The sequence below is a fragment of the Rhinatrema bivittatum genome, chromosome 3 (genome assembly GCF_901001135.1).
Source record: "Rhinatrema bivittatum chromosome 3, aRhiBiv1.1, whole genome shotgun sequence".
Lineage (NCBI taxonomy): Eukaryota > Metazoa > Chordata > Amphibia > Gymnophiona > Rhinatrematidae > Rhinatrema > Rhinatrema bivittatum.
The window spans coordinates 251,468,791-251,601,732 of record NC_042617.1 but is presented as its reverse complement, the minus strand read 5'-3'; the positions used below and the strand labels follow the sequence as shown (position 1 = coordinate 251,601,732).

The window sequence follows — 132,942 nt, the reverse complement described above, 5'->3', positions numbered from 1 at the left end:
AAATGAGCGAGATAAGAATGTCAGAGCAGATGCCCTATCTCCAGGGTGGTATTTCAGCACAAAGTCAAATCTGATGAAGAACAGGAACCATCTCGCCTGCCTATGGTTTAGGCGCTGAGCATGATGAAGGTACTCCAGATTTTTGTGATCTGTGAAAACAGTGATCGGATGTTGAGCACCTTCAAGACAGGGGCGCCACTCTTCAAATGCCATCTTTATTGCCAGTAGTTCTTTACCGCCAATGCCGTAGTTCTTCTCCACTGGTGAGAAACGTCGTGAGAAAAAAGAACATGGATGCAAGGTCTTAGATTCCCCGGACTGGCTCAATACGGCCCCTACACCTATGTCGGAGGCATCGACCTCTACGATGAAAGGCCGGGTGGGATCTGGATGTCGAAGGCATGGCTTACTCAAGAAGGCATCTTTCAGTTTCTGAAATGCTGTTATAGCTTCCGTAGACCAATTGGCGACATTGGCACCTTTCTTAGTCATTGCTGTTAGCGGAACAGTTAGTGAGGAGTAATTCTTGATGAATGTTCTGTAGTAGTTGGTAAATCCCAGAAATCGTCTAAGAGCCTTTAGACTTGTGGGTTGTATCCATTTCTGAATGTTCTCCAGCTTCTGAGGGTCCATCTGAAAACCTTTATTGGAAACAATGTACCCTAAGAAAAGCACCGATTCCTTGTGGAATTTGCATTTAGACAACTTGGGGTATAGGCAGTTCTCGCGGAGTCTTTGTAACACTTTTTTGACATCTTCCAGATGAATGTTCATATCCTGGGAAAATATCAAGATGTCATCTAAGTACACGACACATTTGTAGAGTAGATCACACAGAATGTCGTTCATCATGTTTTGGAAGACAGCTGGGGCGTTGCACAGGCCGAAGGGCATCACCAGATATTCAAAGTGCCCATCCCGGGTATTGAAGGCTGTCTTCCATTCAACGCCAGAGCGGATTCGAACTAGGTTATTGGCTCCCTTGAGATCAAGCTTGGAGAATATCTTGGCTCCCTGTAGTCTATCGAATAGCTCCAAGATGAGTGGTAAGAGATAGCGGTCTTTTACAGTGATCTCGTTTAGATCTCTGTAGTCAATGCATGGAAGCAATGTTCCATCCTTCTTCCCCACAAAGAAGAAGCCTGCACCGGCAGGAGACTTGGAGGGCCTTATGAAGCCTTTCTGAAGGTTCTCCTGTATGTACTCAGACATAGCTTTATTTTCTACTATGGAGAGAGGGTAAACCCTTCCTTTGAGTGGTTCAGTGTTAGGCTTCAAATTGATGGCGCAAATCGTAGGATCTATGTGGAGGTAGTACGTCCGCGGCTTTCTTTGGAAAATACATATTGAAAAGGTGCATACTGAGGCTGGCAACCCAGGCATCAACAGGGTAGTTGGCATGCAGGGTATTGGAGAAACCTCCATTAGACATTTACCATGGCAATCTGGACCCCAATGTGAAAGCTTCAGAGTGGCCCAATTGAAACTGAGGCATATGCAGCTGCAGCCATGGTAGCCCCAGTACTAAAGGGTGCATGGCCTTCTTTAGTACAAAGAAGGAAGTAGTCCTCTGAATGGAGAGCACCGGTCCGTAAACTCACTGGTTCGGTGAGCTGGGTTACTTTGCCTGGTAAGGGATCCCCATGAATTGAAGATAGGAGTAATGGAGAAGTCATGGTGGTGGTGGGGATCCGCAAGTGCTCTCCACTAATCGTTTCAAAATGAAGTTGCCTCCTGCCCTAGAGTCCACTAGGGCAAGAATCTGGTATTCTAAGGGTCCGCAGATTAAGAACATAACATAAGAAATTGCCAAGCTGGGTCAGACCAAGGGTCCATCAGCCCAGCATCCTGTTTCCAACAGAGGCCAAACCAGGCCACAAGAACCTGGCAATTTACCCAAACACTAAGAAGATCCCATGCCACTGATGCATTTAATAGCAGTGGCTATTCCCTAAGTAAACTTGATTAATAGCAGGTAATGGACTTCTCCAAGAACTTATCCAAACCTTTTTTGAATCCAGCTACACTAACTGCACTAACCACATCCTCTGGCAACAAATTCCAGAGCCCAATTGTCTGTTGAGTGAAAAGAACTTTCTCCGATTAGTCTTCAATGTGCTACTTGCTAACTTCATGGAATGCCCCCTAGTCCTTCTATTATTCCAATATTTAAGCTTGGTTATATGCATTCGTTTTTCAGACGTACCCTGAGTATACTTTTCATGTAATAACACATTAAACAAAAATAGATACTTATACTGTTTTAATGAGTTGTCTATTTCTATTTGGGATAACAGAGGGAAAATGTTTTTTAAATTCTTCAGATAAGGCCAAACCTTAATCCCAAGCAGCATTTAAGGTCACTGTTTTACTATTTTTTTTTTTGTCTACTTTATTGTGCTTGCTTGGAAATCTATGATTAGTTTTCCCCTCCCCAATATAATGTTTCTATGGGGAAAAAAAAAGGGGGATAAAGAAAAGAATGTTTTGTGTGTCCTCTATTATTTATAGCACACTTATTGCAATGACACCTATGCCATAACCTACCTACAGCTCTAATTAATGGTGTGATTTGGAGGTCTGACCTTCCTCTAAGCAATCATGTAGTACATCTCAGTTTATTATTCGGTTAATAGAGTTTGCTGAGAAACAGATAGAAAAATTGGTTCTTACCTACTAATTTTCATTCCTGTTCATAACCCAGATCAATCTGGGTTATGAACAGGAATGAAAATTAGTAGGTAAGAACCAATCAGGTTCATAACCCAGATCAATCCTGGAATGTACTCAAGCTCCCCTAGTTTAGGCGAGAATGCGATAGCTCCGCTCATAATACACTATCTTCGAAGCCTGTGGAATCTGGATCTTGGACAGTCAAAAAACAGCAATATCTGGTAAAAGTATGTAAAGACTTCCAAGTAGCTGCCCGATCGATAGCCTTCAGCAAGGCCAGTTGACACTTGGCCCATGAGATCACCTTGGCTTAGTCAAGTGAGGCCTTAGACCTTCAAGTACTTGGACCAAGTCTATAAAATGTAGGCTGAGCCAAATCGCATCCATCAGCCACTGCGCAATAGGGGGTAGATTTTATAACATGCACGTGCAGCCTACATGTGTGTGCGCGCCTGTTATAAAATCCGGGGTAGGTGCATGCAAGGGGTGCACAATTATGTACCTTGTGCGTGCCGAGCCGCGTTGCCTTCCTCCATTCTCTTCCCCCAGCCTGACCTTCAAACCCCTTCCCCTAACCATTCCCCCCCCTAGCCCAACTCTAACCCCCCCCCAAAGTTTTATCCTACCTTTTGCGCCTCCCTATATGTAGGTGCAAGTTGCGCATGCCTGCCGATTGCCGGCACGTGATCTCTGACAGCGGCAAATAGCCACTGTGCCAGGAGCTGCTGACCCCGCCCCCACCCCCCCCCCCCCCCCTTTTTGCAAGCCCTGAGACTTACGCACCTCCCGGGGCTTTATGTGCGCCACCCGGGAGTTTGAAAATAGGTCTGGCACATGCGTAACCTTTTGAAAATCCGGCCCTAGGAGCCTTGCATGCTTTGCACCCTTCCTTGGTCCTTGCCAAACCACAAAGAGATAATCCGATATCCAGAAACTGTTAGTCACCTTAAGATACCACAAAAAACACCTGCTTCCCAAACACCCAAAGCTTCCTCATGTGTAGCAATGATGAATCCAAATTAGGAAAAGCAGGAAGTGCCACTGTTTGACTAAGATGAAAAGTTGAAACCAACTTTGGCAGAAATAAGGGTACTGTTCGCAATGACCCTCCATTCTCCATAAACTGCAGAAAGGGATCTCTATAAAACAATGCTGAAGCTCTGAAATTCTTCTGGCCAAGCAAATCACTACCAAAAAACCCAAAAAAACACGCCATCAGGATTAAAGTTTTTAGAGTCATCTTCCGTAGTGGCTCAAACAAAGCCTCACATAACACCCTCAGAACTAAATTAAGATTGTACGAGGGACACACTTTCTGCACCTGTGGCTGCAAGTGATTTGCTCCTTGAAGAAACTGAATCATATCTGGATGAGAGGGCAGGGACAATCCCTGCACCTTAGCTTATAGGCTAGACCCCTCACTAGACTTTTTTGTAGAAAGGTCAAGATATGGGAAACTGAAGCCTGAGTAGGCTGCACACCTTGTTCGATACATCAAGCTTCAAAAAGCCATCCATACTCTAATGCAGGTCAAAGATGTGGATAACCACCTGGCTTGCAGCTAAGTGGTGATGACATCTTCGAAAATAACTCTTCCATATCAAGTGTCCTCCTCTCAAAAGCCAAGCTGCAAGACAGAAGCGATCCGCCTGATTTGAAAATATTGGACTGACATAACAGACTCGGAAAGTGACTGAATCTTAACGGTCTGTCCACTGCCAAGTTTACTAGTTCCACAAACTACGGCTGAGGTGGCCACTCTGGATCTACTAGAATCATTTCACTTGTATGCTTCTCTATATGTCGTAGCACTTTCCCACCAATGGCCATGGGAGAAAGAAAAGTAATTCCCAGCGGTCACGGAAGCACCAGAGCATCTTCTCCTTCTGCTGTGTGTCTCACCTGTGACTGTAAAACTGTGCCACCTTGGCATTTTTTCTGTTGCCCTCTAATCCATGCGTGGTATTCTCCACCGGGCCCAATGAGACGTACTGCTTCCCCATAACAGCTCCCATTCTCCGAGGGTCCAACCTTTGCCTGCTAGGAATCCACCTGCACATTGTCTATCCCAGCTATATGAAATGCTACCATAACTGCCAGGTGCTGCTCCGCCCAGTGAACCAACTCCCGAGCCTCCTGAGAATCCATCCAACCTTTGGTTCCTCCTTACCAGTTGATATATGCCACTGTCGTTGTATTGCCTGATAGAACTCACACTGCCTGATCTTGTAACCATAGTAGAAAGGAAAGCAAGGCTAAGCAGACTGCTCGTCTCCAACCAATTGATAGACTATACCTCTGCCTTCGACCATCGGCCTTGCGCAGTCTGTCCCTGACACATCCCAACTGGCTTCGCTGGTGTTGGTGGTCACTACCACACAATCCAGGATTTCCAATTCCATCTCTCCTTCCAGATTGATCCGACCAAGTCACCCTGAAAGACTGGACCTGAACTCCCATCTGAGGGGATGAGGAATTTGAAATTCCTCTGATAATGGGTTCTAATGGGAGAGGAGCACTTTCTGAAGGGGCCTCATATGTGTGATAGCCCAGGAAACTAGTTCTAGTGTTGATGCCATAGAACCCAGGACCTGCAAATTATCCCAAACCCTGGGAACCTTGAGATGCAACAGGTGACAAACCTGACACTGCAGCTTCACCACCCTCTCCTCCGTGAGAAACACTTTGCCAACCCAAGTGTCAAAACTGAGTCATAAGATACTCCAAGGGTTGGGATGGCACTAGCTGGCTTTTTGCTAGGTTACACACCCACCCCAGAACCCTTAAACCTCTCTATGACTCACTATACTGCCAGCTGACAGAGGTCTGCTGACTTTGGCTGAATGAGCCAGTCATCCAGATATTTTTTTATTTATTTATTTTTAATTTTTATATACCGACATTCTTGTATATGGGTGTACCAGCACTCCTTCCTTCCGCAGGGCTGCCGCCACTGCCACCATGACTTTTGTGAATGTATGCAGTGCTGTCGCTAATCCAAAAGGAAGGATACAAAACTGAAAATGGTCTCCCAGAATCATAAATCTCAGGAACATCTGGTGCTCCTGCCCGATTGGGATATATTTTCTGATTGCGATTTTATTTTTTAAGTTTATTTATTGTTAACCGATATGCTGGAACCCCGACATGTCTGTATATAAAAAATAATAAACTATAAACTATAACTATATGTAGGTACACCTCTGTGAGGCCTAGTGATGACAGGAACTTTCCCTTGTGAACTGCCGCAATGACCAAATATGTTTCCATTCAAAACCATGGCACCAAGGGCCACATTCACTTTCTTTAAATCCAAGATTGGTCTGAATGCCCCCTCTTTTTTTCTGGACCATGAAATAAATGGAATACCAACCTTTTCCTTGTTTGTCCCAGGAACTGGTTACTATCGCCCCTAGCTGCCGCAAATGGTCCACGGTGTCGTGAACAGACACCTGCTTGGTGCAGGGAGACTATGTAGGCTTCTCACACTGGTGAGCAAATGCTAACATGTAGCCACTCACTGGTCTGTTGTGATTCTGGTCTACTCCTCTTAAAAGTGGGCTAATCACCCTCCTGACTGCCAGCAGAGAAGAGTGGACCAACCTCGCTCAATTGTGAAGACTTAGCTCCTCTGGTTCCTGGATCAGAGGTATCTCAGGACAGTTTCTGCCCACCGTGAAAGGACTGGGTGAGAACTACCATCCTGTGTGTCCTAGGAGAAAAAAATATAACATTTAGTCATCCAAGAAATACATTATTTGTTTTCAATATAGAAAGTTTTGTCTGAAGTTATCCAAAAAAATGACTTTTCACAGTTTTTTAAATTTGCATTATTTCAGAATCTTTAAAAATAAAAAGTCAGCCACAGGAAACTGAGGGTTACAGCCAGAGTTTAACATCCTTCTGCACCACATTGACAGTAGTAAATATTCTGTCAAATTAGCTGAATAAACTTAGCTGGCTAACTTGTACCAAATCTCTTAATACCAGAAAAGTCAGAACATAAATAAGTAATAACGATAAAATATTTTATTGGTATTCAGTGCTTTATTTTTTACCATGGAGAAATCACCGAAGGCCAAGACAATGCTTATCTGTATTTATAAATTACACCATGACAATATAAAGCAATATTTGAGAAGACGTCCTCACCCAGTCCACGTCTCTTTGCATATAAATCTCTGAATGGCCAGTTCTCACATAACATGAGTATAGGACACTGGGTTTAACCAATAATATTTATTTCATAATAAACCATAATTTTAAAGTGTTTCCTTCTTTTCATTGAAATAAATTAATATTATTCTTTTACCATAAAATCAAAATGGTGTACGATCAAATCATCATATCAACACAAGTTTAAAAGTCATTTATATTGCAATCTTCAGTTCAGTCTCCAGGTGTAGATTCTTTTATGCTTTCTAAAACCAGATTTCATATTGCAACCTTATCACATTCAGAACGTTTAAAATCGTTTCTCATTACTTTGGGTCATTTCATGCTGTTTGCAGGTTACATCTTTGATTGAAAGATTCATGACGTTCAGAACACTGAAATTGTTTCTCAAGGGGCAGTTTCTCCAGATGGGTTTGGTTTTATGCATATTTTGATAGGAATGGGCACCAGTGTGAATTCTTTCGTGGTTCCTTAGAACATACTTCTGACTAAAACATTTATCACATTCAGAACATTTAAATGGTTTCTTCCTCATTCTGTGTGTCATTATATGCAGTTGCAGGTTGCTTTTTTGACTGAAACATTTAAGACATTCAGAACATTGATATGGTTTTTCATTTCTGTGGGTCATTTCATGTCGTTGAAGGTGGCTTGTCTGACTGAAACATTTATCACATTCGGAACATTTAAAATGGTTTTTCGCCAGTGTGGATTCTTCATGCCTTCTAAGATCAGATTTCCGATTAAAGCGTTTATCACATTCAGAACATTTAAATGGTTTCTCACAAGTGTGGATTTTTTCATGCTTTCGAAGAACAGATTTCCATCTGAAACATTTACCCACATTTAGGACATTGAAAAGCTTTATCGGTAACTTGTTGGTTGTTTCTCTCAATGAAACATTATCACAAGCAGAGCATTTAAATTGTTTTTGTCCTTTGTGACTTTTCTGATGGATTGTAAACCATGATGTATATCTAAAATATTTTTCACATTCAATACACTTAAAAGGTTTGTCATGCCTGTGAATTTTTTTATGCTCTGTGAGGTCTGATTTACCACTAAACCTTTCCTCACATTCAGTACACTGAAATGGACTTCCTCCTGAGTGATGCTTATATGCTTTTCCAGCTCAGCTCTGCAAGCAAAATATTTTCACACTGAGAACAATTAAAAGGTTTCTTTTGCATGCCAACTGTTCTGTGTGCTTTAAATTTTGTTTCTTAGCTCTTTTATTACAGTCATTACTTCTACATTTTTTCTCTCTTCTATGATATTTTTGGATATTTGTGCGACTTGTCTTCTCTGTGAATTTCTTCCCACTTTCAATCTTTTCTTGGTACTCAACAGAATGTGAGTTTGTGGTGGAGTTTCCCGAAGTATCAACACTTTTTATATGGTCTCTCTCCTTCATTGAGTCTCTGAGTTTCTACAAGATTTGAGCAGGGATTTGAATTTCTCCCTTGTTTAGTACTTGTGTTTAGGCTCTCTCCTTTTTGTTGTTTTTTTTTCACCCTGGGTGATGTTACTCTGATACCTCCTTCACAGTCAGCTGAACTATCTGGGCTGTTTTCTGGAAGGGGCTTTGTGTTTCCATTCCTCCCTCTGCTGTCCATTGCACATACTCTGCCTCTCACTTTTATTCCTCTGTCCATCATCTGCTGGATAAAAATCAGTATGATTATTAATTTTACAGCAAGAGACATTCTGTATATAGGGAAATATTCCTCCTATGATTAAATACATTTGCTTGATTAAGACTCTATATGACATATAGCCAGAAGTGGTGTTGCTTGCAGACAGGTACAGGTGGGCAACAGCTTATAAACAGAGGGAATCAGACTATGCTTCATCTCATTCTGCTGGTTCTGAGCATCTCACTTTTGGCCTCTGCAGCAATTCCCTTTACTCCAGTTACAGTCACTAACCAAAAACTCTGGTAGGCTCTGCTGGAGATCTGGGATTCATTCTAGACCTATGTCCCTGAACCTGAGATAAGAACATAAGAAACTGCCACGCTGGGTCAAACCAAGGGTCCATCAAGCCCAGCATCCTGTTTCCAACAGAGGCCAAACCAGGTCAACTTAAGCAACTGAATTCTAAGGACTGAATTTATTTATTTATTTATATTCTGCTTTGCTGGCACTACAAAGTGGATTACATACAGGTACTGTAGGTATTCCCCTGTTCCCTTAGGGCTCACAAATCTAAGTTTTTTGTACCTGAGGCAATAGAGGGTGAAGTAATTTGCCCAAGGTCACAAGGAGCAGCAGGCTCCTCCTCAACATCCTCCAAATAAATATTAAGTGAAAGTCAGAAAATAAAATGTACCCTTTATGTGCAAAGTTTGAAATACACCACAGCACATAAAAAAAATATTCCTTCATAGCAAAACACTTTCTAACTACTCTTGGCATCAGAACCTTCTCCCTTCCCTCCAGCTGTTCAACAGCATGAGGTGCTTTCATTTCCAAGAACTCTACTATGTGGTCAGGATTGTAATACTGGCTGCCTATCAGAAATTGGGAAGAAATGATGAGTATACTGAGAAATATGAAAATATGAGTATCCTGGTTGAAAGAGCTAATTGACTCTCTGTAGCTAAGGAAAGGAACCATAACAGGGAATGCACACAGCGTCCCCCATACTATGAGAATAAAAATGCCTGCAGAGTATGCCATTTGCTGAGGAATCCCACCTTCCTTCTTCTTGACTTTAATATTGTTGGACACCCTTCCTTCCTCCCTGTTTCCTTCTATCTTGAATGCTTCCACTGTGAGGCCATCCTGCCTACTCCCACCTCCTGCTAGTGCCAGTGGTGATCCATTCTGCCCTCTTGCTGCTCCCAGTGGGTCCTCATCCTACCTCTTTTCCTGAAGACTCTTCCAGTAGGGCTATTCTGCCTGCCCTGCCCAGCCCCACAGAAAATACAACCACAAGCCACAAAGAAGGAGGAAGTGTTGGTATCTTGGACCAGCACAGAGGTCAGCATAGTGAGGGATAAATGGAAGGATTAAAAAAACTGATAGGGGAGGAGTAACAGCAGGTGATGAAAAATAATGAAGAGAAGGGAGAGGAAAGCATGAGAAAGAAGGAAGGAGTTCCTACCAATGGGAATGGGTGGTCTTTAAAATCATGAGAGGTCTAGAAAGAAAATTATTACTTACCTGCTAATTTTCATTCCTGTAGTACCATGGATCAGTTCCAGACAGTGGGTTATGGTCCCCAATCCAGCAGATGGAGTCAGCACAAGCTTTGAGGGGGGCGTATCCATATATCCTACTACCCCCTCTGCAGGAGTTCAGTATCGAGTATATCAAAGCCCGAGTAGAAACACCCGAAGGATCAAGTTTGTGGAAACAGATAATTAAAACAATTGTAACCGCAACAAGTAACTGCAAACATCCTACCAACTTGTAGGGAGCTGTGAAAAACAGTGAAAAAGAAACGACTGTGAAGACACAGAACACTGTGAACAGGAAATAGCGCAGAGCTGAGCAGGATCAAGAACCCAAAACGTGGTGGGCGTCTGGACTGATCCATGGTACTACAGGAACGAAAATTAGCAGGTAAGTAATAATTTTCTTTTCCCTGTACGTACCTGGATCAGTGCAGACAGTGGGATGTACCCAAGCTTCCCTAAATCGGGTGGGGGTCCTGCGAGGCCTGCTCGGAGAACCTGCTCGCCAAAGTGTCCAGAGACCGAAGAGGCGAGGTGCAGACGATAGTGCCTCGAGAACGTGTGTAACGATTCCAGGTGGCTGCTCTACAAATTTCTTGAGAGGAGACCGAGCGAGACTCCGCCCAGGAAGCCGCCTGAGAACGTGTAGAATGCGTGATGATGCCGGGTGGGGGAGTCCGTCCCGCCCCAATGTAGGAAGCAGCAATGCCGGCCTTCAACCATCTGGCAATGGTAGCCTTCGAGGCCTGAGACCCCTTCTTAGGTCCGGACCAGAGTACGAAGAGATGGTCAGAGATCCGGAACTCATTTGTAGCCTCCAGATAGAGGCGCAGAGTGCGCTTGAACATCCAAGAGACGGAGAGACTTCGGCTCTGAGGAGGAGAAGGACGGCAGCTCCACCGTCTGGTTCACATGGAATGCAGAAACCCACCTTCGGAAGGAAGGAGGGGAACGGTGCGAAGCGAAACTCCAGAGTCGGAAAAACGGAGATAGGCTCTCTAACCCGACAGAGCCTGCAGCTCCAAGATGCGTCGAGCGGAACAGATGGCCACAAGAAAAAACCGTCTTGAGAGTGAGATCCTTTATCGTTGCGCTGCGCAGCGGCTCGAACGGTGGTCCCCACCAGGGAGCGAAGCACAAGGTTAAGACTCCAGGAGGGACAAGGGGTCCCGCAACGGAGGACGCATATGCTTGACACCCTTGAGAAAACGAGCAATTCAGGATGCTGTAGAAGAGAGCCCCCATCGCTCAACAGCGAACAAGGGCGGCCACCTGAACCCGTAGTGAATTATAGGCGAGCCCTTTTTCCCCACTCCCGCCTGTAGAAACTGAAGGATCTGAGGTACAGAAGCCTTAGCGGGTCTCATGGCCTGGCTGGTACACCACAGCTCGAACACCTTCCAGACCTGAACATAGGCCCGCCGACGTCGATGTTTTTCGTGCCCGCAATAGCGTGGATAATACCCGCCTCCGGGTAGCCCCGACGCCGGAGGCGGCGCCTCTCAAAAGCCAGGCCGCAAGACAGAAGAGTTCTGCCTGCTCGAAAAATACCGGGGCCCCTGATGTAGGAGCTGGGGGAGGTGCCCCAGCCTGATTGGCCCGTCGATCACCAGCTGTAGCGGGTCTGCAAACCAGGGTCGCCTGGGCCATTCCGGAGCGACGAAGACCACGGTCCCCTGATGGCTTTCTATTCTGCGGAGCATCCTGCCCACCAGGGGCCACGGTGGAAAAGCGTAGAGCAGAAGATGTTGGGGGGCCACGGAAGGACCAGGGCATCCACTCCTCCTCCCTCCGCGCCGCGCTCTCTCCGGCGACTGAAGAAGCGTGGAGCCTTGGCGTTGAAGCGGACGCCATCAGATCCAGGTGGGGGGCCCCCCACCGATGGACGATAAGTTGCCATCGCTTTTGTCGGAGAGAGACCACTCTCCTGGGTCCAGCAGTTGACGACTGAGGAAGTCCGCCTGGACGTTGTCCACCCCTGCGATGTGCGAGGCCGCTAGCCGGCGAGTTGACGCTCCGCCCATTGCATCAGAAGCGCCGCCTCGAGCGCGATTTGCGGGCTGCGCGTTGCCTCCTTGTCGGTTGAATGTACGCCACGGTGGTAGCGTTGTCTGATAGAATTTCTGACTTCCCGGTTCCGAAAGAAGCAGGAGGAAATGTCGCAGAGCTAGCCGGACCGCTCTGGTTTCCAGACGGTTGATTGACCACTTCGCCTCCACCCGCGGACCAAGTCCCCTGCGTGGCGCTTCGATCGCATACTGCACCCAGCCCCCTGCTAGACTGGCATTGGTAGTCACCACCACCCAATTTGGCAAATCGGGGACATGCCCCGGGCCAGGTTCGGCGGATCCAACCACCAGCCCAGACTGTCCCTGGCATGTCTGCGGGAGCGGGAGAAATCATCTGGTAGTCCCTTGATTACTGGTTTCCACCGGGAAGAGGAGCGCCCACTGTAAAAGGTACTGAGGTGCGCGAAAGCCCAAGGTACAAGGTCGATGGTGGGACCCCATCACTCCCAGGAGTTGTAGGTAGTCCCAGGAGGTGGGCTCTGGTAACGCAGAGAACCGTCGTGTGTGATCCCGCAAGGATTGAGCCTTGTCCTGGCGCAGAAAAACTTTGCCCAGTAGGGTGTCGAAGGTCGCCCCCAAGAAATCCAGGGCGTTGCGAGGGAGTGAGGGAGCTCTTGGAGAAGTTCACTACCCATCCCAGGGAATGTAGAAACCATACTACTCGAGTCACCGCTGAGCGTCCATGATCGAATGACTTCGCCCGGATGAGCCAATCGTCCAGATAAGGATGAACCAGGATGCCTTCCTTCCGGAGAGCTGCAGCCACGACTATCATGATCTTGGTGAAGGTGCGCGGCGCCGTCGCCAATCCGAACGGGAGAGCCGTGAACTGAAAATGCTGGTCCAGGATTTTGAAACGAAGGAAACGGTGGTGGTCCGGGCGGATGGGAATGTGCAGGTAGGCCTCCGTTAAGTCCAGGGAGGCGAGAAACTCCCCCCGATGTACCGCCGCAATCACTGATCGGAGCGTTTCCATGCGGAACCGAACGACTCGAAGGGATTTGTTGACTTCCTTGAGGTCTAGTATAGGCCGGAAGGAACCGTCCTTCTTTGGCACAACGAAATAGATGGAATAGTGGCCCGAGCCCACCTCTCCGAAGGGCACGGGCGCAATAGCGCCAATCTCCCGGAGTCTGTCCAGAGTCAGCTGCACCGCCCTTCTTTGAGGTCCGAGCCACAGGGAGAAAAGATGAACCTTCCCTGCGGGGGGCGGACAAATTCCAATGCGTAGCCTGTTTTATGGTATCCAGTACCCACTGGTCCGAGGTGATCCCGCGCCCACTCCGCGTAGAAAACTTTAGCCAGCCCCCAATCCTGGGGACAGGGGAGTGGGCGAGACTGGCATCATTGTGAAGACTTGTTAGAGGGGTTCCCGGGTCCGGGTGTAGTGCGTGCGGGCCGACGCCCGCGAAAGGAGCATGACCAGGGCTGAGACCTGGGGGCGGATGGCCGGGCGCCCGCCTGTCCTGTATCCCCTGTAGCGCCGCTGCGCTCTGGTCTGAGAAGAAGAAAACGCTCTGGATGGACGAAACCTATCCTCCGGCAGGCCGATGAACAGCGTTCTCCCCCCAGGGACTTGATGAATCTGATCCAAATCCTCCCCGAAGAAGGAACTTGCCCCTGAAGGGGAGAGAGCCCAGACTGGACTTCGAGGACGTATCTGCCGCCCAGTTGCGTAGCCATAGTAGTCGGCGTGCCACCACTACTGATACCATGGATCTTGCGAGGACCCGAAAAAGATCGTACGAGGCGTCCGCCCCATATGCCACTGCGGCCTCCAGCCGATCCGCCTGGGCAGCCTCTGAGACGTGAGGAGTTGTTGTACCCAAAGGAGACTAGCCCGCTGGGCAAGCGAACTGCACATCACTGCCCGCATGCCAAGCGTGGAGACCTCGAAGACCCGCTTAAGGAAAACCTCCAACTTACGATCCTGTGTGTCTCGCAATGCTGCACCTCCCGTTACTGGGATAGTCGTCCTCTTCGTGACCGCCGACACTGCGGAGTCCACCTTTGGGACCTTGATGAGGTCCAGAAAATCTTCAGGGAGCGGGTACAGCTTTTCCATCGCCCGGCTGCTCTTCAGGGAGGCCTCCGGGGTGTCCCATTCCCTGGTGAGAAGTTGTAAAAACGAGTCATGGATAGGAAAAGCCCGAGCCCTCGGCCGAAGCGCCGCCAGGACCGGATCTCCCTTCTTTGAGGAGATGACGACAGCGGGAGCCACTGGAGCAGGCGGGTCCGGTGGAGGGTCCAAATCTAATTCCTGAATGATCTGCGGAATGAGGTCGTCCAGTTCTTCCCTCTGGAAGAGGCGTAGGGGTACGCGGATCATCCCCTTCTTGCGTGCCGTCCCCTTGGCCCCCGTCTGGGAGGTCAGGTCCCTGTCCCGCTGGGTCGGGCACCGCCCCCACTGCCGCTGGCGCTGAACGGACCCGAGTAGGAGGACGTGAGGCCCCCGCTCCCGAAGGGTCGGGGGGGGCCGGCGCCGGGGGCAACATCCGTGGGATCTTAGGGGGGAGGGTCCCACAGGTGTGTCCAGTCCCTGTAGATAAGCGGTATGCATGAGCAGGATAAACTCCGGAGAGAATCCCGGTCTGCCCGGGTGCGTTTCGAGGGGCGGCGTGGTTCCCGCTCCCTGGCTCTGGGTGCTTGGCTCCTGCACCAGAATGGGGGGGGCGCCCCCGCTTGTAGAGTCTTCCCGAGAGACGTTCTCCCTCGTGGCCTGCGCCTCCGGGCGCTCAGAATGTAAGCTGGCCCCCCGTTCCCGCCAAAAATGGCGGAGTGGCCGGCCTGCGCCGCCCGGGCAAAAAAGAAAATTCAGTAAGGGACTGTGAGGTACCTTCCCCCCCGGGAAGGCATCGTGCACAGATGCCCTCCCGGGAAATCCTGGACCCCGGGTCGCCGCAGGCCACACAGCACGACGGCCGCGGCATCGGGATCGCCGGGGGGGAGAGATGAAAAAACGGCGGCAAAAAAAGAGCAAAAGCCTCGGGGGGGGGGGGGGGGGGGGTGGGGGGGGGGGGGGGGGGGGGGGGGGGGGGGGGGGGGGGGGGCCAAGCGCACGAAAGCGCCGCTGCGGGGGGGCCCGGGCGGCCCGCACTGCCTGCTGTCCGAAATTACAGGAGGGTGCCGCGGGGGGGCCTTTCCGGCCACACAACCCGCCCCAGAAAGTCTTTCCCAAGCGGCGGCAGCAGCCCACGAGGAGCTGCAAAATGGCCGCGGGTGAGTGAAGAAAAACGAAGAGGCCGGCAACCACCGGCTTTCGCGGGCACCAGGAGCTGTGCTGTGAAGAAAAACGCGGGCACCAGGAGCTGTGCTGTGAAGAAAAACTACAGAGGAAGAAAACTACTTAACCCCTGCTGCAACGACAAAGAAAACAGCACGGCTGCAGAAAAGAGACAGAGAGATAAGCCACTCCCCAAAAGGTGAAAGGACCCTGCTTTACTTTCTTTTTTTTTTTTTTTAAACTTGATACAAGACTTGATACAAACTTGATCCATGAGAAAAAGGCAGCAAAATAATCAAGCAAAAGAAGTGAGAAAGAAGGAAAAGGAGGAGAAGCCTGATTCCCCTACTCGCATCTGCTGGAGTCAGAAGATACTGAACTCCTGCAGAGGGGGTAGTAGGATATATGGATACGCCCCCTCAAAGCTTGTGCTGACTCCATCTGCTGGATTGGGGACATAACCCACTGTCTGGACTGATCCAGGGCACAGGTAGATCTGAATCGATTATTCACTCTTTCAGATAACAGAAGGACTAGGGGGGGCACTCCATTAAGTTAGTAAGTAGCACATTTAAAACTAATCGGAGAAAATTCTTTTTCACTCAACGCACAATTAAGCTCTGGAATTTGTTGCCAGAGGATGTGGTCAATGCAGTTAGTGTAACTGGGTTTAAAAAAGGATTGGATAAGTTCTTGGAGGAGAAGTCCATTAACTGCTATTAATCAAGCTGACTTAGGGAATAGCCAGTGCTATTACTGGCATCCTTGGCATGAGATCTTGTAAGAAATGTCTAGATCAGCTTATCACCAGCTTCAATCCAAGCTACATCACCTGCTTCATGCAGTTCCTCCCATGTGCCTGTGATCATCAGGTTTTCTCCTTCCTCCCATCCCTGAGGCTCAGTCTTGAATTCTTCTTGCTTAAATCGAATTAAAACGTCTGGCTTCACATCAGGGAAAGCTGTTATAGGAAACAAATAGTTACTAAGAGATCATATTCAAAAGCATTTAACTGAATAATCAGAAGTTATCTGGCTAAATGAAGATTTGGGAACTTATCCGGCTAAATTCTAGCTGGCTAGAGTTTAACTGGATAAATTAGAAGCATTCCGGTAGCATAACCGGGAGGAGTTGAGTTAGTTACCTGGCTGACTCCAACAAACATGCTGATACAGTACAGTGCGCTCCGACGGAGTGCACTGTTAACCCGCACTAGACACACGTTTTTCCCTTACCCCTTATTCAGTAAGGGGGCCGAAAACGTGCGTCCAATCCCGCCAATTCTAATAGCGCCCGCAACATGCAAAGGCATGTTGATGGCCCTATTAGGTATTCCCGCGCAATACAGAAAGTAAAATGTGCAGCCAAGCCGCACATTTTACTTTTAGAAATTAGCGCCTACCCAAAGGTAGGCGCTAATTTCTTCGGGCACCGGGAAAGTGCATGGCGATATTAAGTCGGAGGTCCCAAAGGGTAAAAAAACTAAAAAAAAAATAAAATTTGAAGTCAGTCCGCGGCTGTCGGGTCGAAAACCGGACGCTCAATTTTGCTGGCGTCCGGGTTCTGAACCCGTGGCTGTCAGCAGGCTCGAGAACAGACGCCGGGAAAATTGAGCATCGGCTGTCAAACCCGCTGACAGCCACCGCTCCGGTCCAAAAGGAGGCGCTAGGGACTCCACCTCTGACTAGGAGTAACTATTCCAGCGCTAGGAAAACCTGCGTTATGTCAGCACACCTCAGGAGGATAATAAATTAATGCCTTCATCTGCATGAGATTTCTATGCGACGGCACTAAGCAAGATGTACAGTTTTACATGCACCTTTTTTGTGCACAAAACCTGCTGCATCTGTAGTAACATTTCTGCAGATAAAATGTGCGCAAAACCGCAGGTAAAATTGTGCACTTTATCGCGTCGGCCTCAAAGGTTTGTGCTGCAAAGCCTTACTCAGAGGACTTCAGTGAGCAGGAGCCAAGGGTGCAGCTGCTTATACAAGCTGGTGTGGCTGGAGCCGGAGACAGTGCAAAGGAGCACAATGATTGTTTATTTCTAAAGCACTGTCTGAATTAATGCAGCAGGACATGGGCCAGTAGAGCACTGCTAGCATTGCTGCCGGCAGTGGAAACTGAAGAAAGAGGCCTTTCTGTTGCAATACCAGTTTTTGCAAAGCCCGGATTGAACTGATAAAGGCACTGGGAACCAGAGGATCCATTTCTAGCACAGGTGTTGCTGACACACTTTCTTGCAGAGAAGGGAGCAGCCTGGTTCTGATGCCCGGTCACAGGTGGGCACTGGTGATTATGTTTGTTTTAAAGAAATATTCAGAGTTACATAACAGACAAGAAGGAGACTGACCCTACAGGGATTCAATCTACCAGCGGAAGTTGCACCAGAGACCTACGTCAAGGGTGGATCCTTACAGGACAAAACCACAGCAATTTACTAGAGAACTGAGTACACAGTTACCTTGCATCACCATAAATACAAGCGTGATGAATACAAAAGGACTCCATAAGGGAATAGAATAAAAAAAAAATAAGAGTGGTGAGGGGAGAGCATGGGTGCCTATGGGAAGAGAGGCAAAAATGTAGTGAAATGATTAGGAGAGAATGAGAAATAGAAAGGAATAAAAGGCAAAAAACTGAGACCACGAAATGAAAGGAAACACACACAAATAATGGAAACAGATTATATAGTCAACAAAAGGTTAGAAGTCAGAGCCTTGATTATAATGCCCGATTCTCACCGTGTCTCAACCTGAAGAGGCATTTTTCCTATAAAAAATGTTTATATCATTACATCGCCAGTTTTAATAAAACTTTATCACCTGCTTCATGTAACTCCTCACATGTGGCTGTGATCATCAGGTTTTCTCTTTCTTCAGATTCACTGGGCTCAGTCTTGAATCCTTGTTCCTTAAATCGGATTAAAATGTCTGGTTTGACATTTGGAAAGCCTGTTATAGGAAAAGATGATTACAATATGTTTAGAAATGTTATACTGATAAAGGTTCTGGGGTAAGTTAGCTCAGAATTCTGCTGTTTCCATAGCCACCACCACCAGAGATAAGAAAAGAGGAATGCTGCTGTGCTGATCATCATCAAAAAATCTGTTCTACTGCTGGTGAGAATAGACTGACGGCCTGTTAAATTTCAAAATTTTAAAAATCACTAGATGATCTGGCCCCTTTGTCAACTGCAGTTGCCATTGACAGTTTAGAAACAAGTACATTTTAAAAGGTGCATGCATGTGCCCAGAAATGTGCGTATTGGGCAGACGTGTGAAAATAAGCTCAATTTTATATTGTGCGTGCAAGTACACACATACCATTTAAAATATCCCTACCATGCATATATGTTGGAGCCTTTATGTGCGTACTCACAAGTGATTGGCTGAGAGAGAAAGAGAAAGAGACACTCTTTTAAAGGGCCAATCTGACAATCTTTATATATCCCACTATAAGACCCTTGCGACCTAGGAACACCACCCCGCCCAAAACTACCCTGAGCTGAAAGTGCCCCTCTTACTGTGGGATATACAGAGTGTGTCAGATTGGCCCTTTAAAAGAGGCGCTCTCTCTCTCTCAGTGTTCAGGATCCCTCTGGCCCAGACTTGTGCCTCATCAGGGCCAGCAGTAAAGTTACCTGCGTAACTTAGTGCACGTTGCCATGGTCAGCCTTGCAAAATTCCGGGGTTACACGCATTCATCTTGGCCCCACCCTAGAACACCTATTCCCCACCCCTTTTCTGCCTCCTTATTCTTGATGCGCGCACAGGTATGTACGCACGTACTTCCCAGCTTCTTACAATTTGCGATGCTCGCATGCGTCCCACATATGCGTGCATGGGGCCGTTTTTGCACGAGCAATGCTTTGAAAATCTACTTGTAATATCTTACCTGATGTAAGGTAAAAAGTGGTTACTTCTTTGATCCCAAAAGAAAAATGCAGAGCCTTGGATGTTGTGCACTCTGATCAAGTGAGCTTTATGAGAGGCAGATCATCTGCAGGCCATGTGAGGAAGATTTTGAATCGGATTTGGAGGGCACATACTCCTCTGAGAAATATGCCAGTGAACTGATGCTGAGAAGGCTTTTGATGGAGTAGCAAGGAGTTTCTTCAACTACTTTGTATCTATATCTGCTTTGGTGAAACCTTTAGGAAATGGAAACATACTCTTTCTGAACAGCCTTCTGCAGCAGGTTCTGGAAATGGTTTTATAAAGAGGCCGGGGGGGGGACGAAGGAAAGTTCCCTCCGAGGCCGCTTCGAAATCGGAGCGGCCTCTGAGGGAACATGCAGTGCCGCTGGGCTCGGCGCGCGCACAGGTTGCACAAATGTGCACCCCCTTGCGCGCGCCGACCCCGGATTTTATAAGATATGCGCGGCTACGCGCGTATCTTATAAAATCCAGCGTACTTTTGTTTGCGCCTGGTGCGCGAACAAAAGTACGCGATCGCGTATTTTTTAAAGATCTACCCCTTTTAATGGAACCTCTCTGTTGGGATGCCCTAACTCTCCTGTTTCATTAGTATCCTTCAAGGATACATTTCTCCGAACCATGCACTGCTGAGTGACTGTCTGCTTTCCCCCTTGTTCTAGTTTAAAAGCTGCTCTGTCTTCTTTTTGAAAGTTAGTTGCCAGCAGCTTGGCTCCACTCTGGTTAAGGTGGAGCCCATCCTTTCGGAAAAGTCTCCCCTTTCCCCAAAAGTTTCCCCAGTTCCTTACAAAAGCTGAATCCCTCTTCCCTGCACCATCGTCTCATCCACGCATTGAAAACTCTGGAGCTCTGCCTGCCTCTGGTGACCTGCGCGTGGAACAGGAAGCATTTCAGAGAATGCCACCCTGGAGGATCTGGATTTCAGCTTTCTACCTAAAATCCTAAATTTGGCTTCCAGAACCTCTCTCCCACATTTTCCTATGTCATTGGTGCCCACATGTACCACGACAGCCGGCTCCTCCCCAGCACTGTCTATAATCCTATCTAGGTGGCGCGTGAGGTCTGCCACCTTCGCACCAGGCAGGCAAGTTACCAGGCGGTCCTCACGTCCACCAGCCACCCTGTCTATGGGACAGTTCTGACTAAAGTTCAGGAAGATATCTCTTCAACTAAAATGTTCATTCCCTGTACGTACCTGGATCAGTCCAGACAGTGGGTTATGTCCCCCAATCCAGCAGATGGAGTCAGCACAAGCTTTGAGGGGGCGTATCCATATATACTACTACCCCCTCTGCAGGATTTCAGTATCTTCTGACTCCAGCAGATGCGAGTAGGGGAATCAGGCTTCCCCTCCTTTCCTTTTTCTTCACTTTCTTGCTTGATTATGGCTTGTTGTTGTCTTTTTCTGTGGATCAAGTTTGTATCAAGTTTGTATTAAGTTTAAAAAAAAAAAATAAAAAAAAAATAAGGCAGAGTTCTTTCAACTTCTGGGGAGTGGCTTATCTTCCTTGTCTCTTCTCTGCGGCCTTGCTGTTTATTTCTCGTTGCAGCCAGGGGTAAGTTTGTTTTTCCTTTGTAGTTTTTTCCATCACAGCTCAGCCCCCGGTGCCCGCGAAAGCCGGTGGAGCCGGCCTCTTCGCTCTTTACTCCCTCACCCGCGGCCATTTTACAGCTCCTCATGGGCTGCTGAGCCATTTAGGGAAAGATGTCTGGGGGCGGGTCGTGTGGCCGGGAAGGCACCCCATGGCACCCTCCTCTATTTTCGGACAGCGGGCAGTGCGGGCCGACCGGGCCCCCCCGCATGCGGCGCTTTTGTGCGCATGGTCCCCCCCCCGTGGCTTTTTCTTTTCTCCTACAGCGATCCCGATGCCGCGGCCGTCCCGCTGTGCGGTCTGCGGAGACCCGGGGTCCCGGATTTCCCGGGAGGGCATCTGTGCACGATGCCTTCCCGGGGGGGGAAGGTACCCTCACAGTCCCTGACTGATTTCTCTTTTTTGCCCGGGCGGTGCGGGCCGGCCACTCCGCCATTTTTGGCGGGAACGGCGGCCATTTTACATTCTGAGCGCCCTGAGGCGCAGGCCACGAGGGGGAACGGATCCCTGGAGGCCACGAGGGAGAACGGATCCCTGGAGGACTCTACCAGCGGGGGTGTTCCCCCGATTTTGGTGCAGGAACCAAGCACCCAGAGCCAGGGAGCAGGAACCACGCTGCCCCCGAAGCGCACCCGAGCAGGCCGGGGTTCTCTCCGGAGTTTATCCTGCTCATGCATACTGCTTATCTGCAGGGGCTGGAAGCACCTGTGGGACCCCCCCCCTCCTAAGATCCCTCGGATGTCGCCCTCGACGCCGGCCCCCCCCCGACCCTCTGGGAGTGGGGGCCTCCCGCCTTCCTACCCGAGTCCGATCCACGCCCGCGGCAGTGGGGGCGGTGCCAGACCCAGCGGGACATGGACTTGACCTCCCGGACGGGGGACAAGGGGACGGCACGCAGGAGGGGGATGATCCGCGTACCCTACGCCTCTTCCAGAGGGAAGAGCTGGACGACCTCATCCCGCAGATCATCCAAGAATTAGATTTGGACCCGCCACCAGACCCGCCTGCCCCAGTAGCTCCCGCTGTCGTCACTTCTTCAAGGAAGGGAGATCCTGTCCTGGCGGCACTCCGGCCGAGGGCTCGGGCTTTTCCCATTCATGACTCGTTTTTACAACTTCTCACCAGGGAATGGGACACCCTGGAGGCCTCCCTGAAGAGCAGCCGGGCTATGGAAAAGCTGTACCCGCTCCCCGAAGATTTCTGGACCTCATCAAGGTCCCAAAGGTGGACTCCGCAGTGTCGGCGGTCACGAAGAGGACGACTATCCCAGTGACGGGAGGTGCGGCGTTGCGGGACACACAGGATCGCAAGTTGGAAGTTTTCCTTAAGCGGGTTTTCGAGGTCTCACTCCTCACGTCTCAGAACCTGCCGTCCGATGAGGCTGCCCAGGCAGATCGGCTAGAAGCCGCAGTGGGGTATGGGGCGGACGCCTCGTACGACCTTTTTCGGGTCCACGCAAGATCCATGGTTTCAGTAGTGGCGGCACGACGACTACTGTGGCTACGCAATTGGGCGGCTGATACGTCCTCTAAGTCGAGTCTGGGCTCTCTTCCCTTCAGGGGCAAGTTCCTCTTCGGGGAGGATTTGGACCAGATCATCAAGTCCCTGGGGAGAACGCTGTTAACGGCTGCCAGAGGATAGGTTTCGACCATCCAGAGCATTTTCTTCTTCTCGGACCAGAGCCAGAGCGCAAAGGCGCTACAGGGGATACAGACAGGCGGGCTCCCGGTCATCCGCCCCAAGGTCTCAGCCCTGGTCCTGCTCCTTTCGCGGGCGTCGGCCAGCACGCACTACTCCCGGAACCGGGAACCCCTATACCAAGTCTTCACAATGATGCCAGTCTCGCCCACTCCCCTGTCCCCAGGATTGGGGACCCGACTAATGTATTTCTACGCGGAGTGGGCACGGATCACCTCGGACAGTGGGTCCTGGATACCATAAAAACACGGCTACGCATTGGAATTTGTCCGCCCCCCGCAGGGAAGGTTCATCTTTTCCCCCTGTGGCTCGGACCTCAAGAGAGGAGCGGTGGCAGCTGACTCTGGACAGACTCCGGGAGATAGGCGCTATTGCGCCCGTGCCCTTCGGAGAGGTGGGCTCGGGCCACTATTCCATCTATTTCGTCGTACCAAAGAAGGACGGTTCTTTCCGGCCTATCCTAGACCTCAAGGAAGTCAACAAATCCCTTCGAGTCGTTCGGTTCCGCATGGAAACGCTCCGGTCAGTGATTGCGTGTGGTGCATCGGGGGGAGTTCCTCTCCTCCCTGGACTTAACGGAGGCCTACCTGCACATTCCCATCCGCCCGGACCACCACCGTTTCCTTCGTTTCACAAATTCTGGACCAGCATTTTCAGTTCACGGCTCTCCCGTTCGGATTGGCGACGGCGCCGCGCACCTTCACCAAGATCATGGCAGTCGTGGCGGGCAGCTCTCCGGAAGGAGGGCATCCTGGTTCATCCTTATCTGGACGATTGGCTCCTCCGGGCAAAGTCATTCGATCATGGACGCTCAGCGGTGACTAGAGTAGTACGGTTTTCTACATTCCCTGGGATGGGTAGTGAACTTCTCCAAGAGCTCCCTCATGCCCTCGCAACGCTTGGGTTTTTTTTGGGGGCGACCTTCGACACCCTACTGGGCAAAGTTTTTCTGCGCCAGGACAAGGCTCAATCCTTGCGGGATCACACACGACGGTTCTCTGCGTTACCAGAGCCCACCTACCTGGACTACCTGCAACTCCTGGGAGTGATGGGGTCCACCATCGACCTTGTACCTTGGGCTTTCGCGCACATCAGGACCTTACAGTGGGCGCTCCTCTCCCGTTGGAAACCAGTATCGCAGGACTACCAGATGATTTCTCCCGCTCCCCCGCAGAATGCCTGGGACAGTCTGGGCTGGTGGTTGGATCCGCCGAAACCTGGCCCGTGGCGTGTCCCTCGATCTGCCAAATTGGGTGGTGGTGACCACCGATGCCAGTCTAGCAGGCTGGGGTGCAGTCTGCGATCGAAGCGCCACTCAGGGACGTGGTCCACGGTGGAGGCGAAGTGGTCAATCAAACCGTCTGGAAACCAGAGCGGTCCGGCTAGCTCTGCGACATTTCCTCCCGCTTCTTCGGAACCGGGAAGTCAGAATCCTATCTGACAACGCTACCACCGTGGCCTACATCAACCGACAAGGAGGCACTGCGCAGCCCGCAGGTCGCGCTCGAGGCGGCGCTGCTGATGCAATGGGCGGAGCGTCATCTCGTCCGGCTAGCGGCCTCGCACATCGCCGGTGTGGACAACGTCCAAGGCGGACTCCTCAGTCGTCAACTGCTGGACCCCGGAGAGTGGTTCTCTCTCCGCAAAGCGATGCAACTTCTCGTCCATCGGTGGGGGGCCCCCCACTTGGATCTGATGGCGTCCGCTCTCAACGCCAAGGCTCCACGCTTCTTCAGTCGCCAGAGAGAGCGCGGCGCGGAGGGAGCGGATGCCTGGTCCTCCCGTGGCCGCCACACTCTTCTGCTCTACGCTTTTCCACCATGGCCCCTGGTGGGCAGGATGCCTCCGCAGATAGAAAGCCATCAGGGGACCGTGGTTTTTGTCGCCCCCAGAATTTCCCAGGCGGCCCTGGTTTGCGAACCTGCTACAGCTGGTGATCGACGGGCCAATCAGGCTGGGGCACCTCCCCCAGCTCCTACATCATGGCCCGGTATTTTTCGAGCAGGCAGAACTCTTCTGTCTTGCGGCCTGGCTTTTGTGAGGCGCCGCCTCCGGCGTCGGGGCTACCCGGAGGCGGTAGTATCCATGCTATTGCGGGCACGAAAGACATCGACGTCGGCGGCCTATGTTCGAGTCTGGAAGGTGTTCGAGCTGTGGTGTACCAGCCAGGCCACGGGACCCGCTAAGGCTTCTGTACCTCAGATCCTTCAGTTTCTACAGGCGGGGGTGGAAAAAGGGCTCGCCTATAATTCACTACGGGTTCAGGTGGCCGCCCTTGGTTCGCTGTTGAGCGATGGGGGCTCTCTTCTACAGTATCCTGACATTGCTCGTTTTCTCAAGGGTGTCAAGTATATGCGTCCTCCGTTACGGGACCCTTGTCCCTCCTGGAGTCTTAACCTTGTGCTTCGCTCCCTGTCGGGACCACCGTTCGAGCCGCTGCGCAGTGCAACGATAAAGGATCTCACTCTCAGACTGTATTCTTGTGGCCATCTGTTCCGCTCGACGCATCTCGGAGCTGCAGGCTCTGTCGTGTAGAGAGCCCTATCTCCGTTTCTCCGACTCTGGAGTTTCGCTTCGCACCGTTCCCTCCTTCCTTCCGAAGGTGGTTTCTGCATTCCATGTGAACCAGACGGTGGAGTTGCCGTCCTTCTCTTCCTCAGAGCCGAAGTCTCTCCGTCTCTTGAATGTCAAGCGCACTCTGCGCCTCTATCTGGAGGCTACAAATGAGTTCCGGACCTCTGACCATCTCTTCGTACTCTGGGCCGGTCCTAAGAAGGGGTCTCAGGCCTCGAAGACTACCATTGCCAGATGACTGAAGGCCGGCATTGCTGCTTCCTACTTTGGGGCGGGTCAGACTCCCCCACGCGGAATCGTAGCGCATTCTACACGTTCTCCAGGCGGCTTCCTGGGCGGAGGTTCGCTCGGTATCCTCGCAGGAAATTTGTAGGGCAGCCACCTGGAAATCGTTACACACGTTCTCGAGGCACTATCGTCTGCACCTCGCCTCTTCGGTCTCTGGACACTTTGGCGAGCAGGTTCTCCGAGCAGGCCTCGCAGGACCCCACCCGATTTAGGGAAGCTTGGGTACATCCCACTGTCTGGACTGATCCAGGTACGTACAGGGAAAAGAAAATTATTACTTACCTGCTAATTTTCGTTCCTGTAGTACCATGGATCAGTCCAGACGCCCCTCCGCGTTTGGGTTCTTGATCCTGCTCAGCTCTGCACTACTTCTTGCTCGCAGTGTTCTGTGGTCTTCACAGTCGTTTCTTTTCGCTGTTTTTCACAGCTCCCTACAAGTTGGTAGGATGTTTGCAGTTACTTGTTGCGGTTACAATTGTTTTCATTATCTGTTTCCACAAACTTGATCCTTCGGGGGTTTCTACTCTGGCTTTGATATACTCGATACTGAACTCCTGCAGAGGGGGTAGTAGTATATATGGATACGCCCCCTCAAAGCTTGTGCTGACTCCATCTGCTGGATTGGGGACATAACCCACTGTCTGGACTGATCCATGGTACTACAGGAACGAAAATTAGCAGGTAAGTAATAATTTTCTTATCTACAATAATACGGGGGGGGAATTAGCTCTTACAAGAAAAGTTGAGTCATTGGAAAATTGTTAGATATTCCAATCTTAGATTTGTTAATTTCCCCAAATGTAAGATGATTTCACCAAAGGAACAACTTAAAAATTATTTTCTTGAAATATTGACATGGCAACCAGAGAATTTCCCATTGATTATTAATGCATATTTTATTAGTGGAAAGAAAATGTCAGAGCAAGTGGTACAAGATACCTCTTTAAATGTCACTGAGTTGATAGAAACATCTTTCACTTCCCAAGTAGAACAGAGGGGCATTCTTATGGTTAAATTTGCACTGTCTTCTGACAGAGATAGAGTTTTAAAAGCATTTATGTTAAAAAGAAACTCTCTCTACTTGGGGCAAAAAATCTGGGTATACCCAGACGTGGCAAAAGAAACACAAGATAGAAGGAAGAGCTTTATAACTCTGGCTAATATTGCGAGAACTTTTGGGATTCAAATCATGATACGATTCCCATGCAAATGCGGGTAGATGGAGTGAAATATGTATACTTTGACCCATCTCAGTTAGAGAGATTCCTGGAAGAGCGAAGGAACCGAAATGTGGAAGATTAGTACTTAATTTAAATGAATTTAATTTAATACTGGAATATAGAAATATTATACTCTGTTTTTTCTGTTATAAAGATTACATAATTTGTATTGTTAAATTGCTCTAATATGCTCCCCCTTTGTTTGGTACTTAGAGAACAGGTGATTTATTATGATAGTATATTTGTTGGGATTTTGTGTATAAAGTATAATGTATGCCTGTTTTCTTAAAGAATATGCAATGTTAATAATTGGATAATGTAAATTGGAAATTCATAAATAAATAAATAAAAATGCACTTAAACCTTCATCCTATCAACTGGGGTCCAATTGGATCACTATATACACACACCAGAAATTATTTTCAGCCGCCATTTTAGGAATTTGTCACTTAGCCTATGGTAAGTTTGATTCAAATGTTATTCTAAAACTATTCTACTTTATTCTTCCTACAATAGCTATTTATTAATTGGGATCCAAAAAGACCCCAGATTGTGCAACTTTCAATTAAGCAAGTTTAAAAATGTATAACTACTGATTCTTTGCATTTTCAATGATTGAGGTTGATAAGAAAGTTAGTCAGATGTGCAGTTCTTGCAGAAAACCTGTCTGTCGTGACCACAGTACACAAAAAACCTGTTGTGACGAATGCATCTAAACCTACAGTAAATTCATAGCAGGGAGTTTAGAAACATTCACAAACACTGAACAACACTAGGTTTGTTTGTTTTTTTTATTGTATTTCGTCTTCAAAATGCAATGCAAAATTTCAAGTAAGTCAAATTTTATTCGTTTTGTTTATATTTTGTGAATAAGAAATGAACAGATTTCTCTTAAGTAATGTTAATAATATTAAGACAAATGGTCACAACTTTCTTTTTGTGTTTTCGTATTGAATAAATATGGCATGTTCAATGACAATGATTTTCAAGGTCAATCAACAAAACTGCATGCGGTCCATTTGGACCCCATTTGGTAAGATTGTGATGTAAAATATGTTGGTAAGATGAAGGCTAAAAAGGAAAACTGGCTCTTAAATGCTAATTTTCTTTCCTGGAATTCCATAGATCAGTCCAGACTCCTGACGTTTTGCCTCCCTGCCAGCAGATGGAGACAGAGAAAAGTTTCACTGACGCATAACCTAGTTTGCCACCTGCAGTCCCTCAGTATTGACCTGTACCCAAGCCAAGATGATAACTATTTAACTAACACTAAGAATCTTGAATCCAAAAAGCCCACCATAAGCAGGAGGAAGGTGAAGTTGTAACAAAAATGGAAATTTGTTCCAAGAAACAAAAAGCAGAACAGAACTGAATTCACCAGCAATGGAGAAATTACTTACCTGATAATTTTGTTTTCCTCAGTGTAGACAGATGGACTCAGGACCAATGGGTATTGTGCTCTTCTGCTAGCAGATGGGAGACGGAGTCAGATTTCAAAGCTGACGTCAATCTAGATATACCCCAGCAGTAACCTCAGCTCTTCAGTATTCTCTTCGAAAAGCCATTGTGGCTATATCTTTGCTTAAATAACTTGATTAAACTTGAGTAAAACTTGAACTGGTTCAACTAATTTCCAAATTAGAGACCGCCAGTGCACTCAACCAATTAACGCCTATACCGGACAAACTGTGGGTGTCTTGAACTAGGGGTAGGCCGCGGCTTACCCGTATTTGCTTAGTCTCGAGGTTTGCTATCAGAGGTTCTCCTTTTCTGGGGACAGCTGTGGGTGGGATGCTGAGTCCATCTATCTACACTACGGAAAACAAAATTATCAAGTAAGCAATTTTTCCATTTCCAAGCGTGCAGCCAAATGGACTCAGGACCAATGGGATGTACAAAAGCTACTCCCGGACAGGGCGGGAGGCTGGCCGTGGCCCACTTAATACCTCCCTTGCGAAGGCTGTGTCTTCTCAGGCCTGAACATCCAGGCAGTAGAACCTGGAGAAGGTGTGTATGGAGGACCACGTCGCCGCCCAACAGATCTTGGTGGGCGACAGCAGCTTGGTTTCTGCCCAAGAGACTGCCTGGGCCCTCGTAAAATGAGCCTTAACCTGTAGAGGTAAGGGCTTTCCTGCCTCTATGTAGGCAGCCTTGATTACTTCTTTGATCCAGCGGACTATGGTCACCCGCGAGGCCACTTCTCCTTGTTTCTTCCCACTGTGAAGAACGAACAAGCGGTCCATTTTGCGCACTGGTTCCAATCTTTCCAGGTATCGCACTAGGAGTCTGCTGACATTTAGATGGCGAAGAAAGTGCGAGTCTTCCAAGTCCTTATGTTTCCGGAGATGGTAACGAGATGGTTTGGTTCAAGTGAAACTCGGAAACCACTTTCGGTAGGAAGGAGGGAACAGTGCACAGTTGTATAGCTCCAGGTGTGAAACTAAGGAACGGTTCCCGACAGGATAGTGCCTGTAGTTCAGAGGTGTGACAAGCTGAACATACTGCAACCAAGAATGCCGTCTTCAATGTTGAGAGGTGTAGTGGCAGACCGCATGTTGGTCTGAAAGAAGCCCCAGCTAGGAAGTCTAATACTAGATTGAGATTCCATAGAGGCACCGGCCACTTTAGGGGTGATCAGAGTTGTTTACCCCCTTTCAGGAAGCGGGACAAATCCGGATGGTTTGATAGCCGGATATCATCCACTTCGGCTCTGAAGCAGGCCAGTGCAGCTACTTGGACCTTGAGGAAGTTGAGTGATAACCCCTTCTTCATACCATCCTGTAGGAACTCCAGAATCATGGGAATCTTGGCTGTCCGTGGGAGAATCCCGCAGTCCTCACACCAGGCTTCAAATACTCTCCAGATCCGTACGTATGACAAGGATGTGGAGAACTTGCGCGCTCGGAGCAGGGTATCAATCACAGCCTTTGAGTAATCACGCTTCTTCAGGTGAGTCCTCTCAAGGGCCAGACCGTAAGAGAATAGAGACGGATTTTCGTGGAGAATCAGGCCCTGCCGGAGAAGGTCCCTGTGTGGAGGTAGGCACAGAGGGTTCCCCCAAGGAGGTCTTTACGTCTGCGTACCATGGTCATCTTGGCCAATCCGAGGCCACTAGAAGAACTAGTCCCCTGTGATGTTCTATCTTGCGGATGACCCTGCCCAGTAGTGGCCATGGGGGGGAAGGTGTACAGTAGGTCTTACTCTGGCCAAGTCTGGACGAGAGTGTCGATGACTTGGGATTGTGGCTCTCGTCTGCAGCTGTAGAACCTGGGGACTTGGGCATTGAGACAGGTGGCCAGTAGATCCATGGCTGGGAGGCCCCAGCTATTTACTATCAGTTGGAAGGCTGTGATCGACAGCGTCCATTCCCCTGGGCCCAGAATCTCTTGGCTGAGGAAGTCTGCTAAGACGTTGTCTTTTCCTGCGATGTGGGAGGCCGAGATCCCTTGTAGGTTTATCTCTGCCCATGCCATGAGAGGGTCTATCTCCAGAGACACCTGTTGGCTCTTGGTTCCTCCCTGGCAGTTGATGTAAGCAACCATTATCGCGTTGGCCGACATTACTCGAATTGCTTTGCCTCGGAGACTGTGGCTGAATTGCAGGCATGCTAGTCTGACTGCTCGAGTTTGCAGGCGGATTATGTTCCATTCCACCTCTTCCTTGTTCCATTGTCCCTGGGCCGTCAGTTCCTGACAGTGGGCTCCCCACCCTTGCAGGCTCGCATCCGTGATGAGCAAGATCCAGTTTGGTGGGGATAGGCTTACTCCTTTGCTTAGGTGGTCTTGCTGTAGCAACCACTGGAGCTGAGAACGTACTTCTAATGGTAGTTGTAGGCGAACTGAGTAGTCCTGGGACAGTGGGTTCCATCGTGACAGTAAGGAGAGCTGGAGCGGTCGCATATTGGCCCTTGCCCAAGGGACGACCTCCAGGGTTGATGCCATGAGGCAGAGGACTTGAAGATAGTCCCATTCCTTGGGGCGTGCATTGGTCATCAATCATCATAATTGTTCCATCAGTTTCCTTCTCCTTGGAGGAGGAAGACATTGTTCTGTTTGGTGTCGAAATGGGCCCCCAAGTACTTTAGCGATTGAGAGGGCTGCAGACTGCTCTTGCCTGTGTTCATGACCCAACCGAGTTCCTGCAGTAGGCTCTTGACTCTGCTGGTCATCTGCTGGCTCTCTTCCGAAGACTTTGCCCTGATTAGCCAATCGTCCAGGTAAGGGTGTACCAAGATCCCTTCCTTCCTCAGTGTTGCCGTCACAACCACCATGATTTTGGTGAAGGTTCTGGGGGTGGTTGCTAGGCCAAAGGGTGGTGCTCGGAGCTGGTAATGGTGGCCCAGTATCACAAAGCGCAGGTGATCCTGATGGTCTGGGATGTGAAGGTAGGCTTTGGAAAGGTCCAGGGAGGTTAGAAACTCTCCCGGTTGTACTGCCATTATTACGGAGCAAAATGTTTCCATGAGGAAGTGTAGAATCCACAGATGACTGTTGACGTTCTTGAGATTCAAGATGGGCCGGAATGATCCTTCCTTCTTGGGAACAATAAAGTAGATGGAATAGCGCCCCGTATTTTGTTGGGGTGTGGGAAATGGAGTTACTGCCTTCAGGCTGAGTAGTCTTGTTAGAGTGATTTCTACTGCCAGTCTCTTGGAGTGGGAGTGGCAGGGTGACATCATAGATTTGTCTCGAGGGATGCTGCGGAACTCCAGAGAGTAACCTACTCAAATGATGTTTAAAACCCATTTGTCCGACGTTATCTCAACCCATCTTTGGTAGAAGAGGGCAAGTCGACCCCCTATGTTTTCTTCCTGTTTGTTCCGAAAGGGTTGGGACCTTCTGGAGGGACGAGGTGCCTGGAACTGCGAGTTCCTGTCGGGTCTAAAGCGCTGCGATCCTCTGCCCTTGGTTCTCCTGGGGGAGAGACACTAAGATCTTTTACTCCTATCTTTTGGTAGCTGAGGCACTGGGGATTCGCCCATTTGCTGGCTAGCTTCTCCAATTCACTTCCGAACAAGAGAGATGCTTTAAAAAGCTTTCTTGTGAGATTCGCTTTAGATGTCGCGTCTGCAGACCAATTCCGTAGCCATAGTTGTCTTCTGGCTGCCACTACTGAAGCAACGCCCCTGGCTGAGGTGCGCACCAGGTCCGAGCTTGCGTCCGTGAGGAAGGCTGCTGCAGGTTCCATCGTCTCACCGGTATGTGTTCCGGAGTTATTTGCCTCTGTTGAGAGGAGCAAGCAGGAACGTGCCACCAGTGCGCAGCAGGAAGCAATCTGCAGTGTCATTGCTGTTGTTTCAAAGGCCTGCTTAAGGATGGATTCCAATCGTCTGTCCTGGGTGTCCTTCAATGCAGCCCTTCCCTTAACGGGAATCGTTTGCTTTGAGATGGTGCAGACCATAGCGTCCACTTTTGGAAAATGCAGGCATTCCTTGGTCGCAGGTTCTAGAGGGTATAGGGCTTCCAAGGCCCGACCCCCTTTGAAGCTGGCCCCCGGGGCATCCCATTCCAGGTCAATCAGTTCCTGGATGGCTTCCATCATTGGAAAGTATCATGAGGCCTTATGAAGGGACACCAGGATGGGGTTCTTCTTTGGTTCCGCCATAGGGTGCGTGCCAGAAATACCCAGCGTCTTCAGAGTCTGGGAAACAAGATCTGGTAATTTGTCCTTGTGGAAGAAGCAAAGCATGGTTCGGTATGGTTCCATTCCTGGATGGATTTCTCCTTCTTCCAGGGAGTCACTCATTATCTGAGGTGTCTGGGTCCCTATTAGGGAAGTTCTTGGTTAGGTGAGGCACATCTCGAGGCATCCGAGCCGGGCTGGAAGGATCTTGTGCTTCCGGCAGGGGTTGAGCCTGGGGCGCGGCTGGGGCTGATTGTGCCTAAACAAGGCTTGCAGCCCTTGGAAAAATTCTAACCAGGAAAAGGTCCCTAGGTCCATGTTAACCCCAGGGGAAGTCGGATTAGGGGCCCCAGAGGTGCCCTCCTGTGGGGAAGCCATCTCGGAGATGCATAGGTCTGGGGAGCTATCGTCAGTAGTTCCTGAACCATCTCCCGACAATAAGGGGCCAGACTTTGGTTCCCCCTGGGCTTCTTCGCAATGTTGACACAGGCAGGACTCCAATTCAGGCTGTGTGGCTCTTATGTGGCAGTCTGTGCAAAGAGAGTGCCTTCTGGCTTTCTTAGGTGCCGGTGCCATTGTCTCTATGTGTTTGCGCTCGTGCATTCGTGTGCTCCGCTCTGTGCGCAGCTATGCGTGTGTCTGTATTGGAATCTCGCAAGTTAGGCGCATCAGCCTCCCGGCCTGCCCCACGCATACCGCCAGTTGAGAAGGGAAGATGGCGGCGTCAATGACGACCCCCGCGCGTAACATGGTGCCCCTCGAGGGTCTCCACGTGTGTGGACCCTTGCACCGGATCGGGGCCTAGCCCAACCAAGGCTGCTCAACCCGATCGATGCTCCCTTCTAACCTCACCGGGGACGAATTCGGAACGGCAATCCAAGCTCTGGAGACCGGAGACCTGAATTTAAAAATTTTTCTTACCTGGTCTCGGCGCTTACCGATCGTGTGTCGGACGGTCTCCAGCTGCGGGGGGACAGGGAATTACCTTCACCGCCGCGCTCATTTCTGCACCCGCTGCCTTTCAGCCACACTGGGGGCTAAGTCCACGCTGGGAACCAGCAACCGGACCAAGGCTCACCTCTGAGGGATATCGGAGATCAACCTCAGGAATTCTCAACTGGGGGAGGGACCCTTAGGTATCACCGCAGGAGAGCGGGGCTCAATCTTCCTTAAGGTAAATTTTGTTTCTTCTTTGCTGTAATTCTTAACACTATTCTAGGGTGTGGTATAGTGTTTGCATCTGCTAGGAGACGGAGAGATACTGAAGATCTGAGGTTATTGCAACCCTTAAGTAAAGGTGTCCAGAATGAGTTTTATACTTACTTGCTACAGGAGAGCGAATCTTTTCAGTCATCATTGATTCAGGAGGATCCATAAAAGGCAGATCTTCCTCTTGCTTAACATTTAATGAGAACACAGACGTTACAATCGGAAGGCCTGTGATGAGAAAACAAACATGTCTAGAAGAATTCATGGAGGACCTGCTAATAATATATTAGGAAATGTATTTAAGTCTCCAAATGTTTGATGTTAATGACCTATACCCTGTGATCAGAAAATGCAGAGCCCTTTACCTCCAGAACATTTACTTACTCATGGAAGGGTCGTTCATGTTTTCTTTTCGCTCCCACTCACAGTTTTGCGTGAAATATTTCTCTTCTTCCTTTTTAATCTTGAATATTACATCAGGATTAACAATTGAATAACCTGGGTCAATAAAAATAGAAAAAAGTTATATTTAACTTGTAGAACCCTTGTGAGTCTCATCTATTTCTTGTTTTGATGGAACAGTGGAGTGCGTACATGTCTATTTTCTGTCATCTACCACCCAGATGGCAGAATGGGGGCTGCCATTTTAATATGGAAGGAAAAATCTTTGGTACTAGACCCCATGGGCACCTAAAACTTAAGGCTTGCAACTGGTCTCATCATAAGTTCAACAGAAGCTGCTGTAGCTCTCCAGGGCTCAGAGAGAATATACCAACCACTTCTGTAGACCCAGCAAAAGAAGCTGTTCTGTTTTGTAAGCTAAAACTTGAATATTAAACTAGAATTAAATGCTTTATTCAAGAACAGCTGAAGTCTGTCTCTTTTCTCTAGAACAAAAGCTGGCACAGGGGAACAAGAGAGGATTTCGCTAAGAGAGCCAGAACATACTTACCCCATGACATGAGGATGCCATGAATCTCCTTGATGATCTTCCTGTACTGCTCCTTCTGCCATTCTCCCAGAATGTCCCATTCCACTTCCCAGAAATAAGCAGCGACATCGCTGAATGTGACCGATGCCTGGAACAGCAAACAGGACACCCTCAGCCCCTCTTCCTTCAGCTCATTACAAGGGTAACCGGACACTGTAAAACCCAATCAATGGTACTAACCTGGCAGCACTCCAATCACCTTAAGAACATGCTATACTAGGTCAGACCAAGGGTCCATCAAGCTCAGCATCCTGTTTCCAACAGTGGCCAATCCAGACCATATGGACCTGGCAAGTACTCAAAAACTAAGTCTATCCCATGCTACTGATGCTAGTAATAGCAGTGGCTATTTTCTAAGTCAACTTAATTAATAGCAGGTAATGGACTTCTCCAAGAACTTATCCAAACCCTTTTTAATCCCAGCTACACTAAATGCACTAACCACATCCCCTGGCAACAAATTCCAGAGTTTAATTGTGCGTTGAGTGAAAAAGAACTTTTTCCGATTAGTTTTAAATGTGCTACATGCTAACTTCATGGAGTGCCCCCTAGTCCTTCTATTATCCGAAAGAGTAAATAACCGATTCACTTTTACCCATTCTAGACCTCTCATGATTTTAAACACCTCTATCATATCCCCCTTCAGCTGTCTCTTCTCCAAGCTGAACAGTCCTAACCTCTTTAGTCTTTCCTCGTAGGAAAGTTGTTCCATCCCCGTTATCATTTTGGTCACCCTTCTCTGTACCTTCTCCAGTGCAACTATATCTTTTTTGAGATGCAGTGACCAGAATTGTACACAGTATGCAAGGTGCGGTCTCACCATGGAGCAATACAGAGGCATTCTGACATTTTCCATTTTATTCACCATTTCCTTTATAATAATTCCCAACATTCTGTTTGCTTTTTTGAGCACACTGAACGAACGATTTCAATGTATTATCCACTGATATCTAGATCTCTTTCCTGGGTGGTAGCTCCTAATATGGAACCTAACATTCGGGCCAGTACAGTACAGTGCGCTCCAATGGAGCGCACTCTTAACCCGCCATTGGACGCGCGTTTTCGACACGCTAGCATTACCCCTTATTCAGTAAGGGTCCGAAAATGCGCGTCCAATCCCCCGAACCTAATAGCGCCCGCAACACGCAAATGCATGTTGATGGCCCTATTAGGTATTCCCACGCGATTCAGAAAACAAAATGTGCAGCCAAGCCGAACGTTTTGCTTTCAGAAATTAGCGCCTACCTAAAGGTAGGCGCTAATTTCTTTGGGCACTGGGAAAGTGCACAGAAAAGCAGTAAAAACTGCTTTTCTGTGCACCCTCCAATTTAATATCGTGGCAATATTAAGTCGGAGGTCCCGAAGGGTAAAAAAAGTAAAAAAAAAATTTTTTTTTAAATTTGAAGTCAGCTCGTGGCTGTCGGCTCGAAAACCGGATGCTCAATTTTGCCGGCATCCGGTTTCCGAGCCCGTGGATGTCAGCGGGCTCGAGAACAGACGCCGGCAAAATTGAGCATCGGCTGTCAAACCCACTGACAGCCGCTGCTCCGGTCCAAAAGGAGGCGCTAGGTATGCACTAGTGTCCCTAGCGCCTCCTTTTGCCTGTTTTTACCGCCAGGCCTCATTTGAATAGAGAATCGCGCGCACAGGAGAGTGAGCCCGCTCTCCCGCGGACTTTACTGTATCGGCCCGATTGTGTAACTATAGCATGGGTTATTTTTCCCTATATGCATCACCATGCACTTATCCACATTAAATTTCATCTGCCATTTGGATGCCCAATTTTCCAGTCGCACAAGGTCTTCCTGCAATTTATCACACTCCGCTTGTGATTTTACTCTGAATAATTTTGTATCAACTGCTAATTTGATTACCTCACTGGTCGTATTCCTTTCCAGATCATTTATAAATATACTGAAAAGCAGGGGTCCCAGTACAGATCCCTGAGGCAATCCACTGCCCACTCCTCTCCACTGAGAAAATTGTCCATTTAATCCTACTCTCTGTTTCCTGTCTTCGGGGCTTGGGTTAAACTCTCCTCATCCTCTGTATCTCCAACAGCTGGGGAGTACATGCCGCTTCAAGTTTAAGGCGTGAAGCAACAGCAGTACCGCCCCATCTCTCCAAACTAAAGATAATTAGTTGTGCCGCACCTGTTGCTTCGCACTGTCCTCCTACCCTGGCCCTTTAAGTGAGTCCCGCACAGCCGAACAGTATTGTTAGTGGGCTTCTAATTTCACAGTAGACCGTTCCGCCTGTGCGGGAATCACTTTAACAGGCGAGGCAGCACAGAACGAAGCAGCAGCAGGCGCAACACAACTAATTACCTTTAATTTGGAGAGATGAGGCTGCATCAATTCGAAAGGGAAAAGGGGGCGTGGCTGAGGCCGGCCGTCCCCGTCCCCCCCAAGTGTCCGGTCCTGCTCAGTAGAAAAGTTGGCAACCCTAAGAGGGGATACATCAGTCTGTGCAGGTTGGATGAGGGAGGTGGAAGCAACAGCTATACAGATGGTTTGAACAGAAGCTGGTGGATTTGAGTCTGAGGGCAGAAAAGAAGCTAGACTTGGGCCCAGGGAGGGGAGAGAGTATATGCGCGAGTATACAAATGCATGTTTGTTTGTGCAAGAGAGTTCATATGTGTGCGCGCATGTGAGAAAGTCTGCATACCCTCCTAAGGTGACCAGAAATAAAATCTTCCCAACTATACAAAGGTATTTGCACCGTGCTGTGAAAAAGAAAGGTTGGAAGGCCTTTCCTGTAAGTGCTGGTGCCAAGTATATAAGAAGAAAGAGCAGAATTTCTTACCTTATCAGAAACCAGGGTACACATTTCCCTTCTGTTTTCCCTCTGAATTCTGCAACTGGGATATGGACTCAGGCAGATTTTCCTGTTCCCGGTCAGATATTGAGAACAATGAATAAAATAAAAAGCAAGAGTAAAGTCTCTCCTTTTCTTTTCTGCGGATCTGACCTTACAGTCCGCAAGAACTTCCAGACCTGCAGATAAAAAGAAAGCAGAACATGCGCAAACGTCCCTAGCTGAGGCCATCTTTGGGGGAAGGAGGGATTTTTACTTCTTAAGGTGGATCGGTGGAGATGCCACATAATTGTAGGTGTCCGAAACAGAAGTCAGAGATCTGATTTAGACTTGTTAGATCTATGGACTTGTAGTTCTTCTCTTTTTTTGGGGGTGGGGAATCATTCAGAATAACGATTCACTTATGGCAGCCATGCTGCTTTATGTATCCTGGTAAACGTCATCTTGTGCTCATTTGATCTGTAGAAAAGAGAATTTAGCTCTTGAAAGCTAGTTAAGAAATGTATTGTTAGACCAGTAAAAGTGATTCCTTTTTATTGCACTAACTTAATGCATTTCTTGACTAACTCATATATAGCAATATATAAATAGATATTATTTTTATCTGTTAACCTTTATTTCTAAGAATAATAAATCAGTGGTAACAATGATGATGGGGGTGGGGGTGTCCTTTTCAGAGGTATCTGTGATGACCTTAATCTCTGTTAACCCTTGAACTCTCACTATGTGATGATATATTTATTTCTTGTTATTTTTTCATTTTCTCCTTTTATTGGAATATTTTTATATAAACTATTTTATGAAACTACAGAAAGCTAATTGTAAAGCAGTTATTTATGTATTTATTATTTTTTATTATGCAACCAGACGGCAAATATGCCCTAGTGCCCATGTTCTGGACCTTTGTGTCTATCTGTCGCCTGCAGAAACGGGTCAGGCAGAGGGATAGGCTGCAGCAGGCAGGACATGGGAATGGGGCAGGTTTAGCTAATGTTGTTGCACTCTGGGGTGGTCCCTTGTCCTGAGGCAGTGGAGAACCGCCTCCTAGTTGGGGACCAGGAAGCAACTGCCCCCAGGGGGCAGAGTATTGGAGGAGACAGAGGCTAGGAAGAGCTTCAACACTGGAAGCCCGAGGTCCCCCCTGGGAGGAGCCCATAGGGACCCAGGCCACTTGGACTTAGGTGGGCCTCGCAGGGTCTCCTGGAAGGATGAAAGTCCAGCGTGCCCACAGACAGAAGGGGAGCGTGGTCAGATTCGAGACTGGAGGTCAGATGGAACAAGGAGGACCGGCATAGCATAGTTGATGACAAGGTTAGGAACAGAGCCAGAATCTAGAGACATGGTCAAGCAGGCAGAGGTCAGAGTCCGGGGGTCAGTCCGAGAAGTCAGCAAGCAGAGGTCAGGTTCCAGAGGTCAGACGAGGTCACAGGCAGGCCGAGGTCAGAAGGCAGGCAGCAGGCAAACTAGTCTAGGAACAAGCTGAGGTCAGAAGGCAGGCAGTAGACAAGCAGGTCAAGGAACAAGCCGAGGTCAGTACCAGTAAGACAGTCCGGAGGTACTACCTGGGGAGACGGACAGACGAACAGGAACAGAAGGATGCTGGAGTACTAGGAAGCAGGAACAAGGCAGGAACAGAACTGGAACAGAAGGATCCTGGAACAAGACTGGAGCAAGATACAAATGCAGTGACAATCTAGCATACATGCTGACCCGATTGCCAAGGCAAGGAAGCAGGGACTTCCTTATAACAGGGAATCAATCAGAGCGCGCCGCGGAGCTAGGACCTGCCCTTAGCCCTACAAGAGGCCGGACTGTCTGCATGCGCGTAGGGGCGTGGCCAACACAGCCGAGGACGCCAAGTTCCGGCGTGAGGCTTGGTGCGCTGTGGAAGACCCGGCGACTGCCGCCGCTGGACGCCGAGGCATGGAAGCACTTGCAGCTGCCGTTAGGGAGGCCAACCTGGGACTTACAGTGGAACCATGGAGGTGAGCAGGCCCGTGCGCGGACGGGATGCATAACAAATGAATTGCAGGAGGAAAGTGGGCAGGCAGGCTCACTCAGTAGATAGGCTGTAGGCAATCAGGAAGGCGAAGGGTACAGCAAGTTAAACTGCAACCAGAAAGTAAATTTATTTCCATCGGTGCTGCTGCTAAGTAAATCAGCGAGAAAAAAAAAATATCTTCCATTTTTGCCTGTTTTGGATTTCTCAATGTGTATCATACCATGAGTCCAATTATTGTACAAATACTATCATTATTGTGCTGGCAACACTGCAAGGTGGGGAGGGTCTGGAAAGCAGAAAGCATCGTCATCTCCCTTGTTTGTTGATAGCTGTCTAAGATCCTGTGAAAGACAAACCCTCTTTTACTTTCAAACCAATTCACGGTCAGCAAATACATTTAAAAACGAACATCCTGCTCTTATTTTCTGTAGAATAATGGCTGCTGTAAACCCTGCTAAGAGGCTCCGAGAAGAAGCTTCTTGTCCCATCCGCTTGGATTATTTTACAGACCCGGTGATCAGGGGCAGATTGGCCTATCGGGGGATCGGCCATCCCCCGGTGGGTCGGTCACTCTAATCACGTGGTTTGCCGAGTGCAGCTGTGACAGAGCCGCGCTCGGCAGACCACGTGGTATTTCCTGGGCCGGCCTGGGCGGCAAATCCCCGGGCCGGTCGTCATCGGGAATCCGCCCCTGCCGGTGATCACAGATTGTACCCACAACTTCTATTGCTCCTGTCCTGAGATACACACACATTTCCCTAGTCCCTGTTGCAGGGAAACTTCCCAGGACACGAATGTCAGAACTGACAGGAAGCTGGCAGAAATGACAGAAATAGCGCAAAAAAAAAAAAAAAAAGTCCTGCCTCTACTCTGTGAAACTTAGCGGAGAATCTGTGTGAACCTCATAGAGGAGGCTATGCATGAATACAAAGTGCTTATCAGGGCACATAGTCAATTAAATGTATATGAAGACATCTAAACCACATGCTTCACCTCTACAGAGTTAAATTGTATTATTCACTTAAGTATCCTTTCCCCTCATCATTTATCCCCATACAATTCATGGCATAATACTTTTAAGTATCAGAAAGTAAAAAAAACCTCTTCAATTAGTGGCTCATGAGAGTGAAATGTGTAATGATGACATTTAAGGGTTATCAGTTCCACAGTCATGCATTTGGGATGCACTAATCCAAAGGAGTTTTACATGATAGTGGGGGAGGGAGCAAAAGACTGATGTACACAGATTGGGAGAGAGACCTTAGGGTGATAGTGTCTGACTATGTGAAGGTAGCAAAGCAATGTGAAAAGGCAGTGACTAAGGCCAGAGAGATACAGGATTGCATAGAGAAGACATAACCAGCAGAAAAAAAGGAGGTGATAATGCCCCTGTACAGGTCATTGGTGAGGTCTTACCTGGAGTGCGGTGTTCACATCTGAAAACTGTATCTCAAAAAAAGATAAAACACAGGATAGAAGTTATCCAGAATGGTGTGTGTCCTCACCAAAAGTTATATATGAGACTGAAGGACCTAAATATGTATACCTTGGAGAAGAGGAAAGACAAGGGAGATATGATACAGACTTTTAAATACCTAAAAGTATTAATGATGCACCTGAATAAAGCCTATTCTGGTGGAAAGAATGCTGTACAACTAGGTATCATTATATGAAACTCCAAGGAGATATACTTGGGAACAATATCAGGAAACAATATTTCACAAAAGGGTTGTGGATGCATGGAAAGTTGTCCTTGAAGAACTGGTGATGACAAGAATTGTAACTAAATTCTGTTTATTTATGGGATAAACAGAGGATTGTTTGTGGCCAGAGGTTGGAAATGAAGAATCAGGATAACCTGTGGTAAATTTGTGTATAAAATTTCAGCTTAGGTATCATGTGCATGAAGTGGCAGTTATTACTAGGGCAGTGGAATACATTCTTGGCTGGTAGGGCCATCAAACCAGCCAGGCTCCACCCCCCAAGTCTGCCTTCAGCTCCCACTGCTAATTTCTTATTTATATTTACAGTTAATCATTGTTTCAAACATGCATTCGTTGCATAAATCAGAGTATAATTATTCATTGCCAAATCAACCAATTGTAAACACTGGGTGGGACCGGATTCTTTACTTGGTACCCAGGTGCACATAGAAAGAATAAAGGCTGGAGCTTTCTGCTTAAAACACCTCCACATTCTCTATATACCTCTTCCTTGCCACACGGCTAGCTTTAGTTTCTGAGGCCTGGCTCCAATTTGTGGGGACAAAGAATAGCTCTTGTACCCTGCTTCTTTGCAATTAAGCCCTGTCTGCATCCTTAGTTCACAATATGGCCCGTTTACACTTCCTTTGCATCCAATAAATACTCCGGAGAAAACTGATGGTTTCCAACTTCTTTGCTGATAGAATATTTACACTTTTCTTATTCTATTGATTAGCAGCAATAAATAATAAGAGCAGATAGAATAATCTTGTGACTTCACGTTTGCTAGCAAAGTCTCTTAATCACTTTCAGGCCGATACAGTAACATAGAAACATAGAAATGACGGCAGAAGAAGACCAATCGGCCCATCCAGTCTGCCCAGCAAGCTTCACACTTTTTTTCTCATACTTATCTGTTTCTCTTAGCTCTTAGTAACCTTAGGTTCTATTTCCCTTTCACCCCCACCATTAATGTAGAGAGCAGTGATGGAGCTGTATCCAAGTGAAATATCAAGCTTGATTAGTAGGGTAAGCGGCAGCATAGCTCTCTGCCGTTGAAGCAGAGAGTGGAGCGCACTGTTAACCCGCGATTGGACGCACGTTTTCGACGCGATAGCTTTACCCCTTATTCAGTAAGGGGTAATAGTGCGTCAAAAACGCGCGTCCAACCCCCCCCCCCGAACCTAATAGCGCCCATAACATGCAAATGCATGTTGATGGCCCTATTAGGTATTCCCGCACGATTCAGAAAGCAAAATGTGCAGCCAAGCCGCACATTTTGCTTTCAGAAATTAGAGCGGCGGCTGTCAAACTCGCTGACAGCCGCTGCTCCTGTCCAAAAAGAGGCGCTAGGGACGCACTAGTGTCCCTAGCGCCTCTTTTTTCCATAGGCCCTAATTTAAATAAATTAATTTAGTGAATCGCGCGCAGAGGAGAGTGGCCAGTGCGTGCGCCGGAAGAGCGGGCGTTCGTCCGTTCTCCCGCGACTTTTACTGTATCGGCCTGTTTGGAAGCACTCCCTATTTATACTGAAATTTCTTCTCTCACTACGCAGTTTTTCTCACATTTATTTTTATTTATTTTATTTACTGATTTTTGTATACCGGCATTCATGTTGATTGATACACATCACGTCGGTTTACAACATAAATCAAATGTTAGTTACTACATTTGCGTATAAAAGAAGGGTAACTTTTAAAACGGTTCATCTAAAATATAAAATCTGTCTCAACATAAGCTAAAATACAATAACAATGGATTCAAGTACATCTTAAAAATACCAATAAAACTATAGATCAAAACACATCTTAAAATACAAAATGTAACATTAAAAGTATATCACTTAAAATTATAAATAAAATAAATCAATCCTTTTGTTAAAGGCTTAAGAAAGACATAATGCGAATATTGCGAACACATTGGCCAGTTTTGGCCCTACACGACTCTTTTCAATCAATTCCTAGATTTGGCTTTTCTCAAGAACACAATATTCGGGATATGGTTGTTCATTCTACCTTAATCACAGGAGCAGATAAGGAAGTTGAACAAAAAGGCAATTACCTGTGTGGCAAGTGTGATGTATGTGCTCAAGCTATAACGGGCTCGCAATGGCAGCATCCTAGTTTGAATCACACAATTTTGTTGAACTCTCATACCACCTGCAATTCTACAAGATAATTTATTTAATTCAGTGCCCGTGTAATTTAGTATACATCGGTCACACTAAAAGGAGTATACGAGTGTGCCTTATCGAACATAGGAGCTGTATTAAGACAGCTAAAATGACAGCCTCTCTGGTAGCACATTGCTTACAAAATTCACATGGTTTTCAAGACTTAAAGTGGACTATTTTAGAACAAGTCCATTTGCCCTGTAGAGGTGGTGACATTCAGTTTATTTTAAATAGGTGTGAACAGTTTTAGATCTTCCATTTGGACTCTATGTTTCCACATGGGTCTTAATGAAATAATTAATTGGTATTCTTTGATATAATTTTCCTAACTGTTGCATATATTTTCACATCTTCTCCGCATTTTCTGTAAAGACTTCCGCTACCACTATGTCTTTTAGGATTTGTTAACAAGATATAAGGATTTGTGCAATGTTCTCTCCACCTAGCTTGTTGTTACCCAGGTAGAGAGTCCATCAAGCTAGGTGGAGAGAACATTGCACAAATCTCATCTTGGAGTGAGTTTCCTCACTCCGAAGGCCAGCAAATCTTCACAAGACACCACTGTTCTGTTCGTACATCTCACGTTGAATGTCAAAGTGGCCCCTACCCCCCTACACTAATACTTAACCCTCACCTCGAGTTACTAGGTGGGCCTCCCATAGGGATACAAATACCTGTCTAGGGAGGAGGCACTATAGCAAGGCTTGCTCTCTCTCCCTCTCTCTCTCACAGCCTGCAGCATACTGAAACAGGCCTGTCCAGAAACATCGTGAACCGCAATATATACTGGCAATGTAGCCCAAATTGGGCTAATAGTGCAACTTGCAATAACAGCCTTTCACATAGCTGATATCACAATTTGTGATACACATGCTTATTAGCATAAGGTACCACCCCTTTTTGGTATCGCAAATATCGTAGAATTAAGCTCCAGAGAGATTTAAAAGAATTTAAGAAAGCACTAACAACGTGGCTGTATGTACAAGCATTTCAAGTAGAAGTCAGCCAGTAATTTTCATTGTCTGTCATATGTTGATGCTTTCTGTTATTTTATAAAAATAAATGTTTTAATGTGATTATTTACTTTTTATGTCTATTATTTTATTTCTTGCTTTGTTTCTTTTATATTAATTTAAGTATGAATCTGATATATAGTTACTTGTGTGATTGGTTTGAAAATTTTATTGTATTTTATGATTTTTAATTAAGAAACATTGTAAACCGGTGTGAAGGTATATACCAACATCGGTATAGAAAATTAAGTAAATAAATAAATAAACACTATAATGACTGGCTTAGAGATAAAGGATGAACTGAATGACTGTGATATAGTCCTAACAATTAAAAGAAAATATACGGTGGTCTCATTTATGTGTTGTCAGCATGTAGAAAAATTGAAGGATCTAAAGGTGAACTATGTGTGTAGGGCCTGAAGAAATTATCTAAGATACCAAGATGTAAATATACAGGAAAAGCACTGTAAAGATTCTGTGGAGAATACAAAAATATGACTCCAATGGTGCCTGCTACCATTACTTCTATCTGCTGGGAACTTTACCATTAGAGCTACAAAGTTGTGAGTAAACTAACATCTACCAGTATGTCTCACCTACAGCTCCTCATTGAAGACCTGCATTGGAGCTCCCAACACCACCATTGTGGACGGATCTCCTCCGCCGAGGACCCAAGATTGCTGCTGCAGAAATCTACTCACTACTATCACCCCTGGTGGACTCAACAAGCTGTACAATAAAAACCATCTCTGTGTTTGTGCTTCTGAGTTTAGCCTGGTACTGCAGCTCCCCACGGGGCTCCTCCCTGTGAGAGTGGTCATCACTGCAGCACCTAAGAATCCACCAAACACCTCAAAACCATAACAGCTACACGCTAGGAAATTCTGGTTGTATAAGAACATAAGAATATGCCATACTGGGTCAGACCAAGGGTCCATCAAGCCCAGCATCCTGATTCTATCCAGGCCATAAGAACCTGGCAAGTACCCAAAAACTAAGTTTATCTCATGCTACTGATGCTAGTAATAGCAGTGGCTATTTTCCAAGTCAACTTAATTAATAGCAGGTAATGAACTTCTCCTCCAAGAACTTATCCAAACCTTCTTTAAACCCAGATACACTAACTGCACTAACCACATCCCCTGGCAACAAATGCCAGAGTTTAATTGTGCATTGAGTGAAATTATGAATTAGTTTTAATTGTGCTACATGCTAACTTCATGGAGTACCCCCTAGTCCTTCTATTATCTGAAAGAGTAAATATGCTTTTCTTTTGTTACCCTTCTGTTCTGTTGCCAAGATTTTATTAGAATTCATGTTATTATACATTCTGTCTTCATCTAGTTCAATCAACAGCTTACAGATTTAAAGCAAGTAGGTTATTGGTCAATAGTCTTTGGGAAGAGAAGTGTTCTTCCTGTTATTAGCCATTATGGAGTTAATTCTGGTTGTATGAGCATTTGGTTTTTACAGTTAGTCATATCTTGGTAGAGAGAAGTCAAATATTTAAGCCAAAACTTGGGCCAGGACACTTCCAATTTGAGGCTCATTTTAACCTGACTTCCAGCTCAATTATTGTAACTTCAGGCCATTCCATACTTTTGATGTTTTCTCCATTCAGAATTTTACTCTCCTCAGATTCCTGTGTGGATTCTCTGGCGTTCTTTGAGACTGATCTTTTGCTAGAACATTTTATCACACTCAGAACATGGATTCATGCCTTTGTGGAATCTCTGATGGTGGGTTTTCTAATTGAAGTCTTTACCACACTTTATTCAAACAGTCCCTCTGGTGACAATGTCTCCAAATGAAGTCTTTCATGAATTATTAGTTTATATTTACTGTTGAAGACTTGCTGACATTCAGAACATTTAAATGGTTTCTCTCCACAGTAAATTCTTTCATGTAATTTTAGTTCGTATTTAGTTCTGAAACTTTTCTCACAGTCAGAACATTTAAATGGTTTCTCTCCAGAGTGGATTTTTTCATGTTTTCTTAGCTCGGATGTGCTCTTGAAGCTTTTATCACATTCAGAACAAGAAAATGGTTTCTCACCTGAGTGTATTCTTTGATGTGTTCTTAGGCCAGATTTCCACTTGAAGGTTTTCCCACAATCAGAACATGTAAATGGTTTTTCTCCAGAGTGGATTCTTCCATGCATTCTTAGGGCAGATTTCCACTTGAAGCTTTTATCACATTCAGAACATATGAATGGTTTCTTATCAGAGTGGATTGTTTCATGCAATCTTAGGTTGCCTTTCGCACTAAAACATTTATGGCATTCATGGCATTTAAATCGTTTTTCACCAGTGTGGATTCTTTCATGTTTTCTTAGGTCAGATTTTTGCCTAAAACATTTATCACATTCAGAACATTTAAATGGTTGTTCTCCTGTATGGATCATTTCATGGTATTGCAGGGGCCCTTTCTGACTGAAACATTTATCACATTCAGAACACTGAAAACGTTTCTCTCCTGTGTGGATTATTTCATGTTTTCTTAAGTCAGACTTTTGTCTAAAACATTTATCACAATATAAACATTTAAATGGTTTCTCTCCCTTGTGGAACATTTCATGGTATCGCAGGCGACCTCGATCAGTAAAACTTTTATCACATTCAGAACATTTGAATGGTTTCTCTCCCTTGTGGATTCTTTCATGTCGTCTCTTGTAGGACTTGTTACTGAAATGTTTATCACATTCTGAACATTTAAATAGTTTCTGTCTTTTGTGTAATTTCTGATGACTTGTAAGATGTGATATGTATGTAAAACATTTTTCACAGTCTGTACACTTAAAAGGCTTGCCTCTTTCATGAATTATTTTTTGTTCTGTTAGGTCTGATTGCCTAGTAAGCCTTTTCTCACATTTAGAACTTTGGCATGGTCTTCCTCCTAAGTGAATTCTTACATGACCTTGCAAGTCAGTCCTGCATGCAAAGCATTTTTCACACTGAGTACATTTGAATGGTTCCTTTTGTATGTGACCTATTCTATGTGCTACAGGTTTTGCTTTTTCAGAGGCTTTTCTCTCTCCTTCACTATATGTAAATTTATTCTCTCTCCTATAATATTGTTGAATACATGGTTGGCTTGACTTCTCATTAATTTTGTTCCCACATTCTATTTTTTCTTGATGCTTAAATGAATGTGATTTTTTTGAGAAGTTTCCCCATTTATCAGCACTTTTCAAAGGACTCTGTCCTTCATTGAATCTCTGAGCTTGTACAAAATTAGGGGGATGTTTAGAATTTTTCATGTATTCAGTACATGCGTTTGGTCTCTCTCCTTTCTGAGTTTTCTGTTTCACCCTGGTTGATTTTACCCAACTAATATCTCCTTCACAGTCAGCTGAAGGATCTGAGCTGTCTCTGGAGGGGTCTCTCTGTTGTCCATCACATCTTCTCTGCCTCTCTCTACTGTTCCTCAATCCAGCATCTGTTGGATAAAAATGAGAGTATGCTTATTAATTTTAATGCTATGGATTTTTAGAAGGAAGTATTCCATATGATTCCACAAAGGTCTTTGCTGGTTAAGGCTTCATATGACATATATTGGTATTTCTTGCAGAGAGGTATACAGTGGGTGAGTAATAGCACATGAACAGAGAAAAGCAGACCATGTCTGTTCTCATACTACTTGTTCTTTGTTTCTCATCTTTACCTCTAACATATGCAGTGTTCCCCTTCAGGGCTTAATTCTGATTGCAGTCACTAACCACAAAATCTAGAAAGTCCTGCTGGAGATCTTGGATTCATTCTGGACCTGGTCTTGAACCTCAGACCTTCCAGCTTAAAGCAACAGAATTCCAATTACTTAGAAATGCAAATGTAACTGAAAGCAAGTCAGAAGGGTCACCATCTATTGGTAAAATTTGAAATACTCCATTGCAAACAAATATTTTATTATAAACAAATTATTTTATTACCTCTGTTGATCTCAATAACCTCCTCTCCTTCTTCCATCTTGTCATTGACATGAAGCTCCTCCATTTTCAGGATCTCTATAATGGGATCAGGATTGTAACCTCGGCTCTCTGTTTAAAAACATTGAAAAATATCTTCAGCTTTTAAATAGCTTTCAATGTTGACTTATTAAAAGGAATATGTGGATAAAATTGAGATGATGGGAATTCTATGAGCTTATGAAAACTGTAAAGATCTTGGTGGAAGGACCTAGAAGAGTAATATTTACTTCCAGTCCTCAAAGTCCACAAACTACTTCAATTCTATGCAAATCTAGCTAATGAACATTCAATTGGGATATCCTGAAAACGTCACGCATTTGCAGAATAAGCCGTTTCCTGTGGAAACCAATCTCTTTTATCTCCTGTTGCTGCCAATTGGGTCTTCCTGACTCGCTCCCTCATTCTGTTGCCAGAGTAGATCATAACAATGCAGTTTGGGTCTTCCTGACTCGTTCCCTCATGCTGTTGCCAGAGTAGATCATAACAATGCCAATTGGGTTTTCCTAACTCGCTCCCTCATGCTGTTGCCAGAGTAGATCATAACAATGCCAATTGGGTTTTCCTAACTCGCTCCCTCATGCTGTTGCCAGAGTAGATCATTACAATGCCACTTGGGTCTTCCTGACTCGCTCCCTCAAGCTGTTGCCAGAGTAGATCATAACAATGCCAATTGAGTCTTCCTGACTCGCTCCCTCATGCTGTTGACAGAGTAGATCATAACAATGCCAATTGGGTCTTCCTGACTCGCTACCTCATGCTGTTGCCAGAGTAGATCATAACAATGCCAATTGGATCTTCCTGATTCGCTCCCTCATGTACTGTTGCCAGAGTAGAACATAATGCCAATTGAGTCTTCCTGACTCGCTACCTCATGCTGTTGCCAGAGTAGATCATAACAATGCCAATTGGGTCTTCCTGACTCGCTCCCTCATGCTGTTGCCAGTGTAGATCATAACAATGCCAATTGGGTCTTCCTGACTCGCTCCCTCATGCTGTTGCCAGTGTAGATCATAACAATGCCCTACTTCCTACTGTTGCCAGTACATGTCATCCCACATCATTCTCCTTCTGTCACCAGGGAGCCACCTTGTCTTCCCTCCCTCCTGCTATTGCCCATGGTGATCACCCTGCTTTTCAATCTCATGCTGATGCCATTGGAGGGATGAACCTGCCTTCATTCCTGCTTGTGCTGCTGGGGGGGGGAGAGGAGGGGAGGTACAATCTGCCAGTTCCCCTCCAGCTAAGGCTGACAGAAAACTAAAACCATATGCTGCTGGGAGGAAGGAAGGGGGAGCAGCAATGAGAGAGGTTAGAAACAATGAGGGATGGAGGTATAGAAAATAAACTCATAGGGGACGGGAGACAGGAATTGGCGAAAAGGAGAAATCAGGTTTCTTACCTGCTCCCTTGAGTTCAACCAGACCAGTGCAGAATGCATGAGCTTAGCTCCTCTGCCATCAGATGGAGGCAGAAAAGATTCTGACATGCTGGCATCACCCCTTTTACAGCACTGTGAAGCCTGCAGCACTTCAGTAACAAAGCAAACCATATCAACCCCCCCCCCCCCCACACACACACACACACATAAGTAGGGGAGATTCAACAACTAGGTCCTTTAACAAGCCATTTAACAACTGAAAAGACTTATCCGTACTGTAGGCTGATTGCTAATAATGAGTGGGATCTTGGACTGGTCTGGCTGGTCTCAAGTAAAGAAATTTAGAAGATAAGAAACCTAATTTCTCCTTTTTTATCATCTAGACCAGTTCAAAATGCATGTAGTGTACCCAAGCCACCCTTAAGCAGGGAGAGAGTTGGACAAGCCTGCCCTCAAGACCCTAGCATGGCACATCCATTCTGTAATTCTTTGAGAAAGTATGTAAGAAAGCCCACTTGGCCACCCGGCAAATCTCAGGTGACACCGACTGTCGCTCTGCCCATGAAGTTACTTGACTTCTTGTGAAGTGAGCTCTAAGTTCCTCAGTGACCAACAAACCCCTGAAAATGTAATCTGAACCAATAGCTTCTTTAACCCACCTGGCAACAGTCGCTTTAGAGGCTGTGACCCCCTTTTTCTGACCACCCAAGAGAACAAACAAATGATCCAATCTCCTAAAGGAATTGATTGCCTTCAAGTGTCTGAGCAAAGCCCTTTTAACATCTAACACATGAAGATCTTTTTATTCCTTTGCTGACTCCCTCCTCTTGAACACTGGAAAACCCACAGACCAATTCAAGTGAAACAGGGAAATGACTTTTGGCAAAAAGGAAGGGACTGTCCAAATGGATACCCCTGCGTCAGAAACTGGTCTCTGCATGAAAAGGCTTGGAATTCAGAAATCCGTCTCACCAAACAGATAGCCACCAAAAAATCCTTCTGAGGTGTTAATAGTTAATGGGCTCAAAAGAAGCTGCACACAAGGCCCAGAGAACTAAATTAAGATCCTATGAAGGAACCTCTTTACGAAGTGGTAGATAAAGATGCTTCCCTCCTCTAAGGAAATGAGAACCATCCAGATGAGCTGCTATGGACATGTCTTGAACTTTTCCGCATAACAGGTACTCACAGCCACTTGCACCTTCAAGGAATTTAATGCCAAAACGATTTTTAGCCCATACTGTAGAAATGACAGAACTATAGGAAGCAAAGCTTGAAAGGGAGAAACCTCACTTCCAAACCTTAAAAGACTTTCCAGACCTGATATAAACTAAAGAAACAGATTTTCTCCTCACCTGTAAAACAGCTGTCACCACCTTGTCTGTAAAACGCTTGTTTTCAACTTTCTCCATTCAATATACATTTATATATATTCCCAGCATTTAGTTGGCTAGGCTAGAAGCTGCCCGGTTTTTTAGTTCTAAAAACGGTATATAAACCCTTTCAAATAAATAAATAAATACATAAATTTAGGACCCCAGAGGAAGACCTGTGAGCTCTTCTCGTGGTTTTATGATTCATGAAAGGGTGTAATAAGCTTGGTAGGCTGTGATTCCCCAGCCTTTCCATAGAGAGATCTGTGGGGACTTGCTAAACAGTGTTGAAGTATGGGGGTACAGTAGTGACAGTATTTCCTCCTGAGGAAGCCATTTATGTGGCAAAACAAGAGACCTTTGTCGAGAAAGCAAGTAATTCTGCAACGGGTCTACACAGGAAATGTGAATAGAGGAAGACATTGGGACAACAACCGCTGTGAGACAGGAAGCAGGGTTAGAGGAACTGCTAATAATGGATTCATTCTGACCCCCAAAGTATTTTTGAGATCTTTCTACATCGCTAACAGGTTCTTTGAAACTTTCGAATATATCGTGTCTCATCGGGACAGGGCATGATAGTGTTTTATAGAGACATTTATACTGAGGAACCACGTGGACATTTTTTAAGTGCTTGATGATTTTTGTATAAAGTGCATTATATTTTTGTATCTTTGTATTATGGGAATACATTTTTGAATGCAAAGAATAAACAGACATATTCAATAATATCAGATATTTTTAAACTTATATGCTTTATTGTTTTGATATAATGAACATCATATATGTTCACATTTGCCAGGCTGCAAGAAAAAAGGGGGCTGGATCATGTAAGACAATCAACCTTTGATGAGATATATCTTAAACTTGCTCTAACCCTGAGCTTGATGAGATCTGCATAGCAAGGGTGCCTGGGCCAGTCTGGAGCTACCAGAATTACCTGACTTTGATGCTTTTCTATCCTTTGTTTGACCCGACCTATCATGGGCCACAAAAGAAATACATACAGAAGGCTTTGACAAGGCCATTGCTGAGAGAGAGCATCTACTCCTGCTAACACTACTTCCTTCCACTGACTGAAGAACTGCACTGCTTTAGCATTGTTGCACGTAGCCATTAGGTCCCAACTTGGTTCACCCCACTTGCATGTTATCAATTTGTAAGCCATGTCAGCCAGTTCTCATTCTCCAGGATCCAGGATATGATGACTCAAACAATTTGCCTTAATGTTCACCACTCCCACAATAGGTGAGGCTGAGAGCCCTTAAATGTGTTTCTTCACCCATCTGAATAGAAGCTCTTTTTCCACAGCTAACGGACATCTCTTTGCGCCTCCTTGGTGATTCACCTAAGCCACTGCTGATGCATTGTTGGAGATCACTCTTACTGATTTGCTTTGAATCACAGAACCAAATTCTTACAGAGCCTTCCTTCTGGCTCTTGTTTCCAAACAATTTATTGACCACGATGCCTCTACTAGATCCAAGAAACCCTGGGCCAACCTGCCCTGAAAATTTGCATCCCAACTCTTGAATATGGCATTACAATTATCCAATCCAGGGACTCCAAAGGCATTCCTTTGTCCAGATTCCAAGCTATGCCATCATCTCAAACTGGATCTGGCCTCTGATGTTAATTTCAACCTCATCTAGAATCCTGAGACTGCACTCTAACATGATAGGAAAGACTTCTGTAATGGCCACATATGAGCTCTTGCCCATGGAACCAGATGTAGAGTCACTGCTATGGAGCTCAGCACTTGCAAATAATCCCATACTTTGAGTGACTTTATTTTCAAGAGGTTCTGAATCTCCATCATAAGCTTGACTCTCTGGTCTGTTGTAAAGAAGAATTCAGCACATTGATATTCGAAGCACGCTCCCAAATACTTCAGTACCTGACAGTACCAATTTGCTCTTGGCAAAGTTTATCACCTATCCCAGATCCTTCAAGAACTGAATCACTCTGGTTGTTGAACATTTGGCTTCCTCTTCCAACTTCATCCTTATTATCCAATCATCCAAGAAAGCATAAACCATCAAATTTTCTTTGCATAAGGTCACTGCTACCGCAACCATTACTTTTGAAAACGTTCTTGGAGCAATCACCAAGCCAAAGAGTAGCACTCGAAATTGATAATGACCTCCCAGGACCACAAACCTGAGATACTGCTGGTGTGAAGGACAGATCAGAATGTGGAGATACACTTCAGAAAGATCCAAATAGGCAAGACATTTTCCTCTCCTCACTGCCACAATCATAGAACAAAGAGTCTCCATTTGGAAATGCAGAAATGTCAAGGCCTCAATCACTTGCTTGAAATCTAGAATTGGCCTGAATGTACTTTCTTTCTTTGGAACCACAAAATAAATAAAATATTTGCCCCAGTCCGATTGTTCTCTTGATACTGGGACCATGATTGTCAACCAGTGAAGATGCTCCAGCATTGACCTTACTGCTTCTTTCTTCTCTAGAAAGTCACAGGGGGATTCCACGAAGGCTTCCTTCAAATGATGTGCAAATTCTAGGGTGTAACCATCTCTTACCATGGAAGGAACCCACTGATCTGTTATTATGCAGACCCACTCTCCATAAAATTCGGATAAATGTCTCCCTGAATCTCACTGAGAACTTTTGGGACCTCCTCAGCTGGATGTATGGTTGTCCTCAGAGACTCTTCGGAATGAAAGGATTGTGATTTGCTGTCAAGGCACACCATCTGAAATGAAGACATCTTCCCTGTCCAGTAACATCTGTCTTCCTTAAATTTAGGTCTGTCAAAGCCTCCCTTTTAAGACTCCCCTGGGTAAATCTGCCTGCAATTTAAGTGACTTGTAGTCTTCATAATGCTTTACTAGTTTCTCAAGATCATCACCAAACAGTAACTTCCTTTTAAAAGGCAATTCACTTAACTTTGACTTGTGATTCACTGATCAGTTTTGCAACCACAGCAAATGCCAAGCTGCCACCGAGAAAGTCATACATCTAGCTGAGGTATGAATGAGGTCATATACTGCATCAGCCACACAGGTGATACCAGCCTCCAGCCTTTTTGACTTTCTCAAAAAGAAAACTATCAGATGAGAATTCTACAGGAATTTGCTGCACCCAAAATAAAACATGCTGGTGACATGAAACTATTACAAACTGCACCTTGAAGGAGGAGGAAGCTGGGAACTACAGGCCAGTTAGTCTGACCTTTGTGGTGAGAAAATTAATGGAATCGCTGCTAAAATAGAATCCAATAGATTGCTTGATCCAAACCACCACCAGAAGTAGATCTTGTCAGACGAATCTCATTAATTTCTTTGATTGGGTGACCAAATTGTTGGATCAAGATGGAGCATTAGATGTAGTGTACTTGGATCTCATTAAGGCCTTTGACATGGTTCCATATAGGCATTTATAATAAATTAAGTGCTCTTGGTATGGAACCTAGAGTGACTAACTGATTTAGAAATTGGCTGAGTGGTTGGTAACAAAAGGTAATGGTAAATGGAGTTTACTATGAGGAGGAGGCTTTACTAGCTTTACTAGTTCTTTTCAATATTTTCGTGAATGACATAGTGGAAAGATAGTCGGGAAAACTGACTTTTTGTGGATGATACCAAAATCTGCAACAGGGTAGACAGCCAGGAAGGTGTGGAAAACATGAAGAGGGATCTACCAAAGCACGAGGAATGATCTAGGGATCATGGCAGGAAGGTCTTCTTGATACTTTTCTTATCCTTTGGCAACTTATTCCCTTTGGACTCTCCCAGATGCTTCGTCTTGAACATCCCTTAGCGCAGCAGACCCCGCCACTGAGATAGTTGTCTTCTTAGGGACCGCCAAAACCACCGCATCCACCTTAGGCAGCTTCAAGAGTTCTAAGATCTACTCCGTTAGCAGGTACAACTTCACCATCGCCCTACTGACCTTCAAGCTGGCCTCCTGAGTATCCCACTCCCGGTTTACCAGCTTCTTCACCTTCTTGGGCAACAGAAAAACCTTTGGAGGCCCCCCCAAGGCCATCAAGAACCGGATTCATGCCCTCATTATCAGAATCCTCCTGGGTAACCTTGATCCCCAGCTCTTCCAAGACGTGGGGTATGAGAGGCCTCAACTCTTCCTTCTGGAACAACCGGACAACCCTTGGGTCATCCCCTTCCATAATCAGTACTTTATCCGGGTCACCACATCCTTACTCACCCCTGGGTCACTGACCATATCGGCTGCTGCAAGGTCCTTTCCCAGGTCATCCCCTGGATCACCCCCTGGTGCTAGTGGATCGGCCGAAACCTGCAAATCCTCAGCATCACCATTCCCCTCTCGCGAGGAACATGCCAGTCCCAGGCGACAAAGCAAGATCCATGAACCCCCAACTAGGGTCAACTTGGACCTCTTCGAGGAACACTGCAGCTTCCCCCGAGGGGTTGCTTCCCCACTGCTCCCCGCCTGGCCAAACAGGCCTTGTGGAGAAGCAGTAAAAATCCACTGATAAATCCTCCATATCCTCATCTGCCTCCTTGTCTGGATCCCTCCACACTCAACATCCTCCCCTGATGACTGCAACATTGGGGAAAGTGGAAGAGGGAAGTCCCTGGACCCTGCAGATGCTGCTGTCTGCCTGCTACATGCCTTGGTAAAGGCTGCTGCATTCTCAGCTTCCCCAGAAGCATTTGCCACTGGCTCTACTGAGCAAGTGACCCTCCGGCCCACTGCAGCCTCCGTGGAAGTTCTCTCGCCCCTCCCCCCCCCCCTCCAAGGCACAGGCACTGTAAAATGAGGCTGCATTAACCTAACCAAGCTGCGAGCTGCAAGCCCTACAGGTTTTCCAGTGCTGTGATGCTGGCACCATTGGGCTTACCAGGTGGACACACTCGCACTCGAGCCACGCATTCCAAAAAATCCTGCAACGGCCCTAGTCACTGCCTCTGACCAGTCCTGGATCCCCCGGTGTTGTCACTCAGAAACACTTCTCCCTATTGCAATCGCTGCCCTGCAGCTGCTCTAATCTGCACCCAATTGGCCACTAATACGCTCTTTTCTTTTCTTTTTTTTTTTAAACAAGCCACAACACTAGAAACCTACCCCAGAAAGAAAGGGTATACTTTCCTGTTGTTGCCTTTGTTGTGGAAGAGAAATTATTTAAGGGAGTGAGGGAGCCAGGACCCCTGGCTATCACGCCCCGGGATGATGTGGGCAGAGCCAGTCCAGGGATTATGAACCCCATGCTTGCCCGGCTCCACCTGAGGGGTGGTCCATGAAGGCACCGAACACCTCATGGATCACTCCAAGCTGTTTTTGTCTCTGGAAATCACTCTCTCTCTCTTTTTTTTTTTTTAAACTACTCTCATTCAGACTACAGGTTTGCACCTCCATCATCTGCTGGAGACAGAGAAATACTGAGGGACTGCAGGTGGCACTCTCAGATATGTAGCAGTGCCTCAAAGTTTTTGTCCTCTGTCTTCAACCGCTGGTAGGGATGCAAAACCCACTTGTCTTGACTGATCTGAAGTACAAACAGGAATGTGAGTTAACCTGAAATATCTGCACAATTGCAGAAAATGCTTTAAAGTAGGAGTAAGGAGGTAGATGCTTGAAGTGGGAAGAAGTGTGACCAAAATGACCATGCATGGAAGTCTGGCACTGGGCATCCCAAATTGGGCACCATCTTGCATGCAAGGCCATTTGAAATCAAAGGATAAGTTCTCAAGGGCGGGCACCAACAGCAGAAGTCTACACATTTTGGTGCTGTGCATCCCTAATGCCTTTAGTAGCCCATTCCAGAGAACTTACTCCTTGATTTCACTTGGCATGCCTTGCCCAAATGGCCTTGGCATGCAAGACTGTGCCCAAATTTGGATGCCCAGTGCCAGTCTTGCCCAAAAGGTCAATTTGGTCACACTCCTTCCAACTTACTCCTGTGTTTTAACAACTCTTTGGCCAGAAGTGGAGTAAAAGTTAACTCACATTTCTGGTGGCCTTGATATAAGAAAATGGATTCTTACCTGATAATTTTCCTTCCTGTAGACCACGGATCAGTCCAGACCATGAGTTATGCCTCCCTTCCAGCAGGTGGAGACAGAGAAAAACCTGAAAGGCACCCTCACTTAGCCTGGTGTGCCTCCTGCATCCCTTCAGTATTTAGAGTATCAAAGCAGAATAATACCAGCAATGAATCAAGCAAGAACAGAACTAAAACATGACAAGAACTGCCGAGGTTTAGGCCAGGTTAAAGATAGAGGTGTAGCTAGAAGGGCGTAAATGGTAAAATTTAGGTTTTTAAGACTTTTATTTTGTTTTTATGTTTTAAGTTTTTTAATCTAATGGATTTTATTTATTTTTTAGCTTATTATTATATTTGAATCAACTATGTAATTTTTAGTGAGTTACCTGTTTTACGAGTTTTGGTTTTTATGAATTCTGCTACTGCAAATTCTAATCATTGTTAACCGCCTTGATATTAATTTGAAAGTCGGTATATAAAGTTGAATAAATAAATAAATAAATAATAAAATAATAAATATCTGCAAGAACATATAAACATGTAACTTTCTTTCTTAGTATGCTGCAATAACATTACCTGAATATGTGCGCGCGGACTCTTGAAATACAGATCTCCAGGTTACTTACTCCTAATCCTTGGGCGGGTGTCTAGACTGATCCTTGGTACTACAGGAACAAAAATTATCAGGTAAAAACCAATTTTCTTTTCCCTGTATGTACCCGGATCAGTCCAGTCCATGGGATGTACCAAAGCTTCCCTAAACTGGGTAGGACCGTGCAAGTCGCGTGCACAGTACGCCACTGCCAAAATCCCCAGGAGCCTGAACGTCCAGCCAGTAGTAGCAAGCAAATGTGTGGAGCGTCTTCCAAGTAGCCACTCTGCAAATCTCCTGAGGCGATACCAACTGGCATACAGCCCATGAAGCTGCCTGAGAGCGTATAGAATGGGTCTTCAGGCCCTCAGGAACAGGTCTGCCTTTGCAAATGTATGCAGAGGAAAATGGCTTCTCTCAACCATCTTGCAATCGTTGTTTTAGACGTTTTATGACCCTTCCTGGGGCCGCTCTATAGGACAAATAAATGATCTGAGAGTCTGAAAGAGTGTGTGACTTCCAAGTAATGTAACAAGGATCGCCAAACATCTAACCGACGAAGCTTTCATGCGTGTTGTATATCGTTCGACAAATTAAGAAAGGCCGGAAGCTCAACTGATTGACTTAAATGAAAAGAGGATACCACTTTAGGCAAAAAAGATGGAAGTGTTCAAAGAGACATCCCCAAATCAGAGATCCTCAAAAAAAGGTTCCCTACAAGATAGAGCCTGTAATTCAGAAATTCTGCGAGCTGAGCATATATCCACAAAAAACACAGTCTTCAAAGTAAGATCCTTCAACGTCACCGTTTTAAGGGATTCAAACGGCGGATCACACAATATGCAAAGAACCAAATTAAGACTCCACGACGGGCATACCGGATGTACAGGGGGCTTCAAATGCCTTACTCCTCTGAGGAAACGCACCACATCTGGATGAGATGCTACCGAACTACCAACCAAAGTGTCTAGGGCCGCCACCGGTACCCAGAGGGAGTTAAAAGACAAGCCCTTGGCTAAACCATTCTGCAAAAAGGCTAACATCTGAGCAATCGTAGCGTGTCGGGGAAGAAAATCTCGCTCACGACACCATGTCTCAAAAACTCTCCACACTCTAATACATTGGTTCTCAACCTTTTTTCGGCCAGGACACACCTGACAGATGGTTCTCACATGCATGACACACTGAACATGTGACCGTCACGGAGCAAAATGTAAATATACATTCTGCATTCTCAGGAACCCCCTCGACCCCCAAAAATGGGTGCAGAGCAGAACTAGGGCATTACCCGTACAACTCACCATAGAAAAAAATATATTCTGGATATGATGACATCTCAGTAAAAGCAAAACAAACTCTCTTTACTGGCAGACTCCAAACCCCTCCTTATGAAATGAAAGTAATTTACCACTACAAATATTTAACCAGGCCCTAAACACTAATACACCTCCTATTAGGAAAACAGAGCAAGCCAAGCTGCTATAGATAGATACCCACTTACAAATAATTGTAAAACTATACTAATAAATGTTACAAAGCAGCTGATGAACAGAATAACATCCAACAATTAAAAACTCGTAAAAATTATTAAAAATTGTCCAAATATCAATAAAATATTTCAAAACAGTAGACACATCACATAATACCCAATAATTAAAATGGCAGTCAATCAAGAAAAATAAACTTTAAAAGCTGCCTTTACTTACCCTCTCCAGCAACTCTCCTACTCCTTTCTCTTGCAGGCCAATAGCACTCACCAGAAGCAGAAGTGCTGCTGAAGCTCTGTCCTCACAGTCCTCTTCCTTAGGGCCCACAACCAGTCACAACCAGTCTCTGTCTCACACAGACCAGTAACCTCCCTAACTAGTATCTCTTCCTCACACACACACTAGTCACCTCCCTGACCAGTCTGTCTCTCATACACACACCAGTCACCTCCCTGACCAGTCTCTGTCTCTCTCATAGACACCAGTCACCTCCCTGACCAGTCTGTCTCTCTCACATAGACACCAGTCACCTCACTGACCAGTCTCTGTCTCTCTCTCACACAAAGTTACCTCCCTGTCCAGTCTTTGTCTCACGCACACACACACACACACACACACCAGTCACCTTCCTGACCAGTCTGTCTCTCTCACAGAAACACATCACCTCTGACCAGTCTCTCTCTTTCTCTCAATCACACATAAACTCCAATGTTTGAGAAGAACCAAGTTGCTCTTGGCCTGATTGATTACCCATCCGAGGGATTCCAGGAGAGCGGTAACCTTGTGGATCGCTTCCAGACAGCATTCCCTCGACTTCGCCCTGATGAGGCAATCGTCCAGGTAGGGATGAATGAGAAGGCCTTGTCTCCGAAGAGACACTGCCACAACTACCATGAACTTGGTGAACGTACGGGGGCGGTCGCGAGACCGAACGGCAGAGCACAAAATTGATAATGCATTCACAGGACCATAAAGCGAAGGAAGTTCTGCTGATCCCGCGAATAGGAATGTGTAAATATGCCTTCATCAGATCCAGAGAGGCCAGAAATTCTCCCTTGCGTACTGCCACGATTACGGAACGCAGAGTTTCCATGCGAAAATGCAGCACCTTGAGAGACTTGTTTATCTTCTTGAGATCCAAGATTGGTTGGAAGTATCCCTCCTTCTTTGGAACCACAAAGTAAATGGAGTACCTCTCTTTCATCCAGTGTTCTGGAGGAACCGGTTTTACAGCACCAAGAGCTAGGAGGCATTCGAGAATCTGATGAACAATCTGCCGTTTGACCTGGGGACCACATGGGGTTATTAAGTAGAAATCTTGGAGAGGACGAGCAAATTCCAAAGCATAGCTGCGTTCTATTATGCTTAGCACCACTGATCTGAAGTAATTATGGCCCATGCCTCGTAAAAATGGGATAGGTGACCCCCCCAATCCAAAGAACCACCCTCCCAGGAGGTTCTGCGGCCTCAAAAGGATGAGGACCAGGCTTGGTGTCTGGCCGTTGGTTGCCGCTGTCCGGGCGCTTGCAGCCTGCTCTGCCAAAACCGATATTGCCCTCGAAAACGAGAGCAGGATGATGGAAATCTTCTGGAGGGCTTCGGTCTGTCCTCTGGCAATTTGTGAACTTTGTTCTCTCCCAGGGACTTTATCAACTGCTCCAAATCCTCACCGAATGAAAAAACACCTTTAAATGGAATAGCCCCAAGCTGAGCCTTGGAGGAAACATCCGCGAACAATTTCGGAGCCACAAAAACTGCCTTGCCAACACTGCCAATGACATTGCGCGAGAGGAAGTGCAGAGCAGGTCATACAGTGCGTCCGCTCCATATGCCACCGCAGCTTCCAAATGTTCTGCCTGCTCTGATTCTCCCGGAGGAAGATCTCTAGACGTCAGCAATTGTTGGACCCAGCACAGGCTCGCACGCAACATATAACTGCTGCACACCACCACCCAGATACCTAAGGTCGACACCTGAAAAATGCGCTTAAGCAGTACTTCCAGCTTGCGATCCTGAAGGTCTTTGAGAGCCACCGAACCTGCGACTGGAATGGTGGTCCACTTAGCAACAGCTGAAACTGACGCGTCCAGTTTAGCGGACCGCAGGAGCTCCAGAGATTCATCCAGTAATGGATACAGCTTATCCATGGCTCGATCGACCCGCAGACCAGCATCCGGAGCGTCCCACTCCCTGGTCATCAGCTGCTGAAGCATGGGATGAAAAGGAAAAGCTCGGGTCAGCATTCTCAATCCCGCCAGGACTGGGTCCACCGGGTCCTGCAGCGGAGCATGCGGAGGGAGCTCCACCCCAAGCTCAGAAAGAACTGCAGGAATGAGAGGTTGTAATTCCTCTCTCTGGACAGGCGGACCACTTTAAGATCAATACCATCCAAGGGGTTCTGTTTCCGCTGGTCAGAGAAGGGTTACCAAAATGATAAGGGGAATGAAACAACTCCCCTATGAGGAAAGACTAAAGAGGTTAGGACTTTTCAGCTTGGAGAAGAGACGACTGAGGGGGGATATGATAGAGGTGTTTAAAATCATGAGAGGTCTAGAACGGGTAGATGTGAATCGGTTATTTACTCTTTCGGATAGTAGAAAGACTAGGGGGCACTCCATGAAGTTAGCATGGGGCACATTTAAAACTAATCGGAGAAAGTTCTTTTTTACTCAACGCACAATTAAACTCTGGAATTTGTTGCCAGAGGATGTGGTTAGTGCAGTTAGTATAGCTGTGTTTAAAAAAGGATTGGATAAGTTCTTGGAGGAGAAGTCCATTACCTGCTATTAAGTTCACTTAGAGAATAGCCACTGCCATTAGCAATGGTTACATGGAATAGACTTAGTTTTTGGGTACTTGCCAGGTTCTTATGGCCTGGATTGGCCACTGTTGGAAACAGGATGCTGGGCTTGATGGAACCTTGGTCTGACCCAGTATGGCATTTTCTTATGTTCTTATGTAATCCTGCCCCAGCCGGGGAGAAAGGAGAGGTCACTGCAGCTGAAGCCGCACTGCTCGGTACCACCAGAGCGGCTGCTCCTCCTGAAGCCAAGGAGCCTTTTAACTTCGCGACCTGCAGCGATGCGGGCACATCTGTGCGTTAGCTACCTTGGGGGCCGGTCCCTGTGCAGGTCTCACCAGCAAGGCACCACCCTGCGGAGACTTGGAAGCCAGAAAGGCTTTATGCATAAGGAGGACAAAATCTAAAGAAAAGGAATCAGAATCATCATCATCCCCCCCTGGGACATCAGGATCCTCCTGATCAAAAGGATTATCAGGACTGGCAGGAACCGGTGACAGTGCAGGAGGAAGCTCCCCATCCCCCATAGCCCTTGCCTGAGCTGCAGCAAAAGTGTTTAAGATGGCTGCCGCCCTGCACTGAGGGGAAAAGGGTTAGCCCGAGGGTCCCGCGGAGCCGATTGTTTTTGAGCCCCCCTGGGGCTTAGCTGATGCTGCAGACCCAGAAAGGGAGCTGCCTTCCCCTCCCGGAAGGCAGCAGAAGTAAATACCGGCCCGAGAAAGCCGCATGGATGATTCTCCACATGCCACACACAAAGATGGCCGCGGCATCGTGGAGGGGAACAAACAGCCCAAAACCTGTCAAAAATGCGGCAAAATTAGTCAAAAACGCAGATGGGGAGGGGGTCCTGGATTGCAGCCCATCAAAAAAGAAAAATTTTCAAAAATTTCGATTTTTTTTTTTTTTAAACGCTGAAGCTTGGCACAAGGTAAGAGAGGGACCGGACCACCGGTAATCTCATCCCCAGCTCCTTACCTGACTGGAACCCTGCGGGGTTACCAACCCCAGCTCCAATAACCTGCCACCAGAGGGGATGACCCCACACGATCTAATAACCCTTGAGAGGATTGGGAAACATTCCCTGCTGCAGAAGACTTCTTTTTTCTTTTTTTTTTTAAACTTGAATGATTCAAAACTTTATATAGCTAGTTCACTCTTAGTTATTTCAAGGGATAGCCTGCTCCCCAGAAACAAGGCAAGACTGCAGGGTTTACACCACCTCCATCTGCTGGAGACAGAGAAATACTGAAGGGATGCAGGAGGTACACCAGGTTAAATGAGGGTGCCTTTCAAGTTTTTCTCTGTCTCCACCTGCTGGAAGGGAGGCATAACCCATGGTCTGGACTGATCCGGGTACTTACAGGGAATCTATTGCTGTGCCCATGTGGGGGTGTCTAGTTGTTTCTACCACAATAGGCACAGCAATAGAATAACTTTGGCCACCAGAAATGTGAGTTTAGTGCATCTCAGAGCCAGGAGTTACATTTCCAATGTATGCTCTGGTGGTACACATCAGCTGTACAATAAAAGACAAAACTCTGAGTTTGTGCGTCCTGAGTCTAGCCCAGTACTGTGGCTCCCCGCGGGACTCCTCCCCGTGGGCGTGGTCATCTCCCACAGTACCCAAGAATCCACTCAAACACCTCGAAACCATAACATAATCCCAGACTTTGGATATCAGGAGGTCCAAGAGGCAACGTTCCTGTGTCTACAGTTTGTCGATGCATTCAGCCATAAGGAAGACCTTGCCCATGCAAGTGTTGAATCATACCCCTAGGAAGTCCAGGGTCTGCAAGGGGAGAAGATGACTCTTGACATGATTGACGATCCAACCAAGCGACCTGAACTGGTGCAGTACCTTTTGTACCGCCTGCTTGCAGAGGTCCTCCGACTTCGCTCAGATAAGCCAATCGTCCAGGTAAGGGTGAACCAACACACCCTCCCTCCAGAGGGCCGCTGCCACAACCACCATAACCTTGGTGAAGGTACACAGCGCCATCGCCAGACCGAACAGGAGGGCACAAAACTGGAAGTGCCTTCCAAGGACCATGAAGCGAAGAAATCTCTGATGCTCCTTGCGGATTCCGATATGCAGATATGCCTCCATCAGATCCAAGGAGGCTAGGAAATCGCCACTGTGCACCGCCGCAATGACAGAGCACAGGGTCTCCATCCGAAAATGGGGCACCTTGAGAGCCTTGTTCATGGCCATGGGGGAAAGGCGTACAGCAGGACTTCCTGTGTCCAGGTCTGGACGAGGGCAATTCCCTGGGATTGCGGTTCTCGTCTGCGACTGAAGAACTTGGGAACTTGGGCGTTGGACCAGGTTGCCAGGAGATCCATGGCTGGGGATCCCCAGCAGTTTGCTATCAACTGGAAGGCTGTGATCAACAGCATCCATTCCCCTGGGTCTAGGCTCTCTCTGCTGAGGTAGTCCGCAATGACATTGTCTTTTCCCGCGATGTGGGCGGCTGAGATCCCTTGCAGGTTTGCTTCTGCCCACGCCATTAGGGGATCTATTTCCAGGGACAGCTGTTGGCTTCTGGTTCCTCCCTGGCGGCTGATGTAGGCAACTGTTGTGGTGTTGTCCGACATGACTCTGAGAGATTCGCCCCGGAGTCTGTGACTGAATTGCAGGCAGGCAAGTCTGACAGCTGTAGATAGGCCTTAGGCCTGAGCTATGTATTTCCTGACTTTGCTGGCAACATATTTCGCAACCATGTGCTTTGGCAAGCTCAATACCGGAAGAAGGCAACACCCCAGAGACGGTACCTGATTGGACTATAAAGCAACGTTCATAATTGGATATTAGAAGAAGATAATACACCCAGGATGCGCATCAATGTATTTCTATTGGACAATGCAAAAAGTTTATAAACTCCAGCCCGAGGGCTCTGCGCTTTGAGAAGCAAGCTGAACGCCAATTGCCACTGACCTGCGTCTCCAGAGAAACAACGACTTCCTCTTTCCTTGTTCCTCTTTCTATATTGTCTTTGTATTGCTATCAATAAATTTGTCTTTTAGATCATAAAGCTGTCTGAAGGTGCTTTCCTAATACCCGCTAAAAACATAATGGTGCCGTGACTCGGATGGCCTAATGCGGGTATCGCGGACCAGCACACCTTCAGGAATATCTCATTGCCAGCATCGAAGGAAGTAAGGGTGCCGTTGATCGGGAGTGGGAACCTACCCTGAAGCATCCAGAATCTACTTTGAGATTTTTGAGACCTGAGGCACTTCAGAAACCACGAAGGAAGCATTTGAGGAAGTAAGTCTTACTCTCAAAGAAAAGAAAAAAAAAAACTGTTCAGTAACTTTTATTATCTCTTAGACCTTGGCGCGCACTGCTATCTGGCAGATCTAGTACAGTACCAATCAGTAAGTCCAAGCTGAATACTGCGACATACCACCTGGGGCTCCGGGCATATACGGGCATATACGTGGGATATATACTGGGATACGCGGGATGCGTACCGGGACGGAGTAGAAACTAGTCAGGTGGATCCCGAAGCGGGAATACGTGCCGCAGAAAAAAGAAGCCTTCAGATCGAGCATTCCACGGAATACATACTTGGAGCTGTCTGGAAAGGTAAGTAAAAACTTGTCTTATACGAGTGAGTCATAGGTTTTTCCGTTAGTGTACTAATAAGTTCGAAAACAGTTGGCAGATTTGACGCTGCCTTCTGGCCCTATCCCGGTTGTTTCGGCGGTAACGCACTGGAGCCCGAGTACAGTAGAAAACGGTAACCAGTCAAACGGAAAGGAGTAGATAGGTCTTCAGTACCTTATCTGCAGGCTGTCTCTCCCTGCCCCGCTGTGAATACCTTCGCGTTTGAAGAAGTACAGCACACCGGAAGCGTGGATTCACGGTACGGTGAAAACTACAATTAAGGTAAGGTTGAACCACTCTTTCTCATAAGAGAGTGGCTACACAAAATTTATTATTAATAATTGTGTCGTAGTCTGGTCTGCAATATTGAGAGATCCCAAGATGGTAGGAGAGGTTAGTGAGTCATGTCCCCTGAACAAAGTCATTGCCCTGCTTAAACCCAATGAGAAGTTGATTCGTAAATACCATTCTAAGTGGGTAGCGTGGGCAGAGAAGGATGCTTTCCTTGCATGGCCAGCAGGAGGCTCCTTTGACACGCCCTTGCTCGTACAGCTTATGACATTTCTGGAAAACAAGTATCGTAAATCTAATGGGCAAGACGTAAAAACCCTGGCAAACCATGTCCAAATTCATAGTTGGTTTGTCATGACAAAGGCCTTTTTAGAAAAAGAGGAAGAAATTAGTAAGGAATCCACATCACCGCCTCCTTATAGGACTGCTGACACTGCCTCCAGATGTCTAGTGCAGAGTACAGGACCCTCTCCACCTTTGGAGAAGGCGATGACCGCAGTAGGATACTTCCATTTAATTCCTACAGCATCTCCTGAGGAGACACCACACCCTGATTGGCCCACACCACAACGTCGTCTACCCAAAAATTGTTATGAGTGTGGAAAACCTGGCCATTACAGTAAAGATTGTCATTATCATCTTGGCATACAGTGCTATCAGTGTGGACAACATGGTCATTATAGTAGGGATTGCCACTATCGGCCTAACAATCACTCTTCATTCCCCAGAGGGAATATTAGAGGCAGATATGCTGCAAGGGGGGGACCAAGTAGACCTCCGCCTAATGATAGGCCTCCACCACAATTTGACCCCAATAATTGGAGGAGTAGTGGGAGTCAGAGTAAATACGCCCCTTCATTACCACGACGCCAGGCTTTAATAGCCAACATACATGTCCCCAGATAACGTGAGTTCACACCTATCAGAGAAGGTATCAGCGTATGTAGGACCTTACATTGCCACCTTAGTGAAGCTTGGACAGGACACAGTGTGAACTTAATATGAAATACAGTTTTGAATAGAACCACATTTAGGAAAACCTCCTTATTCTGAGCCTTATTTTTATAGCTATTGCTTGCATTACTGCAATATTCATTTCAGGACAAAGAAGCTAAGATAAGAATTTGCTTACCTAGGATATTTGTGTACATAAGACTAGTAAATCTTTGCCAGCCTTCCCGATGTCTGTCATGTAAGCCGGAGTGATAAGCGTAGCATACAGGAACCTCCGGTATATAAAATCCAAAAATAAATAGATATGTCTCTACAGACTTTGCCTGACTAATTATGTGGCTCCCTGCCTTCTGTAGTAGGGACAGCAGCCATGCACTGGGATCAGTTGCATGTGGTCAGTTTTTATCAGATTGAAGAACTTTTGTAATGCCATCACAGACGTTTAACGCCCTAAAAGTAATGGGCTTGTGGACAGATATGACGGGTTGCTAGGCTTCCCATGTTAATGTATTTACCGGTCTTATTGTTCAAGCTATTAAGATTTAGTTGTATTATCATTTGCAGGTATATTTTTATTATAAGGATTTTTAGTATAAGTAAGTTAATTTTTAAATGGTACCGTATAGTTTTAAGTTTTAAATGTAAGTTCCTCTTTTCAATGTGAATGCATTTTTATTAAGGTGATCACCAAGCGCATGCGATATCTTCCTCTTACAACATGTTATTTCCTTTCTGCTCTAAACTGTACGTTTGTGGTAAAAGAGGGATCAAGGGGGGAGCGAGACACATCTCCCACCAATTTAAATCCCCTTTGCTCTCAACTTTACATACTGACCTTTTGTTACGTTAATGACTTCACATTCCTTTATTACTGAACTGGAGTACTGACAAGAACATATACTAGTGTTAAAATTTAGAATCTGAGCTGCTGAATTATGATTCTGAGAAGAGAATTATGAGTTTGGCAAGACATTTTAACTAAAGAGTCAAACTGTATCTTAACAGAAAAAAAAAAGGGAAGTTAGTGTTGCAAACAGTCCCCTTGCGAGCACAGCTTATCTGTTCTGCCAGCACTGGCTGTGCGGTGAACGAAGAAAAAAAAAAAGGAGAAATAGTTTCTAGTTTAAAATGTAGCATATTTAAGTATTAATTATTTGATATTTGAGTTCTAATTATTTTAATTATTTGGTATGACACATTGACTATAAGCTCAGAACATTATTGATTAAATTTATTTAATATTATTGGTTGGAAATCTATATGTACAATATTTGCTAATTTGATATTTCAATTGTATGCTAGTATTTACTTTTCAGGTCTTCAAGGACTTCATAGAAACATAGAAACATAGAAATGACGGCAGAAGAAGACCGAATGGCCCATCCAGTCTGCCCAGCAAGCCTCACACATTTTTTCTCTCATTCTTATCTGTTACTCTTAGCTCCTTGTTCAATTCCCCTTCCACCCCCACCATTAATGTAGAGAGCAGTGATGGAGCTGCATGCAAGTGAAATATCTAGCTTGATTAGTTAGGGGTAGTAGGGGCAGTAACTGCCGCGATAAGCAAGCTACACCCATGCTTATTTGTTTTACCTAGACTATGTTGTACAGCTCTTGTTGGTTTTTTTTTTTTTTTTACTTCTCCCCTGCTGTAGAAGCAGAGAGCCATGCTGGATATGCATTGAAAGTGAAGTATCAGGCACATTTGGTTTGGGGTAGTAACCGCCGTAACAAGCCAGCTACTCCTCGCTTTGTGATTGTGAATCCTTTTTTTCTTCACCCCTGTTGTTGAAGCTATGCAGGATATGCGTGAAGCATCAGTTTTTTGTTTTTGTTTTATTTTTCCCCCTGCCGTTGTTTGTTTGTTTGTTAATTTTTTTTTTTTCCCCTGCCGTTGAAGCAGAGAGCTATGCTGGAAATGCGTGATGTATCAGTCTTTCTCCCATGCCGATGCAGCAGAGAACCATGCTGGATATGCATGGAAAGTGAAGTATCAGGCACATTTGGTTTGGGGTAGTAACCGCCGTAACAAGCCAGCTACTCCCCGCGTTTTGAGTGCGAACCCTTTTTCTTCTCCCTTGCCGTTGTAGCAGAGAGCTCTGCTGGATGTGTGAAGTATCAGTTATTCTTCTCCCCTGTCATTGAAGCAGAGAGCTATGCTGTATATGCATTGAAAGTGAAGTATCAGGCATATTTGGTTTGGGGTAGTAACCGCCGTAACAAGCCAGCTACTCCCCTCTTTGTGAGTGCAAATCCTTTTTTCCATTACCTCTTGCTGTTGAAGCTTAGAGCGATGTAGGAGTCACAGTAAGCATGTGTATGTTTATTTAATAAGGGTATTGTGTCAATAGCCATCATTCTGGCGAGTCACCCACTCTTCATTGGCGGCCTCTTGACTTTATGGATCCGCAGTGTTTATCCCACGCCCCTTTGAAGTCTTTCACAGTTCTGGTCTTCACCACTTCAAGGACCTTTAGTTTTATTTTCCTTCTTCTACCTTTTGGACAGAATTCTGAACTTTTAATTTTCATACACATTTTTGATTTTTGATTTTTGATCCACTTTTCTTTTGATACATATTTTGATATGAATTTTGAGCTCAAATTATATGTTATCTGTTGTTTGTCCTATGTGATGAAGACAAGGAATGTATATTTGTTGGATGGATGAGTATGTGTCAGTCTAGTGTGCCTTATGTTTAATGTAATGTCTGAAATATTCGTTATTTGTGGTTTAGCTTACCACAGATGACTTTTCTTTAAATGCTTAATTTGCCTTTATGCTACTTTACCATATTAGGTATCTGAAACCATTAAAGAAGCACATATCCCCATTAGGCCGTGATGAATGAAAAGTTGATACACCTCACTGAAAGCTTGAAAACGACATTTATGGGACTTACTCCATTCTTCCCATCCCTTCTACGGAAGTCTCGGCCTTAACACAGAATTCATCTTCCACTCATCATTGAACTTTACTACTCTTGCTTGATTATGTTTTGCCTTTATGTTGTTGTACTCTACATTAAGGCAGTCCTCATGATTGTGTGAATCTTATTGCCCTGATCAGATTAGATCCATTCCCAATCATTGTCATCTCTTTACACAAAGACTAACTGTTATGCATTACACCACACTATGCTTTGTCAAATGTCATTGATAATTGATTGCCATATACTCCAAGCCCATATGCCATTCTGCAAATGCCATGATTTGGATATCTACATACATCTACATACACCTACACGCTACACATTACATTACCCTAAAAACACTAAAGTTTTGCTGCTATTCCCAGTTCTCTCATATCCATTATATGATTAACCATAGATAACTATAGATAACTGGTTTGACTTACCATCTATGATTTCATTATTGCTTTCCACGTTATATTCATCTCCAGTTGCTACACTCTGCCCTTTCTAGTCCAGACTTGTTCAGATGTCTGCGAGCCAATGGCAGACCGGCGCAATGTGCCGCAGCATAGTTTGTCAGTTCAGCCTTCACACCGTTCTTAGGCAGCTCATGTGAATAGGCTGCGCAGACAAGTATGTCCTCTTCAATTCGAGTACATTTAGTAAGTCTAAAGGTTTAATGTAGTCCCAAATGTTTATATAGTTATTCTTGGTAATTGAAGACAGAATTATGACTTTCATTTGATTTCCCTATTCTTAAACATCACATTTAGTAGAGTTTGTAGATACCATCCCATTGGTTACAGAGATTTCTTATCCCTCATCCATATGGATGTCTCCTTCGACATCCTATTCCTAATTTAGATTTGAAGCATTTGTTTATATTCCCATAACACTCAAATGCATGGTAGGCTAAGACATAAGCAATAGTACTCCCAAGCGTGGTTTTGCTTCTATTAATTAATTCTAACTATTGCTTCTACTATGTCTCAAATACTCTCAAGTTACTCTCAAGTCACCGCAGTTAGACAACATCTGATGATGAGCATGATTGAATCTCCTTCTGAAGCTAATGAGTGAGATCTCTTAAGGGATAAGGTTGTATTTCCATAGAATTTGGTTTAATTGACGGGAAACACAGTTTAAAGTGGCTTACATTTCTAAGTGAGTTTGCAATGGTTAATTGTGAGAATGAATGAAGTTTGTTATTTTAATGGCCTGAGATATCATCTGCGAATACGACAGGAAGCCTTTCATTTAACAGCAGCAATGTTACCTCCTCAGGCTGTTATGCTTAACGATGACGGGTAAGCACCAGGTAGCCAATCATTAGGATTGCGTACCATGGGCAACCTAAGACAGTGGCATTAACCCTGAGTAGAATGATGGATTATTGCTTCAACTATTCTAACCATTCATTGACAATCAATAATCAATCATTGAGAGGAATAATTGGAAATATAGGTCACTGGTATGCTGCCAATAGGAGCACACTACAGAATCTTGGATCAACTGGAAGAAGGCCAGAACAATACCTGAATGAAGGATGAATGTGAGATTGAATGACAATAAAACAAAGTACAAAATGAGTATGCCTGAACAATTGTGATTGTGATTGTGGATGTGAGTTATGTAAAAGGAATGATTCAACACCATAAAGAATATGGAAGCCATTTTTAACAGTCCAAAAGGTGGGTCATACTAAATTGATGCTATGACCATTTCAATCCAGGAAATACAATCTCAGCCTTTCATTGGTGAATCGTTTCCCAACGATTCAAGGGGGGGATGTAGATAGGCCTTAGGCCTGAGCTATGTATTTCCTGACTTTGCTGGCAACATATTTCGCAACCATGTGCTTTGGCAAGCTCAATACCGGAAGAAGGCAACACCCCAGAGACGGTACCTGATTGGACTATAAAGCAACGTTCATAATTGGATATTAGAAGAAGATAATACACCCAGGATGCGCATCAATGTATTTCTATTGGACAATGCAAAAAGTTTATAAACTCCAGCCCGAGGGCTCTGCGCTTTGAGAAGCAAGCTGAACGCCAATTGCCACTGACCTGCGTCTCCAGAGAAACAACGACTTCCTCTTTCCTTGTTCCTCTTTCTATATTGTCTTTGTATTGCTATCAATAAATTTGTCTTTTAGATCATAAAGCTGTCTGAAGGTGCTTTCCTAATACCCGCTAAAAACACAGCTCAAGCTTCCAGTCGGTTTATATTCCATCCCGACTCTTCCCTGTCCCATTGCCCCTGGGCCATCAGTTCCTGGCAGTGGGCTCCCCACCCTTGCAATCTCGCATCCGTGGTGAACAAGATCCAGGTCAGTGGGGAAAGTCTTACTCCCTTGCTCAGATGGTCTTCCTGTAGCCACCACTGGAGCTGGGACCGAACCTCTGCCGGTAGCTGGAGGCGAATGGAGTAGTTCTGGGACATCGGGTTCCATTATGACAGTAGGGAACATTGTAGTGGGCGCATGTGGGCCCTTGCCCATGGGACAACTTCTAGGGTTGATGTCATGAGCCCGAGAACTTGGAGGTAGTCTCATAACTTGGGGCAAGCATAGTTCTACATTTTTCGCAATTGGTCCATCAGTTTCCTTTTCCTTGTACGGGGAAGAACAACCCTGTCTTGTTTGGTGTCGAACCAGACTCCTAGGTACTCTAGCGATTGGGGGGGCTGCAGGCAGCTCTTGGCTGTGCTGACGACCCACCCGAGATTCTGCAATAGATTCTTGACTCTGGTGGTTGCCTGGTAACTTTCCCCTAGAGATTTTGCCCTGATCAGCCAATCGTCCAGATACGGATGTACGAGGATTCCTTCTTTCCTCAGTGTCGCTGCCACTACCACCATGATTTTGATGAACATCCCAGGAACAGTATCTAGTCCGAAGGGTAGCACCCGGAACTGGTAATGATGGTCCAGTATGGCAAAGCGTAGGAAGCACTGGTGGTCCTGGTGGACCGGGATGTGGAGATAGGGTTTGTATAGATCCAGTGAAGTCAGGAATTCTCCTGGTTGTACTGCCCTTATGACTGAGCATAGGGTTTCCATGCGAAAGTGCGGCAACCTCAGGTAGCGATTGACGGTCTTGAGGTCCAGAATGGGCCAGAACATACCCTCCTTCTTGGGGAAGATAAAATAGATGGAATAGTGACCAGTATTTTGTTGGTGTGTGGGCACCGAGGTTATCACCTTTAGGCTGAGTAGTTTTGTCAGTATGGTTTCCACTGCCGTCCTCTTGGAGAGGGAGTGGCACGGTGATCTCACAAATTTGTCTGGAGGGATGCTGTGGAAGTCCAGATAGTATCCCTCTCAAATGATGGTTAGGACCCACTTGTCCGACGTTATCTCGACCCATCTTTGGAAGAAGAGGGTAAGTCTGCCTCCTATGGCTTCTTCCTGTAGATGGGTCTGTTGATTCTCATTGTGGGGTGCAGCCAGGTCCTGTACCTGAGCAGGCTCCCCTCTTATTGTGTCTGTTCTGAAAGGACTGGGCCCTGCCTGCGGGGCGAGGTGCTTGGTATGTGTTTTTGTATGGTCTAAAACGCTGGACTCCTATGCCCTTGGTTCTTTGGGGAGAGGAGCGCTGGGTTCTTTTGTTCCTGTCCTCCGGTAATTGGGGTACTGGGGATTCGCCCCATTTGTTGGCTAACTTCTCCAGTTTGCTTCCGAACAAGAGGGATCCTTTAAAAGGCATTCTCGTAAATTTCGTCTTGGAGGTTGCGTCGGCTGACCAATTTTGGAGCCATAGTTGCCTTCTGGCTGCCACTATGGATGAGACGCCCCTGGCTGAGGTGTGCACCAGGTCAGAGGTCGCATCCATGAGGAAAGATATCGCCAGTTCTAATGTTTCAGCGGAAGTGGTTGCGTCCCTGGAGAGGAGCAAGCAGGCACTTGTCACAACGGTGCAGTAGGAGGCAATCTGCAGGGTCATTGCTCTGACATCAAATGTCTGTTTAAGGATGGATTCCTGATGTCTTTCCTGGGCATCCTTGAGTGTAGCTCCTCCTTCGACTGGATAGTAGTGCGCTTTGAGATAGCGCAGATCATGGTGTCCACTTTTGGGAACCCTAGGAGTTCTTTGGCCATGGGTTCCAGGGGGTATAGAGCTTCTAGGGCTCGTCCTCCTTTGAAGTTGAGCATTCCATTCCAGGTCAATCAGTTATTGTACGGCCTGCAGCATTGGGAAATAGCATGAGGCCTGATGGAGACCAACCAAAACTGGGTTCGTCTTTGGCTCCGCTGTGGTACTTGCGCCAAGAATGGCCAGCGTCTTCAGGCTCAGAGACATGAGATCTGGTAACTTGTCTTTGGAGAAGAACCATATCATGGTTCGATATGGTTCCATCCCTGGAGGGATTTCCCCTTCCTCCATGGAGTCAGGCTCTTCCCCCAAGGTGTCTGTGTCCCCTAGGGGGAGGCTTTTGCCTGGCTGGGGCACGTCTCGGGGGATCCGAGAGGGACTTGGAAGGTCTTGCGCTTCTGGTGGAGGCTGTGGCTGTGTCGCAGGCGGTACCAATTGCGCCTGGACAAAGGTTTGCAGTCCTTGTTGCGGTCCCGGTCGCTAGGCTAGCGACCGGGTCCTTACCTCTCCGCCGCCTCCCCCGGGCTCACCGCGATCCGCCGCTTCTGGGGCCTGTAGGGCCGCATGGCAGCGTCTCTCTCCACGTGGAGACGCTGCCGAAGGCCGACTCTGACTCCTCCCACTGCCAGGGAACGCGCGCGCGCGAGCAGGGGGCTCTTAAAGGTCCAGCACCCGGAAGTGCTGAACCGCCCCGTTCCTGACGTCAGACGCCGGCTGGCTATTTAAACCAGCGTCTGACTTCCTTGCTTTGCCTTTGCAACGTGGTCGCTCCTTGAGTGGTTAGTTGCCTTGTTTCCAGCTCTGGTTCTTGCCTGTTCCAGCCGTGCCGTGCTTCCAGCTCCGGTTTCTGCTTGTTCCAGCCGTGCCTTGCTTCCAGCTCCGGTTCCTGCTTGATCCAGCCGTGCCTTGCTTCCAGCTCCGGTTCCTGCTTGGTCCAGCCGTGCCTTGCTTCCAGTTCAGGTTCTGCTTGGTCCTGCCGTGCCTTGGTTCCAGCTCTGGTTCCTGCTTGTTCTGTACGTATCCTGACTCCAGCTCCGGCCTCACGTTTCTCCTTGTCTTCAGCCAGCCACGACCCTCGGACTTCCTCACGATTCTCCTTGTCTTCAGCCAGCCACGACCCTAGGACTTCCTCACGATTCTCCTTGTCTTCAGCCAGCCACGATCCTTGGACTTCTTCACGATTCTCCTTGTCTTCAGCCAGCCACAGACCTCGGACTTATTCACGATTCTCCTAAGTCCCAGCGACTCGGACCCCTACGGGCTCCTCCTGGGGGGGTCTCAGGTTTCCAGGGTGAAGACGTCACCAGTCCGCTCCAGCTGAGCTCCGCCTCCCGGCTGATTAACATCTGTGGACGTTGTCCATCTCAGCCGGCCCAAGGGTCCACTATTGACTTTCTTCACAACATAACAGTCCTTTGAAGAATTCCACCCAGGAAAAGGTCCCTGGGTCCATATTGAATCCAGTGGAGTTCCCAGAGGTGCCCATCTGAAGAGGGGCCAAGCCGGAGATAGAGGTCCGGGGTACTATCATTGATGGAGCTGGATTCCTCTACTGGCTGAGGGGGGCCTTGATTCGGTTTCCCCTGAGTCTCTTCGCATTGCAGGCATAGGACAGAGGCCACTTCGGGTTGCGCAGCTCTCATGTGGCAGGCTGGGCAGAGGGCTTGTCCCTTGGCTTTCTTGGCCGGCGGTGCCATGATTTGTGCGCGCAGAGTGGCTCAAAATTCATCTGTGCGCATAGATGCGCGCGCAGGGAGACTTAGTTGTGCGCTCTGGGTGCACCGACGATGTGCATGCAGGAAACGTAAGATTTGTGTGTAGGCCGCTATTTGTGCGCTTAGCGGGGATGCACGCGCCACTGTGTTCACCGGCCTATCTGTGTGCCCGGCACCATTGTGCGTGCCGCTGTGCGCCCAGGACCGTTGTGCGTGTCGCTGTGCACGCGGCACAGCTGTGCGCATCGCTGTGCGCACAAGTTGTTTGTGCCCCCGGCTCGCCGCTGTGCGCATGGCTCAGTTGTGCGGACAATACGGTGATCAAGGGGGGGAAATGGCGCCAACGACCACGTGGGCAAGATGGCGACCCCCCCGGGGGGGTCTCCACATGTGTGGAACCTCGCACCGGATCGGGGTCTAGCCCGGACGGGGCTGCTCAGCCCGATTTAACAGACGGAAGATCTGAGCGGCTAACCGAGCCTCGGAGACTGGAGACTTTAAGAAAGTTTTTTTACCTTACCTTGTCTCGGCGCTTCCCGGTCTTGTGCCAAGTGGTCTCCAGCTGCGGGGGGGAGAGGGAAAATACCTTCACCGCCGCGCTCGGTATCGCACCTTCTGCCTTTCAGCCACTCTGGGGGCTAAGTCCACGCCGGGAACCGGCTACCGGACTGAGGCTTACCTCTGACGGATCTCGGAAATCACCTCAGGAATTCTTGACTGGGGGAGGGACCCTTAGGTATCACCGCAGGAGAGTGGGGCTCGTCTTGTAGAGGTAAGATGTCTTTCTTCTTTGGTTTAGATTTTCTAACACTGTGCAAGTGCATGTAGTGTCCCTAACTGCTTAGGAGATGGAGAAATACTGAAGAGCTAAGCTTCCTGACGTCAGCTTGAAATCTGACTCCGTCTCCCAACTATCAGGAGTACACTATACCCATTGGTCCTGAGTCCATCTGCTACAAGCTAGGAAATGTGACTTAAGGTTTACTCCTGCTCTGACTCAGGTATTAAATTGCCAGCATTAAGAAAATGTCCTTCAGCTGTCTACCTTTTAATGCACCTCCCTCATTGCTGGGGAATAGCTAATGCCTTCTTTTACAAGGGATTTACATGCACCCACTCTAAGCATAACCTGGGTTTCTTAGCATGGGTTTTTTGGCACTAAAACACATATTACATATATGAGTAAGATTGGCATAAAAAAAACTCGTGTTAAAACATGAGTAAAAACCCATGGTAGGCTCAGCGCAGTTTATTACATCATCCCCTTTGTTAAAAATGACAATTCAAAGTAATTTTGGCAGTCCAATCCTAGCTATGTGTCTCTCACTTCCAGCTGTTGGCAACCAACTCTTACTTTCCTCAGACAGCAGAAGTGACATCATTAACTGGCTCTGCTGAGATTAACTCCTTCTGTGCCAGCTGCTGGTGACTGTGGAACACTGCCACCTAATGTCCTATACAAAAGGTTTTACATGTCAAACAAACCATATTGTTTATAGTCAACCTACAGTTTTGCCACAAGAACAAATTATTCGTGCAAAGATTAGAAGCCAGGAGCTTTGATTTAATGACTCAGTTTTGCTGTGCCTGGTCCAGAGAAGGCATCTTTCCTGTAAGGTTTTAATCCAATCTACATCACCTGCTTCATTCAGTCCTTCATATGAGCTTGTGATGAGCAGGTTTCCTTTTTCTTCAGATTCCTGGGGCTCAGTCCTGGCTCCCTCTTCCTTAAATTGGATTATAATATCAGGTCTGACATTGGGGGAGACTGTTAGGGGAAAAGGTGAATACAATGAGGTCAATATTCAGTAAGCTGGTGAGAGGAAAAGTTATCTGGATAAAGTTACCCGAATGTTCAGCAGAACTTATTGCGAAAAATGTTCCCCTGACTATTACTCAGGTAAAGTTGCCTGGATAAGTTTACCTGTGTAACTTTACTGCTTGCCAAGCTTTTGAATATGGAAAAGAAATAAAAAGTAGCAGGTTAGCCAGTGATAGATTTAGAATTTTGCCACCCCTAGACACTGATGGAACCATCAGGTAGAGATGTAAACAGTAACTGAATTCAAAAAATATGTGGGATAACACAGAAGATCCTTAGTAGCAAAAGAATGGTAATGGGGTAAACTGCAAGAAGCAGCAGTTATGGCCCAAAACAGCAGTGATATGACTTCATAATACTTCCTAGAAGGTATGAGGTAACCTGTATGGAGAGGTAGTTGCAATCCTAAAAAATACATGGGGGTGGTGGGGGGGGGGGGAACTAGGGGGAAAGGATGACAGGTTCTATGTGGGAATTTGTAGGTGCATCTACCTAAAGTGGATAAATCACTACTGGGCAGACTCTATGGTCCAGTTTGGTCTTTATCTGCCATCATTTACTATGTTTGATCTCATCCTCACCTCTAGGCTCTCCAGTGATTCCCTTCCCTCTGATTATACTCACTAACCAAAAACTCTGGGTTCCTGAATGTGAGAGCTGTCAGCTTAAAGCAACTGACTTCTAATGCCATAGTAATAAAAATTGAACTGAAAGTCAGTAATAAGATTCATCCTCTAGGTATAAAGTCTAATATTGCATAGCTACAGCCATTAGTTTATTATAAAGCAATTTTTGGCTCACCAGTCTTGGAATCAGTATCCTGCTCCCTTCCCTCTAGCTGATCATGATCATGAAGTTCTTCCATTTTCTGGATCTCTGCTATAGGATTAGGACTGTAACCTTGGCTACCTGTTAGAAAAAAAAATCTTCAGTATTTAAATAGCTCGAGATAAGAAAAGCACCATTTAGCTATAAATGAGATTATGTAAATGCTGTGAATGCTGAAAATCTAAGTATCTTAGTAGATATGTAAATATCCTAGATAGAAACAAGAGGAAAATGGTCCATAGAAGGGCACACAAAATAGTTGGGGTCCAAACCAAAAATCATTTTAGAATGCAGGCTCTAATTATGCCCTGGATGACAGAAGAGACAGGGGAGATATGATTCAGACTTTTAAATACATAAAAGGTAGTCATGAAGCACATGAATAAAACCTTTTCTGATGTAAAGAACTAGGGGTCATAATTTGAAACTCCAACGGGGTAGACTCAGGTACAATGTGGTGAAATTTAAACTTATCTGATAATTTCCTTTCTTTTAGTCCTGCTGACCAGTTCAGACAAGTGGGTTTTGTCCTCCTGCCAGCAGATGGAGGCAAAGAAAAAAAGCTCAAAGCTTACTTCACTCCCCCCATAAACATTTGGTGCTGTCTTCAGGTCTTCAGTATCCTATGTCAAAGCTTAGACAACTAAAGGCAGTTGTTTGCTTTGGTTTCCGAATCACCACCACAAATAAAATCTGATACAGCTGAAAAACTTCACTCTATGGATATTAACCCGTGAATAAGAATCCCTACATCAAGCTCACAATTAGGCCAGCTGCCTTCAGAGTAAACAGCAATATATTTACTATTATATTTCTGAACTTATCAAACTCAGAATTCTTGATCACCACGTCTTCCTTGGGTGGTTCTGGACTGGTCTGGCAGGACTAAAGGATAGGAAATTAACAGGTAAGTTTAAATTTCACCTTCCTTGTCATCCAAGCCAGACCAGTCCAGTCAACTGGGACATTCAAAAGCTCCACCCAGACCAGACAAGAGGAAGCCACAATAGCTCACAGGATGCCTGCACACAAGGCAAAACCTCTCCCAAGCTGCATTCCCATTCTAAGCTGCTTAAAGCAGGAATGTAATGGAGGCAAAGGTACTGCCCTGCCATTATCTTCTGGAAAGACAACATTCTGACTCTGCCTACAAGGATTCCTGTGCCCTCATTGGTCCTCTGATACCTGCAAACTCTTTCAATAGCAGGCCCATATGCTCTTCTCCTTGATTACTCCTACAAATGATGCCTTAGAAACCATTACACTTTAACAGAACACATTAATAGACCAAAGATCTATCCAAAAAGAAACTGATCACCCACAAACATCTCAGAAATTACCTACAACAGACTTGAACTGGGTTTAAAAAAGGTTTGGATAAGTTCCTAGAGGAAAAATCCATAAACTGCTATTAATTAATAAGCAATAGTAGCTTGAGATTTATTTAATGTTTGGGAACTTGCCAGGTACTTGTGACTTGGATTGGCCACTGTTGGAAACAGGATACTGGGCTTGCTGGACCCTTGGTCTGACCCAGTATGGCAATTCTTATGTTCTTATCCCTGTCCCAGCCTATATCCCTTGACTTTCTAACCATCAAAAATAAGAAAAGCACAATTCTGACAGAAGTGAAACACTATCCTCCAAAAAGAGCATACTGGGTGCAGAGATGCCCTTTCTTTTAAAATTACCAAAGGTCACCAAGAAGATGAACTTCAATAACAAGACTATATGAGATGCTACCCTACAAAGCTCGAGAGAAGGGGATGCCAGATGCCAGATCCCTTCATAACTAAGCTCACTTCAGGTAGAAGAGACCTCCCACAGCAGAGGACTTGTGTTCTTGACTCCTCAGAAGAAAGTATCTAATATGAGAGTGTAGCGAGTCTGGAAGGAACACCTTGCCGACTTTAGTGTCGAATATCGCCCCCAAAAATTCCAGGGTCTGGGATGGCTGAAGCTTGCTCTTGGGAAAGTTGATTATCTACCCAAGAGAGGTCAGATAATTCAGGACCCTGTCGACCGCTAGCTTACAGAGAAACTCCGATTTTGCCCTGATAAGCCAATCGTCCAGGTAAGGGTGGACCAGAACTCCATCTCGATGAAGAGAGGCCGCCACTACTACCATGACCTTGGTGAAAGTGCGCGGTGCCATGGCAAGATCGAATGGAAGCGTTCGAAACTGGAAATGTTGGCCCAGGATCTCGAACCGGAGATACCACTGATGATCAAGGTGTATCGGAATGTGCAAGTAAGCCTCCGTCAGGTCTAGCAATGCCAGGAATTCGTCTGAGCGAACCACTGCTATTACAGCCCTTAGGGTTTCCATTCGAAACTGGGGAACCTTGAGAGCCCGGTTGACTCGCTTGAGATCCAAAATTGGACGAAAGGAGCCTTCCTTTTTGGGGACGACGAAGTATATGGAATACTGTCCGGACCCTTGTTCCTCCACCGGAACTGGAACTATGGCACCCAGTTCCAGACGCCTGCTCAGGGTCTGGTCGACCGCAGGCGTCTTTCAACTTCCACAGGGAGAGATTAGGTGAAGGTCCGGTAGATCTTGAGCAAATTCTAACGCATAGGCTTTTTCTATTACTTCAAGGACCCACTGATCCATTGTGATCTTGGCCCATTCCTCGAGAAAGAGGGACAGTCGTCCACCTAAGTTTGGAACGGAGGAATGGGCCGGCCGCATTTCATTAGGAAGAGGACCTTGTGGCAGAGTGTTGCTGGCTACCATCCTGGAAGGGTCGACGTCCACGAAAAGAATGAGACTAGGATTACCTGCTATTAATTAAGTTGACTCAGAAAATAGCCACCGCTATTACTAGCAGCAGTAACATGGAATAGACTTAGTTTTCGGGTATTTGCCAGGTTCTTATGGCCTGGATTGGCCACAGTTGGAAATAGGATGCTGGACTTGATGGACCCTTGGTCTGACCCAGTACGGCATGTTCTTATGTCCTTATTGTACCCTGGAAGCATTGCATCTCGGAAAGGAGCCCCGTGCTCTGCTGTTATATTGACGTTTACCTCTGAAGCGAGTGCGGGATGGAAAAAAGACCTTAGACTGTTTCGGGCGGACCTCCGGCAGCTTATGAACCTTATTCTCTCCCAGAGATTTAATAAGCTGCTCTAGGTCCTCACCAAAAAGTTACTGACCCTTGAAAGGGAGAGTGCGCTTTAGAAGAGTCGCTTTAGAAGAGCATCCGCAGACCAATTTCTCAGCCAGAGGAGATGCCTGGCCGAGACCGTGGAGACCATGGCTCTGGCTTGGACCCACAGAAAATCGTAAAGGGCTTCGGCCCCATATGTAATCGCACCTTCTAGCCAATCCGCCTGCTCCGCCTCTGCAGACGGGTGCTGAGTAACTGTTGAACACACCTGAGGCTTGCCCACTGCATGGGACTGCTGCAGATTGTTGCCCGAACTCTTAGGGACAAGACTTCAAAAATGCACTTTAGATAAAATTCCAGTTTGCGGTCCTGGACATCCTTCAGTGCCTTGGCCCCCACCACTGGGATGGTGGTGTGCTTGGTAACCTCAGAGACGGAAGAATCCACCTTGGGTATCTTAAGCATATCCAAGCAGTCCTCAGGGAGAGGATAGAGCTTGTCCATAGCCCTATCCACTCGGAGTCCCGCCTCCGGGGACGCCCATTCCCAAAGCAGAATCAGCTTGTGCATAGGATGGAAAGGGAACGTACATGGAGGAGCCTTAAGTCCCGCCAGGACCGGGTCCACGTTAGCAGGCATAGCGGCCGTAACCGTATCCTCAGGGGGCACCTCAATTCCCAGTTCCTGCAATATGAAGGGAATGAGCGGTTCCAGTTCTTCCCTTTGGAATAAGCGAAGTACCCATGGATCGTCCCCCTCAAGGGGGGGGGGGGTTGGGAAGCAGTGGATTCGCATCCGGATCCGGATCAGGGACCAACGGTGGCTGAGGGGGATCCGGAGGTGGAAGGACCCTTGGGACCACCCTGACCCTAATGAAGTCCTGCCCCTCCGGTGCCTGAGGAGGTTGCGGCGAAGAAACCCGCGGGTTCTTAGGCCGGGGGGAGGGCCCTAATGGGGGTCCTCCTCCTCCTGTAGACTTGTGAGATAAGATTTGTGCATAAGGAGCACAAACTCTGTGGAAAAACGAAACATGGACTTCCCCGGGGGGGAGGGGGAGAGAGGGAGGGGGGAAGGGGGGAAGGGTCAGACCCCCCCTCCAGGGGATGACGGGGACTCAAATCCGAAGGGGAAACTAAAGAATCGGGCTCACCTTCCTCCTGCAGCCCCAATTCAGCATTAGAAAGTGCATCCAAAATGGCCGCTGTTCCTGCGGTTTTCCGAGTCAGGAACGGCCTGGCCATGCATCGTGCAGCTCGTCCCCGGGTTGTAGTAGTCGCAGGTGCCGAGGATGGGCCCTCCCCACCCGGCAGGCACCCGCGGGAGAGTCGCATGGCAGGCTCTCCGCAGGTGGTACACACAGTTAAACGCGGCATCAGCTAAAGAAAAAAAAAATACTGCGAAGGGAAAAACATCTGAGCAGAGCTGTGCTGAGCCGGCCGGTCAGCGGAGGCAGAGCCTGAATGCTGCATGCTGCCGGAGCTGTCCACAGTTCTTAAACAGTAACTAAATAGGGCTGAGTTTAAAAAAATCTTCTCTATCTTTTTTTTTTTTTTAAAGCACAGCAAGTGCAGGGGAAAGCTCTGCTTTCCAAAGCCCTAGAAATGACACTTTTTAAATGTGGACAGCTAGCCAAGGGGGAGTGACTGGACCTCCAGTATCACCCCAAGAGGTCACCGGAAATGGGGAGCCTAGGTTGAAGATTTCAAGGGGTAAGCCCCCCTAGGCCCCCAGCAGAGCGAGGAGACAGAACTGTCTCCCAGACACAGAAAGAGAAATCTTTCAGTGTTTTTTGTTGTTTTTTTTTTAATAATATAACCAAGAAATAATACTTGCTTGATCCTGACACAGAAAAGTATAAGATCCCCACAGGGAAAAGAAGGTAAGAATAAGAAGGAGAACCACAGGTTCAGCTGCCGGCATCTGCTGAAGACAGACAAATACTGAAGGGATGCAGAGTAGGCTCTGTCCTGATATAGGATACCCTTTCAGTTTTGGTCTGTCTCCATCTGCTGGACAGGAGGCTCACCCACAGTCTGGACTGATCCGGGTACATACAGGGAAAGAGGCCTTAGCTGTCAAATGGGCCTTGGAGGCTTTTTGCTACTATCTACTGGGCCGCCAGTTCACGATGGTGTCGGATCACCAACCCCTCGACTGGGTCGGTTGGGAATAAGGAATCCAGTGGACGAGTAATGAGGTGGTTTCTGGCATTCCAACCATTTGACTTTACAGTCCTACATAGAGCAGGGAAAGCGAACACAAATGCTGACTTCCTTTCGAGGGAAGTCTCCCTTGTACAGGCAGGTGCTCAACTAAAGAAGGTTGAGCTGAGGGGGAGGGAATTAGATAAGAGTATATGACAGAAAGCCTCAGACTGCCTTAAGGGACCGGCTCCAGCTATCTGGCCCTGTCCACCTTAAGACAGACAGGAAGGAGATCTCGGGCAGGGCGTTCCCCTGAGGTAGGGGAAAAGAGGTGAGGCCCAGAGAGCTAGAAGAAGGCCCCAGGAAGAAGGAAGCTGTAATTAAGTACTGTGACTGTTTTGGAAGCCTTTCTTTTGCTTGTCAGTCTGCTGAGGTAAGCAGCCATTTTTCATCTGTTCTGTGATATAAATCTGAAAATAAATCGTGAAAAGCAGTCAGAATCCAGCCTGGTCTGTTCTCTGGCCTACCCCAGTCCCAGACTGCTTCAAGGGCGTCACAGGGGGTAATTAACATGGAGTGGCAGTTACAACCCTAAACGGAAGACATGGGAGTAACCTACACAGAACGACACTTACAACCCTAAACAATTTGCTGCGAAGACTAGACAGACCTTTTGGGTCTTTTTCTGCCGTCGTTTACTATATTACTACAGAAGGGAGCTATGATAAGGAACTGTGACAAGGAATGCACATAGCTTCCCACAATACCATGATAATGAAAACTGCTGCAGAATGTGCAGTTTAGCTGTGGAATCCCAACCTCCCTCCTTCCTGCTTCTGATACTGGTAGTCATCCGGCCTTCCTTCCTCCAGCTGCCAGCACTACAGGGCTCCCAGAAAAGAAAAACCAGCCACGAGCTGAGAAAGGAAAGCATGGTGGGGAAGTAGTAAGGGGGGTTAGACATGGGGGAGGGGGGTAATTTTCAAAAGGATTTACACGTGTAAATGTAACTACTCTTATAGCAATTTTCTAAAACCATTTACCCATGTAAAGTGCACTTACGTGGGTAAATCCAATGGCCAATTCAATGGCATATATTATAGCAATTTTCAAAAGTCCACTTACATGAGTAAAGTGCATTTACATGTATAAAACCCATTTTTAAGCATGTAAATGCTTTTGAAAATCAGGTCCAAAGTGAGAGATGGAAGGAAGGATGAAAAACTCATACGAGATGGGAGACAGGAAGTGGTGAATTGACGAATGTAAAGGGATAGAGAGACAGGAAGCGAGAGAAAAACATAGACTGCAGATGAAAGGAGAACAAAAGGCGAGGGGAAAAGTTGAGGTGCCATTGGGAAGAGAAATGGGCCGAGGTGAAATGGGGGGGGGGGGGGGGATGAAAGAGGGAAAGGGAGAAGAAAGGAATGAAAAGCAAAATCAAAAAGAAATGTGAAAATGAAAGAAAAAAGCAGAAATAAAAGAAATGGAACAAAAATATTTTCCATATAACAAAGGTTAGAAGTCAGGTGCCTTGATTATAATGCATCATTATCGCTGTATCTGGTCCAGAAGAGGCGTGTCTCTTCTATGAAGTGTTTGGATCAGCCAGTCCCTAGCTTTAATCCAAGCTACATCACCTGCTTTATTCAGTTCCTTGCATGTACCTATGATGGTCAGGTTTCCTCTTTCTTCACACTCCTGGGGCTCAGTCCAGAGTCCTTCTTGCTTAAATCGGATTAAAATATCAGGTTTGATATTGGGGAAGCCTGTAATGGGAAAACACGGTTACAATATGTTTAGAAAAATGTTACCCACAGCCTGTATTATCAGTGCATGAGAGCTCAGAATTTTGCTTTTTTCACAACACAACAGCACAGATCTAATAATCAGTTGGTGCTACTACACTGATCATCATCAGAAATCCCTTCTAGCAGGAGGGGATCTGAGTGTTTGCCCAGTAATATGGATCTTTAGGAATGACCATAGTTACTACTTGATTCTCAGGAGAGTGGCTGCATCAGACGTCCAAGAAAACTGGCATAAACTGCATGAAGTGGTGATGTTATAGCCAGGCATAACCAGTACAGAGCATACGGCTTTAATTTTCAGTTTTATTGGGAGGAAGGAGGCCTTTTGCTCATGGAACTGAGAAGGTGAAATCACTTCTTACCTGATAATTTCCCTTCTTTGAATAAAATCAAATGAGTCCAGATCAACACTTCCCTGATATCACTCCTTATATACTTGCCAAACAAAGTGGAGATCAAGGACACACTAATAGGAAAATCCACTCAGATAGTGGTGCGTCAAAATACGTGAAACATCTACAGGCATGAGGACTGTGCTTGGAGCAGCCAACGTTGTTTTTATTAAATTGACATTGGTTATCCAGCAGACAAAAGTCTTAAGAGATTAAAGAAGGCAGAACATTTATTGTTGCAACATTTTAGATCCCCCAACCCAGGCCGTGTTTCGCACTGGCTGCATCAGGAGGGACAGAACTGGAGATCAGAAGAATCTTCAATCAAGTGAAAACAGATCTGTAGAGTATGAGAATAGGTGTTAAATGACAAAAAAAACCTGCGAGAGTGAAAATGATAATAATGTAAGGGTGCACCATTATCCAAATGGAGAGTAATATACCAGCAAAAGAAAGCAAAGATAGTAAAAAAGATGTTGACAGTGAAAAATTCTTTACAGTAAAAAAGGGGGTGATACAGTATAAAAAATTCCACGATATAATAGGCTCCAAAAAAGCTGACAATATTTAATCCGGAGTGAGGTAATATATATATGGCCCAGGAGAGGAGGCTCTGTCAGCGGGTTCAGGAAACCGATGCTCAGTTTTACGAGTGTTTTCTGTACACTTTTTTCCGGGCTGCTCATAAATTAATGCCTGCCCTGGCTAGCGAGTGGCCCCACCCCCTTAAAATTAGCGATAATTTATGAGTGTAAAATGTGTGGATTGGCTGCACGTTTCACTTTCAGTATCCCGGCGAATTAATTAATAGGCTCATCAACATGCATTTGCATGTGATGAGCGCTATTAGTTTTCAGGGGGTTTGGCCGCGCGTTTAAGAGGCGCTAAACCCCTTACAGTATAAGGGATAACAAACGCCCCTTGAAAACACGCAGCCAAACGCGTGTTGAACGGTGCGCACGGCCGAGCGCACTTTACAGAATCGGCCTAAATGTATAGGTAACAGAGGATATGACAAAGGCAACAAAATGCAAACTATCAAAAGGAAATATATATTTTAATTTGGTTTATTTGATGGCTTTCATCTCTATAATTGGGTTTTGTCTGAGGTGCTGGGTAAGTCTGTGTTTTTGTTCCAGGTGAATCTGTGTTTTGTTTATTCTAATATTCTGAAATTAATCTGCTTTAACCTTCAAATATCTATCTCCAAGATCTTGCCTGTCTCTGATTTAGCAACAATGTTCCTTGAAATTAAGAAAGACAATGCAGGGCTAGAAAGTAGTTTGGAGACAGCAGAACAAAAAGCTAGACGCCTACCAATAAAAGGACTGAGGAAGCCAAGTCCAAAAACAGACAGAGAAATACAAGGAAGCAGAGATACAGGACTAAAGACCAAAGCAGGAGACAGAGACTTCAATAATCATAATCTTTGGGATCCCTAAAGGAGCTGAAAGCTAGAACACAAAAATCCTTAGTAAGAAATCTGCTTTCCCATTACCACAGAAACAAAAGTGTATGAAATCAAAAAAGCACAGAGAAACCTATAGCCCCAACATATAAAACAAATAAAAACTGAGTGTTCATAGTTAAACTTCTCCATTTCCAGGAGAAAGAAAATATTAGCAGAGAAGCCCAGAAAAGCTGCATATCACAACTGGTTGGTAAGAATATTCTGAGACCTCAGCACAGAGACACTGAAGGAAAGGGGGAATCCCTATAAATACAAGATGGAGCTTACAGACATGGGTGATATGGCACCCTGTGGAAATAATGGAGAAAGCATTTACCTCAGAAAAATTCATCAGCGAGCATAAGGCCTATAACGTTCCCTCTACTTTTGAGTTATTCCTAAGATGGCACTGGTTTATGGTCCTCAGATGCCAACAGAAGCATGACCGGAGGGGGAGGGGTAACAGGAAGGCCTACAGTGGTGGCCTGATCCAAAGAACAGACATCCTTAGTGCAAATAACCAACTAAAATGAGGACCAACAAAAATAAATCAGCAATACCTAATACCCCCTAGGCCAAGGATGGCCGGTTCTTGAGAGCCACAAACAGACCAGATTTTCAGGATATCTATAATGAATATGCATGAGAGAGATTTGTATACAATGGAGGCAGTGCATGCAAATTATCTCATGCATATTCATTGTGGATACCCTGAAAACCTAGTCTGTTTGGGGCTCTCGAGGACCAGAGTTGACCACCCTCATCCTGTAGAACTGATGACTATTGCCTCACCAGAGCAGCAGCTCATGCACATACAGGGACAGACACACGGAATTATGCTACTATGTCCCGTAGACCAAGTGAGATAAAGTACACATCATACAAGAGAGATAAAGTACATGTCATACAAGAATAATGACTGGAGAGGGTGACGAGTGAAGGAAACAAATCAGCAGAAGTTTTACAGTTACAAATAAAGCAACCCAGATAGCCTGAAATAATCTAATACCCACTCTGCACCCAATGGAGGACAGATAAGGGGTAAGACATTTCTAATATTACCCCCCCTACCCCGTACAGATCCCAGAGCCTGAAATCCTGTTCCCTTCCTGGACATGAACATCTCCCCACACAACCCATAGAGAAATCCAGAGGCATTAGACCTACATCTCAGATAGCAATCAGCAACAGAATATCACACGAAATCCCATTCTATGCAGATGTTACCATGGTGTGTATGCAAAATCCAGATTCCTTATCAAAAGTATTAATATGCGTAATCAATAATGCACTTCAATATGTTAATCCAAGTTAGTCACTATTAATGTTAATGTGCAATTAATGTTGACTAAAGCAAAAAAGGAAAAAGTTAATGAGCTGTGTTACATGTAAAATCATTCAAGTCAGCTCATTAATATTAAAATGAGTTACCACAAATTGTATTGCATAATATAATTTGCATTAGCCCACCAACAACAAAAGACTTAATTACACTGTCCATTATACCTAAGTAACTAAATCAAGCAGTACTGCCCTCACTAGACACACACCCCTGGCAACTCCTGCAACACCCCCAGCCCCAAACCCTTGCCAGATACCCGTCAGCCAGTCTAATCCATCCAAAGTAGGAAATCAGACAATGGAGGCAAGACAGAGAATGACAGCCTCGTTTTCTTCCAGGGGTGAACTCCTAAATGATTCCAGCTAACCTTTAGTAAAAGTGTACAGAAATAATTTCATACTTACTTGTTACAGAAGGGTGAACCTCTTCAGTTGTCTCTGATTCAGGAGGATCCAGGAAGGGCAGATCTTCCTCTTGTTTAACGCTCAGTGAGAACACAGACGTTACAATCGGAAGGCCTGTGATGAGAAAACAAACATGTCTAGAAGGATTATATTAGGAAACAGATATTAAATCCCCAAAGGCTTCTGTTAATGACTCATTTCCTGTGATCTGAAAATGCATGGCCCTTTAAATCTAAAACATTTACTTACTAGTTGTGGGGTCATTCATGCTTTCTTTTCCCTCCCACTCATAGTGTTGAGTGAAATATTTCTCATCTTCCTTTTTAATTTTGAATATAATATCAGGATTCACAATTGAATAACCTGCCAATAAAAATATGAAAATAAGATATAAATTGTAATTGTATAAACCCTTGAGAGAGAGTGTGTGTGTGTGTGTGTGTGTGGTAAGAATTAAATGTACTGAAAAATTACTACTTCCCTGATAATTTCCTTTTCTTTAGGGCAGTCAGATGAATCCAGAACAAGTGGGTTATGCACCTCTACCAGCAGATGGAGACGGAGCAAACTGATGTCACAGTATATATATCCCTGCAGTGACATCAGCCTGCCAGACATCAGCCAGCCAGACATCAGCAACTGTAGACAAACCTAGCAAAAAACTTGATTAGAAACAGATAACCATTTCAATACTCAGCCAATAGGCCACACTGAGCTCAGACAAGAATGTAATAACACTAGTTGACGGACTGGACGAACACTTACCAGTAATCCCTATAACATGTAAGCATGGAGGACCATAATACTATCATTCAGCAGCCATGGGAGAGAAGCTGGATTCATCTGACTGTCCTAAAGAAAAGGAAATTATTAGGTAAGCAGTAATTTCTCATCTCTTAGCGTCTAGTCAGACAAATCCAGAACAAGTGGGATGTACCCAAGCTACTCCCAAATAGGGCGGGAGTCTGCCCGCGATCCAGTCAAACCCGCACATGCAAAGGCTGTGCCTTCTGGGTTTGCACATCCACATAATACCTTGAAAAATTGTGAAAGAGGACCACGTCGCAGTTCAGCAAATGTCGATGGGAGGCAACAACATTACTTCCTCCCATGACACTGCATGAGCTCTAGTAGAATGAGCCCTGACCTAAGTAAGTAACAGCTTCCCAGCATCAACATATGCAGCCCCGACTACCTCCTTAATCCAGCAAGCCACGGTAACGCCAGCTCTCCCTGCCTAGTACCTCCATGAAGGATAAACAGGCTTAGTAACCTCCAGATACCGGGCAATATATCTCTTGACATCCAAGGGTGGCAAAAGATGATATTCTTCAACATCTTTCTCTTTGTCCATAGAGGGCAGGGAGATGGATTGATTCAACTGAAAGTCAGTGACCACCTTCGGTAGAAGGAACAGTACACAGCTGTACCGCCCCTGGAGTCACCCAGAGGAATCAGGGCCGGAGAGAGCAGGAATTAGGCCTGTGCCAGCTAAGAAAAGTAGGCCCCTACGTAAGGTCCCGATGTGATACTTAATAAGAGAAATCGTTTTCTAAATTTCCCAAATAATTTTTATTTATTTAAGAAGTATTTACAAGGTTTTTTTGCTAGCAAATTCTTCAATTACAATTGAAATTTTTATTTATACATGTTAGAAATAGATATATTTAGCTTTTTTTTTTAACATTTTGCCCAACAAATGTAGGCCCCTTGAACATTGTACACCCTAGCCAAATGGCCATGCTGGCACCCCCTCTCTCCTGGAGTGGGAGGAATGGCTCCTAGCAAGACAAGGCCTGCAGTTGGAAAACCCTACACGCAAAACAAATTGCCACACAAACACCATTTTCAAGGTCAGTAACCGCCAAGTTCAGGTTACGCATGGGTCTAAACATAGAGCCCACTAAGAAATCCAATACCAAATTAAGACTCCATAAGGGCACCAGAAATTGCAAAGGAGGATGAAGATTTTTCACTTCTTTCAGGAAACGGGTCACATCAGGATGAGCTAACAGGGACCTATCATTCACCTGACCTCTGAAACAGGCAAGAGCTGCTACTTGTATCTTCAAGGAATTAAGTTCCAAGCCTTTATTCAAGGAAGCAGACAAGAAAAATATAGACCAGTCGCCTTAGGTATAGGAATGCCTTTATTCGTTCTAACGCTGCGTAAATTCACAGAATAAAGTAAAATATGCCCGACTTAGGCCAAGTTTCGCCCAGGGGTAGGCTGCATCAGGGTCTTAAAACCTTTATTAGTTACAAATAACTGCAGCGTATTTGTCACCAAAAGGACGGCATTCCCAATGGCTTTTGAACTTTGTCGGTAATTTTTTACTTGTATCAGCGCAAATATCACAAAAACTGTGCAGTTCAAAGCAAAGTTTGTATTACATGATGGAATCCTGCTCATTATTGACAATTTTAAAGTTGTTCTGGTGTGTTGACACATTTTTTGTGATATTCGCGCTGATACAAGTAAAAAATTACTAGCAGACAAAGTTCAAACGCCATCGGGAATGCCGTCCTTTTGGTGACAAATACGCTGTAGTTATTTGTAACTAATAAGGGTTTTAAGCCCCTGATGCAGCCTACCCTCGGGCGAAACTTGGCCTGAGTCGGGCATATTTTACTTTATCCCGTGAATTTACGCAGCATTAGAACAAATAAAGGCATCCCTATACCTAAGGCGACTGGTCTACATTTTTCTTGTCTGCTTCCTGGCTTTGTTAGACCATCTTCCGTGCTGTTTTTTTGGACCAAGCATTTATTCAAGCCATCCTGCAAAAATTCCAAAATGAGCGGAATCTTGTCTGAACAAGGAAGAGTACCTCGATCCTCACTCAGGCCTCAAACACTCGCCAAACCCGCACATAGGCCAAGGAAGGGGAGGATTTTCTAGCTCTTAGCAAGGTAGAAATCACTGCCGCAGAGTATCCACATTTCAGCAAGCGAGCCCTTTCAAGGGCCATACTGTAAGAAAAATTGATTTGGATCTTCATGAAGAATAGAACCCTGCCGCAACAGACACCTGTGCGCCGGAAGCCGAAAGGGCGATTTCAGCATGAGCTGCTGCAGATCCACATACCATGGTCTCCTGGGCATTCTGGAACAAACATGAGTACTATCCCTCTGTGGCGTTCGATCCTTCGAACTAATCTGCCCAACAAGGGCCATGGAGGAAAGGCATACAGCATCTTGTCTTCCAGCCACTCCTGCACCAAGGCATCTATACCCAGCAATTTCGGATCTCTCCTGCAACTGAAGATTCGCAGAAATTTCGCATTGCGAGAAGTAGCTAGCAGGTCTAGAAACAGGAGATCCCAACGATCCAGAATCAGCTGAAACGCCTCATTTGATAGTGCCCATTCTCCTGCGTCCAGATTTCCCTGCTCTTACACTGTCTTTTCCTGCAGTATGTGAGGCTAAGATCATCTGCAGATGTAGTTCGGCCAATTCCATAAGTTGATCTATTTCCTGCGACACTTGTTAGCTCTTGGTTCCACCCTGCTGATTTATGTAAGCCACAGTTGTTGCGTTGTCTGACATTTTCTGGACTATTTGACCCCGCAGCTTGTCGCCGAACTGCAAACATGGAAGCTGGACTGCCCTGCCTTCCAAACGATTGATGTTCCAGAGACACTCTTCTGCATCCCAGTGTTCCTTGCGCTGTCAACTCCTGTCAGTGAGCTTCCTAACCATGGAGGCTTGAATCCGTTGTCAGTACTAGCCAGTCCGGTGGTACTAGGGAAATTCTGTTCCTTAAATGATCTGGCTGTAGCCACCACTGCAGTCAGAAGGAGACCTCCATCGACAGATGGAGCCAAATCAAATAGTCCAGAGACTGTGAGTTCCACTGAGACAAGAGGGAGTGCTGAAGAGGACGCATATGTGCTCTCGTCCATGTTACCACTTCCATGGTTGCCGCCATTAAACCAAGTACCTACGGGTAGGACCATACAGTCAGGGGCAGAGTGTTTATCAATAGACACAGCTGTGCCATCAACTGCTGAATACAAGCTTCCAACAGGAAAACCTTGCCCTGCTTTGTATCGAACCAAACTCCAAGATATTCCTAGAACGGAGCAGGCTGAAGACTGCTCTTGACCAGGTTCACAATCCAGCCGAGCTCCTGCAATAGGGAGATCACCTTGCAGGTCACCAGGTGGCTCTCCTCCAGCGATTTGGCTCGAATTAGTCAATTATTCAAATATAGGTGTACTAGGATCCCATCCTTTCTCAACTCTGCCGCAACTACCACCGTTACCTTGAAAAAGGTCCTGGGAGCGGTAGCCAGACCAAAAGACAGTGCCCAAAACTGATAATGGCTTCCCAGAACTGCGAGCCGCAGAAAGCGTTGATGCTCTATTCAAATGGGAATGTGAAGATATGCTTTGGACGGGTCCAAAAAGGTCAGAAATTCCCCCAACTGTACAGCCATTATCACCAAGCAAAAGCTCTCCATGCTAAAATGTGTCACCCATAAGTGACAGTCGACACCATTGAGATCGAAGATGGGACCAAAGGATCCCTCTTTTTTGGGCACAATGAAATAAATTGAATATCGCCCCGTATTTTCTTGAGATGTGGGCACCAGAATCACAGCCTTCAGACTGAAGAGCCTTGCAATGTATCCTCCATTGCCTGCTTCTTCTGCAGAGAGCGTCAGGGAGAGACCATGAACATGTCCCGAGGAATACTGCAAAACTCCAGTGCATAACATTCCCGTATAACTTTCAGGACCCATAGATCCGATGTGATCTCGACCCACCTCTGACAGAAGAGAGAGAGGTGTATTCTATCTCCTGCTCCCGGGGCAAACCTTCATTGGGAGACTCGGGAGGATCCACTACCCAAGTCCGCGCCCTTTTGTGCTGTCTGGGATGAAAGGACTAAGATATACCACAAGGTCAAGTCTTTTGAAAGGTCACTCCTCTATAGGATCGAAAACGCTTGGATCCCCTAGCATGACCTCTCATGCTAAAGAAGCATGGCGTCTATTTCTTATCCTCCGGTAATCGAGGAACCAGTGATTCACCCCACTTACTGGTCAGTTTCTCCACTCACTCCCAAACAAAAGCAAGCCTTTAAAGGGCAATTTTGTGAGGTTAGCCTTGGAGGTTGCATCGGCTGACCAATTTCTCAGCCATAACTGACGCCTGGCCGCTATTACCGAAGCCACCCCTCTGACTGAGGTGTGGACCAAATTGCAGCCTGCATCTGCCAAGAAGGCAGCCACTGGCTCCATAGCTGCCCTGGAATTCACATCAGGGTCATCAACCTCTTGAGAGAGAAGTAAACAAGAGCAAGCCACCAGGGAACAACAAGAAGCTATTTGCAAAGTCATTGCCACTGCTTCAAATGCCTTCTTAAGAATAGTTTTAATCCTCCTATTGTGTACATCCTTCAAGGCCACTCCTCCCTCCATGGTGATAATTGTCGGCTTGGAGACTGCACATACAAGCCTTCCACCTTCGGAAAATGTAAATGTTCTCTCACCACCGGATCCAGAGAGTACAGGCCTTCCGAAACCCAACTTCCTTTGAAATTAGCCACTGGGGCGCCCCACTCAAGATCAATCAATTCTAGAATGGCCTCCATCACAGGGGAAAAAACAAGAGGCTTTATGCTGAGAAACCAAAATGGGATTTTTCTTTGGCTCAAACATGGAATCTGCCCCAGGGACTCCAAGCATTTTCAAGGTCTGGGAAATCAGGGCCAGCAAATCACCTCTATGGAAGAATCGAAGTATAGTCTTACCCGGTTCCAATCCTGGAGGAATTTCACCATCCTCAAGAGAGTTTAGATCGGCATCATCATCCGTGCTATCCGGATCTCTATCGATTAATCCTGCTGCCACTCTAGGAGTACTCCGGTGCTTACTAGTCGGTCCAGGCAAGGTTTGCACCTGCGACTCTGACATGGGAGCATTGGATGGGACTGAGGACTGTGCCAGTAGAAAGGATTGCAATCCCTGGAAAAATTCAACCCATGAAAATGAAGAAGTATCCAGACCAGGAGGTACCTGAGGTGTATTCACTGAGCTGCCTTCCCCTGATGAAGAACCAGTTAGGGGAGACGGCCCACCTATATCCAGCTGGGAAGAACCAGGCTTGGTGAAATCAGAGAAAGATAATTCTCCCTGAGCCTCCAAACAGTGCTGACAAAAGTTAGCGGTCACTCCTGATTGAGATGCCTGAAAATGACAAGCAGTGCAAATAGAAAGGTACTTAAGTTTCTTAGATATAAGCGCCATTAGACCGGTAGCACACTGATCGCAGCTGGAAGTGTGCGTCTACTTTTTTTATTTGGGGGGCGTCCAACCTAGGCGTCCAAAAATTAGGTGTCCAACACCTAGGTCCAAATGCCTTGGCGCCCAAGACTTAGGCATCCCTAGGATAGGCGCCTTAAAACATTAAGCGCACAGCAGTGCTCAACTTGTGCACACAGGTAAGAGGTCGGCCACTTAAGGCACCGTTTAACTTGGACGCACAGACTACCAGACCTGCCTAAACGTCCAAAAATTGGGTGCACAACTTGGACGCACAGCTAGACGCACACATCAGACTGACAATCCTGTAGAGAGCAGACTAAAGAAAGTGCGTGAAATGCCATTGAGGCCCACCATGCAGCAGGCAGCGAAAAAGCCGAACAGAGGGGCCTAGCCTACAAAGGCTGCTCAACTCACCAGGCTGCCCACGCCCCTCAACCTCCCATGGAGCAGGACAAACGTCGGAACAGTGCGCCAAGCAAGGAGACCAGGAGAAGGAGGAAGCCCTACAGCAAAAAAAAAAAAACCTCCTTCTCTGTCTCTGTATTTCTCTCTCTTTTTATTTTTTTTTTAAACTTACATGAGCTCAGTCTTACGTGGCTGAGTACCGAGACGGTCTGCGGCTGTGGAGGGAGATGGCATTTGTCGTCACCGCTACATTTGGCTTCCTGCACCCACTGCCTTTCAGCTGCTTAACAGTTAAGTCCATGCCAGCTGAAAAACCAGCTACCAGATCAAGACACTCATCTGAAGGACCATGGAAATCACCTTAGGAATTCTCAACTGGGGAAGGGACCTTTTGATATCACCTCAAGAGAGCAGGGCAAATTTATTTTCCTTATTTCTCCTTTTTTTTAAATTGAAGAAATCTCCAGTAGGGAGAGGCATGTCCATCATCTGCTGGAGACAGAAAATACTGGCAGGCTGATGTCACTGCAAGAGTATATATACTCTGACATCAGTTTGCGCCATCTCCATCTGCTGGTAGAGGTGCATAACACACTTGTTCTGGTTTCATCTGACTGGACGCTAAGAAAATGTTAATTTCTTTTCCTTGAGAACTGAAAGACCAGTCCAGATAAGTGGGTTGTGTTTGCTTACAAGCAGATGGAGGCATAAATCACTTTTATCTGATGTTAAGCAGTCCTATACAGTCTGGTGTAGCAGGACAGGATGTTATTAGCTGCTTTGCCCAAGCTTATACTATCTTAGGGATCCTTTCCCAATTATACCAGAAAAATAAAAATAAATTTTGTAAGCTTATCCAGATTGCCCAAACAGGACCTTCTGTTCTTTCTCTGGAGTTCTGCTTCACTCTACCCTGAAAGAAAAGAGTGAGGACTTTTCTACCTCTAATATATACTTCTCTATCCATGTCCTTTCTTCTTTTTTAAATATATCATTTTATCAATCTGGCTTCCTCCCTCTGTTATGATTTCCAGGTGGGCTCTGGACTGGTCCATCAGGGCTCAAAGAAAGGAAATTAAAACTATGTTTAAATTTCATTTTCTCTGTTGTTCTGCCAGACCAGCCCAGACAAGTGGAATGTGCCCAAACAGTTCTTTACCTGGGTGGGCCAAAGCTATGGCAGTCTCCAAGACTCTTGCACCAAATGCCACATTTTCCTTGGCCTGTAAGTCCAACCTGTAGAAGCAATCAAAAGCCATGTAGACGGATAACTCATAAGTTATCCATCTAAATGGAAAATGTGGCATATTTGGCCCCTTAACCAGTTAAATTATAGCCGAAGTAGTTATCCGGCTATAATTTAGCCAGATAAAAAAGAGTGTTTCAGGGGTGCTCCAGGGAGGGATTGAGTTAACCAGCTAACCTAGCCAAAAATTAGGTATACCCAGCTAGGTTAGCCGGATAACTTTAGACCTGATTCTGAGCTGGTCTAAAGGTACCCAGCTTCTTGTGGCCAGATAACGTGCTACTTTATTGAATATCTTTAAAGATATCCAGCTAAGTAGCATTGCCATTAATGAAAAATAAATAAATAAATGGACCAGTGGGTCATCCCCTCCCTTTCCCCTGTCAGGCCGGGCCCTCTGCACCCCCAAATCAATAAAATATAACCAAGATCCCTCCCCCGTCCCAGTGTTTTGAAGTTGCACAATCAGGCTGACCCCTCCCCTTCCCACCCACGAGGATTTACAAGATCGCGGCACCCCCACCCCCATCCCTTCCAATCCTCCTGATACCTTACAATCGATTGCCAGGAGATCCTCCCCCCGGGACCCTCCACCCTGCTTCCGACGCCTCTGCTGGATTAGTAAAATCGTCCCATGGTTCTCCTGGACCTTAACAGTGCATTGGGTGTATCCCATTCTGCCATCATCATTTCCTGTATGCCTGCATGTAGAGGGAAGGCTCTAGAGCAGGGGTTCCCATACTACGAAACAGTTATTTACTCTTTCAGATAATACAAAGGCTAGGGGGCACTCCATAAAGTTAGCAAGAAGCGCATTTAAAACAAATCGTAGAAAATTCTTTTTCACTCAATGCACAATTAAGCTCTGGAATTCTTTGCCAGAGGATGTAGTTAAGGCAGTTAGTATAGCTGGGTTTAAAAATAGTTTGGATAAGTTCCTGGAGGAGAAGTCCATAAACTGCTATTAATTAATAGGGAATTGCCACTGCTTGTTGCTGGCATTTGTAGCATGGGATCCATTTAATGTTTGGGTACTTGCCAGGTACTTGTGACTTGGATTGGCCACTGTTGGACACAGGATACTGGGCTTGATGGATCCTTGGTCTGACCCAGTATGGCATATCTTTATTCTTATGTTTTTCAGGGTCAGGACCCCAAATGGGGTCACAAAACCTTCAGCTGGGGTCATGAGTGCCTCAAATGGCAGCATTCTTCAGGTGCCAGCAGCATTAGTAATGGAAGGCAACATGGGGTAGCTCACAGGCCCCACACTGACTTTCATTACTAATGCTGCTACCGCTTGCAGATCACTATCAGGTTTGGGATCAGCCATGGGAGGGCAAGGAGGACTGGATGTGCTTAGACCAGTTGAGATTGACACTGTTCCTCTCTCCTCACCTATCACTGAACCTAGCCACAAGAAAAATGTTGCCCCTCTCATAAACCTGTCCTCTCTTCCCAGATGTCATCTTCCTTTGGCCCAGGGCACAATGGAAAATGCTGCTGATCCTGACCAGAGATGTTTGAAGAAGGGGCTGTCGGAAAGGGAGAGATGAGATGCAGGAGGAGTTTGAGAGTTGGATCAGCTGGAAAGGAGTTAGCTGAGAAGGGTGTGAGAGAGGGAGTGACAGAAGATTGACTGGGGGATGTATGAGGAGCTGTGAGGTGAGAGGGGGGATCAGCTGGGAGGATATGAGAGAAGGACTGGAAGGGAGGAGGTGACTGGGAGAGGAGATGTCTTGAGAGTGAGGGAAGGAGGATGGGGGTGACAGGATCTGTTGGAGTTATAAAAGGGCTTAGAGGTGAGTGAGAGGATGGACTGGGAAAGTGAGAATAGCTGAGGCACATAAGAGGAGATCAGCTGGAGGGGAGGAGGTTGTCAGAAAAGATCAGCTGGAGAGAGTGAAAGTCGAGAGCTCCTTATTTGTTTTGGTTGCACTGCACTGGGCTCACATGAATTTTCAAGTGCGAAAATGGGGTCATGTTGACTAAATGTTTGGGAAGCCGTGCTCTGGGGGATTTACTCATTTCTAATAGAATAGGAGCCCCTCCCTATGCTCGCTCCTCTTCTTGTATGACAAGCCCAGGGACTGCATAATTTTGGAAATGAGGGCACCCAGATCTTCTTTCCTTAAAATTCTTAAGGCCACATCTCCCCTTGCTCCTGATTCCACCTCCCCTTCTTCTGAATCCTCAGTTGATTTCTGGGATTCTTTCTGTTCATCCACGAGGCCCCTCTGTAAACTATATGAAGACAGGGAATGTCCTGGATAGGCTCCTACCTCTAACAGCAGCCAGGGCTTCTTCACTAATAGATCCTGCACCTTCTAAGGCATCCCATGTCCACCCTCCCCTTGGTTCTCCTCATCTCACAATATGCTATATGCAGGTTAAGGACAAACTCTGGGGAAAACCCTGCTCCTTGCTGCAGCACTGAAGTCTCAGCAGCAGTGAGTCTGTCCTTCCCCAACTGAGGCCTGATACTGTAAAAGGCTGCGAGTAGAGGTTCCTTCCTCCTCCTACTCCAAATTCCCTGCTGTAGCCAATGCTCCCGGAATTCAGATCGTTGCTTCCACCCAAGCTCCTCCCATGAGTATCCCTCACTTCTCTCCTGCTTTGGTCTGAGCTTACCTCAGCAGTGCCCTGCAGCAGTTGAGCTCCAGGTATGGCCTCCTGTGTATCACAGACTTTACAAAATGAGCTTGCAATACTGCTCTGTCGACATTTCCCACGTTGATGATACTTCCTCCTTCTGTCCACCATCGCCACATGAAACTTGGCTCTTACCTACTTTTTGTTCGTGGAATACCACAGATCAGTCCAGACAAATGGGTTCTACATCCCTACCAGCTGATGGAGGCAGAGAATAAAAACCTTTCAGACACTGCTACTTAACCGAGAGTACCACCTGCAGTCCCTCAGTATTGACCTATACCCAAGCCAAGATGTCTACTCTCCAAAACCCAAATTCGACCTATGAGAGGCTATGGGGGAAATACGTATAGTAGACGTCTTGTCGGCCAAGGCTGAACCAAGGCGTCGCCTCCTGCGACTGAAAAATCTGTGTGCCTTGGCATTTCCTCGAGATGCAATGAGATCCAACTGAGGCTTGCCACACTTACCCCAGATGAGGACAAAGGCCTCCGCTGACAACTCCCATTCCCCTGCTGATTGCTGAGGTAATCTGCTTGCACATTTTCCACTCTGGCCATGTGAGATGCTTCTAGCCCCGCTACATGTTTTTACACCCAGACATACAACTCCTTGGTCTCCTTGTCGATAGATGTATGCCACCACTGTTGCATTGTCTGACAATATTCGCAATGCGCGCTCCATAATCCATGGAAGGAAAGCAAGTAACGTCCTGTGAACCGCCCTTGCTTCCAATTGGTTGATTGACCAGGATGCGTCCCTTCGCAATTACTGACCTTGGGCTGTCTGTCTTTGACAAACCGCTGCCCCAACCCCTTAGGCATCTGTGTTCACTAGCACCCAGTTTGGGACCTCCAGCTCCACTTCTCTCTAAAAATTGGGATGCGACAGCCACCACGAGAGACTGGACCTGGACTCTTCCTGAAGTGGTAAGGAAAGCTGAAACCCCTCGACTCCGAGGTAAGGAAGACCTTGCCTAAGGAGGTATCGAAACATGCCCCCAGATACTCCAATGACTGGGATGGCTCCAGGTGGCTCTTTGTCAGGTTTATCACCCAACCCAGAGATCTTAAGAGCTCCATGACGCGTCAAATCGAATGACGACACTCCAACTCCGACTTCACTCGGATGAGCCAGTCGTCCAGGTGAGGATGCACCAGGATCCCTTTCTTTCTGAGGGCCACCACCGCCATTATAACCATCACCTTCGTGAAAGTACCGTATTTGCCGGCGTATAGGATGCACTTTTTTCCCCTCAAAATAGGGGAAAAATAAGGAGTATGTCCTATGCGCCGGTAATCAAAATTAACAGCATCCAGTGTGGGGGGGGGGGGGGGGGAGTGATGCCCGATTGGCCGGTGCTAGGCAAAAGGGGCTTGCTGAAGCACAGCTTCCCTAATCAAAATCAACAGCTGATGCGTCCAGTGAGAGAAGGTTCAAGCGTGAGGTGGAGAGCAGGGCCTCCTCTCGCTGTTCCAGGGACGCTCGGGTGCTGGGCTTTAGAGGCGATGTGTAGGAGAATCTACAGACTGATATCACTGGGTAGATTCTGTCGACTACTGGGCAAGCTATTGACTTAGGGTAAATGGCGCCAGAGCAGTCCGGTGGGGGGGGGGAGTGACGCAGTGGCATCAGGGAGTGAGGGTGTGCCGTCCGATTGGCCGGTGCTGGGCAAAAGGGGCTTGCCGAAGTGCGGCTTCCCCAATCAAAATCAATGTGATATCAGTGTGTAGATTCTCCTCATATCGCCTCTAAAGCCCGGCATCCGAGCGTGCCTGGAACAGCGAGAGGAGGCCCTGCTCTCCACCTCATGCTTGAACCTTCTCTCACTGATTTTGATTGGAGAAGCTGCGCTTCGGCAAGCCCCTTTTGCCCAGCACCGGCCAATCGGACGGCACGCCCTCACTCCCCGATGCCACTGCATCACTCCCCCCCCCCCCCCCCAAACTGCTCTGGCGCCATTTACCCTATGTCAATAGCTTGCCCAGTAGTCGACAGAATCTACCCAGTGATATCAGTCTGTAGATTCTCCTACACATCGCCTCTAAAAGCCTGGCGCCCGAGCGTCCCTGGAACAGCGAGAGGAGGCCCTGCTCTCCACCTCACGCTTGAATCTTCTCTCACTGGAAGCGACCCCCTTCTCTCTGGGATGAAATGAGCTACACCCTGACCAGGCTGGCTAATAAACCTTCCAGGATTTGCAGGATTCATGTGATCAAGTCTTTGAAGAGCAGATCCAGGGGGCCTAAAGGAGGAGATCTTGTATCCAGAGGCGACAATACAAGGTTGGCTGCATCAGACCCCTACTGCCCTAATTAAAGCTCTAAGCAGGAGAAAAACCATCAAGCAGAAAAAGCAGGATCTCTCTCCCCCCACCACATCTTTTCCTTTTTCTCTGGCTTGGGTCCACGATGGGAGGGGGGAGAGGAAGGCCTAGGCTCATACTCCAGAAGACAGGCAGAATTGGGTCAAGTATTAAAAAAAAAAAACAAAAAAAAACCCACCAATTCTGTCACTTTCCTGGAAATTAAGAACAACATCAGAGAGAGAAAGGAGGATGGGAAAAACAAGGGAAAATTCAGACTGAATAAAATCTGTTGAGGATTTAGAGTTTGTGCTCCCTAAAAAAAAAAAAAAAAGCCATAGTTGATTTTGATTGGGGAAGCTGCGCTTCGGCAAGCCCCCTTTTCCCAGCACCGGCCAATCAGGCGGCGCACCCTTGCTCCCCGATGCCACCGCATCACTCCCCCCCCCACCCCACCGGACGCTGTTGATTTAGTGCCCCAAAGTTCTGATTATAAGTCAGTTTAACATACACTAAAATTATATAGAAAATTATTTTTTTCCTTAAAAATATGTATAAAAAAGGGGATGTGTTTCATATACGCCAATGCGTCCTATACGCCGGCAAATACGGTACATAGTGCTGTCGCTAACCTGAAAGTACGTGCTTGAAACTGAAAATTCTATCCTTACAGTGTGAAGCGCAGAAATCGTTGATGGTCTGAACATATGGGTATGTGCAAGTAAGCCTCCGTTAAATCCAATGATACAAAAAACTCTCTTTGCGAACCACTGTATCACCGTCTTCAGTGTCTCCATATGAACGTATGACACCCACAGCACTTCACTGACCTTCTGCAGATTGAGAATGGGCCGAAAGGTGCCCTCCTTCTTGCAAACCACGAAGTAAATTGAGTATCTTCCTAGCCCTTGCTTCTTTAGGGGAATCAGGACAACAGTGTCCAGGCGTTGAAGCCGCTGCAATGTGTCCCGTACCACTGCTCGCTTGCCACAATAAGTGCAACGAGAAGAGTAGACCAGCCTGCCTTCATTGAGAGCCCTTACCTCCTCCGGCCCCCTGACCAGAACTATTTCGGGAAGGTCTACGTGACCCCCCAAAAGGAATGCTGGCTGCCTAAACCATACTTCTGTGCGGATACAGGAGAACTGCTATTTGAGTGAAACCTCCTCATCTCTGGAAAATGAGGACGTGGCAGAAAGCTCTTCTTGCCGGACTTTTTATCCTCGGGTAACTTGTTCTCTTTCAACTCCCCCAAATGCTTCATCAGCTGTTCCAAATCTTCTCCAAACAACAGCTTTCCTTTAAAGGGGAGATTACACATCTGCGCTTTAGACCACACATCCGCAGCCCAATTCCACAACCACAGGAGTCTCTGTGCTACCATCACAGAAACATTTTCCTGGCCGACATTCGGATCATATCGTACAGGGCATCCACCACATAGTCAACAGCTGCCTCCAACCAAGCCACCCGGTTGGAATGAGCGGAAGATTCTGATGTCTCCTCCTGCGCCTCCTGCAGCCAGCACAAACAAGCTCTCTGCATCAGGCTAGCACAGACGTCAGCTTGAAGGCTCAAAGCTGAGACCTCAAACAGTCTCTTCAACAGGATCTCCATCTTCCAATCCTGGACATCCTTCAATGCAGCCGACCCTACTACGAGAATGGTCATCTTCTTGGTCACCACAGACACCGCCACAACTATCTTTGGAAGTCTCCAAAGTTCCAAGGTCTCCTCTGGTAAGGAATACAACTTTTCCATTTATTGGGTTTTTTATACTGAAGTATTGGTGAAGGCCTTCACTCCGGTTTACATTTTAAACAACGAGATACAGAGAACAATCAAATGATAACTAACATGTAGCTTAACAAAAAAGACAATCAAGTGATAACTTTAACATATAATATTAAACGAGGGGTATTTACATGTAGTATATTCGAGAGGGGTTAGACGAGAAAGACATTTTAATATGAAGAGGGTGTGTTGGAAAATACAGTGCTATCGGAGGGGTCAGCGGGGGGGGGGGGGGTTGGGGTGGGCTGGGAGGGAACAAGAGAAGGAGAGTGAAGAATATACAAGGTGGGGGGCAGGGTGTGGAAATGGAGGAGAGGACAAGGTGGAGGAGGGAGGGGAAGTGCTGTGGGTGTCGAACATGTTGGCTTATCCAATCCCATCTTTGTATGCTCGTTTGAAGAGCCATGTTTTGAGTAGTTTTTTGAACATAGATGTGTTGTTTTGTGTCCGAAGGTTGGATGGGAGGGAGTTCCAGAGGTGGGGTCCGGCTATTGAGAATGCTCTATTCCTTGTGGTGGATAATTTGGCTGCGCTGACTGGTGGGATTACGAGTTGAGATTTGTTGGTTGATCTAAGAACATAAGAACATAAGAAAATGCCATACTGGGTCAGACCAAGGGTCCATCAAGCCCAGCATCCTGTTTCCAACAGTGGCCAATCCACTAGTGCATCGTTGAGATTGGTGAGTTTGGATTAGGGATTCGAAGCAATCAGAGTTGTTGTGGTGGACAGCATGGTGATAGCCCTGGTTACCTTCAGGCCTGCCTCAGAAGAATCCCACTCCCGGTCCACCAATTTCTTCACCTTCTTCGCTAAAGGAAAAGCCTTTGGTGGCCCACACAGCCCATCTAGGACAGGATGTACCCCTTCATTGTCCGAATCCTCCTGCGTGACTTTGATCCCCAGTTCCTCCAGCATCTGAGGAATGAGAGGACACAATTCTTCCTTACGGAATAATTTCACCACCATAGGATCATCTCCTTCCGTGACAGGAACTTCCTCTGCATCAGGCCCAGTACCCACCGGTGTGCCCACAGGATCAACATCTGAGTCTTCTTCTGGCTCTCTTGTAGACCGTCACCTTCTGAATCCTCAGAAGTCTCATCTTCACCTGACGAGCGTCCCAGACCCAGGAGCCGAAAAAGTCCCCCTGACTTTGCCTGTGTATCTGCTTTAGGCCTCTTAGCCAAGCGCTGGGACTTCTTGGTGGACAAATGCTTACTCCTGCTTCCCTCTTAGCCAAACAGGCTTTATGGAGTAGCAGGACAAAATCTGTGGAAATGAAACTGGTTCTAAATATAAATAAAACGGAAGCTATTTTATTAGAAAGAAAATCTACGGGAGACCGGTGACGTCACCCGCTAAGATGGCCGCCTAAGACCTCGGCTCCCCCCTCCTCCGCCGCTAATCTGCCTCCATCGCGGTGTCCTCCGGTCCCGGACACCAGAATATTGACGATCCAAGGTCTCCAGCCGCTAAGGATGGCTACTCCTCGGAAAAAACCCGACCTCAACCGCTTCTCTTTTGCGGCAGCGAGCACAGCTGCGGTGCTCGGGGACGGAGATAAAATGGCGCCGGTCCCGGAGAGTGCTGCGGAGACGGCGCCTGCCGAGGCGTTATTAGACACAGAGATCCCTACCAGGTACGAGTTCCGGACCTGGTTTCAAGAGTTGAGGGGGGACATGGCCCGTTTTCGCCAAGAACTGGGCGATATGATAGAGAGTACAAAAAGGGATGTTCGGGAGTTGGAGAGGCGCGCAGATGAAACAGAACACGGCCTGCAGGACACGCAAGCAGAGCTAGATTCCGTGCGGGAAGAGCTGGGGCAGCTTAAGGATTCACACGAGGAGCTGCAATCCCACGTAGAAGACCTGGAGAATAGAACCAGGAGGGTGAACCTACAATTTAGAGGGGTACCGGAAGGAGAGGACTTTCGTGATTGCTCACAAGTGGTGCAGGACATTTGTGCTTACGTGCTGGACCCGGAGGGCACTAAAGAGAAGCCACGGGAAGTGGTTTTAGAACGGGCACACAGAGCATTTGGCAGTCCGAAAAACAACCAAACCAGGGATATAATTGCCTGCTTTCACAGTTTCCTGGTCAAGGAGGCAGTGGCTCGAGCAGCGAGAGCTTTGAGCACTATCACCTGGAAGGATTGTAAAATTGAGGTGTTTCAGGACCTGGCTATTTCAACTATCAGGAAACGGCGTGCGTTTAGAGATGTTATCAGTATCCTCCGCTCCCACAATATCAGGTACAGATGGCTCTTTCCATTCGGCCTCCACTTCACTGTTAATGGGGTTCCTTCCCGGGTGCAGCGAGTCATGGAAGAGGAGGACATTCTGCGAGCAGCCGGTCTACCAGCATCTGACCCGGAGGGCCTTAGAGCAACTTCAGCAGCGAGTAATAATCGGATAAGCGACAGGCCCAGGTGGAAGCGAGTGGATAATGGCGGTAAACGACTACGTCGCAGATCCGGGGGTCCATCGGGACTTGAAGACCCAGGCTGAGTTCACAGGGGACTGTGTTCAGGTTTCATATTAGAATGCCCAGCCTTTGATGAACTGCGTTTAAGTAGGAGTACTATAGTAAGCTGAACCCGTGGGCCGCAATGGCTTTACACGGGGTCTCATACCAAGTTTAGGGTGTTATCGTTACTGTTTTGAACCCATGTTTTTTGTAAGGGGCATTAAGCTTTATGTGGTTATCTATGTAGAGGAGGGGGGACCATATTTCGGTCATGCGGTGGCGTCAGGTCTCCAATGGAGGAGATCCACTCGAGGAAGAGTGGCGAGCAGTTGGGAGGGGAAGGGAGGGTGGGGGGGAAGGGGGTGGGGTTTAGGAGTGGGAATGGGTTGGGGTTAGGCAAATACACCCAGGGTAAGGGTTGGTCTACTATGAGGAGGGTACTGGGCTCGGTACATGTCCTTCACATGCTTGTCTGGGGAGGCATAGCAATGTACAACCACGCGTACAAATGAGGCCCTTAAAATTGCTTTCTATTAATGTGAAGGGCCTCAATACTTACAACAAACGACAGATGTTTCTGCGAGATATGGCCCACCATCAGGTGGATATAATCTTCTGTCAAGAAACACATCTTAGAAAGCGCTATGCCCGTTTATTGGCCTCAAAAGGGTACCCACAAGTTTTCCACGCGGCAGCTACACCTCAATATAAATATAATGGGGTAGGGATCCTGTTCGCAAGCTCTGTAGTGGCAGATATTGTATCTGAGATCCGGGATGTCGAGGGTTGATATGTTTTGGTAAAAGCCAAAATTAATGAGGAACTGTATACCCTTTTAAGTGTGTATGCTCCAAATGTTGAACAGTCTGGGTTCTTTACTAAACTATCGACTATTATAAGTGAGTGGACGGAAGGTCGCCTAATAGTGGGGGGTGATTTTAATATCAAGAGATATCCCTATCTTGACAATTCTCATAGTGGTTGTGTTGGGGGGAAAATAGCACGGAAGTCCCTTAAACACCTCATTGAAGATCGGGGGCTTACGGATATTTGGCGCTTGCGTAATCCCACAGCGAGGAACTATACTTTCTTTTCTCACCCACATAAGTCCTACTCTAGGATTGATTACTTTTTGATTGATAGGGACACAGTGGGAAAGGTTTTGGAGGCGGAAGTGGGTACCATCACTTGGTCGGACCACGCCCCGGTGTGGCTTAAGCTACAAATCAGAGAAACCCAGGTGGGCACAAAATTTTGGAGGTTAAATGATAGACTCTTAGACGACAAAGAGTTTGTGTCTCAGCTTAGACAGAGGATTATTGAATTCCTGGAAATCAATGAGAACGGAGAAGTTACACCGGGGGTGGTCTGGGATAGTCTGAAGGCTTATGTACGGGGCCTCTGTATAGCGCGGGCAGTCTATGTAAAAAAGGAAAGAGACCGGGAGCGTCTTCGTCTTCTGGAGCGGGTGGCCAAATTGGAGCTGAGACATAAGCGTACTTTAGATCCTGATGCTTTACCAGTTGCAACTGTTGAAACAGCACCATTTTGAATGGGGAAATAAGGCTGGACGCTCTTTGGCCAGGAAGCTCAAGGAAAAAGTAGCGCAGTCGCAAATTACTAAAATCAAGGGGGCTCAGAGCCACTTTGTATACTCCCAGAAAGACATTGGGCAATGTTTTAATCAATTCTACCAGAAACTGTATGATTCCGAGACTTTGTGTACGTCGGAGGAGATTGCACAGTATTTGCAGGATGTACAGTTGCCGGAGCTTTCCCAAGCACATAGGGATATTCTTAATGCAGATCTGAGAGAAGGGGAGGTGTCGCTTATTATTAAAGATCTCAAAGTGGGGAAAGCTCCTGGGTTAGATGGGTTTTCAGGGAAATTCTACAAAGTTTTTAGTGTAGAGCTGATCCCGCCGTTGGTGGCTATGTACAATGCCGTCCGGCTGGGGGGCACATTTTCAAAGGAATCAAACACGGCAGGCGTCACGGTTTTGGCAAAACCGGGAAGGGACCATACACTGTGTGGGTCGTATAGGCCAATATCCTTGATCAATATTGATCTGAAAGTCCTGGCAAGGGCATTGGCTATACGTTTAGGTAGGGTAGCTCCATGGTTGGTGGATAAGGATCAGTCCGGTTTTATCCCGGGCAGACTCGCCTCGGATAATGTGAGGAGGGTGGTGGAACTTATGTGGTGGGCTCAGTCCAATGACATACCGGCGGTGCTGCTTACGGTGGATGCCGAAAAGGCGTTCGATCGTGTGCACTGGCCATTTTTATTTCAAGTATTGCAAGCTATGGGCATAGGGGAATCTTTCATCACTTGGATCCAAAAGCTTTATGGCAGCCCGCATGCTAGAATAAAAATTAATGGGGCTTACTCGGATCCATTCGAAGTCAAAAGGGGTACCCGACAAGGCTGCCCATTGTCCCCTCTGCTGTTCGCCCTCTCGTTAGAGCCCTTCGCAGAAAAAATCAGACGACATGCGGACATAAAAGGTGTACAGGTGGGGGATACGTCATACAAGATCTTACTTTTTGCAGATGATCTTTTATTCACCCTCACCAGTCCGGAGACTTCCCTGAGCCTCCTATTGGAGGAACTTCGGGCGTTCGGACGGTTGTCTGGCTTTAAGATAAATGCTGATACGTCAGAACTCTTGAATGTTTCTATGCCGGAGGGACAATTTGGACTCCTAGGGGAGGATTTGCCCTTCCGATGTGCCAGGGAATCTATAAAATATTTGGGGGTTAAAATAGGGCCCCACCTTGAGGAGCTATATCGACTCAATTATGGGCCTTTATGGTCTCAGATTCAGCAGGACATGGATAGGTGGGACCAAACGGATCTCTCCTGGTTTGGCAGGGTAGCCGCCCTTAAAATGAACATATTACCCAGGCTATGTTATGTATTTCAAACATTACCTGTCCCTGTGCCAGAGGGGGCCATGAGGATTTGGCAAAGAAAGTTGTTCCGCTTCATTTGGAAGCATAAACCCCCGAGGGTCTCTCGCTCTATTTTATACAGGGACAAACAATGTGGTGGCCTTAATGTTCCCAATCTAAGTTGGTATTACACTGCTATCTTGCTAGGGGTGATTGTTACTTGGCACGACACTAGAGAACCCAAGCCGTGGGTTGTTATAGAGCAGGCAGTCTCCGGGGAGGTTCCACTGGCGTCTCGGGTGTGGAGCAGGGACTGTGGGACTGCTATCACCCCTTCACTCACACCATTTACTAAGGCTGTGTTAAAGCTTTGGGGTAAATGGAGAACCCGGTTGGCAGGGTCCAAAAGGATTTATCATCTTACTTCCTTTTTGTGGGACCCTGGGTTCTTCCCGGGCATGGATAAGGCTTTTACGCAAAGGTGGACGCAATTAGGATTGACTAAGGCTGGGCAACTCTGTAGGGGGTCCAGTATGTTGGATATGGCAGAGTTACAGGATAAATATGGAGGGTCCCAGGGTGATTGGTTTGCCTTACAGCAGATTATTCATTTCCTGCGTTCAGTAGGGGCGCCTAGGGAGTTATCTAAAGGTAAATCCATCTTCGAGTTCTTTTGTGAACAGCGTGGGCCCATTCGTAAACCGATATCTAGGATCTATCTACTACTCAATAATGGGGATAAAACTAAAGTCTCATATCAACTTAATTGGGAATGTGATCTGGGGCAGGGTCTCCAGGATTTTGAATGGGATCAATGTCATATGATCATGGGGAGGAGCTCCATTTCCGCTAATATCAAGGAAAATGGATATAAATTACTATATAGATGGTATATGTCACCGGCCCGATTACACCGAATGAATCCTAAGATAGGTGACTCTTGCTGGAGGCGGTGCGGAGAAAGAGGTTCATTTTACCACATGTGGTGGACTTGTCCCAAGATCCAGACCTTTTGGGCTCTCATTACGGGGTATGCATCTGAGCTTCTTGGGGTCGTAGTACCATTGGATCCCAGAGGCTGTCTCCTTAGCCTGGTGGAAGGCGCGTTTAATGATAAGCACAAGTTGCTTTTATTACAAGTCTATATTGCTGCGCGCAGTGAAATCGCTTTCAGATGGAAAAATGTTGAGGTCCCTACTATGCTGCAGGTTTATCAGCGGTTGGACAGGCTGTACCAGATGGGTCGTTTGACTGCGCTTAAACATGATCGTGTCCATAAATTCCAGGATCTGTGGGCTCCGTATACAGTATGGCTGCAAAAGCAACCATGAAGTAGACCACTTTGACTGTGGAACTAAGCTGGTAGGGGGGTGGGATGGGGTGGAGGGGTGGAGGGGCGGGGGGGGAGGGGAGGGGGTGGGGGATAGTTGGAAAATGCTGTTGATTATGTATGTATATGGATCGACGGTCTGTGTTCAAAAATCAGGCATGACACTGGTTGTTTAAAATGCATTTTAATCCCCACATTTCATGATGTATCTTTTCTATATGATGGCTCTGGGACAGATCCTAGGAGCGGGGGATAGTTATGTTTCTATATAATATGTTTCTACGCACATGTAATTGATCCTGACTTTGTCAGGTGTTGTAACAGTTGTTTTTCATGCAAAAATAAAAACTTACAAAAAAAAAAGAAAGAAAATCTACAGCAGTTTCTCACTCACTATTTGTATTAAATAATAACTACTTACTTAACCTTGCGGAAAGGAAAATTATGTTTCTTACCTGATAATTTTCGTTCCCGTAGTACCAAGGATCAGTCCAGACTGCTGGGTTATGTCTCCCCTCCAGCAGATGGAGTCAGAGAGAAAACTGAACGCACCTCCCAGATTTCTGCATTCCATGTGAACCAGACGGTGGAGTTGCCGTCCTTCTCTTCCTCAGAGCTGAAGTCTCTCCGTCTCTTGAATGGCCGTGCAGGCCGAAGAACGCGGCATCCGGAGGCAGGCCCGAAGACGCGGCAAAGGTAAGAAATCACCAAGGAACCAAAAAGCGCGCCAGACAGAAGCAAGAAAACGCGCCGGGTGAACCACAATCCACCCCCTCCGGAGTCCCGGGTAAACGCGGCAGGCTAGGGCAGAAAACAGAGCACTGCCTGCCACCAGCAGGACTTAAGTGCTCGCGACGGGGTAACTTTTTTTTTTTTTTTTTTTTTTTTTTTTAATTTAAAAGAAGCCCTCTTCAGTATACACTGGCAAGCAAGCCCCCCCCGGGGGGGGGAACGGGAGGGTGACCGGCCCACCGGTGATCTCTCCCTCAAGACCCACGGGACACTTACTCCGGGTATAGAGAGAGAGCAAAGCTCTCCAAGCCTGCCTCTAAGCCAAACAAACCCCACTGTTAATTTAATCACAAAAAATAAAACACTCCCTTTTTTTTTTTTTTTTAAACTATGGAAAACACAGTTGAGCTAGACAGCTTAGATAGTTAGGCGAAAAAAGGAGGAGAAAACACCTGAAAAGAATTTAGCCAGGACAAACCGCAGGTTATGTCTCTCATCTGCTGGAGTCAGAGGAAATACTGAAGGACAGCAGGTGGCACACCAGTATATCTGGGAGGTGCGTTCAGTTTTCTCTCTGACTCCATCTGCTGGAGGGGAGACATAACCCAGCAGTCTGGACTGATCCTGGTACGTACAGGGAATAACAATTGACCTGGAACTTTGTTTTAAGAAACACATTTCAAAGAAAGTCAGTGAAGGATATTTTAAATTAATGACATTAAGACGATTAAAGCCACTGTTACAACAAAATGACTTTAGAACAATATTGCAGTCATTAATCTTCTCTAGCACTGACTACTGCAACGCGTTATTACTGGGCCTACCTATATCAACAATTCGGCCATTACAACTCTTACAAAGCACGGCTGCGAGAATACTACTGGGCATAAGAAAAAATGAGCATATAACACCTTGCTTAATGGCCCTACACTGGCTTCCGATTGAATCATGGATTCATTTTAAAGTATTAAGTATTTTACACAAAGTAATATATGGAGACCAGAATGATTGGCTGAAAGCTGCTATAAGACTACATACTCCGCAGAGAAACCTGAGATCGGCAAATAAGGGCCTACTGTCTGTGCCATCTATTAGCTCGGCGAAATTAACACAAGTGCGTGAAAGAGCCATTTCATTAGCAGGCCCAAAACTTTGCAAATGAGCTTCCCCCTGAAATTAGAATGCAAGCTGATTTTAAGGTTTTTAAAAGAAATGAAAACCTGGTTATTTAACAGAGCTTATAAGGGAGCGGGCTGAGTCAGGTTTCTAATCTTATTCTTTTATCCTCTTTTAGTATTATTTATTATATCTCTGATAATTAATTATTTTAGACATATTATTTGTAAAATGTAATCTTATTTCCTTATTTTATGTATTTATATCTTATACTGTAATGATGTATTTATTTTCTTAATTATGTAAACCGTTGTGATGGTTTTACTAAACGTTAACTAAGTAAGTAAGTAAGTAAATAAATAAATAAATAAATAAAATCCTCAGAACCACTGGCTCCCTTCTCCACAGCACGCCCGTCTGGCTCCCCTGCCCCTTCTCTATCCTTCTCAGGTCACTGCTCTGCTGGAGTCCTTGAACTCCCTTGCAGCTGCAAGCCTCCTGCCACACATGGAGGCAACATGGCTGCCATCTCCTCCAACCTCCCCCCCCCCCCCCAAGGTCTCCTGAATGGGGCCTGAAGAATGCATGCAGCAACCACTTCCTGACCCCTCTGCGGAGGTCCCTTCCTCTTTGGAGACACAACCGGGGCACAACAAGGCTCCATTAAGGCACGATCACCTCACTCCGCAGGCTAGACACACTTTCCTGCGTTTAGCGGGAGGCAACATGCTTTTGCCAGGGTATGTAAAGATCTTTGCACTGTGCCACGATCACTGAGTCGCTCCTCCCGGACCCCTGGTGCTGCCAAGTGTGTCCCTTCTCACTCTCACTACTGGCCTTATCGCCTCGATACAGACACCCAATCAGCCCTGCTCACTTTTTTTTTTTTTCTCTCAAGAAACAGCAACCAAAGAAGCTCAGAGAAAGAGAAATATATACTTCCCTGCTTCTGGCTGCTCCTGGCTATCAGCTGAAAGTGAGAAGGCCTCAGAGGGAGTGAGTGAACCAGGACCCCTGGCTTTTCCTCCCTCTGGAAAATGCGGGCCGAGTCAGATCAAGGATCTACAACCCCCCGCTTGCCCTGATCTACCTGAAGGATGGCCGACGAAGGAACCTAATACTCAGAGAGCACCACTCTTCACTAGCTGTTCTCTCCTTTTTTTTTTTTTTTTAATTAAACGCCAGACTGCATGTTTGCGCCTCTACCATCTGCTGGAGACAGACTGCAGGGTGGCACTCTCGGTTAAGTAGCAGTGCCTGAAACGTTTTTATTCTCTGCCTCCATCTGCTGGTAGGGATGCAAAACCCACTTGCCTGGACTGATCTGGGGTACGATCAGGAACTGCCCGGTCTGGAGGAGGTAGCAAACAGAATGTTCTTCACGAGTCTCTGCTGCTTGCTCCTTTTTTTTTTTTTTTAATAAATTTTATGTGGTTGATGATGCACAGATAAGACCAGTCCCTAATGGGAACTGGATTTTCCAGGGAAGGAAGAGCAGCCAGGCCTGGCCATTGCCATAAGGCTCCCACCCACTTGGTTTGTCTCTACTAGAGAAAGCAGCCTATCATTGGGCTATCGACCTAGGAACCAGAACTCCTCTTCCTGTCATCCATACCAGTCACCAGCTCTGACATCCTATCCTGCTACACCACACTATTTAGGACTGCATGGTATCAGAAAAGAAAGGTGTTTTCTGCCTCCATCTGCTGGAGAGGAAGCGCAGGCCATGTCTGGATGATGAAGAAGTAGGTGTGTATATTTGTATGACAACGTTTGTTGAGAAGAGACAATTGCAGTCTGTTCCTTGCTTAATATTAATCTTGGAGGCTGTTCCATTCATGACCCTCTTGGGTGAAGGTATTGCTGGTGCCAATTTTATCTGCCAGCATGTGCTCTCCCAGGATAAAGAAATCCCATCTTTTTTTAAAAAGCATCTGAAAAGCTTAAGCCAAGTCCTGATACATAAACCTAATTGTGCCTAGAGGTTAGTATGAGAGAGAAAGGTGAGATTAGCCTTGTGACATCTGGTTATCACCCTGAGGGGCTACATATTGTACAGTACCGTTATCTAGTGCACATGGCTAAGAATCGAGGAATTGAACAAAAATCTAGAGCAAGCTCTATCGCTGGTGAAATGTAATAATTTGAAATAATAGAATTGACATTTCAAATTATTACATTTCACCAGCGATAGAGCTTGCTCTAGATTTTTGTTCAATTACTGTGGATCGCTGTAATTTGTGGTGATTTTTTTGATATACTAAGAATCGAGGAAGCCAGGCTTCAGATCTTGCTTGTCAACATCAGCCTCCGTTGCTTCAGGTACCAACTTATAGATTGTGAGCCCACTGGGGCACAGAACTAAATCCTGTACGTAAATTGTGACAAGGCTTGAACGTGGATTGGAAAAGTATGTAATTAAATACAAAATCCAATATTATGCCCTTGCACAGAAATTGTGTCTCTTAGCTGGGGAATCAGAGAGGTAAAACCTCCCTCCTGTTCCCCTGTGCCAGCTTTTGTTATGGAGAAAAGAGAGATGGACTCCATCTCATCTTGTAAGAAGCCTCTCATTTAACGTATAAAAGTTTTAACCTTTTATTGGGCCCTGAAGAACCACAGCAGTTCTTGTTGGACTTGGGATGGCATCAGTGGCAAATCCTAAATTTTAGGCGCCCGCAGGAGTTGGTGTCTGGGATTTTTTTCAGCCCTAATAAAATAGTAATGCAGTGTGCCTATGTGTGGTTGATAACAGAAAAGGCAGATTTACCCCGTGACATGAGGATGCCATGAATCTCCTTGATGACCTTCTTGTACAGCTCCTTCTGCCATTCTCCCAGAATGCTCCACTCCACTTCCCAGAAATAAGCAGCGACGTCGCTGAATGTGACTGATGCCTGGAACAGCAAATAGGACATCCTCAGCCCCTCTCTCCCCAGCTGCATTATAATGTGTGTGCAATAAACTTTACCTTATAGCCTCTGTTAGTGAGATCAGCTCTCCAGTAGATTACAGCATGAAAATAATTCTGTTATCTTCAATATCTAGTAGTTTTACAGATTGCCAGGTCTCCAGAAAAACACTGGAAATCTCTGAGTGCTGACTTATTCAGTAGAAGGAAGCTTTAGCTCATGTAAGCGAAGACAGGAGGCAGCATCAGCCTCTGTGGCTGGATAGAGGAGAAAGAAGCAGCAGCAGCAGCAGCAGCAGTGGGACACATGGTAGGGATAGAGACTGACATTTTGCTGTATGATGGCAGGTAAGGGGAAAATGCTGGTCTGTGGAGGGACAGAGAGAGATAAAGGTTTTGCCAGAATGAGTATCAGGCTCTATTCTAGCAGTACACATAACAGTTTGGATAGGGGACACCCAGGGAGTTTATTGTTTAACCTTTTATCTAACAAATTCTTTTTTTTTGCTCAGTAATAATGTTGAATGTCCACTGGATGGCATTTTATGAGAGATATGTAACCTGACCATGTTCTTAATGTGGTGAATACGGGGGTGGTTGGTCCCCTTAATAGCTCAGAGTTACATGATTGGTATAAGATGGTTTAGCGGGAGGTATAGAAGTGGGACGTTTTGGCAGGCTGGCCCTTCTTTTTTCCCAGTCCTTTCCCGATGGAGTTGGTGTGAAGGGGACCACCCCAGTTGGAATGTGGCCCCGAGGGGGCTCATCCCCTCAAGTGAAGAGGCCCAAGGCTGATGGCGTGGAAGACAGTTTTCCTCTTCCAGGGGAAAAAATCCAGGTGGGCTCGGGGCAATTCCTCCCCTTGAGGAAAACAGCCTAGAAGAAAGAGTGAGGGGCAGTTCTGAGACGAAGAATGCCCCAGGAAGAAGCCAAGGGTGAGAAGGGTGTTGGCGAGACTGAACACTGGTGCCTGGAGAGGAGGACTGGAGAAATATGCAGAAAGAGGGAGTTTGAAAGCAAATTCTAAGGGGGTGAACCTCACTACCTGTAGGAGTTATACCCGGGGGGGGGGGGGGGGTAAACATGACAACGAATATGAGTCATTTGTACTCAGTCCATGTGGGTTGAGACTTGATTGCGATATGGAAGAGAAAGATTACCAACTGGTGTACCTAAGGGGAGAACTCTAATGTGGGGAATGTAAAACTTATAGTTCTGTAAAATGGTGAGACTGGGAGATCTAGTTGAATTTTATGTGACGGCTGAGTGAATGTTACCCTAATTTTGAGGAGGGTAAGATTTGCTCTGTCTGAATCCCATGAATTCTGGGAATTCAGTATTTATACTTCTTCTCCACGCTATTCCTGTATATAGCTCTGGCATATGCCCAGAAATAAAGGGCAGAGTTTGTGGTTATCTAACACTAGTGTGACTTCTTAATGCTGCCAGCACTAAAGGGTAGTTAATGGCTAGAGTTCATGGAGGGGAGGGATGGTGTGATTTTCTTCCTAACCAGTTCAGAGGTTTTGATCAGCTATCCCTGCCGTCTCCATCAGGGTCTACTTCACCATTTGTATGATCCAAAAATCGGAACCCACTAAATAAACTTGGGGGTCGGGGCCTTCTCTCATTTGGGTTACCTCCCATCATTTTATGTGCCCGGGGATAGGATTACATGTGTGTGAGAGAGCATGGGTGTGTGAGTCTATGTAAGAGAGTGGGAGAACATGCACATGTTTATAAGAGTATGGGTTTCTTGTGTGAGAGTATGGATATGCGAATATATTTGTGAAAATGTGCACGTGTGAAAGTGTAACTGGGCAAGAGTATGTGTATAAGAGGGAGAACGTGTATGTGTGCAAGACAGTGAAGCAGTCTGCATGTCCCCTTCCTCCCAGTTAAGCTTAAATATTACGGGGTATGTAAAGATCTTTGTTGTGAGGAGAGAAGCGTGGATGAGCTGCACAGGGAAAAAAAAGTTTTCCTTTAAGTGTCCTGTACATAAGACAGCGTAGAACATCTTACCAGATCGGAAACCAGGGCAGACATTTCCCTCCTCTAGCCCTTCTAAATTCTACAGCTGCAGGGATGGATTCAGGCTGAAGATTTCCCTGTTCCCGGTCAGATGATTAGAAAACATGAATAAGACAGGAAGAGGTTGAGTCGATTCCTGAGGGTCTGAAATAAAAATCCCTCTTCTCCCCCTCTGCAGGTTGTAGGGGACAGATTTGGAGTTTTTCTAGAGGCTCAAGTTTCTGGGGGAGGGGGTTCTGAATCTTTTCTGTTTCTTCCAGCCCTTCAGACTCGAAGAGAAGGCAACAGAGCAAGCGCAAACTTATCCATCTGATGTCATGCAGTGGGAAGTCTGCCTCCTTAAGGTGGATCTGTGGAGATAGCGGGTTTCTACAAGGTGTCTAGGACAGGGGTGGGCAAAGATTTTGTAAAGCGTGCCACATTACTGGCACTTATCAGAGCCGAGAGCTGGAGTCCTCTTTAGAATTCCGGGAGCGGGGCGGGGGACATTTATACTGGCAATTATAACCCACAGTCAGAGCGGATCAAAGCTGCAACCATACCAATAAAAAGAATAATTCAACATATAGATTAACAGCATATAGTTCAAAATTCATATAAAAATGTTCCAAATACCCATAAAATATTTCAAAACAGACACATCAAATAATACCCAATAATTAAAATAATAGCCCCTGTTTTATTGTAACTTCAGAGTTTTTTCTTTTCACTTGCTACAGTTTAATTTATTTATTTATTTTCACACCCCCTGTTAAATGTAAACCAGCATGATGTGATGTTTATCTTGAATGCCGGTATAGAAAAGCGCTAAATAAATAAATATAAATAAATAAAATAAGTAAGGCTTTTAAAAAATTCCCCGCTCTCCATACCTGGGAACTTTTGATTTCCAGATGCCCCAAGATTGTCATGGAACAGCAGGCAAAGAGGAATTCGGGGGGAGGGGAGTTGTTGCATTCACTTGTTCAGTGGCATACCTAAAATATTTGGCACTCCAATTATACCTCTTTTGGTACACCTCTCCCCCACCCCATTCACTCCTCCATCCCTCCACTTCTTCACACAGCTCCCTCTCTCTCACACACATCCTCCCCCTCTCTCTCAGGCACATACCTTTTCACACAGGCTCCCTCTTTCTTGCCCACATACACACCCTCACAGAGGCTCGCTCTCTCTTGCACGCACTCTCACACACCCGTGCATACAGGCTCCCTCCATTTCTGTCTCTCACACTCATACACACCGCTTCACACAGGCTCCCTCTCACACTCAAAATGTACCCTCACTCCCATACACACGCTCCCAGTCTCTTACTCACATACAAGCTCCCAATCTCTTATTCACATACATACAAACACAGGCTTCCAAACTTACTCCCATATATTCACACACACACACACACACACACAGGCTCACAATCTCTTACTCATATACATACACGCAGACCCTCACTCCCATACACACATACAGGCTCCTACCTACACAGACATACCTATACACACACACACTTCTTTCTCTCTCAATCACAAAGGCTCAAGTGCGGTCATTCTGGGTCTCTCCCTGTTCAGCTGCAGGTGCGATGGACTCTGCATGCAGCTATCCAGGCTCTCTCTTCCCTATCTTCCACCATGAGTGGGATGGGCTCTGCTCGCGGCCTGCCAGATGTCACCGCTCTTCAGCTGCAAGAAAGATGGGCTCCACATGTGGTCTGCTGAGCCTCCTTCATCTTCTGCCATGACTGGGATGGGCTTCACGCCCGGCCCACTGATGATGGCACTCTTCAGCTGCGTAGCAGGTGGTGCATTGCTTGCGGTTTCCGCAAGCGGGATGGGCTCCGCTCATGGATTTCGGCACTCTTCAGCTGCAAGCAGGGTGTGCTTTGCTCATGGTCCGTTGGGCCCATTTCATCTTCTTCCACAAGCAGGATGGGCTCCGCTCGCAGTCCGCTGGGACTCCATCTTCTGCCAGTTGTCGTCACTCTGCTAGTAATCTCAGGGCAGAGCCTCTTTGTGGCATCCCCCTCCTGGCTGTCACTTGCCCCTCGCCCCCACCTTAGTATGCCACTGTACATATACTCTCTTTCTCTCACCCACACACATGATCTCCCTCACCCATATACACAATGCTCTCTCATCCACCCATATATACATGCTCTCTCTCACCCATACACACAATGTGATCTCACTCATCCACACATATTGCTCTCACCCACCCAGATACACACAAACATGCACTCACTCTCACTGACTTCTTTACATGCACATACACATGTACTCACTCTGGCTCTCTCACACACACACATACATACAAACATGCACTCACTCTCACTGGCTCCCCCATCACACCCCAGGCAGGCTCCCATTCATTCTATCACACACAAGCAGCTACAGATACCCTCATATAAATAATTGTAAAACTATATTAATAAACAGAACAAATGTTTCAAAACAGCTAAGAACAGAATAACATCCAACAATTAAAAACTCATAAAAATTAAAAATTCTTCAAACACCAATACAATATTTCAAAACAGTTGCAGACACATCACATAATACCTAATAATTAAAATGGCAGTCAATCAAGAAAAATAAACTTAAAAAGCCACCTTTACTTATCCTCTCCAGCAGTTCTCCTACTCCTTTCCCTTGCAATAGCTACTGAAGCTCCTCTCCAGCAGCTCTCCTACTCCTTTCCCTTGCAGTAGCTGCTGAAGCTCTGTTCTCACAGTTCTCTTCCTTGGGGTCCATGACTAGTCTCTCTGTCTCTCTCACACTTACACTAGTCACACCCCCATGAACAGTTTGTCTCTCACACACCAATCATCTCCCCGATCAGTCTCTCTCACACACACACACACCAGTCATCAACCTGACCAGTCTCTCTCTCACACACACACACCAGTCACCTCCATGACCAGTGTCTCTCTCTCACGCATACAGACTTCCCACTCCTATGTTCTCTCTCAGATAAACAGGCTTCTCAATCCAATGCTCTTTCTCACACACACCCCACACACCCAGGCTTTTCACTCGCATGCTCGCTTTCTCCACATGCATACACAGGCTTCTTACTCCCATGCTCTCTCACATACACAGGCTTCTCACTTCCATGCTCTCTCACCTATGCACACCAATCATCTCCCTGACCAGTCTCTCACACACTCACTCATCAACTCTGACCAATCTCTCACACATACATGTCACCTCTCTGACCAGTCTCTCAATCACACATATGCTCTCTCTTACTTACACACACGTTCTCAATCACAGTTACGCATACACACTCTCAATCATACATACATTATCTCTCTCAGTTACACACAGGCAAGCTGGCTGGCTCTCTCTATCTCGCAGTTCCTTGCCTACACCCAGCACAAAGAAGAATCCCATCAACCACAGGGGGCTAACGCTGCTGACTCCCTTGCTGATCACCGCTGCTTATGTTTTTTCTCTGCACCAATACTACTGCTCAGGGCTGATGCTGCCACTGCTGCTTTTCAGTGCAACATGGCCCTTTCTTCTTCCTGTGTGCCCCTCTCACATCATTTCCTCTTCTGGGTAGCAGGTGTGGGAAGAAGAAAAGGCCAGGTATAGTTGCCACCTTCCACAAACACTGCTGCCGTTCACATCCAGGCTTGAATGTGCTGATAGCCCAGATGGCATCGGCAGCAGTGGAAGAACGTCTGCCTCTCGCTCAGTGGAAGAAGGGGAGGGAAGAGCAATGGGAGACCGGGTAGCATGTGACACACCTGCCAGTGCTTGCCAACATTGGGTGGAATCGCTGGACTGTAAGATGGGCTGAGTTAACCCAGCAATGCAGATGCACAGTTTCTACACTGCCGGCTGAACTGAAAAGACGGGCCTCTTCCTTTCATCACAGTTGAGACAGGATCCACTGACAGCCGCACGGGCCTCTTCTCTTAGTCACTGGTAGGATGGATTCCACTGGCAGCATCTTCTTTTCTTTACCATCGGTAGGATGGGGTCCACCAGCAGTCACACAAGACTCTCTACATTGGGCGATGCACCTCCTGTTCCTGTTCTGTTGCTCCCTCTGAGGGGGACATCTTCTTTGGCCACCAATATTCAGGTTGAAGTCATCAATAAAGGCCTGCAATTTCAGTCATTGTTGATGATATTGAAGGTGCCGGTGGGCCAGATCTAATGGGGCAAATTGAGGAGGAGGAGAGCAGGAAAAAATCTATCATTGGGCCGGGTTTGGCCCACGGGCCTTAGTTTGCCCACTCCTGGTCTAGGACACAAGAAACAAGTCAGGGAGTGGTTTAATTTTATTGCTTCACGAACTTGTAATTTTGCTGGTTTTATGGACATTATTATATGAACTAGCAGAGAGACTCATCAAAAGGAGAAATTTAAACATCTGTTAATTTCCTTTCCTTTAGTCCTGCCAGACCAGTCCAGACAAGTGGGTTGTGTCCCTTTGCCAGCAGATGGAAAAAGAGAACAAAGGCTCAAAGACAAATTCATTCTGCTGCTGCCTTCAGCTCTTTAATATCCTATGCATAGGTGTTGAAATAGGCTTGTCTAATTTTTCTTCCATGACAGGTCATCCCTAGAAGCGTTCAATGCTAGCTCGATTCTGTGCAGCTCTCTGCATGCTCATGCTGGTCTCAGATTAGTGCAGGATTTCGCACACTGATCCAGTTCGGGTACAAAAGGAAATACTGCACACCACAGGATAAGCTTCTAGGAATGTGAGTTCCAAGGCTTTTGGCTAGTTGGGGAGGGAAGGAAAGAAGGAAGAGAAGAGAAGACAGGAAGGGTCCCAGGTTGGGAAGGAAGGAAGAGAGGGAGGCAGGGAGAAAGGGTCCAAGGCTTGGAAGGAAGGCAGGGAGGGAAGGAAGAGAGGAATGTCCAAAGCTAGGAAGGAAAGAAAAGATGAAAGGAAGGGCCTGAGGCAGGAAAAGGAAGGAAGGAAGATCCAAGGTAGGGGTGTTGCGCCGGAGGTGAACCCTTGGGCTGAGGCGGGGTTGATGCAACCCATAGGTAGGGCTGATGAAGAGAGGGCAACTAGAGCTTCACCAATACCAGCCCTCATTCCCCGCAGGTTGAGGCTTTGGGTGCCAGGGCCGGCTGGACTTAGGTGGGCCTCTGTATGTGGTCGATGAGATCGAGATCAGCCCAGAGACAGCAGGTGAGAGATGGTACAGTCTTACACTGTACGAGGTAGTGTCCTGGAGACTCGGGCACCAAAGGAATGAAGGCAGACAGGGGGCACCCGAGCAAGAGCAGGCCAAAGCCTGAATAGCCCAAGTCCAGGAAGTAGGCTAAGAGGCGTCGAGGAACAGGCTTGAGTCAGGGCTGGCAGCAATCTGGAAGCAGTGGCAAGCAAGGCTGAGATCCGATCATGGAGAAGGTCAAGCGTAGTCAAACGATGCTGAGGTCTGGGTCTGGAGAGAGGCAACAGCATAGTCAGGCAATGCAGAGGTCTTGGTCTGGAGAGAGGCAACAGCGAGGTCAGACAATGCAGAGGTCTGGAGAGAGGCATCAGCGTAGTCAGGCAATGCAGAGGTCTGGGTCTGGAGAGAGGCAACAGCGTGGTCAGACAATGCAGAGGTCTGGAGAGAGGCATCAGCATAGTTAGGCAATGCAGAGGTCTGGGTCTGGAGAGAGGCATCAGCGTAGTCAGGCAATGCAGATGTCTGGGTCTGGAGAGAGGCAACAGCGTAGTCAGGCAATGCAGAGGTCCGGGCTTGGAGAGAGGCAACAATGTGGTCAGGCAAAGCAAAGTCAAAGTCCGTGTAGGCAATCTGAGGAAAGGTAAAGAGCAGGAACATAGGAACAAAGGAATCAGGAACCAGGATCAGCGAGGAACAGGAACACGGGAGTGAGACAAATCTCTCAGGAGGCAATGAGTACTCAACCAGCGAGGAGACCTGTTGCAAAGGCAAAACTAGGGAGCGGAGCCCGGGCTTAAGTACCAGTGCTCCGCTGATGTCATCATCCGGGGCTGCGGTTCGGTTTCCGCCGCGGGCCCTACTTAAGCATTAGTGATGTGTGCGCACGCGCGCCTAAGGAGGGGCGCGGCGCCGAGTAACAGCGTCTCTCCACGGGCCAAGTGGAGAGGCCCGACGTTGAGCAATGGACGTGGTGGCTGGACTGGGAACGCCAGGGACTGCAGCTAAGCTGGAGGCACCAGGGGAGGCCTGAGGACAGAGCTGGCACTCCACCATCACCAGATATGAGGAACCAAGTGTTGGAGTTACTGCAGAGAGATGAGGGTCTGCCACGGATGGCACATGTAACAGTACTTGGAGGTCGGGGTTTGCCCAGATGGGCACAATTAAAGTGCAGGGGTTTTGTCCAGGCTGTTTCGAGCTGATACCCACGAGTTTTCTTTGGGGCTGTAACCCTCCCAGGAAAGGAGGTATTCCCACTGGCGGCCGCTATGGTGGATGATGAGGACTTCATGTACCTTGTAGATTGTATCAATCTTAGCCACCACTGGAGGTGGTTCAGGAGCCTTTCGGGAAGGCCAGGACAAGACCACTGGTTTTAGAAGAGATACGGAGAAAGTGACGTCATTGATCTGATAGCAGCGTGAAACCCAAGCTCCGCTCCTCATTCTTTAGAATCCCTCGACAAATAGAGAGTCCTCCATCAAAAAAGCTTCTAAATGCAGCGATTAAGCTCGGGGACGGAGGTGGGATGTCGATCCGTAAGAAAATCGCTGATCTCAAACATTTTTCGTTTGACTCCGCACCAAATTCCGGGACGGCCTATCAGACCACGAGGAGGGAGCGCAACGGCCCGCATCCCCGGAAGAACAGGATCGCACAGACACCCCGACACCAGTGATTGACCCTGCACTATCCAAAGAAGAGTTTCAGCGCTGGTTCATTGAAATTAAAGACGGTTATGGGCACCTTGAGAGCTGAGCTGCAGAGGATTGTAGCTGAAATACAGTGTGATTGTGCTGAACTAGGGGCCCAGGTGTACATGCTGGAGAACCAGCTGGGAGAGCAAGAAACTTGTGCAAATGAGGCCCAGCAAGAAATTAAACAACTGCAGAAAACAGCAGACGAACATCACAACTAGTTAGAGGACCTGGAAAACCGGTCCCGAAGAGGTAACCTGCGATTTCGGGGGACCTGAAGGGGAGCCTTACACAGACTGTACAAAAGTTATTACAGATATATGCAGCCTTCTTTTGAATGACCATAAGAATATTGAAGAAGAGGCCCCGCCACGGATACTTTTAGATAGGGCGCATAGAGCCCTGGCGAAACCGAAAGGAAATGTACCCAGGGATATAGTGGTATGTTTTCAAGAATATTTACTCAAAGAAAAAATTATGTGACAGGCCAGGCAGCTTCCAGACTTCCAGTGGCATGGGGGGAAAAATAGAGATCTTTCAAGACCTGTCACCTAACACTATCTGCAAACGGCATGAATACCGTGAGAGTCTGCAGATTTTACGAGCTAATAACCATAAGTAAGGATGGCTGTTTCCTTTTGGTTTGCTGAATACCATCCAAGGGACATCAACAAGGGTCCAGTCAGTGGCGGATGCAGTATCCTTGCTCCGTGCAGCGGGTCTGATGAAAGCCTCTGAAGGAACAGACAAGTCTCAAAGATGGCAGTCCCTAAGAAGGCACTCTGGGGGACCCCCAGGATCCAGAGACAACACTGTATTAAAACCGAGTGCAGGCCGGACCAATTCAGCATTTACTAGGCCCAACTTACCACAGCCTCTGGTCAGCGTACTGGAGGATCTTATAGAAAACGTCTTAGAGAGTGAGCTGAACTGTCATAACAAACGGGGGATACAAATATGAAAAAGTGAAAACATTTCCTTGTTTGAGAGGGTATATAAACAATAAAAGGAAATGCAAGGATTACATGGGGAGGGGACAAGTGGGACACCAGCGATCAGAGCATGGAAGGTGACATCAGTCCTCGAGTCCAGCAATGGACTCAGGGGGGTTGGGAAGGGAGGGAGGGGAGGGGGCAGCGGGGGAACTACAAACCTGAAAAGTGGTATTGGGGGCTGCTGAAATGTCCACAGGAGTATGATTGCCTATCTTTTAGAGTCTGTTCAATAGCCCTGGTGTTTCAAGTGGGGGGTTGGTTTTTCCCCGCCTTGTATAATAACATATATATGTTAAAGCAGAATAGCTTAAGCTTTTATATGAATCTAAGATGGGGGAATTGAAAATATTGTCCTGGAATGTTAAGGGGTTGAATGCTTATTATAAAAGAAAACGTTTATTTCAGGATATTGATAGAGCTAAGGTAGATATACTACCCTGCCAAGAAACGCACCTGAAAAAGAGATATGAGAAACGTATGGATTCCCCACAATACCCGGGGGAAACCATCCACAATAAGTATGGAGGGATCAGCGTGTTAATCTCCAAAGATGTGATTATTGATGTTTTATCTGTGATTAGAGATATAGAGGGCAGGTAGATCATTCTTAATTTCAAAATGGGTGCTGCAATTTATACCCTGGTAAATGTATATGTGCAGGGGCATTTATACAAAAGGTGTCTGGTGTTTAACAACAATGAGCAGAGGGCTGCCTTATCATCGGAGGGATTTCAATATTACCAGATACCCTTATCTAGACTCGGGCAAAGGAGGAGGAGGAGGGCACCCTAAATCACACAGAAAAAGCTTCAAACGGCTGTTGGTGGACTGGCATGAGATCGATGCCTGGCGGTTATTCCACCCAGAGGAAAGAGGTTACACTTTTTACTCCAGGGTACACCAATCTTACTCTAGGATTGATTATCTTTTGGATGATAAAGCATTAATCAGTAATATACAAGGCACAGGGACAGAACCATTCACGTGGTCAGATCATGCAGCTATATGGATTACGCTTAAGGGGCTGGGGGCGCCATCTGGGGAGCGGTACTAGAAGCTCAACGAAAGCCTCCTCGATGCTTTGGCATTTTGTAAGGAATTGGAAATGGAAATAAGAATATTACTTACGGGAAAATGATACGGGAGATGTTTCAGCGAATGTAGTATGGGAATGCCTGAAAGCAGTGATCAGGGGTAAATTAATAGCGCGAGCGTCACATTTACGTAAAGAGGATAATAAGAAACGAGTAGATCTTATGCAGCAGATTAGTAAATTGGAGATTCGTCATAAGAGGGGCCCCGATTTGCAGACCGGGAACCAATTAGATAAATTACGGCCCGAATTGAAGGACTTGTCCCACAAGGAAATTGTATTCCAATTAGATAAAGCGAAACAAAAATTTTTGAGAGGGGGGGGGGCAATAAAGCAGGTCGACTGCTAGCCAGGAAACTTAAAACAAGAGCTGTGCAAAACCAAATTTTGAAAATTCAGAGTGATACAGGGGAAATGTTTTCGGACAATGACAGTATCAAGGCAAGATTTACACAATTCTATCAGCAGTTATATTCTAGAAGGGAGGATATTACACCTACAGAGCTAGAAGCGTATCTAGAGGAGATAGAACTCCCCCAAATTGATGCCCTACAACAATCCCACCTCAATCAGGAAATAATCACAGAGGAAATCCAGCAGGCCATCAAGGGCCTGAAGCCGGGCAAGTCACCAGGGATCGATGGGTTCTCTGCAGGTCTTTATAAAAAATTTAGCACGTTACTTACCACGCCCTTACAAGCAGCTTTTAATAACTTACTGGGGGAAGGTCAGTTTACTGCAGCAGCTAATAGGGCGGGGATTACCATTTTAGCCAAGCCAGGTAGAGACGGAACAATATGCGGCTCCTATAGGCCTAAATCTCTAATTAATTTTAGTCCTCAAATGTTAGCTAAATTATTGGCAACCCGTTTAGGTTCAATAGCACCACACCTGATGCATGCAAATCAAACTGGCTTTATTCCGGGTAGACTTGCAGCGGACAATGCACGCAGAGTGCTGAATCTTCTATGGAAGGCACAAAATCACCGATACTCCTATGGTCCTGCTAACAGTGGACGTGGAGAAAGCCTTTGATCTGGTGCACTGGGACTATCTCTTCGCAGTGCTGAGTAAAATAGGTTTGGGGGGACACTTTTCCACCTGGATTAGCAAACTCTACAGTGCACCCAATGCGTGTATTAAGATTAATGGGGGCTACATCCAGCCCTTTGAGATTGCCTGAGGAACTAGACAGGGTTGCCCCTTATTCCCATTATTAGTCGCACTTTACCTGGAACCCCTGGCTACTAGAATTCGGCCTCTCAAAGAAATACAGAGGATGAAAGTGGGGGACCAGGAATACAAGCGCTCAATGTTTGCTGATGATATTTTATTTACTATTGCCCACCCAGAGGGATCACTACCCCTGTTGGTTAAAGAATTTCAGCAATTTAGTAGTGTATTGGGGTACAAACTGAATGTATATAAATCTGAACTCTTAAATGTGACGCTCCCTATGGATCACTTTCACAGGCTTAATAGGCAGTTCCCATTTAAACTGGTACATTCGACTTTAAAATATCTGGGAGTACGGATAGGTCCCAATATAGCCAGTCTATAATCAGAGTAACTATGGAGGCAAATGGGAAAAAATATTAGCAAATATTCCTTCCTGGAATGGCCTATTTGTAGCTGTTGTACCAGTCCACATGTCTGCAACATGTGCTGGAGACAGAGAAATACTGAAGAGCTGAAGGCAGCATCAGACCCCTACAGGGGGAGTGAAGTCAGCTTGAAGCTTTTCCTTTATCTCCATCTGCTGGCAGGAGGAGGAGTAGCCTAGTGGTTAGAGCAGCGGGCTATGAACCAGACCAGTGTTCGAGTCCCACTGTCACTCCTTGTGACCTTGGGCAAGTCACTTTACCCTCCATTGCCTCAGGATAGAAAACTTAGATTGTAAGCCCTCTGGGGATAGGGAAATACCTACAGTACCTGAATGTAAACCAATGTGATATCTCAGATCAAATGTCTATATAAAAACAAATAAATAATAATCCATTGTCTGGCAAGGATAAGGAAAGGAGACTTAAAAAAGGCAGTGGAATAGAGCCTGTCTCTGTCTCATGCACTCACTCTCTGTCAAGGACACTCACGGTCTGTCATGGAAACACTCTTGCTCATGATTACAAAGTCACTTTGTCACCCATCATACTCTCATTCACACTCAGTTTTTCTCTCCCTGTCTCACACATCCTCTCTCTCACACACACACACACACACAATCTCTCTCTCCCTCTGCGGCACAGGTCCCTTTCTTTCTCTAGTTCACTCACATAGGAGTTGTTGGCCTTTAATATGCATCAGTTTACTTTAGTGCATATCATTTTGCCTGTGCACACTCTGTTGTCCTTTAGTTACACTATGGTAATTTTATGCACCTTATTTTGATTGTTTGCATGCTATTCCTCTTTAGTGTGTGCTGTCATCCAGCCTCACAGTGAATGCTGAAATGAATTTCTCTGCCAATTCCCATCCCCTTGTACCAATTTTGAGTGGTAAATCATCAGGCGAGCCTAAGCAGTACTAATCAGTCAACAGATGCCCAAACTAAAAGGGGTCATTCTTTATTCTGCGATGTGCTGGTATTGCTCGCGGTACTGGCCACATCGTGGCATTATTATTCTAAATTGGGGAAGGGAGAAGTGTGGGCAGCGTTAGCTCCTGGCAGCACTGGGGGCGACGTTTTTCACATTACCACCGGCAGCACCGCTGGAAATAACTACACTTTTTCCTGTGGCACTATGGGGGCGATAGTGTGTGGTGCGGCTGCACCGCCACCATGCGGCAGGCCTGCCCACTATCACCCTCCTGCCCCTTTTTTTTTTCACGCTTCATCATTTTACTATAAATATAGCAGAATGATGAATCTAGGGGTGACTAAGCATGACTGACAGCGTGACAAACACATGAATGCTAGCAAATTATATAAGACTGAAGAGCGAATCAAATTATCAGAAGATTGTAAAGTGAAGTAACATGACCTTCACACTGCAATGAATGCTAACTACACTCTATTCTTCAGACTGTCTAATGTCTTAAACGAGACAGCATCTTATGTTTCATAGGTCATGAATCGAAAAGCCCCACAGAAATCGAGATATATTTTTTTTGTTTTTATAATTGCAAATAAAATCACACATAAATTGCTACTAAAAGTTTATCTTTTTTTAATCAAAGAAGCACTTATTTCAGGCAGGAGATCATTTCATTGTTTCAATACCTAATTGGCCCAACACTGTTTCAGCGTTTCATGATTCTCATGCAAGCTTAAAGGAAACATTTGTCAGCGATTAAAATCTCTTCAGTCTTCTTGGGTGAATCATTCTTTACATTCAGTATAGTTGTTTTCACCTTTGAGATATCCTTTTCTATGATTAAATTATGAACTGCAGCAGCAGTAGTAATGGGGCAAAACCAAGGCCTGATCAACTATCCATTGTCAACTAAGGTGATAATCCTGGAACTTATATGTAACTCCTTCCCACTGTACTGTCCTGCTCAGGAGAGGCCATAAAATAGTTTGTCTCTTCTGGGCAGGGACCCTGGCTAGCTCTTCTTTGTGCCCTTTCCCCAGGGTGAGTCCTTTTGGTAGGGGGAAAGATTTACTTTCAGGGCCCAGTGCAGGGGTGACTGACTTCCTCCCTAATATATCCCTGAGAGAGGGGTTAATTCTTTTCAGTGTGGGTGCTATGGGCCAACAAATCACGCAGAACGCACTAGGTTAGTGTCCAAAATAAAATTTTACTGAATAAATAGACAGATGGAAGGGCACAATTAAATGAATCCCAGCACCACATTTTCTTCTATTGATTTCAATCTTTATCCACTACCTTGTGCAGGAATCTTTAACAAACAAGGATTCCATCCACCCTCCTGGATTAGGCAAAGTGGTGATCCCAGTGGGTAGGGTAAACTCTAAAATGGTCAGGAACACCCCTTCCCAAGATGGCCAAATTCCTGTCCATGCACAGAGAGTAAATCCTCTCTCTCCCCACGGAATGAAGACTCCTGATGGGTGTCCTCTTTGAACCTGCCACATCCATGATACAAACCTTATTCGGGAAAACAGGAAGCTGCATAATAACGCTGCATGGCCTCCTGCCCAGACCCGGCCTTGGCACCAATGTCCGGTGAGCCCTTTCCAGCTTTATTTGGCCCTTGGGTCACTGACAACCCCAGTACCTCTGGCAGCCACTGCTCAAAGAAGGCCAAAGGAGTCAATCCTTCCATTCCTTCCGGGAGGCCCACTAATCGAATGTTACGGTGGCACCCCCGCTTTTTTAGGTCAATTTTATCAGTAGTCTCTGTGAGCCACCGTTCCAGGAAATCAACTTTGTGCCTTGCCTCCATCAAAGACAGCTCAAGGTCCTCTACCCAGGTTTCCACTGCTTCAAGTCATGACGAGTTATCCTGCACCAGTGCCACTAATTCAGCTACTTTTTCCACCACAACCGCTAATTCTCTCTTAATGTTCATGGTGAGCTCGTTGTGAGCATAGGTCTCTCATCATCAGAGGCCTGCTCTTCAGCCTGCACCCTGCCACCACGCAACTATTTTTATCCTGATTTCTGTGCTTCACCCACCTTATCTGCCCACATAGCAGGCAGCGATTTAGAGGACATTTCTTTAGACACATTTGAAGTATCAAAAGGTTAGCAGTGCTTAGGATGATGATGGATTTTATGCTGGGTGGTTGAGAGCATTAGCCACAAGCATCCACAAGCCACAGCCACAGCCCCTTCAGCACATCATGTGTTCCCCTTGGTTTTCTAACTTGAAAACATAAAATTTCTGAACACTTGGACATACTATTTAATATCTTTGCTGAAGGGGTTTTCACACATGAACTTTTATCCATTCTTTAGCATTAGAAACACATAAAAATCTATGCATTAGATTCTATTTGGCCATGTGCATAAATTCTGACCTTTATGCGAGTGGCCGGGCCTTGTGCCTGCCGAGCCAATTTTCAACAAGGCCCGGCCATGCACGAAAAGGCCGGTACGCGCACAAGTGCCAGCTTTCCTGCAAGGGGCAGGCCCAGGGGCCTGAAGTAAGTACTGAAACAAAAAACAAAAGGAATAGGTAGGATTTAGGGAGTGAGGAGGAGAGGGGAAGGGAGCTTAGGTAGGGGGGTATGCAAGTTCCCTCCCAGTCTGCTCCTTAATTGGAGCCTACTGGGAGGGTACTGGGGAAGGCCGGGATGTGTCGCTGCGCAGAAATTGCATAAGCCCCCTTTGCATGCACCGCATGTGTGTGCGGCCCCCGGATTTTATAATATGAACGTGCGCACACTTCTTTTAAAATCTACCCCTAATAGCAGAAAAGAACCCATCTAGTTGGCTGTTTACGTTCTGTTATGGTGCCATAAATCCCAGTTATCTCTGACTTTCCTATCGCTTTACTGCAATTAATGATCTTTTGTACTTGTCCTATACTCACTTGAACTGTTAATTGTTTTTATCTCAACTACACTGAGAGGTTGCTCCATGCATCCACCACCCTTTCTGTGAAGAAATATTTTCTGATGTTACTCCTAAAACTACCCCGTTGTAACCTCCTAAAATGACCATTGGTTCTCAAACTTCTTTACTCCAAAAAAGGTTTCTACTAATTGTAAAACTTTTAAACCTCTGATAAAATTGTGAACTGGTCTATACTTAAGTGGCAAAATAAATGGATGCAGCATATATTGAACATAGAGTAGCTACCAAAACACACACTGCATTGTATAACTGCAGGGGAAGATTGGATGCTAATCCTGCAGCTGGAGGGCTAAAATCAGGACATTTCCAGGCGCCGCTTAACTTGGACGCACAGACTACCAGACCTAAGCGTCTAAAAACTGGACGCACTATCTAAATGCATAGCTAGACGCACACACTGGACTGACAATTCTGTAGAGGGAAGCCTAAAGAAAGTGCGCGAAACGTCATTGAGGTCTACCATGCGGCTCGCAGCGAAAAGCCTAAGATTAGGGCCTAGCCTATAGAGGCTGCTCAACCTGCCAGGCTGCCCCCATCCCTCGACCTCCCACGGACTGGGACGAACGTCAAAACGGCACGCCGAGCAAGGAGACCAGGGGAAGGAGGAAGCCCTATAGCAAAAAAACCCCTCCTTTTCCTTCTCTTTGTATTTCTCTTTTTTTTTTTTTTTTTTTTTTAAGCTTACCTGAGCTCATCCTTACCTGGCTGACTACAGAGACGGTCTCTGGCTGTTTAGGGAGAAGGCATTTGCCGTCACTCAGTAGCTGAAAAACCAGCTACTGAGCCAAGGCACTCATCTGAGCGACTACAGAAATCACCTCAGGAATTCTCAACTGCTGGAGGGATCTTTTGGTATCACCACAGGAGAGTGGGGCAAATTTATTTTCCTTATTTCTCCTTTTTTTAGATCAAAGCAATCCCCAATAGGGAGAAGCTCGTCCACCATCTGATGGAGATAGAGAATATTGGCAGGCTGATGTCATTGCAGGGGTAAATAAACTGTGATGTCAGTTTTCTCTGTCTCCAGCTGTTGATAGAAGTGCATAATCCACTTGTTCTGGATTCATCTGACTGGATGCTAAGAAATTATTTATTATTTTGAGTTATTGCCCTACCTTTTCGAATAAGAAATCCATTCAAGATAGGATACAACATATTAGAAAAGCAGCATAAAATTTGTTATTAGTAGCAGCTTAACATACATGTACAATAATGACTTAATTTTAAAAAGTGATGCATAAACTTAAAACAGACACCCCAACGGTAGCATCTTAACAATACAAAAAGTTGCGGAACTAACTGGAAATAAAATCATCCAGTTTTCCGGACTGACCAACAAAACCAACAAAAGTGAGTAAACCGCAAATAAATTCACATCTTTGCAAAATAACAGTCTTTCTTTCTTGCATGTCTTAGTTCTTAAAGATCTTTGCTCTCTTGATATGATCCACAGAATAGTCGTTGGGTACCGACACTTCTATAAGAATTGCCATTCTTGAGTCTCTTCTCCTTTATCCCAACATGTGGATTTCTAGCATCATTCTTTTTATCAGCTGGCATGGGAATGTCCCAGGTGATTAAAACCTCATTCTCTTCAATTTTGTTAGGGCTGTGATCCCAGTGTTTTTCTGGTACAGCAATTATAGTGTTTTCAGAAAGTTTCCAATGGATGAGCCATTTCACACCTTGTTGTGCTTTTCTGCACACAGGTCTTCTGATACCAGCACATT

General features: G+C 46.4%; 2 protein-coding genes across 2 annotated transcripts; both read right to left on the bottom strand.

Annotated features, from left to right (window-relative positions):
* Positions 1-8,308: 8,308 nt before the first annotated feature.
* On the bottom strand, positions 8,309-37,489 carry LOC115087350 (zinc finger protein 282-like). The gene is made up of 7 exons (XM_029594459.1): positions 37,258-37,489; positions 34,414-34,540; positions 33,846-33,959; positions 33,576-33,689; positions 18,148-18,276; positions 16,155-16,283; positions 8,309-8,507 (listed from the first exon to the last, which is right to left on the bottom strand). The coding sequence occupies exons 1-7, from the start codon at positions 37,279-37,281 to the stop codon at positions 8,407-8,409; spliced, it is 738 nt and encodes a 245-aa protein (XP_029450319.1). The 5' UTR covers positions 37,282-37,489; the 3' UTR covers positions 8,309-8,406.
* Positions 37,490-45,450: 7,961 nt separating this feature from the next.
* LOC115087349 (oocyte zinc finger protein XlCOF6-like) lies at positions 45,451-117,090 on the bottom strand. Its single transcript, XM_029594457.1, has 9 exons — positions 116,793-117,090; positions 114,627-114,753; positions 88,888-89,001; positions 88,639-88,752; positions 84,907-85,008; positions 77,953-78,060; positions 76,969-77,097; positions 48,089-48,196; positions 45,451-47,598 (listed from the first exon to the last, which is right to left on the bottom strand). The coding sequence occupies exons 1-9, from the start codon at positions 116,814-116,816 to the stop codon at positions 45,932-45,934; spliced, it is 2,493 nt and encodes an 830-aa protein (XP_029450317.1). The 5' UTR covers positions 116,817-117,090; the 3' UTR covers positions 45,451-45,931.
* Positions 117,091-132,942: the final 15,852 nt, after the last annotated feature.

Coding starts and splice junctions, on each gene's coding strand:
- LOC115087350 (XM_029594459.1), bottom strand. CDS start 37,281: ATGTGTACCCTGGTTTCTGATAAG. Junction 18,277..33,575: donor GATTCGCTCTCCTGTAGCAA/GTAAGTATAAAA, acceptor TTCCTATAACAG/GCTTTCCAAATGTCAAACCA. Junction 8,508..16,154: donor GGAGGAACTGCATGAAGCAG/GTGATGTAGCTT, acceptor TTTATCCAGCAG/ATGATGGACAGAGGAATAAA.
- LOC115087349 (XM_029594457.1), bottom strand. CDS start 116,816: ATGTCTGCCCTGGTTTCCGATCTG. Junction 114,754..116,792: donor CTGCCCTGGTTTCCGATCTG/GTAAGATGTTCT, acceptor TTGCTGTTCCAG/GCATCAGTCACATTCAGCGA. Junction 89,002..114,626: donor TGGCATCCTCATGTCACGGG/GTAAATCTGCCT, acceptor TTTTATTGGCAG/GTTATTCAATTGTGAATCCT.